The sequence below is a fragment of the Mercenaria mercenaria genome, chromosome 14, assembly GCF_021730395.1.
Source record: "Mercenaria mercenaria strain notata chromosome 14, MADL_Memer_1, whole genome shotgun sequence".
In the NCBI taxonomy this organism is placed as follows: domain Eukaryota; kingdom Metazoa; phylum Mollusca; class Bivalvia; order Venerida; family Veneridae; genus Mercenaria; species Mercenaria mercenaria.
Window position 1 is genome coordinate 26,226,519 of NC_069374.1, and position 144,179 is coordinate 26,370,697.

General features: G+C 33.1%; 1 protein-coding gene across 3 annotated transcripts; it reads right to left on the minus strand.

Moving 5' to 3' along the window:
• Positions 1–17,636: 17,636 nt before the first annotated feature.
• Positions 17,637–65,513, minus strand: LOC123527080 (cationic amino acid transporter 2-like). 3 transcript variants are annotated; one of them, XM_053523099.1, is made up of 8 exons: positions 65,326–65,513; positions 32,070–32,187; positions 25,202–25,321; positions 24,358–24,553; positions 23,325–23,439; positions 22,715–22,852; positions 20,620–21,844; positions 17,637–18,127 (listed from the first exon to the last, which is right to left on the minus strand). In XM_053523099.1, exons 1-8 carry the CDS (start codon positions 65,371–65,373, stop codon positions 18,021–18,023), a joined length of 2,067 nt encoding a protein of 688 aa, XP_053379074.1. In that variant the 5' UTR covers positions 65,374–65,513; the 3' UTR covers positions 17,637–18,020. The 3 variants fall into 3 exon arrangements, with proteins under 3 accessions (XP_053379074.1, XP_053379075.1, XP_053379076.1); XM_053523100.1 differs by lacking the exon at positions 65,326–65,513 and adding an exon at positions 38,495–38,638; XM_053523101.1 differs by lacking the exon at positions 65,326–65,513 and adding an exon at positions 35,416–35,629.
• Between the last annotated feature and the right edge of the window lie 78,666 nt (positions 65,514–144,179).

The following is a 144,179-nucleotide window of genomic DNA, read 5'->3' on the forward strand; positions in this document are numbered from 1 at the left end:
TACATTCCGGAAGATATAAAGTGTAATTCTTTATCTATGGACCAGACTAATGAATTCATTAAGAGTTTGGTTTTAAGCTAGATCGATATGTTGTACTCATCATGTTCTGATCAGATTTTGTGACTTTTCCTTACTGGGTATCAACATTCCATTTACATTTTTTACTTAACGGGCTGTTAAAGGCGATGTCAAAATTATTCCAAAGCGATAAATCATGCCATTAATACTCCGTGTATTATTTAACCTTACGGTGATAAGGGCAGAATAAACTAATGTTTGGAAGTACACAAGTGTAAAGCGATGTAATTCTGTATATTTTTGCCCCTGGCAAAAGTTCTTAGACCGATGATATAATAAATTATGTTCTTACTGTGTGAGTTATACAATAGAAGTTATTTGGTACATTTTTGGCAGTATTAATAACTAGTTTTTGCTGTACATATCTTGTTCTATTTTGAACTGTTTTGTACAGATACGAGTTTTAATTAATACTGTTAGTTGCCTCTAGATATTTGGCGGACACGAAAAACAATTTTAGTTCTCGATTTTTTATTCTGAATTTTGAGATTTTACTACCTGATAAATCATGCGAATTTTTGTTACGAATGAGAAATGAATTTTTAGGCGATAAATATAATAGCTGGTTTCATATTATAAGTATATTTTATACCATTATTGAAAGACACTTTTACAAATTTTAGATTTTCGGTAGGATTGGGTTGTATATAACAATAAAAGGTATAAAACCTTTATTCGTTTCCGGTATTATAGGTATCAAAGCAGAGAGTTCAGAACTATTGTCTTAATTACCTGCAGGATAATTTCTATCAATATGATATTATAGTAATGAAGTCATTAAGTGTTAAAATCCTGCGAAATTAGACACATGTAACCTTTTGCCTGTCTAAATGGTAGAATTGGGGTTGCAAAGAGAACATATAAACATCTATGCGTAAGTGGGGCCGCCATAGGGCTTCTTTTATTACACCGAGCCCTTATGGTATTTTTCTTCTGGCCTGTTTTGCCGGATCCTAAAAAGTGTTTCTCTTGATGCTCTGTCTTCTTCAACGCCATTAAGTACACGAGGGTTTCTTTTTTTGGCCTTAAGTTAGATTTACACGAGCATGTTTGTTTTGACATATGCCATGATATTTTTGTCGCTTGAAGTTGATGTGCCTTTGAGATGATTTCTTACATTTTCAGTCGACTTGGTAAGTGATATTTGTTCTTGTATGGTCCCCAAGGATTCGCTCACAGACACCCAAATTGACTTTCCGTAGTAAGGCATGTAATTGAATTTTATTCTGCAACTGAGACGAAGAGGCACCGACACTAACTTGCAATTTAACTTTTTGTTTTGGCCTACTTTGCGATGTGTGGCTCTATGGCTGTGTTTGGGATACTCTGTGCTTCCGGGAAATCCATACCTTTTATCTTTGATATCGCGGATCTCTATATTTAAACGGTACAAATAAATCAAGGATTCAGTTCGTTTTCGGTTCACTGTTATATTTAGTCAGGTGTAAAAATGTTAATACAAGGTAGGATTGTTACTGGTGTAATCGATTGATCTCTAGTACGTTTCCTACATATTCCGACAGTTCTATTGCCCACCCGTTTAGCTCAGTAGGGAGAGCGCAGATCTACAGAGCGCAGGGTCGTGAGTTCTCCGTGACGATTTGATAAATGACATTGTGTCTGACATCATTCGTCCTCCACTTCTGATTCATGTGAGGAAGTTGGCTATTACTTGCGGAGAACAGGTTTGTACTGGTACAGACTCCAGAAACACTGGCTAAGTTAACTGCCCGTCGTTACATAACTGATATACTGTTGAAAAACGGCGTTAAACCCAAAACAACCAAACAAACCGACAGTTCTTATAAACATAACATATATTACTTAAAATTTATCTGACAATTGTACCTTTCTCTCTTTATTTCTGACTACATCAAGGAAAAATAAATCAACGTCAGCTTATATTGGTATACAGTAATTTGCATGCAGCCAGTTACAAGCAAGCAAGCTAGAGAAAATTAATTGTTTATTGTTACAGGTAACAGACCTGTAAATGTAAAACCTTTGGAGTCAATACGACATTCGGTTATGCAAAGTATTTCATTTTGCAGAACATTTATTTATTTATTTTGTTAAGTTTAACGTCGCAATGACACAATTATAGGCCCTATGGTGACTTTCCAGCTTTGATGGTGGAGAAGACCTCGAGTACCCCTCCGTGCATTATTTCATCACGAGCGGGCACCTGGGTAGAACGACCGACCTTCCGTAAGCCAGCTGGATGGCTTCCTCACAAGAAGAATTCAACGTCCCAAGTGAGGCTCGAACCCACATCGATGAGGGGCAAATGATTTGAAGTCAGCGACCTTACCTATTCGGCCACGGAGGCCACTCATTTTGCAGAACAAACTTAGTTTTACTCAAATGTATCCAAGAAATAAGTCCATCTCGAATTCGGTTGTTTCTGTCCCTTTTTTGGTTGAATAACTTCAACGTTTCTTCTGTGTTTCTTTTCTCTGGTTTACCATAAAAACAGGCAACATCAGGCAAGTGATCATTCTTCGACCAGGGAGAAATTCAAACGTACGTAACAGCCTCGCAAAATCCTTAGATAAAATGTTTGCCGAACTTACCAATTCATTGGTCTTTTACATATTATAATACATGATCGATATCCGAAAATCAGCTTTACTTCTTTTAAGCTACAATGTTCAATGTTAGTCCGCTAAGTATGTCTGTGAATGATGTCTAAATAAACATGCTATTTATATATTTTAATCTAAATAATTTATCACACTTAAAAAGTTAAATAACAGTTACTATATATAATGAATTATTTACCTTTATCCTACTTAACCAATTTGAGATTACGCATTTCAAAATATCAAGTCAGTTTCAAATGTTCCGTTGAATAAATAGCTTTTGGTATAAGATCTACTTCATTATGAACAGAAAATGAAGTAAAGCTCCCCATTATTAAAGCGTTTTTGGAAACAGTTGTAGTCTTTAACAATTATTTGACTCTGAAAAAATTTGTTGAAAAGTGACAATGATATAAAGAAGTAAAACAATTCTGTGACTGTATTGAATATACACGGACAGTGTAAGTAAAAATAAACTATATGGCGTTGTAGCAGTTTTATTACACTAATTATTACAGATCCCAATATACAACTTAATATACGAAATATGTGGCCGTAATTTCGTTATACTACAAATGGTTCGATTCTGCATGATCTGAAATGAGAAAATTGGACTAAATTGTTATATCATGTGTGTCGGTGATCTTATATTAGCGCCAAAATAGGACGATAGTACTGTGTCTTCTGATATAGTACGCCGCATTTACAAAACAGTTACGAGGAAATCCCATTTCTCAACAGTTCCATATAAATAACATGGCTCCTTCAATGAATCAAACGCTATTGAGGAAGAACAGTCTGCGGTTTTTGATTTAAGATTTCGCAAATGAATACTTCAGAATGTCCTTGGAATAATATATACACGACTGTCTGCCATAAAGAGTCAAATTTCAAAACAGACTGATTATTTATTAATCGTTTCGAAATTTCATATAAATAACAGTACTCATTCAATAAATCAAACGCTATTTAGGAAGAACAGTCTGCGTTTTTTTATTTAAAGATTTCTCAAATGAATACTCCAGAACGTCCTTGGAATAACATACACTCGCATGTCTGCCATAAAGAGTCAAGTTTCAAAACGGTCTTATTATTTATTACTTGACGGTTAGAAGTTTCTCTGATAAAATCAGCCGTATTACCAGTCGAGATACTGTCAGTCTACATCGTTTATAGACGCATTGATTCGGAATCCTTCAAATTATCCTCCTTTCAGCCAATGTACACAGGAAGGCAAATCTCTTTCGTGTTACTAGAACATAAGCCTAATTTTGTATTCTTTCAAATGCATAATCAATCAGATTTGAAATATAAGGTTCACGCTTACATCAAAAGCGAATCGCCATTTGTTCTCATTTTTCCGCTAAAAAGAGTAACGAAGTCATAAATATTTCAATATTCGTGTGTATAGTGGACGCAACTTGACCCCGATGGTTGACCTTTGTATTATAATACATAATGAGGCACAACCTATTATTGAAAAGGAGTGTACGTAAAACACAGCTGCATGAGAAAGTGGAAATATAAATGTGTGCAATTATAAATTAGGGTATTGGAAAGTTTTAACTGATCAAATGCAAGTATACATACTTTGATACTGCACTGGATACAAATATATTCCATATAAATATACATGGCTACCCTCATCACCCTTTATTTCTACAATGAAGTATTCGATATGAATAATCAGCCAAAGGTCAACCATCGCGGTCAAGTTGCGACTACTATAATATCGAAAGTCTAGTCTATATATACAAGCACGTGACTTTTTCAATTGGATAGTTGATCGTGTGTTTATATAGGACAATTATGTTAATATAGATACGTGGTGTAGGGTCCATTGTATGTATTTATAATTCCAAATAATAGACTACTATGCTATTTAAATGTGAAAAATGTGAAAATTTCTTTGTGACCTACAGTATTTTTTTGAGGGAGGTGGGGGTGCATTTACCTTTGGTTGCGGAATAAATCCATTAGGGGTTGCATTTGATCCGTATGAACAACTTTAATGTGGATGCAAATTGGCACACTTGTTGCAGTAAATTAAAGGAATACGATTTTTATACTTGTGGGGGAAGTCTGTGGATTCAACACTGATATAGCGCTGTCCTTCAGAATCATAGAGATACATTAGATGGATCAACCTTAGCCTAATATTAGTATTCTCAAGATAAAACAACCTTCACAACGGCTTAAGCAGAACTGTATTATAAATGAATCTTGAATGGACCAGAAATAGCAACAACACAGATACCAAGTATACTAATATTAGGCTAAGGTTGATCCATCTGATGTATATATACAATAAGGAAGCAGAGATGTTCAACTGATAATTATAAAAGAATAATTATAATAGTCGAATCCATCTGGTGGAGAAAACTTGTCCGATGCACAAGTATAAAAATCGTTATTCTACAAAGGATCGATTGACGATCCCTATTTAATACCTCTGATTCTAACAGAACGATAATGATATCTAAATCTGTTGATTTCGGACAAAGACTGTTTGGACTCAGACTGAGGACTGTTATGCTGTGTGGTATCCTTTGTAGAATAATAAGGCATGAATTCAAAATACCGTGAACGTTTCTTTTGTTATTCATTTTACGCGGAAGCAGTGACAGGGCATTTCCACTTATATGCGAAATCAATCCTTTCTCTCTTGAAGAGCATACATACTATAAAAATACTATTTACCAATGGCTGTTATCATTTTGCGCACGAAAGATAACTGCATCCTAGAGATGTACCATAGTGTCCGTTGTTCCATGATAAGAGTATCTATTTAGAGCAGCATTAATTTGTATCGATGACACAAATACATTTTTCGGGTTTAGTAAGGGGCGATTGTGATCTTGTGTTACAATATTGTTCTACTTGTTTACTGATATTTAAATATATTTTAAGTTTATGCAGCATATGGTGAAAGTGACATGGGGGTTGCGTGTGTTTATTAGAAAAGTAGTAACCTTGAAGTTGGCAATTACAGACCAGTCAATATTTTATGCATTGTTTCTATAATTTTAGGAAAATCTATACAAACACAGCTTGAAAAGTTTTTAGTTGAGAACAAACTACTGTACGATCTCCAGTCTGGATTTAGAAGTTCGTACTCTACTGATACTTGTCTTATTTATTTTTTTAGATCTAATCAGAAGCAAAAATGCAAAAGGTTTGTACACTGGTAAGGTTGCGTTAAATCTACAAAAAACATTTGATAAGTTGATCATGATATACTTTGTAACAAACTTGAACTGATGGATGTGAAAAGTAAAGATTTATTTATGTCATATCTAATGGATAGGAAGCAAACACTTAGCATTATTAATGTGTTTTCAGATTTGAAACCTGTCACCCTCTTGTGAAGTAGCTCAAGGTAGTATCCTGGAGCTTATATAATTCCTATGCTATGTAAATGATATGATTATAAGTATTGATACTGATTGTAAATTAACTTTATACGCTGATGATATTGCCATTTTATTTGCACATAGAGATCCAGGGGTCATATCTTCAAAACGTGGTGCTGTTCTTGAACAATGCTCATCATGACGTCTTGACAATAAATTGTCTTTACATCTAGGCAAAACTGAATGTTTAAAGTTTGGTACGAGACGCAAACTAAAGCGGGCTGAAGATTTTAAAATGGTCTGCAATGGAGATAACATTTATCTTCAAATGCAATAAAATACCTAGGTCTCATGATTTATAATTGTTTGTCCTGTGAAACCATTGTGAATGCTATTGTAACTAAGGTCAACTCAAGACCTAAATTTTTATATAGACAAGCTAAGTTTTTAGATTGTAAAACTAGGTAATAATTGTCCTCTGCACTGATACAGTGTCACTTAGATTACACGTGTTCCTCATAGTACCCTAGCTTGAATAAGTGTTTGAAAGATAATATGCCAAAATAAATGTTTTAGATTTATTTAAGAACATGGGACGTAGAGAAACTTCCGGATTTGGATCTTTTGAATGTAAAAAATAGAAACAGGCAGCTGAGGCTAAATCATGCTGCTTTAAAAATGTTTTAACAACAAATATCCACCATACCTGAAGAGAAATTTTGAGCTGGTTAAAGATGCCTATTCATACAACACAAGGGGAAACTGTACACTTTTAAAGTACCAAAAAGCTTTGGTAAAGAAAATTCAACACTTTTCCACACTGCCATCGAAGACTGTAATACCTTACCAGATAATATTAAGAAAACAGACAAGTAACTTCTCTTTAAAACAAATGTTAAGAACCATCTGCTTTACTCTGCAAAAAAGAACAAATACTTAGGCACTGTTGAGTAGATACACATATCTGTTTCATATGAAGAAATCTAAAATATTTTTAACAATATTGTGTATGTCTTTAATATACTAAGGAAACAAGTTTAACTTCGATTTCCAATGTTGTTTATTGTTAATTGCTTATATTAAACAGTAAAGACTGCCTTAGCGACCCCTTGCTTGTAAGTTTAACTTCGATTTCCAATGTTGTTTATTGTTAATTGCTTATATTAAACAGTAAAGACTGCCTTAGCGACCCCTTGCTTTCAACGACTTTCTGTCTACAACGACCTTTTAATTTCCTCCCGATGCATTTCACATTAAACACTTCATTTCAAATCCGAAGACTGTGTTGAAGCTAAATGTTCTAAAGAACGTGTTACTGTAACGAATGCTTTTTGTGCTAGCATGAAAGGAGAAACATTTACGCCAGTTGTAACTGGAAAATCAAGGTTACCACGATGCCTCGGCAAAATTGACACGAGAACATTGCCTGTGCATTACGTTTTTAATAAAAATGCCTGGATGACTAGTGTGATTTATGAAGATTATTTAAAGACTCTGAACGGAAAGATGAGATCTAAAAACCGGAATATTTTATTATTTTAAAGTTTAGCGACATAAAGGTGCAATATCTCCCGCCAAACACAACTTTCTATACACAACCGATGGACCAGGGAATCATACTCAAACTCAATTTCCAGATACGTCAGGTACAGTTGGTGTTAGATTTTATTTGTTGGCTAATATAAAAGTTTGAAAGAATAGAATGCTTTGAAAACACTTAAAAACCTTTTTGGCATAAATCATACCAATGGTTATCTTGACATTTAAATTTATTTATTAGAATATTTCACATTTTTTACTACAGGGTTTTAAAGCCGTCAGACGGTCTGCTGCATATTTGTTCAAAGGGTGAGGGGTTTAATTGGGAATTGGCAATTTATTCAAATGCATGAACATTTGTTTCGTTTTGTTTTTCAGCTCCTGCATATCTAACAAAAGAAATGGACAGAAAGCAACCATCGTTGTCCGGCACATATCTACTGAAGCAGAGTTCCATTCTTGTTGCGATTTATTGGGTGAAAACTTCCTGGGCTGAAGTAGACGAGATAATAATTCAGAAATGCTTTACTAAATCTGGCTTTGGTATGTGACCCAAGAACCAGAATTACAACTAATGTACACGGTGATGATGGCGATGATGATTAATATGATGATTATGATCCATATGATAACATTTTATTAGCTGCCTTAAAACTTGCCAATGACTTATTCGGATGTCATTTCCATGAGCTAGCTGAAATTGATCAAAAACATTCAAACGTGTGAAACTGTTGACTTTGATTCCTAAGTTACATCTGTACTCGTTTGTTGTTCTTCCATCATTTTTGTACGTATATGTGCACTGTGAGTGTGGTTTTTATCTGTTGAACCATTGTACTGATTTTAAATGATGGAAAGCACAAACTTAAACTGGAGATATTTAACATTCGCAAATCTGATATTCAATTCAGCAAGGTATTCGTATGCAATGAAATGGTAGCTAAGTCCTGTAAAAAAAGAATGCAAAATACCATGATAATATAACTGCCACTATCAATCTAAGGCAATCAACATTTACAGTCACTGTATCTTAATACCGTCACTCGGATGTATCAAGTTTCAGCCATTTTTCTATGGCAGAAGGTATCTATTTTGTATGTACTAGCTATATCAGGTTTTTTACCGTATATGAACGAGTTAACCCGCCCGTTTTAGCTCAATAGGGAGAGCGCCGATCTACAGATCGCGGGGTCGTGAGTTTGATCCTCGGGCGGGCCGTATGTTCTCTGTGTCGATTTGATAAAAGATATTGTGTTTGAAATTATTCATCCTCCACCTCTGATTCATGTTTAGAAGTTGGCAGTTACTTGCCGAGAACAGGTTTGTACTGGTACAGAATCCAGGAACACTGGTTAGGTTAACGACCACCGTTACATAAACGAAATACTGTTGAAAAATTGCGTTAAACCCAAAACAAACAAATACGAAGTGGATATACTGCGTAATGATTCTGCAAATAAACTAATAGATTTTAATTACACTACGATTCTACTTCATTAATGATTTTTTTAAAGAAAGGCCGCCGTTAATCAATTTCAACACGACGATGCAAAACAAAATCACGCTCAAATGACGTGATCAGGCAAGATGTACACAGGAAATTTGAACGTAGTAAAGCTATGCACGTATATATGGTATTTTGTTGCTAAATACAGCGCTATCTGTTTAAAAGAACAACTTGCTGAAAACAGCTTCTACCCAGTGAGTTGAGACTCTTTTCATCTTATATAAACTTCAGATATGAACAACATGAAGACGTTTATGCCTTGGAATAATATTTGAACCGAACTGGTCTTGTCTGTTTAAAAGGTAATAGTAATTATTGGAACACGTATGTTATGTAAGAATAATCAAACAAAAATGATCCAATTTACATCATGTGTATTGATATATGCATCCTGTACAGTTATGTTAAAGTTACTGTTCCTTGTAATTGTGTTAATAAACTCCAAGTTACAATTACTGATATACATGTAATAAAAATGCCTAACTTAAAAGAAGACTCTTAATAAGATCATTAGTCTAGCTAATTAACGTCTCTCTGAATCTATCAATTATTCAAAAACGCTCGACATGTACTTCAACTAAGCTATTTTATTATTCCTTGGTGTTTGATTCGATGTTCAGTCATAGGAGTTCGACTTAAACAGAAACTAGTTTAAAGGCTGCTCAGAGAACCGGTTTCTAATGTTACAGTAATGAAAACGGAGATGAGAGTACTCCGAACGTTATTTATTATTTTAACCTTTAGCCTGCTAAATTTATAAAACAGACAGGTCAATCATTCAATTTTGGCAGTACCATTTATTATTCAAAGGGGTGTTTACTGAAATTTTACTGACTGAATAGCGACCAGTGCAGACCATGATCAGCCTGCAAAGGCAAAATCACTTGCCGCCTGCAGGTTAAAGGGTAAAGAAACTGTTTTACAACTGACACGCAGTCCTACCTGATGTTATTGCAATACGCAAATGAAACTCAGTTGGCCCGTTGCCGGTTGTCTCAATTCAATTTCAAAACCGGAAGACAGATAATAGTTGAATATATGATTAATGCAACGTCGAAAATAATGAAAAATTCTTAGGAAAATTAACATTAGGTATTTTAGTACAGTAGAGCTCATTACAGTAGGTTTTCTGTACATTGTCGGGAACAATTTCAAAAGGATTTTTCCCGAATACCTTTTAACCAGGTTGATTTGTTTTATCAAATGAGGATCATGCATGCATCTGATAGGCTTGTTTCCCGAGTTTAACATCAGAACAACTGATGCACACTTCTCACTAAAATATAGAGTAATTCTAACTACAGATGGTCGGTCAAGAAGTGCATAAAGGACTTTTAGTCGTGTTTTGTTTAATTGCTCATCTTACAATACTGGAGGTAGTACGCTCATTTATGCAGTTAATACGGTAAGATTTAGCATTTGGCATGATTTTCTGAGTAATAACCAATTTGATATGCAATTTTAGGGTTGTTTCACCTATTCGTGATAATGAAATTTATAAAAATCCCCTTTGAAAGTATAGTATTTATTCAAACAATATAAATCAAACTCGAGTCTGTCCATGTGTGGTAATGAAACAAGCAACACCACTCACTCCTAATCAGCTTAAACGGAACTCTAGCGTAGTAAAATGTAATTAACGCTATGAATCCAAAGGATCAGAATCTAAGAAAGTACCACAACACTACTCTTTAAGACTGTTTTTATAACAAATAAATTATATGAAAATATCATTTGGAAGTAAAGCAATCAACCATGTAAAGTTATAGCTGACTCGGTTAAAATAGCTTATGAGAGGTAAAGGAACACGCAACACCCCTTACGCCCCAAGCAAAGGCTCCAGCGGAAATCTTTTATACGGGTACCAGGGCGATCTCCATGATCCTGAAGGACAACGCTATATCAGTGTTGAATCCATAAACTTCCCCCACACAACACCTAAAACAATGATGTTGTGATCATTGAGGATCGTTGTGTGGCATAGAACTTGAAATGTGCAACATCTCTCACACAACCTTGCAGTTCAAGAAAATAAATACAAAGTAACAAGGATAGCAAAATATTTACTTGGAAACGTAAGTAAGATGTTAGAACGTCACTGTTAGACTAGTTTTAACAATATTTCACTTATTTTCAGCAAAAGCCCACTATTGTAATATTGCCAGCTTTGAATACGTGTAAGCTTATTTACATGATGCAGAGAAAGCTCCGATTTCAGAAGCTTCCCTCCCAAACCAAAAATGATTTAGACAATTAACAGTAGGAGTACTGATATATGCAATGTATACAAAGTCATGTTTCACATACTTTTAATGGTAGCTAATGTAAATAAACTCCAAATTACAATTACACATAATAATAGAAATTTACTAACTTAAAAACATTTTCTGTCATCTATTCGTATAACACAAATTACATGTACTCGTTTCGGTAAGTTGGAATGTGGAAAATGTTGAAACAATGTTAAGTTTTATCAAAAAGGTAGTTAAAGGTGTAGCCCATTTTGTTTACAGTTAAAAATTTCCTCTACAAGTATGGATGGAGAAGTTGTAAATCAAATATGAAGTTCATTCCTCAATTGATGTAGTTTGACACATTTCCAACGGAAGAATTAGCGATAAAGATTTGTGTTAAAGTTGACTTCTCCCGGTCAAAACTTGTGAATGTTTTGTATGCTCGTTTGTTACGTTCTCTATCTTACAAGATACATTTATGTTCAAAATCTCATCTCAGACTATCGTCCCTAGAGATATCTGTTTAATGTCGGATACTTAGGATGAACTATGGTTAAAAGCAATTGCTCTTGGGTTCCCTGTTTTGTATCAAATCTCATCATTAAGCATCACATGTCTCTATTTATCAATCTTTAATATTTCATTGCATTCTTACGATCTTTGTCGGTGATGTTGTATAATAGATGACATATACAGTATATCTCAATCTATATAATACGCAGAAAGATGCTAGGTAAATGCTTATAATCATTATAAATTTCTAAATGTAATAAAAAAGAAAACACTGTCGTATAAAATGTTGCTCTAGCTGTTCAGAGAACAGTCCATATTGACGATAAAACACTATCAGATTTGCAGTCTCAAATACTTTTAAGAATAATTCTGAAGTAGGCTGTTGAAATGTAGTTGTGTACCTGCATGATTTAACATCATTCAAAAAGCCAGCAAAGCATATTTCATCTTGAAACTTAGCGAAATATTCTTAAAGAAATCCAATGCTAATCTTTCACCAAGACATTTAATCATTTAGCAATTACCTTCAAATGTAAAAAAAATATCAACAAAATTTTATGTTGTTGTTTTTAACTTTACTAAATATAATAATCAATTGTGTATGTAGAGCTATGTATAATAGATCTAATAATAATTAATTACATGCAATAACAGTCGAATTTTAACAAAAGTCCGGATTTTAGTACATATTTATATGTGTATAATTATATAGTATGAACTATATTAATCCCAATGCATATTATTGTTAACGCACATAAATTTGTAATTTTTATGTTTCATAAATTAGATGTAGTAATTATGCTTTCAGACAAGAAGGCTTTTGTTTCAATTTAATTCAATTTGTCTAAATCAGTTAGACACTGTTGTGTGTTTATGTACAGAAATGTTTTCATACTTACCTTAGTGAAGATAAAAAGATCAACACCAGCACGACTAAAACGGAAATTACATTAACGTCAAAAAGACGCAAGGTTAAATCATTGTAGATTAATGCATTTGATATTTACATGTACACAAAATTGTACATAGCAAGCGGACGTGCACACGCTCAATACACACAATCACGCACACACGAGGAAAAAACGAGCAAATAAAGGAACACAGCTGGGGCCGGTTGGGAAACTTAAAGCGACTGATAGTGCACGTAGCCTCACTCTTACCCGCCGCCATATTCCACATACAGGACGCTGTAAATAAAAGTTATTCCCGCCAAGTGAATCAACGTCTTAATTAAGAATGTTACAAATTAGTTTTCACATGCTTAAAGGCTGTTTAGATAATTGGTTTATAATGCTTCACTTGTGTGCTTTAACTGATTACAAATGAGTTTGTATCACACAATAATAAACAACGTATTTGATTAGAGAACTGCTAACGTTATGTGTTAATTAAGACCATGTTTTTGAAACTTACAAGCAGTTCCCATCTAATGTTTCTTCAGAATGCAATTAACTCTAATTTAACCGATGCTGATTATCTTTATTCGATTTCAAAGAATACTGGAAGGTGTCATTAAAGCAATGCGGAGACTAAACTGTGCAATCGAAAGAAAATCTGCAAAGACTTTCAAGTACATCACTTAGAATACAGTGTCTATTATTGATGTAGTTCAAGAATACATGACGCTGTTATAAAAAGGATTGGCTCAGAATACGTTTAAGGTCTTTTTTGTTACTTGTGAATGGGTACCAGGAATAGGTATGTTTATTTATCATTATGGTAAAACATTGACTTATAGGAGACGATTTGTGTTCACAAAAACGCAAAATTTTGTCGAGAAAAGTAGTTGAACAACTTAAACCTTTGTAAACCTTCATTGTAATTTTATGTCAAGTCTGTGAGATTGTCTTTGTTGCCTTATTCTTTTGCTTTGTCCATGCCGTTTACACAGATACACAGCTGCAGGATTTTGTTCCTGGAAGCTGCTTTCTAGGAGCATAGATATTCCTACTTAGTTTAGCATCGGAAACACATCTATCGCCTCCCGGCATCGGCTCTAACTAACCTGTCAAGGAAGTACATATATTCCATCTCAATTTGTTTAATTACCAACCTAGATAATTAACCTTAACAGTCTGGGAGGTTTCATGCATTTTTCATGTAATTACACTCCTACTTTAACACACAGCACTCGACATGAAATTGTAAATAATTATCAACTTGATATGTAATTCTAATGTGTTTGCTTTAGCTTGCTGAAGTTTTGTCAAAAGAAAAAAATGTGACAGGTTCAAACAGTCATTTGATTTATGCGTTTCCTAACTTTTTTCTTTCAACGTTCACGCAAGTAAATACACACTATGTTCTTTTGTTTGTTTTGGGTTTAACGCCGTTTTTTCAACAGTATTTCGGTTATATAACGGCGGGCAGTTAACCTTACCAGTGTTCCTGGATTCTGTACCAGTACAAACCTGTTCTCCGCAAGAAACTGCCAACTTACCTACATGAATCAGAGGTAGAGAACGAATGATTTCAGACACAATGTCTTCTATTAAATCGTCACGGAGAACATACGCCTTGCCCGGCGATCGAACTCACGACCCCATGATCCGTAGATCTGCGCTCTCCCTACTGAGCTAAGCGGGCGGGCTAATAAAAGATCAGTATCATTTTTTATTAGTTTTTTATTATCTTGAAGTAATTTGCCTATATTAAAATTAGATTAACAATAAAATACAGATTTTGTTGAAGTACAGTAAACCATTTATATATAAATAACTGACAAAAACTCCGATAAAATAAAACAGTCTTAATTATAACGTTATTTGTAGAAACAATTTGAAATAGACAATTAAATGTTAACATACAGTCCTTTTGACAACTTTAACAATATGTAGATTGTGATTAAAATTCAAGTTTAGTACAATTTGAATTGCAAAATATATATTTGCTCGTTGTAATTAAATGATGCAAGTTTACAATCATGTAAAAGGAAGTCTGATCATTTGCATATATATGTTTAGGAGGGGGTATACAGGAGTCACAACGTCGGTGCGTCCGTGCGTGCATCGTGATAACTCTTGAAAAGATTGATAAATTGAGTCCAGATTTGGTATAAAGATATAAAATCGTAAGATCCAGTTTAAAGATAATTTTCATTCCATTCCACTGATATTTGCCAGAGTTATTGCCCCTTTTTGACTTAATATTCACCAAAATGTCGATGTCCGTTCGAAAACTCTTGAAAGATGCCGTGATCGAATTCAGATGTACAGGTACACAATTATAAAATATAGGTCAGGTTTCGATTTTAGCTACAATCCACTATTGGTTGATAGAACTGCGTCCCCTTTCCTACTTAAAAAGTCCATTCTTTAGAATTTGAAAAGCAATTTATGCTAGACAGGAATCTGTTTATCAATTGTAGATTAAGTTAGATTATGGTTACAATCCCCAGTTTATGACGGAGTTATGCTTCCTTCCGACTTAAAATTCAGCAAAATGTTGATGTGTTTTTGATAACTTTTGTAGGATGAATCGATTGAGGTCATATTCTACACAGGTGTATATGATTGTAAAATGCAGGCTATGCTCGATTTCGGTTACCAGCCATCAATTGTTGACAGTCATGGCCCAGTTCTGATATAAAACTTGTTGTCAGTTCAGATGCTCTTGAACGGGTGAATGGTTAGACTTTATAATATGTAAAGAATCATGATGTTTATTCTATACTTATTCAAATTATGTAAAAAATACAGCTTGTATTTCACAAGTAAATATAAACAGACAGGAAAAATCCGTATTGTATCTTTTGTGTTATATGTTGCCGGACTACTTTCATTTAATATGCAGGACCTGACACAGTTCTATTAATAGCTCACATACAAACTTCACTCAGTTCTATTTTAACATCGACGATATTTTTCAGCGCTTAAGTGTCTGGTGAAATCTGATCTGGAGCCGAATGCAGCATCCCAGATCGAGCTGCTATTATAATAACCCCATATAGTATCATACAATACAGGCTAATTTCACTTTAAGCTATAAACTTACAAGAAAAAAATGACATTTTCCCGACTTTAAATTGTCCGGTAACTTTTTAATTAATAAATCGAATTCAGTTTAGTATGTACACACACACACACACATATATATGATAATCAAATCCATGTCTGGTTCGATTTTGGTTACAAATTGCTTATTTGAGGGGTATATGGCCAATTTTTGACATACTATTTGGTCGTCTGTTCAAATAACACTTGAATGGATGAGTGGACTGGATTATAAGTACACATGGATTTCATAACATACAGGCCTAGTTCAATTTTAGTTACAATCTATTAGATTTGGTGGAAGGGGTATTTTCTGGCTTAAAATTCGCAAAATGTCGATATCCGTTATATAACTTTGAAAGAATGAATGGATTAGTTCATATTTGATACAAACGTATATTATTATAAAATACTGGGGAAGTTCGATTTCGTTTGTATTTTCCCTGTTTTAGAACACTAGCAGATAATAATGTAAAAGTGATACTGTTTTCTATTAAATGTATTATAATTGAGTTTAGGGCTCGCATCGACGCGTTGAATTTGTATAAGTCATTCTAGCCATACATGTCCAAGATGTGTTGCAGTAAATATATTGACTTAAAATACTTATCAATTAAGATTTCTGAATTATTTTTCATAGACAAACGCAAACAAAATATCGCTTTCTTTCGTGTTATAATTTAACCAGTAATAGTAAAAACGTCTCTGTAAATTTCCCCGTAACTTAAAGGTCTACCTGTTTAACATTTGTCTTTTACGCTTTTCTACGTTGTTCTTTAAATAGAAGTGTCCTATGTATTGTGAGCGTTATGTTCTAAACTTAGAATCTCAGCAGTATTAATCAATATCGAAGTACTAGATATTTCTTTGATCTACAAGCATGATGGCCTTGTAAGACATTGCTTGCCCATGCCGAGACTTGATTTAAAATTCTAACTATCCAATTCAAACAAACATGTTTTCCTAGTGTAAACCAATGCGAGGTATTATCATTCCCTTATTGTTTAAGAAGTATATTCATCACACGTGGAAGTATCAACTATACAGATAATGAACCGTATTTCATTTGTTTAAAATCTTGCAATTAGTATTAGCATGATATATCCGACTTCCTTAGAATTCTTTATATGAGCCGTGCCATGAGAAAACCAACAGTCTGGTCAGGATCCATGCTGTTCGCTAACAGTTTCTCAAATTCCAATAGACTTTGAAAGCGAATAGCATGGATCCTGGCCAGACTGCGCGGATGTTGGTTTTCCCATGACACGGCTCATATAGTCTATTCATAAACCTAAGTACAGATACATCAATCTTTCTTTGTTTATGTTGAACTAGAAACTGCTGTGTAGATTGTTTATGCTTAACACGCACTACATTGTAGAACAATAGCTCGCCGATTATTTTATATAGAATTAATTTTCATATTGCGTTGCGTTTTATATAATTATCTTCATGAAAATGTGCCTACTTGCTGATTTTTCGAATACTTTAAGTCTTATATCTTTTCTAGGGTGAAAGCATCCGATGGTATCACTGTTGTGCTGATCTGAAGATGTCGAGTCGATATATCTGCTTAGTTCAATCCTTTCTTGATTTCTACTTTTACCCTCTTCTAGCTTTATTTTTACCGGCTTTGCTCCGCTTGCGCGTTTTAGACTATTGTAAGATACTCTATCATGTCTAAAGGTAAGTGTTCCCTCAGTGTCAGCGTTATGATGTGCCGTACACAATGTTTCGGTACTCCAATTATACATTTATACAGACTCACGTTGGCACTGTACATTTTTATGCAGTCAGAAATTTTCAATGTTTATTCTAGATTACTAAGAAATAGGACAAATATAGTTTTATTTCTATTTTATGCATCAGTATAAGTTATGTTATATTCAGATAAGCAATAATCTGTTTAGCAATTACTAGATGGTAAAATACAAAAACTCGTGATGTCCCAGTTGGTAATATACATTGGTATACGTACAATAACCTGTAAATATGTAATGACTACACTACCTACAGCCATGTCGTGCGTTACATAAATATTCAATTAATAATGTATTAAGTAAAAAGATATTCAATTAATAACTCAAATTAATAACTCATAAACAAACCAAAGTTATGACATCGTACTTCCTGTTTGATTTTACTTTGACAAACAGCACATTTCTAGACAGGGATATTATTGGACATATTAAATGTTAATTGATATCACCATTGCACATTTATCATGGAACATTTGAGTCCTCTGTAATTTCATACAAGACAACTTCTTGCTCGTCTGTCTGGTACTCCAAACTATGTCTGTAACCATAAACAAAATACAACAGCAGGCCTGAAACAAACGAATAACAACAATATAGCTACTATTCAGAAATACATATAAATATATATAATTATAAGTAATACAAATGGGAATGTAGTAAATTTAGTTTGATGTTCACGTCGTCTATTGATACTCTTGTAATTGTTTTAAAATGTATACGATTATTATAATGGGTTTCATGACAATCAGGAATTGGGACAGGCAGTTTAGGATTAAGCTTTATTATGTATTTACTGATCAATTTTAAACTGAGGCCAGATTATTTCATTATACCCCAGTCACACATACGACGTGGATAGCTACGTCTAGCCGCGGATAGAAACGTAGTAATCCGTATCGATCCGTACCTGAGCCGTACCTTAAAGTAGTAATCCGTATCAATCCGTACCAATCCGTACGGCTCATGTACGGATCGATATGGATTACTACGTTTCTATCCGTGGATAGACGTAGCTATCCGCGCCGTATGTGTGACTGGGGTATTAGAAAGGTCGATGTCTTACATACATAAAAAGAGTGATATTCACTCATTTCGTTTTTCACCGTCTTTTAACATTTATTATACATAAATAAATTTATATAATTTTGAAAGCATATATGAAACAACTTAATATAAAAAGACCTACTATAAAGTATTTTGAAATTGTTAGTCCTGTTAGGACGCCTTATAGTGTAAACTACTAGGATCGGATCAAATTTATACTGATATTCTATATGTAAACCTATGGAAGTTTGGAAGCTATAGTACATTACGAAGACGTAAAAGTATTAGGATAATCTTTGCTGGAATCTAGAGCAGATTAAAAAGACATATTTTATTCGAAGCGCATCCATTTTATCAGGTATATTTTATGTATGGAAAATACTATTATAGGTCCTGCTAAGCGACATATTTATTTTGAAGATTCTGATATCCTTGAATGAAAGCACGAATGTAATTTCTACAAAAAAAAAAAAAAAAAAAAAAAACAGATACCGGGTGGATTTTTGTCATGCATGCAAATTAGTACCCTTAAAAGTTATGCTCTTGTTGCTCCGACTTGGATGAAATACTGAGTCCATGGATATACTGATATCTCAGACTGACACTATTTGTATGATCGAGGTATTTGATCTGGGGCCGTATTCATAAAGCATCTTAAGTATACGTTTTGACTTAAGTTGAAGATTTTACTTAAGTTTGTGGTGATTTCAGCTTAAGTCTAAGTTAAAATCTTAAGTCCTATTCATAAAACAGCTTAAACTTAAGATACGAAAGAAATGACTTAAGTCAGAAAACAAAATAACATCGTGAATACGATTAAAGTGTTGTTTTTCAGATAAAAGCACTTTAAACATAAGTGTGCATGTTGTATCTATCTGAAATTAATATTTTTTTTATGTTTTCGTCCACAATAAAAGCCAAGAATTACTTATTAAGTTGTTTTATGAATAACAAATATACTTAAGTAAAATAAATTTCTTACTTAAGTAAATAATCAATTTCTTATACTTAAGATGCTTTATGAATACGGTCCCTGGCTTCTACATGTTACCTTGACCTTGGACCTTGTGACATTGGTTGTGCAAACTGCAAATCATCTGTCTGTGGTTAACAACTGATTACGAAATGTAGTGAACAGAAATTAGAGCTATTTGATTTTTGTCCTCTAAGTTTGACCTCGAGCTTGACCCTTGTGACCTGTGGTATGCACTCTGCATGCCGTATGGATGAGGTTAAAAAGTGATGCTAGTTTTCTGACAATCCTTCCGAATATGGAGCGGACACAAATTTGAGCTATTTGATCTTTGATCTCAAAATGTGACATTGCTATTTAACCTTGAGACATGGGTTGCGCTCGGCAAGTCGTCTTGATAAGATAAATATTTGATGAAAGTTTGATGGAGCACTTCCAACCGGTTTAAAAGATATAGAGCGAACATGAGATAAAGCTATCTGACCCTTGACCTCCAAATGTAATCTTGACATTTGACCAGTGACCTGGGTGCTCTGCACGTTGTCTTGACGAGGTAAACAAATGATGCTATTTTCAAGAAAACCATCCCTGAAGTTTTAGAAGAATATGGACGGACGGATGGATCAATAGATAAGACACGCGTCATATACCTTGGGACTAAGAGTATAACTACAGCGACAATTTGACTTAGCAAATGCGTCTTTCATTTGTTAATGAATATTTGATTGACAGCAAAGCATTGCATTAGACAGTAGTCAAAGAATACGATCATTTTGAGTTTTTTAATGAAATCATGATTGCAGCCGAAGCTGAAGTTTTTATAAATGTCCCTTTCTGATTATATTCAAATTTAAGTAATAAATGATATTTTGTTTCATAAAACTGAACTGTTTTATTGATCCGTACTCGCCAGGCCGAAGGTCAAGACGACAGTCATTGGCCAAAAAACAAAGGACATTATATTTTAGATCAGTTCACAAAAATGATATGTATTATACGAGATGTCACATATTTGGTTTTTGGTTAATCGTCCAAGCTACCTACCCAAAGCCATCCAGAGAAGAAATCGTACCCAGCACATCACTGGCAGAGAAGCCAACAGAAATACATTGATTAATATAGCCAGCAGTGGAATAAATGGAACGTAAGGTGTCCGGAAATATAGTTTGGTCCGATTTTCCGGTTGCTTTACAATTAACACAGTCGCTGAGATCAGTAAAATACTAAATACAAATACAATCAGAAGCATCCACCAGCTGTCCAAATGAAGTATATACTCGGCATACAGAGTAATTACGCTGAGTACACATGAACAAAGTATATAAATCAACAACCCTAATGCAGCAGTTCTCCATGTTGATTCATTTGGATCAAGAACAATATCCGATGGTAGCTGGAGTAATCCGCTAACACTTCCGTTCGGTGTACTGCTTATGACACTGTCAAGTCTGGTGTAAGTGCTATCACGTGGTCTTTGGTAATAGTTTGATTGATCTGTCATTCTGTCAAGTTTGAAATTTTCATCAAACGATACACTTTTTCGCATGAATGCTGATGCGCCAGGCGTAAATCCATTTGTGTGTAATTTTTCACAATCTCTTATAGTTTTCTCTGTTGATAATTTTGATTTATTTGCATCCAGTTGAAAATTTGAGTAGTTGAAATCCGTACACTGCATGAAATTAAGATCATCTGGGTCCTCGTATTCTACATAAAGACCAACAGTCCCAGGCTGGTATCGAACACATATCACAGAAATTGCTAAAGCTGAATACGACAACAATGTCCCTATTGATACAACTTGCAAAAGTATTTCAAACTCCAAAATTAACGCAATAATTGAAGACAAGAAGCCCATAACTAACACGCTGTATATTGGAATGTTCCATTTACTACTTACCCTGGACAAGAATCCGAATACCAGTCTATCCTTTGATATTGAATACACTTGCCGCGTCAGATAAAATATATTCCCTATTAAAGACGCTGATAAACCAACCAGTCCACCAACCGTAATGACAGCACTAGCTCCGTGAATATGTAAATTACTTAACACGTGCGGGAGAGCAATGAGTGTGTCGTCTGGAAAATGATGTAAGGATAATGTAGCAGCGGTTGAAATACAGAAATAAATCACTGAGCACGTGAAAATAGAGTACGTAATAGCTGAAGATATAACACGGGTTGGTTCTTTTGTTTCTTCACTTGCTGATGTAATTGCTTCAATGTTTGTGAAGGTAAATATCAACGTTGAGGCACCACTTAAGACCTGAAATATTACAAGATGTGGCATCTCCGACGTTGTGCAAGCACCAATACTTAGATATCTAACCTATAATATTGACACAATAAACATTTTTCCTTCAATTTAGGTGATAACAGTCGAAAGCACGTCCGAGTGCTGTGAATTTTACTTGGGCAAGTTGCGTTTTTTTAAACATAGCTTCACCTGTTAAATATTCATCCTTGTCTTTTTATTAATCGAGAAAAGTTTATTGATCTCTGAGAAAATGCAAGATTTTCAAGAAGAAAGTATTTTAGGTTAGACCTTATACTGGGAAAATATTTTATTTCTTTTGAAATGTGTACATGTCTTTTTCAATTTAAGTTATTGCTTCAAACAGTTTTGATGTATTTTGCTGCAAAACCAACGTTCACTTTTTCCTTTTAATCTTTTAAAAGTGTGGTAAACAAATAAATGTTTACAATACTATTGAAACGCTCCTGTGTATCTAATATGACAACGTCTCGTTTCTTTGACGTCGAACAATATTAGTGGTATGTTTGTTACATATATGAAATATTTCTATGTACAAAATATCGTATGTTTGTTACATACAATATTAGTGGTATGTTTGTTACATATGTGAAATATTTCTATGTACAAAATAACCAATCATGGTGTAATTGTTATATTTTTTGAATTTATATATTTGAGAAATTGAATAATGACATGTGTTTTCTGTATGACCTGCCTCAAGAGTAGATGCACTTGAAAGGCTTTGAATAAAAGCGTGTAGTTTTGAGAACAAAATCATGACACACTGTTGACGTGTCAAACATGTTTTAAAATTTACACTTACACTGACATGTACTTTATATAGATATAGGTTAAATATCTGCTTAGGGTGCAACTTACTCCTGTGAATCCATGAGCAAAGAATCCTGGTGGTTCTGTCCAGTTATCATGTTTGACATGAAAGTATCCTATGCAGACAAAACACATGACAATCAGAATATTGAAGAATGTGAGCACCATCATTAACACGGTTGATACCTAAAACAAATACATAAATCAATAAAATAGATGAACAATATTGTGATATTATATCTCTACACTGTCTTATCACGGAGCTGATTATGAAATATTAATCTGTCAACTCACAATATTTTTAAGTAAAAAAACTTACATTTCAGCTATATCGTAATATCTGCTGGTTAACGTACTAAAATAAAAATAAAGCAAAATATCCTATTGAGCAAGACCTCATAAACATAATGTAATGCCACGGGATTTTAACTGCTATGCTGTTCATAATGAAATATGAGTCTACCAGCGGCTTCTATGCAAACGTACATATTTCATTGAAAAATACTTTACTTTGAGTGTAAATAGTATCATTTATTCAAATCTTGTGATGCTAAAAATGGTAGGAAGTGACCAGACAAATTTCCAATACTTTTCAACACAAACTTAATATGTCAATCGCAACAAAACTGTTACAATAATTTAACGTTTTTCACTGTACCTTTGCTTTCATTGCGACTAATATTGTAATTAGAATTGTGATGAGGAAAGCAACGACATCTGGACAATCACCCCAAACTTCGCCACCATGCCATGAGGTGCTCTCTCTTATAACACTGTAGTGATAATAAACAATATACAATGTATAACTTTCTCAGTGCCTATATTGTATGAATTTATATCGTGTTGTCATAACACGTAGACAACATACCTAACGTTGGCTGTTATAAAGAGATGTCTTAATGTATAAATACAGTTCTTATTGATGTCTAACAATCCAGTCAGACGTATACGAAATGTATATTCTGTTTATTTAAGTACATATTTATGCAAACAAATGAGTTTTCAATCTATTAATCTATCTTTAAGTGCTGTTTATATTTCGCATATTATTCATATAAGCGTGATGGGTATAGATTAAGCTTCCAAATGCCAAGTTTAATATATTTCCAGGTAATATATCAGAAATACAAGAAATGCTGTGTTAAGCATATTTCATGTATTATAAGAATTTCATAATATTATATTCCCAGGATTGTGGTGAATTAACTGGATTTGGAAACTTAACAATATATTTTCCCTTTCTACGCATTTGATGTTTTCATAGATATTTTACATTCAATTAAAATATCATAAGGACGATACTGTTTGGTCTGTCCGAAGAATATGACCAGCTACATTCCGGCAGCTTATTTTTCTGTCAGTACATTTTGTACCAACAATAAGTGAACAGTTAGCTGCTATTAGGTATACAACAATTATTTCGAACCGTCTCGACGGTGGTAATATTGTTTAAACGAGGCTTTCATATCCCACTGAGACGTGTCTTACCTTGCTATCTGTGTGAAACATTGCAATGCATTAGCAAGCTGAGAACCAGCTAGTAGAGTGGAACTCTTTCTAAATGAAAGTTAATTCTTTTTCAGCGTAACTGATTGATGATATACCAGTATATGTACTTAGTTATGATGAGCATTAGCATTACAAACAGGTCGCTAAAGAGCTAATTTGTAGACGTACACGTTTACAGTTACCTGTTGATTGTCCCGTTCAACATATAGTCCAAGTACTGACTCCAAGCTTTAGCAGCAATAGCTGTCGTTATAACATGTTCCAGTATCATATTCCAACCAATCACAAACCCAAATAGTTCTCCAAGTGTAACGTATGTATAGAAGTAGGCGGAGCCAGCGCGTGGTAGTCGTGCACTAAATTCTGCATAGCACAGACCTATTAAATAAGAAATAAGATAGTTATAATCACTTTTTTATGTTTTGATAGTCAATAAGGCTCTTAAGGTATTGCGGTCCTACAACATGGCTGAACCTATTGGATGTTTGCCTAAACTAACACTGCATTATCATTTTCAGGAACTCTGAACTTCGACACTAAGTTCAGCCATTCGACCTTTGACATGTCAATTCAAAGTATGACCTTGACCGTGGGCCTTACGATCTGGATTATGCGCTTTGCAGATAAAGAATTGATGCCAGTTTTATGAACATTTTCGTAGCGGTTGAGAATGTATGGAACGGACACAATGGACGGGCGGACGGACGAACGTCCGGACCGAATAATAGACAGACCAACGGACGGACGGACATGCGTGACTCCAATAAAGGCCCAATTAACTTTTAATCTGGGGTACAATAATCTCTTACATTAAAGTAACGGTATAGGTACGAGCTAATACATTTCAATAATACATGTTTAATTGATGGATATTCATATTTCAGATGTAGCTTCTTCAAATATAAAATCATATACCTTTTAAATGTCTGGAAGTAGAACTAACTTAAACCTGGGATAGTAAACCAGCAATACCGTCTTACTTATATCAATATTGTTTCTTTCTTTTTGACATAACGAATCAAATACCTGCAAACAAAGTTGCTAATCCGGCAATTATCACTGAAATGACGTAAGAGGGTCCTGCTTCTTTGCTTATAGCATATGAAGTGATTATATAAACGCCGACGCCTAACGATGATCCAAGCCCTGAAATATTGAAATAAATCAAGAAAATAATTGTCATATATACACGAAAATATAATATTAAATTTGCATCTGGTCAAGGACTGAATTGTACATGAATTTCACACTGACCATCTAATCAATATGAATATTTCTATCGCAGCGTTATGTAGGCTCCAAAGGGGCTTCCGTGGCCGACTGGGTAAGGTTGCTGACTTCCAATCGCTTGCCCCTTACCGATATGGGTTCGACCATCACTCGGGGCTTTGAATTCTTCATGTGAGGAAGCTATCCGTGTGGTTCTGTCCGGGTGCCCACCCTTAATGAAGTAATACACAGAGGGGCACCTGTGGTCTTTCTCCACCATCGAAGCTGGAAAGTCACCACATGACCTATAATTGTGTCGGTGCGACGTTACACCCAACAACAACAACAACAACATTGTAGGTTCCAAACTTATATCTTAAATACTCTTTGTTTATTATATAATATGTAGGTTTAAATATTATAAAGAAAGAGAGTTACAAAGGGTGTTCAGTCGCTGACTTTATATCTAAAGTGATATAAACTGATAAATTTATATAACAGACAGACTTTTATTAAGACTTATACATAAGTACATCGTCTAAACACATCTTTAAACATTTTTAACATGTCACGTGTATATACATGGTAATAGTGTAACATACAAATGAAACATTTAGTAATATGATAGAGGAAATATGGATTGAACATGTACATACTTATGATAATAATATGAAGCTAGAAGTATATGATATGGTAACAGAGGATGAACATATTAAGCAGAATTATTTAAAATAGCATTACGAATACATAATGCTTCCTTGGCATAATTACACAGCTTTATCAATTCAAACTTATTATCAGAGTTTAAAAGTTGATGGTATTTGAACACAGATGGGTGAATATAATAATAACGCTTAATGTATTTTTGTCTAATAAGAGTATAACATGGGCATATACAAACAAAATGATACTCGTCTTCAATATCAAGTTGGTTACAAAATATACAGTAACGTTCATTACGTGGGGTATTGTTTCTTGCATATCTGCCCGTTTGGATCCTTAAAGGATGGGCAGACATACGCAGCTTACAAAAATATATACGATTCTTCTTTGGTAACATGTTCAAATAGTTTTCGTACTGAAATTCGTTTTTAAATATTTTATACATATCAAGAACAGTACTATTGCTTAAGGATGCAAACCATTCCTGTTTAAATGTATCTATAACTCTACATTTAAATACTTGCACAAATACATTAATGTTTACATTTTGTGCATCGTTAAAGATATCTGCAAATCCATAATCAGTTAAAAGTTTTCTAACATTAGTAACCCAATTACAATATCCTTTATTACTATCTTCAAGTGCTTGCATATACGCAACTTTTAACAATATATTATTTGTTCTTGATAATTTTAACCAGTACTTTATTATCCGTACATATCTATTAATATATAAAGGATATCTACCGAGTTCCCCATATACAAAAGCTGAGCACGTGTTAATTTTAACTTGTAATAACCGTTTGCAAAATTTCAGATGTATTCGTTCTATTTCTTTTGATTTTGTATAGCCCCATACTTCACATGAGTAACATAATATAGAACCTACAAAGGCATCAAATAATTGGCACATAATGTGTGGTTTTAGATCGTAATCTTTACACTTATTTAACAATGTATTTAAAGCTTTAAGTGCTCTACCGACTAAATATTCTTGGTTTAGTGCATAATTACCAGTGTAATTAAACACTGTGCCTAAATAATTAAAATCATCTACAACCTCGATATGCTGTCCATCATAGGTCCACTTTTCATTAGGCAACAAACGCCCTCGCTTACGAAAAACCATGATTTTAGTTTTTTCTGTGTTAACTTTAAGTCCCCAAGTATTGCAGTAAGAATAAAGCAGGTCCAAATGATTTTGTACTTCTGCAGGTGACTTTCCTATGATGGCCATATCATCGGCAAATAACATCATTATAAAAATTATATCATCTATATTTAAACCGGAATTTAAGCTATCTTGTAAATACAGTTCTAGGTCTTCGACAAATAGAGAAAACAATATCGGGGACATTACCTCCCCTTGACGTAGGCCAATAGCATATCGGAAATAATCAGAGTATGATGAACATTGTTTCACACATGATTTGACATTTTGGTACATATCTTTAATAATACTTAATATTTTACCTTGAATACCAGATTTATACAACTTTAAATATAGCGCATTTCTATAAATAGTATCAAAACATTTCATCATATCGACGTACACAACATACAATCTTTTATTTTCGTTTATATGTTTTTGAACCAATGACATCAATAAAAATATAGCGTCAACTGTTGAACGACCCTTTCTAAATCCGAATTGGGCGTCCGAAATAATATTATTACTCTCACATATAAGCTCGATGCGTCTATTTAATATAGTCGTGAACAATTTTGAAAAACAGCTAACTAAAGTAATCCCCCTATAATTGTTAACATCATTCGCACAGCCTTTTTTATGCAGAGGTACAATAATGCCTTCTGTCCATTTATCAGGGTAATATCCAGAGTTCAAAATACAATTAAATACATCACAAATATGTGAAGTTAAAATTCTGCACATTCAATAAAATATTCATTCAACATACAATCATTTCCAATTGTTTTGCCACGCTTTAATGACTTAATAGCATGTCTCACCTCATCGATACTAATCGGATTATCTAATTCAGGATATACAGTATTAGGCTGACTAAAGTCGTTATTATCACAAAATGATTCAGCCTCATCATTGGTACAGTCAACAATATTGTTACTAATATTTTCAAAAAACAGTTTAAACTCATCTAGTGAAATATCATTTTTTACAGTTTTTGTTTTTGATTTAAAATATTTCCAGAAATCTTTTGATTTCTGCTTTCTAAGATTTTCAATTTCCTGCATTTTAATTCTATAACGTTGATTTTTCTTTTTGCGTACTAAATCCTTATACACTTTTTTCTTATGGCATAACTCAGTACGACTATTGTCATTTTTGCAAACATTATATAAATTCAAGGCATCTAAATAATGAGTTCGAGCATTAGCACAATCTGCATCAAACCACTCAGCATTTTTTATACAAGAATCATTGTCAAATATGGGTACATCTTTAAAAGTACAATGTTTAGAGAATAAAGGGTCCGCTACATTGCGTACAATATTTGTAAAAGAATTTACAACCTCGTTAACGGATTCTTTATTAGTACAATCAATATCATTTACAATAGTATTAAAATGTGGTAACATAGATATAATTCCAGCCCTAAATTGGGCTTTAAAATTATTATCCCATTTATATTTGACTTCAGAATAACTATACGGGTCAGGTGTTTTATTATTACAATATAATGAAAAATGTAACGGAGCGTGATCACTCCACTCATTAAATGACCCGATTGTAAAATATTTTAACAATGAAAAACTGCGCTCATGCGCTAATAGGTAGTCAATAACCGATGATCCGTTATGGGAAAAATAAGTGTATTTATCAGTATTACCTACTCGACCATTCACAATACGTAAACATGTAGATTTACAAATATCTAGTAATTTAATACCATGATTATTTAATCTAGTGTCTACTGAGGCCCTGACAGAGGAAATATCTGGCTCATAATCTGCATCATCAGTTAAAGAATTAAAATTATCATGCGTTATAAAATCGCGCTTACTGCCAACACGACTATTTAAATCACCAAAAACAAGTACTTTCCCAAGTTCTTCAAAAGTAGATGTATCAGTTTCCAACAAATCAAATAGATCAACATTGAAAGTATTGTATGCGGGGGAATCCTCACCCCAAATATAAGCACCACACAGGTATATATCATTTTCAATATGAAAGAAATTTTTGTCTAACTTAAGCCAAATAATGGTGTCAAAATCATTTTTAACAATTGTTATACCATCTTTTAAATGTTCTTTATAACAAATTAAAACACTATAACGTATCTTGGTACATTGTGTTCTACTGTGGAAAATTTCGGTTGTAACACCTACTTTATTAAATACTAAATACTCCAGTATTGCGCTCAAACCTCGATTATGAATTAATAATTTTAACAAGTCGGATTAATTTATTGTGATAAACGTAAGTAACTGTAAACAAATGTGTTTTATTAGTCTCTTTATTCAGTTGTGAAGCCTAAACTATAATCGCTTGTCAGATTGGAGATTTTAGTGTTACACTTCTATGCATTATTTGAAAGTATGATATATGTCTAATAATTAACACCAAAAAAGCGATGGCATATTATCGCATCAAGCCAAAAAAAAGAAGTAATAAGTCCTGTATCTGACACATTTCTAATTGAATTAATAAATTATAACTCTTCTTTACTGAATTTGGACTGTCAAGATCAAGTCACTTGTGAATACACTATGTGTATAAGCAGCGTTTTCTTTCTCACAGAAGGAATCTGTGATCATAAGTCTCGTCTCAGACTATCCCCTTTAGAGATATCTGTTTAGTATCTGATATTTAGAATGAACAAATAGTTAAACGCACGTGCTCTTGGGAGTCCTGTTTTGTTTCGAACCTGACTACGTTATTGGGTGTTTTCTATATCAATCTTTGTTGTTTCCGATCATATTGATATAGTATTCTACTACGTTAAATGTGCGATTATCTTGCAAAGAACGAGTTCATTTATGTAAATTATCAGCATTTTCCAAATGAACAGAAAGCTAATTAATAATCAAATGATGTATAAGGATAAAAACACCTGTAAATTCAGAAGTAGGTTGTTGAGGTGCAATTTTTAACGTATTGGTACATAATTTATCTTGAAAGTGAACTAAAGTCTCATTACAGATATATTTACTTGTTCTTAAAAAAACAATTATATACGTAGTTTTCTCAATCACTTGTTTCTGGTGATAACGGATGGTTAGTGGTTCTAGCCAGTGCCCACTCGTGCCTTGAAAAATGCATGGACGGTCACCTGGGTGCTTCCTCCACCATAAGTGCTGAAGATTCGCCATTTGAGCAATAATCTTGCCGTCGTGACGGCACACTCAACAAAAATATCTGAAGAGTTACCCTACCATATGACCAGTATACACCACTGTATACACAACTGTTGCGTAAGAGTGTACCTTTTAAGTAAGAGTGTGCCAAAACACGCTAAATCTATGTATCCAGGTAAACAGACCGTTTGGAGTAAATAATTTAGTAAAATAAGTTATATTTCATTATCATGTATGGCAATTCTTTATTTTTTTAAGGGAATATAAACTTTGTACTCTTGATTAAACAATCAAGATTCTTAATGTACCTAAATGATGTTTTGGATTTTCGTCTTCCCTGAATGATTAAGAAGTCTAGCCAACTGTAATTTGATTAAAGATCAATCACAATAACAGGGCATGCAATTCAACGTAATTAATGTTGACCTAATGTACATAATCATCGCATGTAGACAATCCATTATTCCTGAAGCGAATCGATTGCAGACTCCAAATGCAAAGAACAATATAAGACCAATTACATTACCAGTGCATTGCTAGAACACTAAATAAACACGGTTACCATCTTATTTCCTACACGAAAATTTGAACTTTTTAGCTTGAGAAATATGTCAAAAATATATCAGATTCAGTTCTTATTTAATAAGAAGAAGGCTCAATATTAATTCATTCATTCCATGGTATGATAAATACATTGTGTTGTTATTGTAATTTCAATTCTAACACGATCTGCAGCAATTGCTATATAAACATATGGCGAAATCGCCTATGCATGAATCTACGATAAAATATGGTTGGCTGTTTCTATGTTACATCTCACCCCCTATGATTGTGGCATAAGAGATTCTACTTCAGTTCCATTACATACGAATTATTTCAGGGCCAAACGGTTGAAAACAGCATTTCAAATACATAAATATGATAACATGTCAGACTGACTGATGTGTAGGACCGTAAAACACGTTTCGATCTCTACGAGCGAATTCATTTAGCTTAATTAAAATTCAGTTGTGACGTCATAAATGTATGACATAAAGTATGACGTCATAATGATGTGACGTCATATAATGTTAAGCTCGTAACTTGTAACACAGGGTCAACTCGCCAAATTTGATGATTTTCTCTTCATAATTAGTTTGCGAGCTGTTAGATTACCAATTCATAAATACTTCTCAAAATTCAGATAAAAAGAAACAAATATCTATACGTTCCATTGGCTATGCAACTCTTTCTAACCCTAGGGGGTAAATTGTACCAGCATATGACCCGAATGACGTATTACGCTGAAAATGTAGTACTGTAAAATGCGAATTATTTGCGTTGTTAGAATCGAAATAATAAATATGTTCCATTAATTTTGTCAGTTAATAAAACATAGGAAGTCGTTTGGATGCGAATAATTATATCACTCGTTATTTAATTATTACGCATCCAAACTCCTGCCCATATTTTATTAACTGATAAAATATAGGAACAGATTTATTTATTTCTTAAATAGAAATGAAATAAAAAAAAAAATAAATAAAAAACAAAAAAAACAAAAAAAAAAAAAAAAAACGGCGCTGTAACTTTAAGACTATTTTAAATTTGTTCTTCTAATTTTGGTCGACAATTGACACCTAACTGAGCAAATGTTAAAAGCATCCGATAAAAAGTAGGACGCCACCACCTTGTTCTATATTAGTAATAGGAAAAAGTCGCATTCATACTACACACATCAAACTAATTAATGCCAACTCACCTAGACCAATTAGATCTAATAGCCCGAGACATCGTTTGAGCTTGGTATCGTGCAGTTTAGAAGTAATCACAGTCTTCTTTCTCCACATGTTGCTGCAAATAGCACTAATCGTCATGTTCTGGAATGGCAGTAATAACGCACATTACGTATTGTAGGAGAGTATTTAACATCAAGTAGTTGTTTTCAAGAATATGAATAGGAAAGATAATTTTCATCTTTCCTGGACCTTTTCCTTGGTACCACGGTGACAAAATATATCATATTTAAGTCAGTATTTAAGTCAGTATGTACATCAACTTAAAGAAAATTGCAATTTCTTCTTTAGTTATTTTTTAGTTCTCAAAAATCTAACGAAACAATTTTTTTCAAAGGTTTTATTTACTAAAACTCTTGCTAAAGCTGATACAACATTCCTAGACTATGAAGTTTTCTAGGATTCTGAAACTTTTAGTTTCTGTTAATATTCTGATATATACTGATCCTGTAGCAAATGGATTGACAGATATTATTTTAATTGTTTGCATTGATCAATGCATGAAAATCAAATCATTTCTTTTTGTTTATTTACTAGGTATCTTTATACTTATTCCAGTGAAATATCACCTTCAATAAGAGGCAATTTATCGTCAGTAGACAAAGACCTTGCCCGGAATGGTCTCAAACTGTGTGTGTTACTACATACATTATTGTATATAATTCTCTCAGTGTGTGGTTCGCAAAAGTATTAACTGTGTGTGTCAAAAAGCAATATATAGCACCCATAAAATACGATCTGATATATTACAGTTCACGAGAGGCAATAAATAAATAGTGATATTTCTCCTGATTGGTCATTTGCATTGTAGAAAAAAATCTATTACTATTACGTACAGGTATGTCTGTTCTTCTTTGATATAAACAATATAATTATTTTGATGACACTAATAAATGCAATTAATTAAGAAATGATATATAGCATCGTTATGTTTTAATAATTTTAAACACTACGATTTATACACCTGCGGAATAATTTCAATGTGAGATAAAATGCTACACACTTTAATTTGACATAACGTTTTTTAATATGCAGTTATGTTGCAAAAATAAATACACCAATTTCTGCTGTTTAATCGTAGAAATCACAATTGCCGTGTTATAGTAGATCTGATCTGAAATCAATGAAACATTAAATGTTCATACCAAAGATATACAATTTCCGTGATTGCGCGTAGGCTGCCTGTACATTTGTGATGCACGACTGCATTGGAAATCTATAAGATGGCGTTATTTTAAATATTAAAACAATATATTAATTGCGGGAAATGTAGGGTAGGAAATAATAGATGTCTACTTTTGTTTGGATGTGATATGAATTCATATAAATGTTTCATAAATCAGACCCTAAACAATATTTGAATAAAAGAACAATGGAAATGTTTTATAGGAAATTGTTTTTCAGCACAGTACATTGTAATAAGTATTCCATCATGTAACAAAATTACGTAGTCTATGGTATTTTGCTATCGACATGTTCAGATGTCAATGTTATATACAAATATTTTCAAATACAACCAATAACATGTAAAACAGAGTTTGAACGAAGCTAACGTTGTTTGCATTCCTTAGTTTTCATTTGCTACAAAGACGTATAAGATCAATCAATTTGTATCTATTTTCTTCATAAATTAGATTTTGTCATTTTGTTAATAGAAAATAAACCGCACATTATACTTTTACCTTTATTAGATGTATTATTTTACTGTTTGCTGTCCTGTGAAAATTCAAAGCACATGGGGCTGTTTAATAAGCTTTATAATGGTAATTTATGTTTTATTTTTAGATTGCGAAGCATTTCAAACGAAAACATTATTTTCGAGATACTGTCAAATTTTAGTGAAAATAAGTACAAAATAATGAATTAGAGAATAATCAAAACTAGACAAAAACAAACTTGTAAAACAAAGGCAAAATTAATTTAATTGTGGTTTTGATTAATAATTTACGTTTAAGTAGATGGAGCTTTAATGACACTCGGAAGTTTCCGTGTAACTACATATTCGTGTTGTCATTATGATTACGGATCCAAGTGTGCAAAGGATTTGCAATTTAAAGAATTGAAAGTCATAGTATTGATGAGAAACATTAGAAAAAATCAAAGTAACGTGTTTTGTGTGTCGCAATAGTATGGTACAGGAAGTAGGGTAACCAAAAGGTATTAAAGTAATTTGAATAACATTTGTTTATGTTGTGCAAAATTTAATACCAAAAATAAGTTAGGTCATAAATTCTAGAAACTAATTGTTGTCCGTTTAGTATACATGGGACGAAAATGGCGTTTACTATATAGCGGAAAGATTGACAAAATGGTACTTACATTCTTCCGTAAGAGCGTTAAAATGTAATAGTGTCACACCCCATGTATTTATTTATTAAGACCCTAATATTTTTAGTGCTTTTGGCGCTCTTGTATATTAATTGTGAACCTAATTATTACGAAATACACTTATTCAAATTTTGGGTTACTCTAAAAACAAAAATAAATAAATAGGTAAATGAAATAAGTAAATAAATAAATAAATAAATTTAAAGTAAATAAATAAAAGGTAAATGCAGTTATAGTACTTGTCATTTGTTTGCCAGTCCAAAAAGGAGTACATAAAGAAGAGATTCAATGCAATTACTATTTAGCCACGTCGTCCTAAATTAGATTAAACAATGCGTTAGCATCGTTGTATCTACATTGGTCGCAAAAAAAGATGACAGTTATTAAAGAACAATGAACACTGAAAATGCTAGATTATAAATTTCTTTTTGCAAATGGAGACAACTAAAACAAGCAAATTGACTCTAAAAATTATTGCTTGGCCAAGTCAAAAATTCCGTTTGTAATATATATTACGATAGTAACGCTGAAAACATTGTTTCATAACTCATTTTTTTGCAACTTGAATGTCATTGATAAGATCGCGTGGACTGCTTTTGCTACCTGAAAAAAAGACAAGGAAAATTCTGGAAAAATCACGCTAACTGTTTTGGAAATAGATGTTCTTTGTTTTTAATTTGATGATATAGAATTTTTATAGAACAAATTTTAAACGACTTTATGTATTCATACTTTTAGTTTAAACTTAAATTACGTACGTATATGTTCATCTTGTCATTATTTTACATGAATTTGAATAAGCAAAATTTTCATATCTAAACTGTACAGAAAGCTTATTGGAATGTTTTCTTGTGAATGTATTTTGGCAGAAATCATGTTTCATTTACACTTTTAACACAATTTATACATTTATATCTAAATTAGTGTTGAGAAGAATATAGGGTACTATTTGACGCAATATTTTCACGTCATCTAAAAAATTACCTTTTTTTGATGCCAAAATAATCCAAAACAATTCACAAATTATTCAAACCTCTGACGTGATCATCACAGGAAATGTTTTCCGACAAAATTAGAGCCATTTGAAAGACAGTAACAATTTAAACCCAAATCGAATCTATTAACTTTTTGCATTCGGAAATACTCGCTTCGTTTCATCCTAACCACTTGTTTTAATAAACTTTCCACGTAAAATGAGTTGAAGTGCACTCGAAATGGTCCTTCAAGACTGGAGATAAGTTATTGGATAAAATTCCAATAAGCCGTTTCTCAGAAGAGAGCTGAGAAGGAAAACGTAAGTCTGGTTTTAATGATGAAAGTGTTTTGTACGAAAGCTATGACTTAAATGTATATAATTTTGCCAATAACAGTTAAGCTTTCCTGATTAGAGCTACAGAAAAAGCTCTTTGTAAAAATTGTATAAGCGTACCTGTATCCCTTTGCGACAATATTAAAGGCAAAATTTAAAAGATTCTCTGCCAAACCACACTAACACAAAACTCTACCATATTAGTTAAAATATATTTTTGAAAAGTTTCTTCTGTAAACAAAAGCATTCACTGTTCATTAAAGATGTTCTGATTTATAAATGAATTCGCACTTTTTTGCAAATATTTATATTTCTTCGCAATAGTTATTAAAAGTATTAATTTAGTTGCAGTCTTCAGTAAAAGTAGTTTTAATACATTTACAAAATATATAATAAGACTGTCGTGATAAATAAAAAAATCGTTTCATTATTTGCCCGGTTATTAGTAAAATAAAAATATGTGTAAATCACAATGAGTAACTTTGTCAAGTTAGTTATTACCCGACATTATGATTATGACTTTAGTGGATTAGTATGTTTGTTTTTGGTTTAACGCCGTTTTTTTTTTCAACAGTATTTCAGGCATGTAACGGCGGGCAGTTAACCTAACCAGTGTTCCTGGATTCTGTACCTGTACAAACCTGCTCTCTGCAAATAACTGCCAACTTCCCCACATGAATGGAGGACGAATGATTTCAGAGACAGTGTCTTTTATCAAATCGTCATGGAGAACATATGGCCCGCCCGGGGATCAAACTCATGACTTCGCGATCCGTAGATCTGTGCTCTTCCTTATTGAGCTAAGCGGGCGGGTTGACTTTAGCGGAAGAGAAAGAAAAGTTGCTTTATAACTTTTGTAGAATCTACATTACTTTAACATTAAGTAATCTAAAGTCAATGTTGATCTGCTATTTTATTAATACATTCGTAAAAATATGTATATAATTATATAAAGGGATATTATCACTATGTGTTGGCTCCTTGTAAATATCTCTTTGGTGAAAAAAACAAAAACAACAATGTATTCATACTTTTATTTTAGTGATAATCCCTTTTATTTAAAGAAGTAATTTATCACCTTAATAACGGTATCTTGGAACAGTGATTTTTTATTGTTTATATGTTTGGGTAGATATTCTCTCACAGCGGATCGTTAGATTTATATACTTATTTAAGAAGGTGAACAACCTTGTATTAAATTCTTCAGTTGATATACTGGACTAATATTCTAAAAAGATATTATTTTCTATCTGTGTACGTAATGTCGCATTGATGGGATGCTAATGCGTTTTATGACAAAGATAATTTAGAATCAAAATTTTGGAGTACAATGTCTCTTACGAACAGTAATATCAGTTATTAATGTGTAAACGGTTGATATCAGAAGTGTGTTTAGCTTTCACCTTTCCGTATAATGTAACAATATTATGAAAAATTCATTTTCTGATACAGCACGACAGATTTGCTATCTTTCTATCGTATCCTGGCATTGTCCAAATTTTCGGTTTCTTTAAATTCGGCATGTTCCATAATTAATCTAAACACGTGTTATTTTTATTGTGTTGCAAAATGTACACTTTTTACAAAACTCGTTTTCTTACATTATGTAGGGCATCTCCAGAAGATACTACCACGCACTTTTTTCAAAATACTTAAAATTATGATTCTGTTAAGTGACTTTCATTCGTATATGGAATATTCAACTCCGCGCAGAGCCTGGTTATGCCCAAACAATTACCATCGCCCGATTTTCCTATTGGCACCTAAAGACAGCGAAATATTCTTATAGTCTAAATTGGTTGCATTAAATCATCTGGATCAATTAATTTAAATGAAGCTTATACAAGTAAAATATTTTTTACAGTTCCTTGGCGCCAGTTAAAACAGGGAGAAACAAAGAGATATATCGTGTTCTTACCCTTCACCCACGATTCAACAGATCTGTGAAACATTTTCCATTATACAAATTGAAATGCAGCCCAAGAGCGTCATGATTTATTCTAAAATAATGCAGCCTATCGAAATAATATCATCCTCTGTCTGGGTGAATTGTTTGTTGTAGCGCCTAAAGTTGGAAATGTCTGTATTATGACAGTATCAGTTATAACACGAACAATCAATTATCGTTCACAATTCAACCATCCGTACGAAAATTCCATGGATGTAGGGAAATAAACTGGAAATGTATCAAATGCACGCATCTGAGCGTAACTACTTTTTGTGTTATAGCTATTATACACTTATTTTCAACAGTAAAATTTACAGATCGCGGATAAATGGTTTTGACATGGCTTAAAAACAAATTTCCAAGCTTTTCCTACTCAGCGTTTTACTCTTAACTTAACCTGAATTTAAGATCAGTTAATAGAACAACCTGCGTTTATATAAGATGCAAAAATAAATTGTGTTGATTTATATATATGTTTAAGAAAATATGCTACTCACATATCAAGTAATGTAACATGTGTCAAGAAAAAAATGGTATTAAACGAGTATAATAATAATATCCAGTTGCTGTTTGGTTATTTTCTGTAGTTCATAAATGTTTTTTTTACGGCGAATTAAATAATACACAACCTCTATTACAAGTAATTCAAACATTCTACTTTAAAGTTAACTAAGTTATCATATTTCGGTTCAAACAACGAAAGATTTTCTCGGATTGCGTATGCGCATGTTTTGCACTTAGTTCAGTTTCGTCTGAAGGAAGATTTCTATAAAATAAAGTCATGAATAATATTTCATTTGAAATACCTTTTTCTATGTCTAAATAATCCAGAGCGATAAAGAAGACAATTATGCTGTAAAATTTCCCATTACAAACAAACATTTTCCGATGAGCGCAATAACAACTTTATACTTTATCAAATCCATTTGCAACAGTTCCTGATATAACGGTTGTTGCCCTGTATTTGAAATGGTATTTCAATACTTGAGAGATATGGTATTGGACAAAATTCCAATAAGTGGTTTCTTGGCGGAAGCTACCGAGTGGATAAAAGGACTGCTGTATTATTTATTTTTGTCTGTAATTAAATATCTTATTGTTGATTCCATTTCTAATAACACGGGTAACTATTCATTTAAAACAACATAGGATTAGTTTATCTAAGAATAGAATCAATAAAAAATGACGTTTTATTTTTGCTATTTAAAAAAATTTATTTTTAGTGAAATACTTAGATAAATCAGCGAAATAAGATAAATACTTCCATTGTTTCAAACCAGTGAAATTGTATATAATTTGATTAAAACCATCGGAAAATCATAAGATAAAAAGAGACTTCATTGGTTTTACATTAAGTTTGTTATATATTTCACTCATTAACACCATAGTTTTCAATCACACAATCTATTCCGAATGTTTGCCCTTAACCTTACAATTTGAGACAAGTTAACCAGTGACAAAGTGTTGAAACTGATAATTCGCTAAACATCTTAAAACAAATATATGAACATTACATTATTCATCAGGGATATGTATTGTATGGTAAATAATTTTATCTTAAACAAACAATATATGTAGGAATCCGTGCAATTGCAACATATGTTTTTTTTTAATATAAGGTGGACCGGTGGTCTAGTGGTCACACGCTTGACTGTCAATCCAGAGGTCCGGGGTTCGAATCCCAGTTCAGGCACTGGAAATTTCTGAGATGCTCTCGAGTGTTTCCCACCTAACCAAAAGGCCTGTACTGGTTCTTCCCAGGAAAGACTGCTTCAAGTGTATCGGTGCTATACATCGGGCACGTTAAAGAACCAGACTGTCTATTTGCAAAGATCTAGGCTAAGTTAACCGGACAGGCCTGTATCTAAAAGGATTTCCCACTATCTGTTCTGGGGGTTTTATCTCGCTCTGTCCGTCTGGTCAGATCGCTCTGTGTCTGTACTAGCAGAGGATGAATTTCGCGTCCTGTGTGGCTGCGTTTGCTATATGTAAAGCGCCTTTGAACGTGTTTATCATGAAAAGGGCGCTATATAAATCTATTATTATAATAGTAATATAATAAATAATAATAATATTGATAATGTGGAGTGTTAAATAGAAAATCGTAGATACGGACAAGTAACCTAATCTCGTGGAATCTACAAAAGGACGTTCGGTAACGTTATCCAGATAGTTCTATACAATGCTCATATCAAGTTTTTCAACTTCGGGTGTACTGCGAATTTGAAACATCTAAGTCTAGTCAAACAATATGGTTAAATCATGCCTCTTCCATTCGGAAAATGAGGTGATTTATTTGTAATGCGCAAAGAAAATATGTAAAACATCACACAATATTTTAAGAATTATTGTACTCAAAACAGATAACTAACCTTTTGGAATATTTTATCAAACTGGTAACTCTTACAAGAAGGCAATTCTCAGTAAATAATGTTTTATCCTGTACCTAGAATTTGTGTAGTTCAAATAGTCCATTATACAGTTTTGAAAAGGAAAACAGACCCAATAGCCACCAAACAACATATATAAAGATGCTTTTCAAATTTTTGTTTTAGCTGTATGATTTACTACGTTGCTATTTAGTTATGATTTTAAATTTGAAAAAAAACATCAACTTTCAACTTTTATTTAAATTCTCCGGTTCATACACAATGAACAGTAAAGCATCACAGTAAAGAAAACATTTCAAGTGATTTGAGTGGCGGTAACACGTGTGTCTTCAGTGCAGCAAGGAAGTAGTATAATTGTATTAAAAAAAAACAAATTACTCATAAAAGGTTTTAAGGATAATTACTACTCCAGCTATATCCGTTGAAATTTCTTCCTGGAAATATTTGGTATTAAAATATAGCTTAATATGTTGTTGAAATGTGAGCATATTGCTATTTTCATTGCTTCATGAGTGTCGAAATAGATCAATGGATCATACAACTTCTTAATGCATGTGGTTCAACTACATTTTGGTCGAAATAAACTCAAGGAATTCACACGTCATTCAGGCCTTCAACGTCTTAACCACAGAAAATCTTTATGTGATCAAAATGTTTTGAAAGACAATAACAACTTCAAATTTGGGAGTGCTCGCTTCGTTTCTTCTTCAATAGTCGGTTTTACAGATAACAGTGTTATGTTTAAAGGCTAAGAAGAAAATATTGTTTAACATTTTCCTCTTTGACCGCGTGTATATTAGTATGAGGTTTTATTTAATTGTTCAAAATATATAAGAGAATGTAACACGTTATCCAAAGATGCCCCGTCAGTGTTTCGCTGGCAAAGTTTTTATGTACAATACCTACTAATGTTAACTTTGAAATATTTCGTCAAACAAATGAAACTAAATGCGTTTTATTTGTCATTATCTAATTGAACATAATAATAAACGGAGATGCTGTGAAGCAAGAAGTAGAAAACTGTGCGCCGCGGAAGCATCACAATCTCGTTAATATAAACGACTGCATAAGGAATCCGAATGTCCAACGAATATCTCTTCTTGTAATGTAGTAATTTAACATTGATGTAACAATTGATATATTTTTATCATTTGTTTTATTGAGTGAGTATTCCCACACGGCGTATCGTTAGCGTAATATACTTATCTTAGATTAAGGAGATGATTTGAGCCGTGCCATGAGAAAACCAACATAGTGGCTTTGCGACCAGCATAGATCCAGACCAGCCTGCGCATCCGCGCAGTCTGGTCAGAATCCATGGTGTTCGCTAACAGTTTCTCTAATTGCAATAGACTTTGAATGCGAACAGCATGGATCCTGACCAGACTGCGCGGATGCGCAGGCTGGTCTGGATCCATGCTGGTCGCAAAGCCACTATGTTGGTTTTCTCATGGCACAGCTCATTTGATATATACTGGACTTATATCAGAGAAAAATATTTCTCTTTGACATCTGCCTACATTATGTCGTACTGAATGCTCCAGCATATTATGGTGTAGATAACATATAAAATTCTTTTCGGATAAAATGAGGAGCAGGGGTACAACATCGCCTTTATTGTTATGAACATTATTGTTAAATTATATATGTGTACATTTTGATTCTGGAAATATCTTATGACTTCATCATCTCATTGTTTTACAACCACATGAAATCCCATTGTACTGTATAGCATTGTATCATAGTCAAACATGCATGTCATTTACATGGACGATAATGTTAAACTCTTTTGGAACTTTTGAAAATTACTAAACATCGTATATACTGATAAATCTTGCACACTGAACACGAAAGTTTCCGGTGTTATACTGGCGCTTTAAGCACTCGGTGTAGAATGATTTTCGTGTTGTTTCTACGCACACTATTTGCTTTGTTTTTTTGTTTGTTGTTGAATATGGTATGCAAGAAAACGAAAATGTAACTTTATGAAAACATGTCATCACCCTTAATTCGGATTTGCCTATTGCTACCTACAGCCTGTGATTCATATGAGACTTGTAAGAATAGCTATATTTCCATTAAATTGACAACATCGATTGTACTATTTGTACCAGAATAAATGAATAAATATATTCAGTCTCCTTCCTTAGCAGCCATTCAAGCAAAAATAAGTCGTATTCTTCCACCACCCACCATCCATCACATCTATAAAAGTTCCATTATATAGACTGAAATGCCACCCAAGAGCGTCATCATTTGTTCTAAAATAATGTAACAGATCGAAATAATGTCATCATTTTCTGTCTAGATATGTTGCTTGCTGTAGCACCCAAAGCTTGTAATGTCTATATAATGACGTCATAATTCATAACCCGGTCATTCACATTTAATTGTGGTAGGGTCATGCCAATACATAGACTGATATCATAAACTTAGAGACTTACCCTAAACCCTCTTTACACAAGGGAAACAATGTGTTTATAGAGTAAAATTGCAGAGTAATCTAAACAAACTTTACCTTGTGAAATTCGGTGGGTTTTAACATTTTTAAAAAAGAATGTCTGTTTGTTGACAAATTTCACCATAAAAAAGTCACACTTTCCCCCAGGGCATTAAATGATTTGATCTTTACATATTTTTCTTTTCAAAGTGCTTTACAGTAATTGCTACTAATTATGAATGATTTTTTTGTTCCTAGAGGTAAAAAGTGCATGCTTTGCATGAGATACTATGTACATAGCCACATAAGCCTACAATAAAGTTTTAGCGGAGTTGTCTCCATTTTTTTCCAGATATTTCATCTACTGCAGGATCTTTTTTTTTCAGCTCAAATAACTCTTTTTCAGAAAATGATATCTAAAATATTTTTTCAGACTGCGTACTTTGATGCAGTTAGCTACATATATATCTAAAATAGATAGTGCCTACTGGAAGTTTGTATTTTCAGTTACAATGCCTACATATACCATATGCTATCATTAGTTAGTTTAATTTAATGTATATTCGTTTGCCTTGTCAGAAGATTTAATAGTACATAGTGGTGATGACTTAAATTTTAAGTAAATATTTGCTTAAGGAGGTAGGTTACCTTGTTACAAGGGTAAATTCAAGTTAGTTTAACCGCAGCATTTGTTTGTATTTCGTGTAATATGAAGTTTTACCTGCTACAATCTCAATTTCGTTTGTCTCTGTATCTTCAAATTCAATTTTTATCTCGGTTTGAAGAACATGACCCTCTAAAGGTATTTCATATTAAAAGAAGACGGAAAATACGGATATTTAACACTTTTCAGTGTATTTTAGTTTCATTGATATCCGTAGAAGTCTGCATAATTGATAATTTTACAAGTATGCACGTTAGCTTTCTAATATAAGCTTTAAATGCATATGTCGCGGGGCTCGTGTTTCCATGGTAACGCATTTTCTCTCATTTTTAAACAACTATGTATAAAAATAGGGGTTTTCGACGGCTTAAGTGGCATTCTGTTAATGACTAACATGGAATATTTGGGAAATATTATAAGCAAAATACCATGCACTTTACATGGTACCCTATTTTTCTTAAAGTTTACAGTAACCATGGCAACAGAGATGTTTAAAATAGCTTATATCTTGCTTTTTGTCGTAATTTCTTATAAAAAATATTGAATAAGATTATCTTTCTAGTTAATGTAGCTTTAAAACATATTATTTCTAACGTAAGTTATATTTTCTTGTTATTTGCATTGATTCAAACAAATTTCACAGCTTAGAATACATACGGCAGTACCCCTCGCCTGGCATTTTTCATGGAAAAATCGTTCAGCATGCTGATATTATTCTAATGGATATTGTTGAAATGAAAATAAAAAGCCGAAGTTGTGTTTCTTAAAAAGACCAGTGTCAACGCTTTTGAATTTTACATTTAGATACATAGGTCACGGGCTTCGTTTCCATGGTAACATCAATCAAATTTAAGGAACCACATTTTTCTACTGAAATTTGAACAGTTTTAGATCTTATTTTTAGTATATAAGTAACAAATTATCAACGGAACCTGAAAAATAGGTATTACAAATCAAACTGCTAGATTTTTTATTTGAAAATGGCCGTTACAAGTAACCTTTCATCCAACTATATTCCAAATAACATTGGTTACAATCATCCATTTTCTTACAATCCGCATAACGTTTCAGTATAACTACATAAAAGAAGCAAAATAGTGATGATTATTCAGAGCAAAAGATTCATAACAAATATTTCAGCAAATATTTGTTATTTGAAGATAGTTAAAATAAGGAAAATGCACAGAATTACGTACTTTCAAGATAAAAGCTATTAATTTTGCGCGGTAACTGACACGTAACGTCATGACGTCAATGACGTCATTTTAAGGCAACATTGTTTTGAAGCGTCTCTGCGGCAATTGAGTCATTATTTCTGCATTATTAAACCATAAAGTATCAGATCGGAGGCAGGTTCATGATTTGTTTTCAGGAGAATGAATATAGAAACACATTTAATTTGTCGTAAACGTCGTCGTAAATCGTCACGGTAGCTTCCGGTTGGACATGCGCACATACAAATATGAAGGTAACCTACCTCCTTAAAGTATAATTTAGGTATGGTATAAATCATAGTATGGTCTACTTATTGGCGGTTATTAGGAAGACATGATCTGTATACTCGAAAGTATGTCAGATATGAATTCGAAAGCCTTGCTATATGTTTGGTCGTTTTTTTTTATTTGTGTGCAATGAAGTGTATACAAAAGTTATTTCGTCATAATCGAAACCAGACTTGACCTATTCTGTACATGAATGACCAGTTTACATCACGTATCTATGAATTATCTACAAACATCTCTGGTTACTCAATTAAGAACAATATGTTAGTGCATATTCAGTCATTCGCAACTTATTCGTAACTTGTCTTAAATATGTCATACTGTACGTGCTAACCCATATTGAAAAAAAAATGAAACATTGGTTAGATATCAACATGAAACAGTATTAAATACATTAGAAATTAATCCAAATTTAAATAAAGTTACACAACTCAATTACTTGTAATAAAAGATTTCGAAATGCAACATAGTCTTGGGAAATATCCCATTTCAATTACAATTTGCTATGTCAAAATAATCCAACGCAATACAACACCACATAAACCATTAAGATATTCATAACAAGCAAAATAATATACACCGCTACAGCTTAATGATCTTCTTGTTACTGAATTCTCATTACATCTCGCACTTATACACTTTCTCAGTTTAACGATTGGTCCTTCCAGACTCGAACTATTATTGCATAAAATTCCTAGATATCAGAATGAGAGCTGTATTTGTGAAAGACAGAGTATTAATATCAGTTTTGCAATTCAATATTTAATTGTAGATTTTCTTTTTCAAAACACAAACATAGATTAATTTTGAAATAACAAAGTGTTATATTTGTCTGTGAACAAAAACATTAACAATGATGTAAATTAAATTCGATTAGTTTGTACTTAACAAAATCTAAGAATAAATGCACTGTTCCATGCATCGCTGCTTTACAAATAGAGTAGAGGTAGAAACAATGCAATGAAACATTTTAACACTCAATCATCATATGTAAATTGTCTAGGCAGGATACATAATGAAACTATACATTATTTTCGCAATGAACATAATGAAACTCTACATTATATTTGCAGGAAACATAATAAAACTAGTATTTATTGTCTTTACCGGGAACATAACGAAACTATACATTATCTGTGTAGAGAACATAATGAAACTATACAATATTGTGCAGGGAATATAATAGAATATACACTATTTTTGCAGGGAACAATAATAAAACTATACATTATTTTTGCAGAGAACATAGTGAAACTATACAATATTGTACAGGGAAGCTGACAAAAGTTTGAATTATTTTTGCAATGAACATAACGAAACCTTATATTATCTTTGCAGGAAGTATAAAAACACTATACAGTATCTTTGCAGGGAACATAATGAAAATATACATTCTAAACCATAAAGCTGCAACATCTGTGTATATTCCACATTGGTATAATTATGTGGATTGTGAAATTGAATATCGCAAACAGTTATTAAATCGCCCTACATGTACACTGAATGTCAACTCCCCACCCTCAAGTTTTTAATGATTTTTTTTTCCTTGTAGGTAATTAAGTAAATAGCTAAAAATAATGGAGAGTGTAATACACAACAATGTGGTATCTTATTCTTTTATTTAATGAGCAAATAGTTTCCTATTTCGACAGCTCGTAAATTATTCAGAGCGAGATAAAGATTTGAAGACAATACAGTCTAAACAAAAAGAAACGCAGACCGTAACAAAATGAAGCTGAGGTCCCTGTAGTATATTCTGATTTGAACAGAACTGAATATCATTGTATCTTGTCTGTACTCATGTGTTCGAAAAGACATATATTTAAATGAAGCCAGTTTATAGTTTAATGCTATATCAATATTGTGCAAAGTGAGGAGAAATCAACTTCAACGCTCATTTGTAATGTGACGATTCATTAAATAAACAACTGAATAATTGATACAAACTTAGAAGTAATAAAGTAAGCCATGAGAAATAAAATAAAATGTTTTACACTAAAGCAGAGCGACATGCATGAGCGCGCCAGTCCGCTCGCCCGAACAACGACATGCATGTTTTTGAAAACCTCGTTTAAAACCAAAAATTTAGGCTAACATATTGACACATAGACAGTTTACGCTTTCAGCTCGCTGCATAAACCAGAAATTCTGCCAATGCTTCTCTTCCTATTTCATAATTTATGTTAGAATTTCTTTTTCCGAGAACACGGACAACTAAACACAAGTTTGCAATAGTTGAATCGAAATTATCTCAGGTGAAGTCTATGAAGCAGCAGCTGAAACGGTTATTATAAAGTATTATAGCTGTAAACGGTAAATTTGAATATTTTAATATGCCTTATAATCTGAACAAAAAAGTCATGTTTATAAAACGCGCCTGAAAATGGTAATGAGAAAGGGTTATAGCTGTAAACGGTCAATTTGAATATCTTTAATATGCCGTATAGTCTGAACATATTGTTTATAAAACATGCCGTAGAATCTGAACGTGCCATTAATGAACAAAAGTATTTACATTCTTTCTACAAATGAAACAATACTAATTGATTTTACTAAGGAAACTACATCAACTTATTTCATCTAACCTATGGATTCTGCAATATTTATGTTCTGCAATACTTATGGGATGGAAGATTACAATCCTTTCGGAAGAGAAGTGAAATATTATAAATATTATTTTGATGTATTGTAGATATTGCAACCTATACCATCTATAATAGAAGACAATTTAAAATGTCTACCTATGTATTGTAAGATGTCTGTTCTAATTTCGGATGAGTAACGATAATACTGGCACAGTAAGTATCTGTTTCAAATAACAATATATGTCTCCCTAGATATACGAGTCTAATATCTGCTCACATACTGATTTACTTTGGCCGCACGTTAAGTTATGTTTTAGTGCAGAAGGTTGTAGACCTATATTTCACTTAGAGGAAACTTGAAAAATATATTCTCTAATTAAAACTAGATATTTTTTCTAACATATTTTCCGGTGTTGGTGAACTATTAAAAGTCTTTCTAAGGTATTTCAGTATCAAAGATACCGGATGTCACTGTACAGGTTAAAACATTTCTCTCATAATAGTGATTAACACTTTTTGGTAAAGTAGTAATCTATCATAGACCAAAACCTGTGATAACTTCTTTCAGTGCCTTTTTATTGTATATATGATTGAGTGATTTTTCTCTCGAAGCATGTCGTTAGCTGTATATTGATATTGTTACCAGCACCAATTTACGATGTAAATCTCTCTGATATAGTGGACTAATATCCAAGGAAGGTTTGTTTTATTATCTATCGATATAATAGTTGCTATAACAGATTGATCGAGCATCGTATGATATAAAAATGTTAAGCTGAAAAACTGCTTTTTCGTTTAGAAAATGCGGAATACAATATAATCGTTACTGCTATAAACATTCTGGTTGATTTAATTATCCCAACTACCTATTCTGCACAGTGCAAACCTCAGAGGAAATACTCGACAATTGACATATCATGGCAAAACTTATGTTATCGCTTTTCCATTACTTACTAAAATAATATACTTTTACAGATTATGCAGATCATTTTCGGAAAGACAATGCTTAATGACTATTCTGTCACGGCTGACACGTAACATTTGCTTTACAAGATAATCAAGTTACAAAAGCAAACTATGAGCCTTTGTCTTAAATCGTCCTACATTCAGTGCTAAAAAGCAGGAAAACAAATTTACCAGTATAAGTTTCATCATTACTGTTAAATGACACCGGTATGACTATAATTTCTTAACTGTTCGGTTGAAAGACAAACAGTATTTATGGTTTTAAATCATTATTTGTTTTTGTTTTGTCAGTGGAAATGAAAGCTGAGACTGTCACAGAATGTTCCCTATAATTCCGGAATACGAAGTGCATGTCTTCAGATTTCATGTAAAACATTAAAATGCATCTATTTCCTTGGAGACTGACACCGCAAGTCTGACAATATTTTCAATAACAAGAATACAAATGTAACCATAAATAATAAGATGGCGCCGCAATTGATCATTTCGTTACGTTTACATTGGCAATGCATTAATGCAATATTTAATATTAACCATTTATAATTTACAGAATCAGTATAGATCGGAGATGATATATATATTTTGATGCTATATGCTTTACTGTTTAATACCATAAAGAATTTAAATCTTCCACTGAAACAAAAAAATGTTCGTTTGTTAATGTTTTCAATTTAAACTCTTCAGCGAAGAATTTCTTAAAATATAGAAAATAATATAATAAGTACGAATGCTTCAGAAAGTCTCTCCATACTAGACCTCAGTGTTGTTGCATTTGCTGGTCTTTGGGAGCATGGAGAACATTCAAATTTACCTCTAGTGTAATTGAATTCCGTTTACGGCGATGCTAAGGGACGTGATGGGTGTTGCATATTTCATTACCATTCATAAACAGACTCAAAATCAAACCAAGTCTGCTATTATATTGGTTGGTTGAGTTCTATGCATCAAAAGGTTCTTCTTACAGATTTTATTAACTATTACAACAACCATCCTTAAGTGGCATGTAACAGCTCTAAATAGGTCTACCCGCACTTAGACTCAGTGTTGTTATATTTTCTCGACCTTCTGGATCACAACAAACATTGAGTTTTACTATACTACAATTCCTCTTTAGTTTGTGTTAGGGGGTAGGGTGGGTGAGGGGTGTTCTCATTTTATTGACATTTATGAGCAAACTCAATCAAACTGAGTCTGATTTTATTAACTTGGTGGCGTTGCATGCTTCTAAAGGACCTCCTTCTCATAAAATTTCAGTAGAATCAAATGCTGTTCCGTTATTGTTGTGCTGAACTTTTAGTAATGTATGAATTTGTCCGTCAGGCAAATGAAACAAGATACGTATTATCAAAATAACAATATTCCCAAAACTTTTATTGGACAACAATTGAAGACTCTAAAACGCGTCCGCATAAAAGTAAATTTTATCAGACTGTTATCCGATTTTATTCCAGTGATTATCGCTTTTTGTAATGTAGTCATTTACCATTGATAGAACAAAACCTATAATATCTTCTTTTATTGTGCTTTTATTATCTAAATGATTGAGCTTTTATTATCTAAATTGAGCGTATATTCTCTTCTTAGCTTTCTACACAGTCAACATCGATAATTCTAAGTCACAATGAGAAATTGCTACAAACATAGAAAAAAGGAAAAGGAAAAACGGCTGCGGACTACGAGCTTGTTTGAGCCAGGGTACTCAAGCTAGCTAGGTTTCACTGTACATATCACATTATTGGTGTTGTTATCTATATTACGATGTCAGTCTGTTTTGATGTATTAGACTAATATCCTAGGACCATATTGCCTAACAGAGAGAATTTATACCTTACACCATACTATCTATGAGAAACGTTTAGCAGCACAGACGAGCGTGCATAGTCCACAGCAACTCCAATAAGCAAACTTATTAAAGAATCATTCAAGGTATATTTAGGCTTTTGCACTCTGCACAAGTTGAGATAACGAGAGTACATGAGTGTAGAAATCCTTTCTACTTAGAAAATCATAGTTAATGGCATGCGACACAATATTATAATGTCAGTAGCATAATTATAGCAGTAAGTAATCATAAAGTTTCAATACTGTATACACATAAGCTTAATTAACCAATCATACAAAACGTATCACCTACCATGCATATGGAATGCGAACTCCGCATCCTTTTTCTTACGATTTATATTTTTCCTTTAAATAAATGTTATGTGGGTAATAAAGTAAGTAGCTACAAAATCATTGAAGAGTATAATAAAATACAAAGTGGTCTCTATGTTTTATTCGTTCTGTAATGTATTGAGCAAAGGCCAATTTCAATAGTTAGTTCATTATACATTAAACAATATCGGTTTTAAATCAATAAGAAACAAGAATCATAACAATGTTACAATGTGGTCCCATTATTGTGGTCCCAGTAGTGTATACGCGTTCTGAGTTTCTGTATATGACAGTGTATCATTCTATATTCATGGTTCCCCAAAGACACACATTTGATCAAAGCCATTTTCTAGTTAATGTAATGTCAATACTCTGCGAAGTGAAGAAACTGCATTTCGACGAATGTATGTGATGAAAAAATTTGTTAAATCAGCACGGAAATGCATACAAAATGTAAAAAAAAATTAAATGCAATTATTAGCAACAAAATAAGGTGTTCTGTGCTGCGATACAGTATAACTTCCGTGCAAAACACATTCCGCTTGAGTTGGTGACATTTAGCAGTTCAAAACTGTGTGATGAACTTTGAGCTATGTTATTTATTGATTGTTGAATGTTTTGTTTACATCTCATAGCAGAAACATATATAAGGAAAATGTGTTTACGATGTACAAGCAGTGATGAACATCATGAAACAATGAAAAGTGCTACATGTCACCATGTTGTAAAACCAAAAAATGTTGATAGAATTTTATAAAAATTTCGTAGCAACAAGATAACAACAGTAAGTAAGATGTATAGAATGCTCCGTCTAGGTACCTTCACTCTAGTTTCGTTGACAAAATTATATAAAAACTTAAACGCGTATAATTATCCTGCTTCAGAATATTTTACTAAATATGAATATTTTATTCGCTGTAACTTTCTTTATGTAATTCGTTTTCAGACACTTCTCTTTGCGCAGTACAATTGTTACTGTGATACATATCTGTAGCTGAATATAGGACAGTATTACGTATTATGTAATATGTCATAAATATACTTCTTTTCATTTACTGTCATTATATTTACATCCGCTGTATTCTTTTCCATTGAAAATTATTACGTTAATTTTGTATGAACAGCATATTCTAACTGATATTTTCATCATACAATGCTATTTTCTGCGGTGTTCATTCGACATGGACGATAGGATAGGATCGGTAAATTAAACATGATTCATGTATTTACCGATTCTTTCCTGTCGTTCATTTCGCATGAACTCCGAAAAAATGTATTACAACCATGCACTTTATTTCCTTCTATTTTCATATTTTATAATACGAATTTTGCAATAATGCTCGTGTACTGTATTATCATAATACCAAAGACAGAATGTATTGCAATCTAATTTGTCGGCAATGCAACAAATTTATTCGTTTCTTATCAGTACACCAATTGAAATTGCCGGAATTGTTATGGCTTGGACGAATGTATTTGCTAAAAAGTTTAAAAGTCAGATTACTTTTGTTCCATTTGGCTCAACACAAACAAAAAGTATTTCCTAGACAAAACTGAGAATACGTGTTGTCATCAATTTCCTAATTGACTTTACCTTCCTTTGTGTATCCCCGTAAGATGACAACATAAATATATTGCATACAATTTATAGTATGGAAGATAGCAAAACGTTCAAATGTCAATTGAAATATATAAAACATCCTACTGTTTTCAGCTTCCTGTTATAATTACAGTGAACCAAAACTTATCTAGAAGACTAACCTATAATACGTCTTTACATTGTCTTTGTATTATTGCAAATAAGTGGTTTTTGTATCGTTAGATATATATTCTCATTTCGGATGATTAATGATGATATTTGCTATGTAATTATCTGTATCAAATAACAATATATATCATCCTGGATATACGAGTCTAATATCTGCTAAGGTAATGTTTTCTGTTTATATATGGCCGCATTGGAGAAGGTAGTAGACTTAAATTTTCCTTAGGGGAAATGTGCAGAACACAGTTATATTTTTGTTACAGTAGCTTAAAATGATTTTCTTTTATTCTGACAAACACATATTTCGGTTTTAATTTGACAAACCATTCTGCATATGTCTAAATTACATCTATACCAAGACTCGGAATGACCCTTACCTGCATAAAAACATTCTTTCTCTTATTGTGTTCACAAGTTTGGCGTCTCAAAATGAATTATTGAAATTATTAAAAGTCTGGAAAGGGACATTTGTTTTGTATTCGTACGTTGGTCGTGCATTGTTTGGTTGGCTCAAATACACATGCAATGTGGGTATATCTTGCTTCCTTTGTGTACAGCTATTAATAAAAATATCCAAAATAGTTTTAAAATAACAATTGAGCCGTGCCATGGGAAAACCAACATAGTGGGTGTGCGACCAGCATGGATCCAGACCAGCCTGCGCATCCGCGCAGTCTGGTCTGGATCCATGCTGGTCGCTTTTAAAGCCTATTGGAACTGGAGAAACTGTTAGCGAACAACATGGATCCTGACCAGACTGCGCGGATGCGCAGGCTGGTCTGGATCCATGCTGGTCGCACACCCACTATGTTGGTTTTCCCATGGCACGGCTCAATTCATTGATGAAACATGTGGGCATGTTTGTCTTCTTAGAATGTCTATCCTATCTGTTAACATGTTCGAAAAGCCTAACATCGGTAGTTTACACAACATAAAAGACTGATAAACTTCTCTTTGAAATGATAGGACAATCTTCCACATTATTTGATAAATAAACTCTACATTTTTAAAGTTTTCACCAATTGCTTTTAATTCGTAACATCATAGTTTTATTCTGGTATGGATGAATTATTATTTACAACGGTATAAATCAATAGAACTACAGCAAATATTGTTTACAGGATTATAATTCACTATTTTGAATTAATAAGCACTATTTTTCGTTAACAAATAGTTGATCAATATAAAGATAAAATATAAATATAAAATGAACTCTAATAAAACGCTAAAAGCAAACTCTGTATCCGTTTATATTCCATTTGCTTCGTCATCATACGTCTTACTTTCACTAACTAGTGAATTTTGGATGAGATGGCATACCTACAATATCGTCCGGAAGTATAACTGTAAGGCAATAATCTAAGCCCCAGAAATATTAGCTACACAATGTGTATGCCTTTCATTCTAACCAAATGTGTCTAATATGGATTCCTTTACGCTAGAACAGTGACCTTTCCCTTGCATGCTCTTTGTTTGTCTGATTGATTTACATTTTCAGTCTTTTTATGTACAAATTCTATATTTTCTTGGATTAAGTTCCGGCTTAAGGCGGCTGCCTTCTTTGAATGTGCCTATTTCCTTGTTCTGATGACGAATAGTAAATAAGTGTGCAAAAACCGTCACGAGTCCGAATACAACTGAACATTTTAATACAACGTCATAAAATGAAGTTCATTATCCAAACGGACCAAAAACAACAACAACACTTGGCGGCGATTCACGGCCACCACAAATCATTTAAAGGATGTTTAACGAAAATTAGCTTGATCTTTAGAAAGAAGCGACCTTGAATATCAGTCCTATGTATCTTGTATGCTCCCAGTACATTGTACCACCAGCATTTAATTTATGGTATCCAGTTTTATCCAGGAAAAGTCAGACGACATTTAATCCATTGCTTTATTTTCAAACCTTATCATTACATTACAGTACATTATCTTTGCAGGAAGAATAATGAAACTAAACATTTTCTTTGGAGGAAACATAATGAATTTATACAATATCTTTCTAAACGGTAGAGCTGCAACATTTGTGTGTGTTCTAAATTGGTATATATGGATTGTGAAATAGAATATCGCAAACAGTTATCAAATCACTCTGCCTACACACTGAATGCCAACTCCACACCCTCAATTTTTTTTATTATTTTTTTTTCTTTGATCTAATATTACTGTAGGTAATTAAGTAAATGTCTAGAAAATAATTGGAGTGTAATACACAACAAATTGGCATCTTGTTCTTTTATTTAATGAGTAAAATGGTTTCCTATTTACACAGCTCCTTAATTATTTAGAGCGAGATATAGATTTGAAGACAATACCGTCTAACAAGCCGATGTGATTCCTGGCCAGTAGTATATTCTGATTTGACAAAATCTGAATATATCATTATATCTTGTCTGTACTCCTGTGCTCCAAAAGACGTATATTTGAACGAAGCCAATATATAGCATATATAGCATAATGCTATATCAATATTCTGCAAAGTGAAGAGAAATCAACTTCAACGCTCATTTGTAATGTTACGATTCATAAAATAAACAACTGAATAATTGATACAAACCTTGAAGTAATAAAGCAAGTCATGAGAGATAAAATGAAAGGTTTTACACTAAAGCAGAACGACATGCATGAGCGCGCCAGTCCGCTCGCCCGAACATCAACATTCATGTGTTTGAAAACCTCGTTTGAAACCAAATATTTAAAAGGCTAACATATTGGCACGCAGGCTGTTTATACGCTTGCAGCTCGCATCTCATCGTCTCTTAGTCTCGTGCTTTTTTCCTATTTCATAATTCAAGTTAGAATTCTTTTTCCGAGAAAACGGAAAACTAAACAAACGTTTGCAATAGCTGAATCGAAGTTATTTCAGCTTTAACACATGCAGATATCTATGAAGCAGCTGAAACGATTATGATAAAGGTTTATAGCTGTAAACGGTCAGTTTGAATATTTTTAATATGCCGCATAATCTGAACATGTTGTTTTTAAAACATGACGTAGAATCGCAGCTTTAACGCATACAGATATCTATGAAGCAGCTTAAAGGGTTATGATACAGGTTTATAGATGTAAACGGTTAAGTTAAATATTTTATTATGCCGTATAACATGTGTTGTTTTTAAAACATGACGTAGAATCTTAACGTGCCGTTTATGAACGAAAGCTCTTTTTTCTGAATGAAACAATACTAATTGATATTACTACGAGCTTCTGCAAGGAAACTACATCAACTTATTCTATGTAACCTCTGGATTCTGCAATATTTACTGGATGAAGAAAAGTTAAATATATTAAATACAATTATGATTTATTGTACTTATTCCAGTCCATACCATCTATAGTAGACAATCTAAAATGTATATCTATGTATCGTTAGATAATTTCGGTTGGGTAACGATAATACTGGTACTGACAGTAATAACCTGTTTCAAATAACGATATATGTCTCCCTAGATATACGAGTCTAATATCTACTCACATATTGTTTTGCTTTGGTCGCACGTTAGGTTATGTTCTAGAGCAGAAGGTTATAGACTTGTATTTCATTTAGAGGAAACTTGCAAAATATATTTCTGTCGTTATAAGGCTTAGATATCTATTCTGCATAACGTATTTTCCGGTTTTTGGAACTTTTAAAATTCTGTATAATATACTCCTGTATCAAAGATACTGAATGTCTTTGTACAGATTGAAAACACACTGTGAAGGCATTTCTCTCATTATAGTGATTAACACTTTTTGCAAAGTAGTAATTTATCATAGACCAAAGCCTGTGATAACTTCTTTCAGTGCCTTTTTATTGTATATATGATTGAGTGAATTTTCTCTCTCAGCATGTCGTTAGCTGTATATTGGTGTTGTTATCAGCACCAAATTGCGATGTAAACCTCTTTGATATAGTGGACTAATATCCAAGGAAGATTTATTTTTTTTATCTATCGATATAATAGTTGCTATAAAAGATTGATCTAGCATCGTATGATATAAAAATGTGACAACTGCTTTTTCGTTTATAACATGCAAAATAAAATATAATCGTTACTGCTATAAACATTCTAGTTGATTTTATTAACCCCAAAACTCGTTCGGCACAGTGCACAACTCAGAAGAAATACTCAACATTTGACATATATCATGTCAAAACCGTAACTTATCGGTATCCCATCACTTCCTAAATAATCTACGTTTACAGATTATGCATATCATGTTCGGAAAGACAAGGCTTCATAACTATTTTGCCACGGCTGACACGTAACATTTCCTTTACAAGATAATCAAGTTACAAAAGCAAACCATGAGTCTTTGTCCTAAATCGTCTCACATTCAATGCTAAAAAGGAGCAGAACAAATTTACCAATATAAGTTTCATCATTACTGTTAAATGACCCCGGTATGACTTAAATTTCTTAACCGTTTCACTCTTTACAAACGTGTGAAAGACAAACAATATTTATGGTTTTAAATAATAATTTGTTTTTGTTTTTTCAGTGGAAATGAAAACTGAGACTGTCACAGAAAGTTCCCTATAATTCCGGAATACGAAGTGCATGTCTTCAAATTTCACGTAAAACATTAAATATGCATCTATTTCCTTGGAGACTGACACTGCAAGTTTGAAAAGTGTTTTTAATACAATATTTCCAATAACAATAATACAAAGAAACCATAAATAATAAGATGGCGCCACAATTTATCATTTCATTACGTTTACATTGACAATGCATTAATGCTTGGCATTATTTAGTATTAACCATACATAATTTACAGAATCATTTTTGACGTATCGGACATGAGATATATTTATTTTGATGTTATATGCTTTAATACCATAAAGAAGGTTAATCTTCCACTGAAAAAAAACTTTTCGTTTGTTAATGTTTTCAATTTAAACTCTTCAGCGAAGAATTTCTTAAAATATAGAAAAGAATATAGTAAGTACGAATGCTTCAGAAAGTCTCTCCATACTAGACCTTAGTGATGTTGCATTTGCTGGTCTTTGTGTGCATGGGGAACATTCAATTTTACCTCTAGTGTAATTGAGTTCCGTTAACGGCGATGCTAAGGGACGTGATGGGTGTTGCATATTTCATTATCATTCATAAACAGACTCAAAATCAAACCAAGTCTGCTATTATATTGCTTCGTTGCGTTCTATGCATCAAAAGGCTCTTCTTTCAGATTTTATTAACTATCACAACAGCAGTCTTTAAGTGAGTAGACCCAATTAACATTCATGAGTAGACCCAATCAAACCGAATCTGTTTTCAGTTTGCTTTGTGGCGTTGCATGCTCTTAAAGGATCTCGTTCTTACACAATTTCAGTAGAATCTAATTATGTTTCGTTATTGTTGTGCAGAACTGCTACTAACGTATGAAATTTGCCCGTCAAGCAAATGAAACAGAATACGTATTTTGGTCATTATCAAAATAACAATATTCCCAAAACTTTTATTAGATAACAATTGAAGACTCTAAGACTTGTCCGCATAAAAGTGAATTGTATCAGATTGTTTTCCTATTTTATTCCAGTGATTATCGCATTTTTAATGCAGTCATTTACCACTGATAGAACAAAACCTATAATATCTTCCTTTATTGTGCATTTATTACCTAAATGATTGAGTGTATATTCTCTCAGAGCGTGTCATTAGCTTCATACACAGTCAACATTGAAAACTCTAGGTCACAATGAGAAATTGCTACAAACATAGAACGATAAGAAAAACGGCTGCAAACTACGAGTTGTGTGTGCCGGGATACTCAAGCTAGCTACGTCTTACTGTACATATTGCAGTATTGGTTTTGATATCTATATAACGATATCAATCTCTTGGTCGCGTTAGATTAATACCCTAGGACCAGATTTCTTGAGAGAATTTATACGTACATACACAATACTAATTACGACAAGCGCTTAGCAATACAGACTAGCGTGCATAGTCCACAACAAATCCACTAAGCAATATTATCAAAAGATCATTCAAGGTATATTTACGCTTTTGCACTCTGCACTACGGTTGACATAATGAGAGTACATGAGTTTAAAAATACTTTCTACTAAGATGATACCTTAGAAAATTGCAGATAATTGTACGCGACACAATCGCACAGTTATAACAGAAAGTAGTCACAATGCTTCCATAATCTACATACATTAGCTTACTTAATTAATCACACAAAACGTATCACCTACCGTGCATACGGAACGCCAACTCCGCACCCTGTCTAGCGGCCATGTTTTTGCGATTTATATTTTTCCTTGAAATAACAGTCATGTAGGTAATAAAGTAAATAGCTACAAAATAATTGAAGAGTATAATAAAATACAAAGTGGCCTCTATGTTTTATTATTCGTTCTGTAATGTAATGAGCAAAGGCCATTTCAATAGTTAGTTAATTATTCATTAAACAATATAGATTTTAAATCAATAATAAACAATAATCATAACAATGTTACAGTGTGGTCCCATTATTGTTGTCCCTGAAGTGTATACGCGTTCTGAGGTTCTGAATTCTGAATATGACAATGTATCATTCTATATTCATGGTTCCCCAAAGACACACATTTGATCAAAGCCATTTTCTAGTTAATGTAATGTCAATATTCTGCGAAGTGAAGAAACTGCATTTCGACAAATATATGTGATGAAATAATATGTTAAATCAGCACTGAAATGCATACAAAATGTAAAAAATAATAATTCAAATGCAAGTAATGAGCATCAAAATAAGGTGTTCTGTGCTGCGGTACAATGTAACTTCCCGTGCAATACAATTTCGCTTGTATTTTGGTGGCATTTAGCAGTTCAAAACTGTCTTGTCGATGAACTTTGAGCTATGTTATTTATTAATTGTTAAATGTTTTGCTTACATCTCAAAGCAGATATATACTAGTTGGGAACCAGTGTCCGGACAGGCCCAGTTTCCGGACACATGTAATAACCGCTTTTTTCAGCGTAATTCATACAGTTGTTTCATCTGGATCATTTGGATGTTTGTTCTTCATGTCTACACAAAACCTCTGTTTTACGATGCTGTATAATGTTAGGTTTTATGGTGATACCTCACCTGTGTTTACAAAACAACTTTCGGCCTTAACGGGGTATGAAGATAGCATCGCGTATGCGCAGTAGTTTACACTTGTCGAGGTATCAAGTTGATTGTCTGTTGATAACATGTGCTACATTTAATATCACGGTTATAAGTACATAAAATAAAGGGCTGTCGATTTTTGCACTAATTTTATTCTATATCTATTTGAATTATCACGAATTTGTGTTAGACGAAATTCGAGTATTTTATGGTTAGCCTCTCATTGCTTTTGTAGCTGCTATTGAAAGTCGGGTTATCTTCCATGTGCATATTTGGAGAGATTAATGATAAAGGAATGTGCAAAAATAGTTTGATTACTTATTTTGATATCTAAATAACAGCAAAACATCGTCAAAATATTTGCCCGACTACTGGTTTACCTCACTTGGAAAATGAATTCTTTTTGTGACCCCCATTTGAGGTCCCTTGGAACCCATTATTTACGTCACAACGCGATGCTGATTACAACATCGGACGCAAAAGGAGCTGAAGTTTGTGCAGAGTGGGCTTCATTTATGTCAAATATTTTGGAGGAAATAATGGAGACGAAATATGAAAATTTGTCCGGCTACGGGTTCCTAACCAGTAAGGAAAATGTTTTTACGATGAATAAGCTGTTTTGGACATTACGAAACATTGAAAAGCACTACATGTCATCATGGTGTATAATCACAAAATAATGACTGAAAATCATAACAAGTTCATAGCAACAAGATAACAACAGTAAGTAAGATGTATATAATACTCCGTCTAGGTACTTTCACTCCAGTTTCGTTGACTATATTATATAAAAATTTAAACGTTTATTTTTTCCTACTTCTGAATATTTTACATAATAGGAATACTGTATTCGCTATTATTTCACCTTGTGAAGCACAGTTGTCACTGTGATAGATATCTGTAGTAGAATATAAGGCACCAGGTTTTTCTATGAAAGTTGGGAGATACACACAAAATATAATAAGTGTACTATTTCAAGTGTATTTGTTTCCTCCACAGTTGAGAAACATGACTGTTTGAAATATAATCCTTTTTAGCAAAGTTTGAGTGGTAACATTAATTTAGATATATTACGTGAAAACTAGTCTTTGATCAAACTAGTGCCTGCAATGACATCAATGAGGAAGAGTCTGATTCATATATTAACCAGACGGTTAAGACCTTTTTCAATTGTTTGAAATGCATTGTAGAAATCGGTTTTTGGATTAAACAGCAAAAGGCAAATTGTTGAATTTAAAGTTATTTGCCCTTAGTATAAGAATGTATGTAGAATGTATGTAGAATAGCTTTATCTCTGTGTCTGTATTACGATAGTATCTTTGTCTTTGTAAAGAAAAAAGTATTTCCCTTTCCTTCAAGGGAATATATGTAATGTTATATGGCTTTTAACACATTATATTTCATCACTAAGTGATATTAAATGCACAAGGTAACGTATTTTAATATGTCATAAATATACTTCTTTCCATTTATTGTCATTATATTTCCACTCTATTCTTTTCCACTGGAAATTATTACATTAATTTTGTATGAACAGCATTTTCTAACTGACATTTTTATCGTACAATGCTGTTGTTTTTTCGGTGTTCATTCGACATGAACAACAGGATAGGATCGGCAAATTAAACATGATTCATGGATTTACCGATCCTATTCTGTCAGTTATTTCGCATGAACTCCGTAAATAGTGTATTAAACCTTGTACTTTATTTTCTTCTATTTTCATATTTAATAATACGAATTTTGCAATAATGCTCGTGTACTGTATTATCATAATACCAAAGACAGAATATATTTGCAATCTAATTTGTCGACAATGCAACCATTTCTTTTTGTTTCTCATCGGTACTGCAATGAAAATTGTCGGATTGTTTTAGGCTGGCATGTACTTATGCATGCTCTTAAAGGATCTCGTTCTTACACAATTTCAGTAGAATCTAATGATGTTTCGTTATTGTTGTGCAGAACTGCTACTAACGTATGAAATTTGCCCGTCAGGCAAATGAAACAGAATACGTATTTTGGTCATTATCAAAATAACAATATTCCCAAAACTTCTATTAGATAACAATTGAAGACTCTAAGACTTGTCCGCATAAAAGTGAATTGTATCAGATTGTTTTCCTATTTTATTCCAGTGATTATCGCTTTTTTAATGCAGTCATTTACCACTGATAGAACAAAACCTATAATATCTTCCTTTATTGTGCATTTATTGCCTAAATGATTGAGTGTATATTCTCTCAGAGCGTGTCATTAGCTTTATACACAGTCAACATTGATAACTCTAGGTCACAATGAGAAATTGCTACAAACAAAGAACAATAAGAAACTTATTTGCTATAAATTTTAAAACTCAGATTATTACTTTATGTTCCGTTGGCTCAACACAAACAAAAAAGTATTTTCGAGAAAAACTGAGAATTGATCAAATACGCATTGTCATCAATCTACTGACTGGTATTACCTTCTTTTGTCTATCCCCGAAAGATGACAACATAAAATATATTACGTACAATTTACAGGATGGACTGTAGCAGTGCATTCATATGTGAATTGAAATACAGTTGAACGTACCTGTACTGTTTTTACACCTGGTTTCGCCGATATCACAGCTTGTCAAAAAATATCCATGTAATTTGTAAGATATGAAAATCAACCTATTGTTGTCTGGCGATGTATTAATCATATTCAACTTAGGTAGTGTGTTTGTTTTGTTTGTTCTTTAATCTTTAATCCAGTTTAAATGTCAGGAAGTTTAAACTTAATTCCCAATAATTAGTCTTATGAAACACCGTGCAAACAGGGAAGTTGTAACTAATTTGGATGAAATATTTTCTGTTTGACGAAGTAAAAATCTACCATTTAGGACTAAGTAATAATATGCGTATGTAACTGGCAAATATACTTTATCAAAGCACAGTCAAAATGACAACTACTCAACTAAGGCCATTACCGCTGCATTCAGACTTGTTTAGGGAAGGAATAAAAATGCTAATGTTTAAATATATATTTTGTAAAAATTAAAAAGTTGTATGTTTGTATTTAATTAACATGTTTTATTTGTCAATGAAATTAAAATCGTATATGTTTTATGTTATTTCTTTCCCCTTTCAAGCCCTCTAAAAAAAGGCATTGCATATAATGACAATATTAACGTCCGAGACAAGTACAAAGTAGTCCCAGATAGTCGATATCGTTACGTCGAACTTCGGATACGTCGATGCAATTTTTACAATCCCTTGAATATCGAGGTAATGGTATTCGACTGTATATAAACATCCTACTGTTTCCAGCTTCCTGTTATTATTGCAGTAAACAAAGATAATAGGTAAGGAAAGATTTCTCGGAAGCACAGAGCATCACAAATACAGCCTCAGAGCCACGCATTTGCATAGTAGGCCCACAAAAAAAGAAGCTGTAACGAAAAAATATGCTACACGGGTTGCTTCGAAAATCCAACAAAAATTAATCTCGAAGACTAGCCTATATGGTCTATACGTCTTTACATTGTCTTTGTATGGTCTGTATTATTGCAAATAAGTGTTTTTTGTATCGTTAGATATATATTCTAATTTCGGATGATTAGTGATGATGTTGGGTATGTAATTATCTGTATCAAATAGCAATATATATCTTCATGGATATACGAGTCTAATAGCTGCTTAGATAATGCTTCCTGTTTATATATGGTCGCATTGGGAGTGTTCTAGTGCAGAATGTTGTAGACTTTAATTTCCCTTAGGAGAGATAGGCAGAAGACCGCTTAAAATGTTTTTTTTTTTTTCCTGCAAAACATGTATTTCAGTTTTAATCTGTATAAATTGCATCTATACAAAGATTCGGAATGTCCCTGAATAAACGCATGCTTTCTCTGATTGTGTTCACAGGTTTAGCGTCTCAAAATGTATTCTTGAAATGATTACAGCTATTAATATAAAGTACTAAAATAGTTTTTTAAATAACAATTCATCGTTCAGGACTTATAATGAAACATATCGGCATGAATGTCTTCTTTGAATGTCTATACTATCTGTTAACATATTACGCATAGCCCCAAAGAGCCTACTATCGATAGTTTACACGACATAATTTGGAAAGATACGTAGGATGATAAACCACATTTTGCTATAATTGAACAATCTTCCATCCTATTTGATAAAATAAACTCAGTATTGTTATATTTTCTGATTCATTGGGATCATGGAGTCCATTCAATTGCTACGTAATTGAGTTCCGCTTAAGCCGGTGCTAGGGGGTGTGAGGGATGTTGCACATTCCATTACCTTCCATCAACAGAATCAATCAAACCCAAACCGAGTTTGCTATTATTCTTCTTGCTTCCAAAGGATCTTTTTTTACAGATTTTATTAAATACGTGCCACCATGGTTTTATTCTGGTCCAGGTGACTAATTATTTATAATGGTATAAATCAGTAGAACGACAGCAAATATTTTTTGTAGGATGATAATTAACTGTTTTGAATTATCAAGCACTAGTTAACAGTAACAAATAGTTGATCAATATAAAGGTAAAAAGATAAATGCAAAATGAAATATATTAAAACGCTAAAAGCAACCTCTGTACCTGTTTACATTGCATATGCTTCGTCATCATACTTCTTTAGTAGTTATAATTACACCAACTAGTGTTTTTGGGATGAGATGGCATATCTTCAATATCGTCCGGAAAGGTAACTGTAAGGCAATAGTCCAAGCCCCAGAAACAACTAGCTACAATATGTTATGCCATTTTTATCTAAACAAAATAGGTCTAGTATGGATGTTTTTTTCCCTAGAATAATGACCTTTTCTTTGCATGCTCTTTGTTTGTCTGAGCCATTTACATTTTCAGTCTTTTTATGTACACATTCCATAACAAAAATATTTAATTTGCTTAAGTTCCAGCTTAAAGCGGCCGCGTTTACTGAGCTTGATCGTTTACCTTGCTTTGATGACGAATAATAAGTAAGTGTGCAAAAACCTTCACGAATCCGAGTACTGAGTACCGGTTTAAATGGAACTTTTAATAAAACGCCAATATTAATAAATGACGTTCATTATCCAAACGGACCAGAAAAAATAACAGCACTTGGCGGCGCTTCACGGACACCAACGATCATTTAAGGGATGCTGTTACGAGAGTTTGCTTTATTTATAGAAAGAAATGACATTCAATATAATTTCTATGTATATTGTATGCTCCCAGTACCACCAGCATTTAATTTTTATGGTATCCAGTTTTATCCAGGAAAAGTCGGACGACATTTAATCCCTTGCTTTATCTTCAATCCTGACAATTCTACACTTTGTAGAAAAATACTTTTCTTTGTTTTTGAGCTGGGACATAACGATTTACCTAAATCAGCAGTACTCTTTCTAAATTTTTAATTCAACAAGGCCTTGTGGTTAATCTTCATTTGTTTACGTTCTTCGTATTTATTTGTTATATTCTCCAGGCTGTCTACAAAGCAAGCTTCGGAATGACGGCATTAACCAAAAGAGTTATAAAAATGCATACGGCCGCACTTAACTATTGACAGTGGTTGATATCTACTGACGCTGAAGCGTGTTTTTTTTTCTAAATAAGATATTTAAATGCAGTTTTTGTTTTTATAAACAAAATGGCGTCTTGTTGATTACCAATATTCGATATCACTGTGCACAATGCGTCCATTGTTATTTCGCGGTAAATGTCACACGGTATTCTAAATAAAGCCGACTTTTGCCATGAATTATTGGTCTTATTTTTATCTGTAATTATGTAGTAAACAGAGAATTTATTGATCTTCACAAGAAAGCATAATATTATTGAAATTTAAAAAATCGTGAAATTATTGAATTGCCTCCCTTATCGGTGACGATGTATTTCAATATAACAATGAATTCTTTGTCATATTGTAAAGCGCATAACATTTATCCTATACCTTTAATAATTATGCTACCTAGATGATTCCATTTTAAACCATAAAATGATAAAATAATAAAAAGCTAGTCTGTAATAAGTAAAGAAGACAAACAGTATTATAAAAAGGAATGAAAATACTTCTTATAAATATGGTATTGAATAATATTACCTTTCTGTTATGTCCAAAACAATTCAAAGTAAAAAGAAACGAAGGCATTCAAGCCACTGATTTCTTCACTACGAAAAATATTTCAGCGCTAAACATTGAATCACAGTAACAACGTCAAACTTTATCGAATCCATTTACAAAAGCTGCTTGTCCCGAACTGCTCATTTTGCTCCATCTTTACAGCTTATATTGATAAACCTTTCCAATAAAACGGTTTGCGCCCTGCAATAGAAACGGCCCTTCAGGACTAGATATAAGAAACCAATACGCCGATTCTTAGCTTAGACAAGAGGAGAGCGAGGAAAACAACATAAACATGCTGTTAGAAAGAGAGGCGTCTATCATTCGTTTTTCTAACATTAGATATTAGTATGTTACTTGATATATATTTTGCAAGAAAGTGCTCGTTACTGATACCAAACGAAAATTTACGTTGTTTGGGAATCAATACATTGTACATTATTTGACAAATAGTTGCTACAGTTACTGTTAGGATGAATTGGTGATTATCAAATTTGTTATGAAATCATAGAAATAGTGTTTTCATTGTATATCCTTGATTATTCATGATCTTTACTAATGCTATTATTATGTTTGTTGACTGTATACACTAAAGGAATGTGATAAATGGCTTTAGATATTTTAATTTGTCAAAATGCCTGTATCTAAAAATGATTTCTCTCTAACTGTTCTGAGGGCTTTATCTTACTCTGTCCCTCTGGTCAGATCGCTCTTTGTCTGTACTAGTAGAGAATGAATTTCGCGCCCTGTGTGGCTGCGTTTGCTATATGTAAAGCGTCTTTGAACGTGTTTATTATGAAAAGGGCGCTGTATAAATATGGTATAATAACTACTAGTATATTATTTTATCATTTTTGCACAGTCCCGTTACCTGTATTTATGCATTTCGTCAAGTGTGATTCTTATTGAAAGAATAATTACAAAAGCTATTATAACTTATCCAAATATCATCAAGATGACAAATATTTGAATAACGAAATTAATTATATCTAAGTATTTGCAACAAATATTTAATTATTAGCTTTTTCTGACATTAATTAGACTGAGAGAAAACATTAATTTAATACTGGGGTTTTCATCGATTTGGAGAAACTAGTTTTGAACAAGAATTTATACGTTGAATGTAAATCGATAGTTATGAATTATATTAAACTAATATGCTTACCTGAACCATTAGCTCTTACATTTGACGTTAACAAATGTTGCCGGTCCTCTACTAGGAGGAGGTCATGGGTTCGGTACCAACTGAGGTATCGATTGCATACATCCTGTAATGATAATTAAGTGTCTGTGTTCCTAAGGAATCGGACTCTCGAGAGTCGTTGCTGTTTATCACAATGAAGTTTAAGTAAGCAGATTTATGCAAAGGAATTATAATATTAAATGATATAATAAGCTTGTAAAAATCTGCGGGACAGAGGAATTGCATACTTATTCTAACAATATTCGCTTCTGAGTAAATGAGAAATCATTTAAACTAGAGATTATACATTATCATACATTAAATTTTAATGACGACATAGATAAACACAATACTTTTAACAATTAATGAACATTAGTAATTATATTATACTGAAGGTATCATATTACGTGCAAAGTTCAAGAAATTGGGGAACATGTTAACTACTGTCTACAAGGAATGCCCTGGGGCGTTTTGAAAATAATAGGAAATGCAAACGGCCATCTTGTAAATAAATAATTGAGCTCACAGGGTGGCCCTGAAAGTGACTTGGACAGTGAAGGTTCGTCTTATAAATAACTTAAATAACAAAGCCTGCACAGAGGTGGAGGGGTGGGGGTGCTCTGAGGATCTGAAACTAATAGATAATGCCCAGGTCCTGGAAAAGAAAGATACTGCGCATCGTCTGCCTGCAAATAATAGCATGAATTAAACTCCAGCCCTGTAATGGAAAAAAGATAAGATTGTTTCATTTAATCGAAATCATTGATCCCATACAGTATCACGAGGATTATCTTTAATTCGTTTATAGATTGTCTTCGTATTGTCTACGTTATCTTATATCCTCTCAAAACGTATAGCGTAATATACTTATTTTGAATGATTACCAAGACTGTCGGTGACGTGATTATTTGTCACAAATCACAATATAATCTCATTGGATATCCTTGCTTAATATCCTGATAAAGCAATGCATTTTGACGTGATATTGCCAGATGACGGGGATTTTCTTATTAGACATTCCACTTTCCGTAACATTATATCTTTACTATAATTATATAACATACACTTTAATTATATGCACACACGTCAGATTGAAATTACTTAATGCCATATGCAGACAGTTTTATTTTGTCTTTCTTTGATTCAAGTACTGTATACAGCTATATTTCAGCCTGAAGTTATTTATCTTTTAACGGCAGTTATCGGAATAGCAAGCATGCTTTTGTGTCATGTCCTGCAAAATGTACGGGTCAATGGGTAACATCCGGAAAATTTCTCGGATCAAAAATGACGCAATGAGGTATATAAAGAATCGTATCCGGCAAAGCGTTGCGACATCTGGAGTATTCCGTTTCGGAAAACAATGAATACAAGAACATGGCTAAGGACGAAATGTTTACAAACTTCATCGAGAATGGCATGTGGCTTTTAGAGTGCAAAGCGATGTAGCCAGATGTTTAAAGTCCGCCTTCATTTAATTTTGATCAGGAATAAATCGCGATTTAGTAGTTAACATCGGTAATGCAATAGAGATGCGTGTGCAGTTTGTTGTTGAGGCCATATGCATGTATTTGATGACTAAACCGTGATGTTAATGTTATTTAAGAAATATGAAGTTCCCAAGCATGGTTTATCGTAGAATAACCAGGGTTTTGAGTTCTTATGCATAAGAATATATCACGAAGGCCGTAGGCCTGAGTGATATATTGTTTCGTATAAGATCGAAAAACTCGGGTTATTCTACGATCAGTCACACTAGGGAACTTGTTATTTCGATTCTAACACGACATACTAGTATCAACAGTGTTAGAAAAAATGGTAACTACTATTTACGACATGAATTACACTTCGTGCTAGGCACCTGGATCATTCTATATATAGAGGATGACGTCACTACTTTGCACGCGCATGGATTATCGCAAAACAACCGTTGATTGATTTTCTCCTATGTGTATATAGGTTTTTTGCTGGTCGAGTTAGAATATATAGTAACAAAAAGATCTCCGTGGTCGCATAGATAAAGTCGCTGACTTGCCCCTCACCAATGTGGGTTCAACCCTTCTTGTGGGTGTTCATTCTTCATGTGAGGAAGAAATCCAACTAGCTTAATGAAGGTCGGTGGCTCTACCCAGGTACCCGCCCGTGGTGAAATAATTACCATCAAAGCTGGAAAGTCGCCATATGCCCTATATTTGTGTCGGTGCGACGTTAACCCCAACAAAAAAAAAACAAATATTTATTTGTTTTTCTTCAAAACTCTTGAAACTGAACCAACATTAGATAATTCTGAAGTTCTATTTTTTTTTTAAACGACAGATTCATTGACTTGCTGCGACTGTTGTAATGACAGATGTTCTAATGTCTAGTCAGAACGCACGTTTTAATTGGTGGGTTAAATGACGATTTGATGTGTGTAAACTGTTGTAGACAATAGGACATTTTCACATCTGGACTGTTCTGCGTTTACGTGATAGTTCATTAAAATCGCGAACACAGAAAAATATACTTAGGTGTATCGAGATATAATACTTACTAATACGGTGAGCTATTTCTTCGTAAATAGGTATACTTATTAGCTTTTTATCCACAGTTTTATGACAGCCTAACACAGTCCATCCGCAAACATTTGATCTTACATTTTCTGCAATAAAGTAAGTTCGAGTAGCTGAGCAGACCACAAAGTTGTCAAAGCCTTAACGAAGGGAGAATTGATTTTATATGTGGCCGAAAACTATCAAATTATTTTTAAAAATTCAAATTTTCGAACGCTGCCTTGAAACAGTTTACACTAACTTTCATGGTTTGTCCGCAATCATTATCTGAAATGATATATTACCTAAAATCAATGAGACATTAAATGTTGCCAAAGCAAATACAATGTGTTTGATTGCTAATATATTTATAAAATTAAAAACTCAAATGTCGCGATTGCATTGGAAATGATAAGGCAAACGCTAGACAATTTATTATCTAATCATAATTTTCATATATTTTGTAGGCACTTTGTAGATAAAAATAAGCAAAGATGATTACAGGTATCCTATAAAAAAAATCCTATAAAAAAAATTGTTACTATGTAATAGTGCGTGCATTTACAGAATTAATTCAACAATTAAGCATATAAATAATGAAACTGGTTTATTGAGCACGAACCATTGCTCTTTATGCCCAGAACTCTTGCATGTTAATGTTTGACATTTACATTAATATCTTGTTTTTCATTAAGAATTAATAATTGGTTTGCATGCGTTTGGCGTATTCAAACAACTACTTATACTGGTTAACATGTGTTTAGCATGTCCAAACAACTGTTAAAATTGTATGTGCCTAATATCTTATGTCTTATTTCATTTATTTATTTTATTAAACTGTCCTAAATCTTATGTGAGAATCATAACTGACGTTTCTGCTTTGTTACCAATCACTCATTGTTGTACTTTTGCCTAATAAAAGATAAGTTACATCACTTTGTTGGTTATGTATTAAAATAACTCAATTTAACATGTGAATACATCTCTAACTTAATTAATATACAGACTATTTTACCATACACTATACATACTCATTCCAAGTAGCACAATTATCTCTGTGAATAGACATTATCAAGTTTTTTGGCCATATCCTCCTCTCGAAAACGTTAAATGTTAACTAATTAACCTATCGATTGTTTCGTATGACATTATATAATGCCCAACTAGCCAGTCAGTCAAACGTTTAACTGTTGCACGTCTAGGCCGATTGCACGTTCACAAAATCAACACACTGGAACTTAAATTATTTTTTACGTCAGTACCAATACAATTGATGTTATGAAAGATACTTAACGGTTGCATGTTTTAAAGTAATAGCTTGTCTGTCAAGGTTTTGAACGAGTTTTGACAACTTGATTAACTTAAAAAAACACACATTTTGACCAATTGTCGTTGTATTTCAATTTTGTTATCTTAAAATCAATGAGAACACGAACAAATCACGCAGTCCCATTTAAGTACGCAATGTGTTGTGTTCTTATCATTTCAAATTCCTCCATCAGACGCTCATATGAATTGATTGCCGTTATATAAATTGAAATTCTACCCAAGAGCGTCATTGTTTGTTCAAGGATGAAATACGCGATCTGTCACAAGTAATTCTATGACACCCATTGTCAGCTGTAGCGTCTAACGTTTGATATGTCTGGGTTATGATGTAATTCATTATAGTTTGAACAACAATTCCTTTTCGTGGATGGAAATGCCAGGACGGATGCGATCAAAATAAAACAAGGGAAATATTGTTTGTTGCGTAGAATTTACGATTCCTGCTAACTGAATAAAGGTTAAATTAAAGGAACACCATGTTTAGATAAATCTATATACCTGATGCAAATTTTAAAAAAGTTACGTTCACGTGTAATAGCTAAGATATAATATCATGTTGAATAAATGTATTTATTATTAATATCTATCTCTGCTGTTCTTTCCATGTTACATTTCATGTATTGTCATTTTCAGTGGCGCATCTGGGTCAGAATTTGGTTAGATTTTGTTTTGGTCCAACTTTCTTGAAAACTCTATAAATATTACTTCTGAAACTGTGTTCAATTGTTTATCATCAATTTGATAACATTCCCGCAGACTTTTGCTAATGTGTACTTAGAAAATGTGTTTGTCTTTGCATCTTTTTGTAATACAATGTAGTCCACTCTTCGTGCCTTATAAGATAGTACATCTGTACATCCTTGTGACTTTAATCTTGTTTTACATTCCAGTTTAAGTTTGCAAATAACATTTTAAACATGAAGTAGGACATGTTTTTTAATGGTTTCTTAAATGGTCAGTTTCCGTAACAATACTCTTAATATGCAAACGTACTAATATTCAAAGCTTGTATGAGGTGCACAAAATGGTGTTTTGTGACACGTGTGTATGACTGCGTATGTTCAGATAAAATGATGTCACTTCTCATAAATAAATTTAACCGCCAACATTATCTTATAGGTACCGAGAATCAATGAGACATTAAAAATTGATTAAATCAATAAAATTTGTTTGATTGCATTAAATGCCTACACATAAAATATTCGTAAGTCACAAATGATCGGAAGTATGAAACGGGCGTTATAAAGTATTAGAAAAAATTACAATCAATCTATATATTTTCAATCTGTTTGTAAGAATTGTTCAGGTTAAATAACCAGAAAAGATATCCATTGGGAAAGCAGCATCCCTAGCGCACAGCCCTTTTTAAAGTAACCGTTTAGAGGTATTTGTGTTAATATGTACATAAAAAGTAACCAGTATATACACAAGAAAAGATATCCATTGTGCAAGCCGCTTCCTTAACGTATAACCCCCTTTATATATAACCCTATAGAGGTGTTTGTGTTGATATGTACATAAAAAGTAACCAATATATACACAAGAAAAGATATCCATTGGGAAATCCGCTTCCCTAGCGCATAGCCCCCTTTATATGTAACCCTATAGAGGTGTTTGTGTTGATATGTACATAAAAAGTAACTAATATATACGAGAAAAGATATCCATTGGGAAATCCGCTTCCCTAGCGCACAACTTCTTTTATATGTAACCCTATAGAGCTGTTTGTGTTGATATGTGTAAAAAGTAACTAATATATACGAGAAAAGATATCTGTTACGAAAGCTAGGTCCCTAGAACTTAGCTGCCTCAGTATGTAATAACTTATATTTACAAAAACGTATAGACGAAGTAAAACAAAAAGATAAGAGCAAATTGAAAAAAAAATAAATTTCATCTTGGAAATGAAATGGAAATGAAACGCAAAGGGGCAATCATTTGTTCTAAATTACAAGAGGCAATATATCATTTGTATTACATTGTCTGGGTAAAGTGTTAGCTATGAACATAAAGTATAGGATATATGTATTGTAAGTTATGACATGAAAAATTGCCTCTTTAACCTATCGTATTGTGTATCGAAGTGTCACGACATCTGTAGAAATAATTTTACTAGAAACAAGACGGGTATTGAGAAAGTATTTAAAGCATCATGGAAGTTGAAACAGGAACATTGACATGTTCTAGATGATAGATTGTGATATTTGCTCGACTGGCCACGACATTGAGGCTGATTTCTTACTCCAGTACCACAAAGTGCCCTCCTGTTCACAAAGACTTATTTTTATGTGATGTCTATACAGCAAAGGATAGTACGTAAGAGGTTACAATCAGAGATACAATATTGCAAACATTATCCAACAATACAACACTATCTGGTTCCAGTGACATTGATGTTCTGGATACCTTACCTTGAAAAAACGATTTACCAATTATAATTAAAAAGGTCAATTCCAATTTGAAAATAAGTAAGTAAAGGATAATAGAAGTAAATAAGGAATAAAGAACAACGACGAAGCTGGTGCCGTTTCCGGGGCTTATTTATTAGCTCTTAAGGCTTTTAAGTCTTCAAATAGTCGAGCTGAATTAAATCATGTTAGCTAAAACAACAATATACAAGTTGGAGTAACAACAGAATGTGGAAACATGTTTAAAGGTATGGCTTTACATCATGTTACCTACGAAAGCATAACAGAGCATGTAACCTACGAAAGCATAACAGAGCATGTTACCTACGAAAGCATAACAGAGCATGTTACCTACGAAAGCATAACAGAGCACGTAACCTACGAAAGCATAACTGACTGGTTATTTCAGATGGGCTTATCACTGTTATACAATAGCTAAACATTTTAGCTCAATCTTAAAACGCACATGCATTTAATTATCTTTTAACTCTTTGATGAATATATCTCCATAAAAAATTCTTAGGATCAAATTTAACTGGCAAATATTTATTTATGAGAATGCAGTCTCTACCTGTCATAAGTGTTTTTGACTTATGTTGATGACAAAACGTTCCCCATGTTACCTGAGAGAGCCATTGACCATTGTACAACTGTGCAATAGTCAGAAATAACACATACATTTGTATAAATATTGCAGTGTCTATTAAGAGTTTGTTATTATATTTAAAAAATATAGCTTTTCCTTTTAACATTTCTCGAAATGTAATTTTTTAAAAATAATGTTCTGTTGTATAGACTTCGATTAAAAAATAAATTGACGTACTGCAAAGCCGGCCTGCAAAATTAAATCTGAGCCAAAGGTACATTATTATAAGATTCTTTCACTGGTTGTAGGTGCAGATGGGAATTTCCGGCCTCGAGGATAACTGTTTAGGCGGTAACGAGGTTCCTACCGAGTTACCGCCTAAGCAGTTATCCGAGAGCCGGATATTCCTATCTGCACCTACATAACCAGTGACAGAATCTTTTTCTTGCATACCGATATCAAGAAATAATATAAAAAAAATCAATCGAATGGCTTTCTTTGTAGAACTATTTGTTATAGAGGGGTATCTAAACAAAACGCGGGAAACCAACGTCCGTAAACAGGAAAGACGTCATGACGTTTCAAAGACAAATAACAATGTTTAGATCCGGTTTTGTTTTATCAATTGCAGCGTAACGTTATGATTTTTTGATAAAACGACGTGTTTTGAATCGAGGAATATACCATCAGGAACAAAGAGGAACTGTCAAGGTATTGGATTTTTATTCCGTTTTTTTTGAAATGAAATATAAATTACTACATATAAGCGGCGTAGTTCGTAATACGTCATTTAAAGCACGAGAGTCATCTTACACCCCGGGTGTAAGATGGATTTTTCCAGCTCCGGTAAATATAACGTAAATCCCCGTCTGGTATGCAAGAAAAGTTCGTTTTTAACATATCTATAGGTGTTAGTAAAATATGTTTTTTTTTCAATGGATTGGTCACCTACATTTTCATCGTTCATCTTAATCAGCTCGTTTGTATTTCTGTTGGTGATATTAACTGTCCAAGGACCTATCCCAGTAATAAAATATCAAATATTATAAACAGCAAATGTGTAAATTCGGATATAATATTGCGCAAAATACACAAGTACCACTAAACGACACTGTGATCCCAGTAGTCCACTCCTGTTCTAAATATAATTTCGTCCCTCAGCTTTATCTCACTCATGCTTCCCTAATAATATTCACTTCAATTTTAAATGAAAGGATTCAACAATGGTGCATAGAAAGCGATAGACTCACAGATGCACAGTTCGGGTTTAGGGCAGATCATAGCACGACAGATGCCATTTTTGTCCTTCAGTCACTTGTAAATATGAAAATAAAGAAGAGAGAAAAGTTGTATGCAGCTTTTATAGACTACCAAAAGGCCTACGATAAAATCTACAGGAATGGTTTGTGGTACAAGCTTATTAAAGAAGGAATTAATGGGAAAATATTGAATGTTCTGAGAGCTATGTATACAGAAGTTAAATCATGCATTAAACATTTCAATACGTTATCAGACTTTTTCAGTTGTGAAATGGGCCTATTTCAAGGAGAGATAACTTCTCCCATATTATTTTCTCTTTTCATAAACGACCTTGATATTGCGTTACAGGCTAATGTATTTTCAGGTATAAATCTAGACCAGATATCCATATATCTCATACTGTTTGCTGACGATTGTATTTTGTTAAGTGATACGCCCGAGGGTCTCCAGTCCCATTTGGATTTATTGTCAGAATATTGTATAAAATGAAAATTGACTGTAAACATTGATAAGACAAAAATTGTTGTATTTAGAAAAGGCGGAAGATTAGCGCAAAATGAACACTGGACGTACTCGGATGTAGAAATTGATGTGGTTGAACAATTCAACTACTTAGGATTTGTTGTTAGCAGTGGCGGATCTTTCAGGCGTGGCATTGACACCTTAGCCGGAAAAGCTTTAAAAGCCATGAACTCCATCTACACATTGACCAAAGGCATGAATATACCAATTAATATTCACTTAAATTTATTTGATTCATACGTTTCTTCAATATTATGTTATTCATCAGAAATATGGGGCTTTGCAACTGCCGATAAAATTGAAAGAGTCCATAGAAAATTTATAAAACGGATATTAAATGTGAAAATGTCTACCAGTAATCTAGCGATCTATGGTGAGACAGGTAGAACACCCCTTTATATAAACTGGAAAATCAGAATAATAAAATACTGGTTTAAACTTGTTAATAATAAGTCCAATTGTATTTTACAAAATGTGTATAGTAATATGCTTGTGTGCTGTGAGAATGGGGATAATAACTGGCTTTATAAAGTCAAAAATATGTTAAACCTTTCAGGATTTGGCGAAATATGGTTATTTCCATCCTCGGTAGATGTTAAACATTTTATACCTGTGTTTAAAAGTAGGCTGATAGACACTTATATTTCTGAATGGCGGATTAGTGTTAACAATAGTCCTAGCTTGATGTTATTTAAAGAGCTGAAAGAAACTTACGAAATGTCTCAATATTTGTTAACAATTGAAAACAAGAAATATCGGCACATTTTATCAAAGCTGAGAACGTCATCTCATTGGCTTAATATTGAATATGGTCGACATAGAGGCATAGAAAGACAAAATAGAATATGTGAACTTTGTAATAAAAGAGTAGTCGAAGACGAGTATCACTTTGTGTTGGAATGTGACGCATTTAAAGAGTTACGCATTATTCATATACCAAGATATTATCGAGTTAAATGGCTAAATTAGTAGACATGTTAAAAACTAATAGTAAACCATTGCTACATAAGATCTCTGTATATTTAATCAAAGCTTTCAAGCAAAGACAAAATATATTGAATGCGGCATGATAGTGTAAAATGTGTATAAAATAATTAGCTTGTGTACTAACTTTATGCAAGTAATCCTTTTAAATTGGTACTTTTTAAACATTCTCATCAATTTAATTGTCATTATATGACTGTCATATTACTATTGTTGCCATTATTGTCATGATCATGCTATTGTTTATATGAATATTGGTTTATGTCGATGTGCTGTATATGCATAAGACTTAATAAAATTTCTGTTATATTCTGTTCCTAAAGACACGTTTGCAGCAATTTCACATTAATACCTTACCTTAATATAAACAAACAGCCATCGTTATGACAATGTCACGATTCACATAATTTACACTGAATTATTAATCTGAAACAGTACTTAAAGCAATCAAGCAAGTTTACATTAGCAACGAGATACAACACTTTATTGTTGTATTTATTATTGATAAATTGAATATTGTAAAAGAACATTTTCATTTGCAGACTTAAATACGGAATTGAAAATGAACACACTTCTCTTCCACTGTGACATTCATTATGTAAGCGAAATGCTCTTAAGTTCTTGGGCTAACACAACAAGTTTAGTTCAATGACAATTACGATTTTGAGTTGTACCGCCAACTATTGCATGACAAAGTGTTCATCGATTATCGATTGGAGAAAGATTTTCAGCTCAAGGTCACCTCTAACGTAAACTATCTTTGACCTGCCGACGTCAATGTTATCTACTGAAAACAGGCAATAATTGTATGAGGCTTGACGACTGTAGACCGAAGCGTTCATTTGTATCGTTCAGAATGAGATTAAAAGCTTCAAGTCAAAACGATCTTCATCTTGGATCTACTTATCCTTCAAGCAATAAAAATAACTTGCTGGCAACAGGCAATAATCCTATGAAAGTATGACAATTGTCGGCCAAAGCTCTCTTCACGTACAGTCAGAAACCAATTTTCCGCTCAAGGTCACCACGACGATGACTTTTGAGCTAAACAATTATGACTCATTTATTAGTCACAATATACCTGTCTACAAAGTTTAACGTTCCTGTTCCAAAGCGTTCTTCAGTTATCAATTTGATACGAAGGGAACTGACAAACAACAGGACGGCCCGATTATATTATGCTGCACCTTCGGAAGCCCATAACAAAAAGCGCACATCTAGCACTTTAAATGTTGATTCTAAGTTGTTTGCTTCCAATTAAAGACATGTTTACATCAACGGACAAAACTCCGATCTTATATAATTGATTTCTGATCTATGGTTACTTTTATTTGCATGCTTGTGATAATCTTCTTTTCAAACTGATTTGACGAAAATCCCTATTCATATATCGGCTGGTGTTCAGACATTAGAAGTGCAACCTTTTAATGTGGGTAAACCTATCTTGTATTAAGTTTTGTGATTATTATTGTCTGTGATATTAACTTTTTAGCCCTCTTGTATCAGAACATAATAGTCCCTGCACAAAACCAGCCTATAAATTCAGATAAAATCTGAATCACTCAGGTGACATTTTTTTGCAATTATGAATTTATATCAAATGCATATGCATATGCATGTATAACAAAAAAGGGGAAATGCGTGTTGGTCAAAAGGACACTAAATACAAAAAACACGATGTGTGCAGAATCTATATGTAGATCTTTATTTTGCGCTGCTGTACAAAAACCACATTGATACATGTATGAAATGAAAATGTGATCATATAAGAATCTTTCACTGGTTGCGGGTCACGATGGGAATATCCGGCACGAGGGTAACTCTTTAGGCAGTAACGAGGCTCCTCGTACCGGATATTCCAATCTTTACCCGCTGCCAGTGACTGATTCTTTTTCTTGCATGCCTTATCCTTTAATTTGTAGAAGATATAAAGAAAAACGAAGGGTTTTCTTTAAAGCGCTATTTTGTTATAATAGCGTATGAATTTACGCATTCATTCATAAATTATAGCACGTTTTTCTAGCACCGGAAAAGCACGGGAAAACCCTGACCGGTATGCAAGAAATGATAGATAATTAGCTTACATTTCAAGAGCTTTACAGCCATATATTCGTCATCTATCATTAGAATATAATGTATATTTTCGCTCTTTTTGTTTGGCGTAATTGTTATTAAAGAGTAAGAAAAATTTGCAGTTAATCCAGGGCTCGAACCCGCGACCTCTCGCTTACAGAGCAAGTGCGCTACCGACTGAGCTAAACGGCTATCTGACATTTTCTACATAAAAATTGTTAATATCAAATACCAAGGCATTTTAAAGCTTGCAGAATGTTGTAAGTTAACTTTTGATTTGCTAGCGGAAGGGTTGTCAGAACGAGGCCATCAGTAGGTCGTTGTCAGATCCTATGCGTAGCGTAATAGGAGATGTACTTTAGTCAGATTGTGATAGTATACGCTTCATTTCAGTTTTTTCAGCATATATATGTATCATCATTAAGAACTATGCATGTATATCTGTTTTTCTTTGGCGTAATTGTATTATTTAAGCCTAATAAAGTAATGCAACAATTTCTATTTTCGAATCTCAGGGTCTGCTAATGTAATCTACGTATTCAATATCATGTACTGAACAGATACATTGATTCTCCCGTCTCCAGTTGATACTGCAAACGTTTCCTTACGTGTTTAAATATAAAAGCGCATTCCAAATTACACGTAACGGAAAGTACGAAATAATACATGATGAAAACGATATCATTTTAAAGCCTTTGTTTATATTGTAGCTGCCACATATTGTTTTCTATCATGAACATAACACATGTGTTTTTCTTTGTTAAATCCAGTTTACTGTATTTCTTTAACAAATATTTGCCTTGATAAGTAAATATTATAGTAGAAAATATAACTGAATTCATTGTTTATGATTACCTCCCTTTAAGACTGTTACTGTATAAATTCATGTGCAATATTAAATATGTGCGTTTCTAATTATGTTACTGTTCATAACATTTAAATGGACAGGTTAATTTCTGTACACACCAATGGGTGTTTCTGTTACACTTTCATAATCAGTACGTTAATTTCTGTACAGTCCAAAGGACCTCGGACATTTTCCTATTAAGATTGCCTATCAAATTAAGTAAAAACTGACCTAGGGCTAGACTTCTGAAATAGCATAATAAAGACAGTTAAAGACCATTTCTTGATATATTTGAAGTTTGTTAACAAAAAAGATGATTTTGTAGACATTTCTCATTTTCATTTCTATTGAAATATGAACATGATCATTTCTATGTTTTAAACATTTCCCCCCCCAGTGACGCAACAAAATATTTCACATGCCTGTGGAAATTATTATCATGTACGTATGTTGCAAAAATGGTACTTGGTCACAGGGGGGAAATGTTTAAAATTGAAAAAAATAAATACATTCAGAAAATGAATTTTAAATAAGATATTTTGACACTTATTGCATGCGTTTCCTAAATCTTACATATCTACAGCCTTATTCCTTTTTGTAAATATTTCAAGAATAGAAAATACACTAATAAATAAAAAGGGGACATAGAACTTCAAGCTTGAAAGCAGACTGATCCTGCTATGTTTATCTTATGAATGTTTCAGTCAGGTCTGCGGCCTCTTGACAGTCGAAGTCCATCGATAGTGTCATGAGGATTGAGGCAACTGCGTCTGTCGCAAGTCGCGACATGAACCAAGCAAGTTTCTTAGACATATATAACTAGATGTATGTGTCTTCAACCTAAACATGACAAAGACATATAGACGACCTTCTATGGAAACAGTACCACTGTGGTGCAAATGCCTTTTTACCCTTTGTAGGATACGATTATGGCACACCTAGAATGCATTTTAAGAGCTTTTGCTTTAATTCGAACAAAAGAAGCACTGTATCCAGCATCCTCAACTCTAACAGAACTACACTAGACATCGACTCCTGAACTGACCCGGGTGACTTCAGAACTAACACTGACACTACCAGAACTAACACTGACGTCTTCAGAACTAAAACTGACACCGTAGAACTAACACTGACGCCTTCAGAACTAACACTGACGCCCAAAGAACTAACACTGACACCTCCAGAACTAACACTGATACCCCTAGAATTAACACCAATTCACCCACACGTCTGAACTGAAACTTATTCCGAAGCCGACAGAAATATTAGTAACGACCCCAAAGGAATATCGACATTAATGTTGATACTAGCTAATGAAGTTTTGTTCCATTGATATAATGGATCAGGCAGTATTTTATTACTACATTTTATTATTATGTTGTTTTATATTTTTTTGCATTAGAGTAACAGAAAGCACATTTAAATGTTTGCTAGGCATTAAAATATAGGCTAAATGTGCATGACTCTGTGGTGTAACCGCCATTTTTAAGCACAACAGGACTGTGCCTACAGATAATTTCGGAATCTGAAAAAACAAACAAACTAAAAATACAATACTAAGAGACATTGAGAAGGGCAAACGACCAAAGAGTTTCAAAGCAACCCACTTGCATCAGTGTCCAAATGTGTCATAAAATGCTAAAACGCAGGCACACCTGAACCCACAGTGGCCTAGACAGTCTCCTACATCCCTCCGCTATAACTGAAAAAGGCCAGCTACATTGTACGCCAATGTATGTAAAACACTTCATGTATGCAATACATAACCCTGCCTATAATGCCCGGTCAGCACTGTACATGTGTACTGCATGTGTCAATATACAGTATAGCAATAGATGTATAGAAAACAAACAATAGGCTATGATCAATGCATCCGTTATCATGAGCACTTGGGTGGAAAGAGCTAAAGTACAGCTGTGTTGCCAAAAGTTTTTGTTCCACTTTTATTTTTTGCTTTTCACTTATATTTAAAAATTTTAATAAAACTGATAATTTGCATAGTAAAAATTTATTTTTTTGTTCTAAAACACTTTATAATAGACATACCTTAAATGCATATGCTTATTTCACCAAAGATACACATTTTACATTTTTCAAAAAATATAACCCTCAGTCACAAACTGCTCAAATTCCAAGACAACGAATATGAAATAAAATTATTTTTTGTGACAGTTGGATAGGTATATAACTAATTTATGCGTAATTGAAGATATTATATAAAATTATCAGCTACTGAAGTCATGAAATGACATTGAAATTTGGGCAAAATCCATAGCATAATATCCGATGTTCTTTAAATGTACTTCCGTTACATCTTACTCATCTGTACGTACATTTCTGTAAATATCATTACGTAACATACCAACGACATCTAATCAGTGCGTGAATTTCTATATATACCAATGTCTATTTCCGTTAGATTTTCATCATCAGTACGATATTGACTGTACATACCGATGTCTATTTCCGTTACATTTTCCTAATCAGTAGGACCAATGGCTTAAGTTGGACGCTGACATCAATCACCGTGTGATATACTGTTTCCTGATTGCGTGTGACACGAATGAACTACTGTGAACTCGGATCAAAAGAAAGCAACGCTTCATTATACCAAGACAGACGTAACTGAGATATTTCCGGATTTGTAAGGATAATTGCCACTCTGTATTGTGCCCTCCAATATTCATGTCGTTTTCATTCGTTTCATACATCATGAAAAAACTTTAGTACAGGTATTTTTGACATAGGATTTACTCTGATAAAGGAATACATTATAAAGAGTTGTGTTCCATTTATATTCATATATGATTTACATGACCCTTATGATCTTTCTACTTTCAGTTGTTTTATGAAAACAAAAATTCCTTTCTGGCAATTGATTGTAAACGCCAAAGAAATCTAACCTGATAGGCGACCTGTAGAGTTTCCTTTTGCACTATTTTTCTCATTTAGTAATGAATATAATTGTTTTATGGGTGCATCAAAAGGCTTTCTTATGACTGGGTATGTATTGTATTACATATATATGCTCCAGTAAGTAGTAATCAAGGTTCTCCTGTACGAAATTTTACAGCTGTAAAAGACCTGTATTTTTGTTCAAAATAACAGTTATGCTTATTCCAAATTTACACCTGTAGATTTTTTATAACAACATTGATTTTACAGCTGTAGATTTCAATTTACAGCTGTCAAACGACTGTAAAACAGTTCGAAATATGCAAATGAGCTACACCTGTAAAAAACGTTACAGCTGTAAAAATGAAAAAAGTTACAGCTGTAAAAATGCCCAGAAGTTACAGCTGTAGAAATATATAGGTGTTGAAATAGAGGGCATTATTTTAAGGGACGAAAGTAGAGGTGCAAAAAGTTTTAGGATGAATTGCAATGCTCTAGATAAGGTAGCAATTACTATGAAAATGGCAAAAATAAATGATCTAGTACGTAAAGTATATATGGTATGATTACAGTATAGCAACAGCAAAATTCAAGAGTAGGATACAAAGTAGAACATATGCAGATCTGTTTATAAAACTTTCTTTGTCAATCTGACATGAAAACATATGACAATCTTGTAAATATTTCTTTTAAACTTATCGGCTTCCAGTATAGAGTAAATAGTTAAAGTATCTACTTTAACATGTCCTTTTACAACAATAATAGATAATTAAACATCTGTACTTACTCTATACCCCTTTAAATTCCAAAATTTTACAAGATGTGATGTCTGTGTGAATTTCAGTTATATCCCGCCAAAATGCATTAAAGATGGCTGACAATACTCATGTTTCCCTCCAAAAATGTTACCGCTGTAATTTTGAGACATGACCATTTTACAGCTGTAACTTGCAACAGTAAAATTTTACAGCTGTAAATTGAGACCTTCATATTTTACACCTGAAATTTTCAACTGTATTTCTGATCATTTTTCCACTTACAGGTCTTTTACAGTTGTAATTTCAAAATACAGGTCTTTTACAGACGTTTTACAGCTGTAAAACAGGTCCTTTTTTCGTACAGGCATTGTTTATGTTACACCTGTAATATGCACGTGACACAGTAACCGCTGATGAATCTCATTGTTCTGGCATGTGAAAGAATTACTGGTAATGCATATCATTGTTATATCATGTGATAAAGTAACTGGTGATAATATGCTGAAATAACTAAAACATATCTTTTGTATATTCATAACCGTCTCCATTGGTTAACTCAAAAAGGTTTTAAAATGTACATTTGAATACCATATTTTTTGCTTTGAACTGTTACAGTTATTTTGCGTCGAGGAATGCATGACAGAAGAATGCAAACAAGAAGGAAAATGTTAGGTCTCCATCGATTGGTCAACGCTGTTTCGGTCCAATGAATGTTTCGCTTGCAACTAGGCATTTTTGAGAACATCAGTATTCTGCGCCCATGCAGCAAATTTGCGGCCAATCTGCGGTCACTGAGACGCATCTATAATAAAGAGTTGATTGAGATTTAGGATAAGATCCATACAACCTCTTGACACGAAAACACTGGATTGTCTTATATAATTTAAATGACATTACTACGTGAAACTATTTCCTGTTTAATTAGTAGTAGGTTACCGAAATATCTTTGGTTTCTACTGTAAAATTTTCATTCACTGTCACAGTTGAAAGAAAACACAACAAGTGGGTTTAGGCTTGTTACATTGTTTTCCGCATAATGATTGAATGGATATGCTGTAATTATGTTTCTCTTCAATAAATTGCGTTGTTCTTTAATGATAATATTTTTGCTTTGATATAATTTCCCAGTGAATTGATTGTGCAGTTATATTATATCTTGTAATAAAATTTATAAGTGTCTATTGTTAGTTCAAAGGTTTTTCATGAACAGCAATATCGCAAAAATAGGTGAATAATTAGCATGTATTTATTATTTCAATTTGTGTTACTAACAATTTATGCCAATACAAGAATCAAGAACTTTTGTATTAATTGTACTTAAAACACCTGCCAAATAGGTATCGAGGATTAATGTGCATATGTTTTTGCAGATCCCATTAGTTTGTATAAACAAAAGAAAGTCTTTATACAGCATGAGAAAAAAAAAGGTTACAAAATATATTATCAGGATATCGAATACATATGCCGTATTTTCAAGCACAGTACCCTAACTTGCTTGTACCAAATGCCTTATTTGTACTATATTTTCTATAGCAGCCAAACCATTCCTTTTTAAGATTTTTATTATCGGCATATCTTAATTTAAAGTTAATTTACAGAGTATAATAAAGTTGTGTATACTTTTGATATATCTATTAGATCTGAACCCTAGGTCAAAGTGCGTTGTATGTTTTGGTGTATATTTTACGTCCTTGTACGTTCACACAACGTTTTTATTGCATATTCCAAAGACAAATTATGCGTTATCTTGATTACGTACTGTTTTGCAATATCGAAATTATATGCTAAAGTAGACTTCTTTGGGGACAGGTGTTTATATTTGATAAAATTGCAACGTTTGAGAAGACCACAACGTCTGCCTTTAATAAAAAGGGGACATGGGGACGTGAGATGTGTTGCACATTTTATAACAACAAAAGAACAGACTAAGTCAGCTATTATTTGCTTGGTTGCTTTCTATGCCTACAAACAAGGTATTTTCTTTAAATCGAATAGTATAATATTTGACACATACTGATATTACATATCTGCTATAAAAAGCACTTCTTATCAAATGCCAATCATATAATTATAAGAGAAGCAGAAGTGTACAATTTGTTTTCTTATAGAAAGGAGTTCAAAGTTATGGCAGCATAACCTTCCAACACGTAGATAATAACATCATGTACTTTTATTAGTGCATACACATTATTCTATAAATTATTCAAGTAATAGTGTTTACATATGTAAGCACGAAAATAAACTGTGTCTATATATGCTTCTCAGTTTCCGTAAATGAAACTTACGTCACTCAAATACCTATAGATAGCAGGTTCATTAATTATTTCTTCTGTAATATATATTGCGTTCCTTCTGTTATTAATGGAGTTTTACCTGTCTAACATACGTATATTGCAAACTATTTTAATGCAAATAATGCCAGAACAAAAATTAAAAACCCAGCCTTTCTGTAAGAAGCAATAATCCTTTTCCGGGAGAACAAACATGTCACCATAATCCGAATCAAGGTAAATAAAGACATATCCTGTGTATAAAACGCATAATCTACATTCACATTTATCATCTGAAATGCGCAAAACAATTCCCGACATGCACAATGCAACCCCGAAATGAAATTTTCACGATTAACTAATCATAAAACTAATGCAATCGTTATACTTTTGTTTATCCAAGATAATCAATATATCACATTACTAGGAAATTTTAATAAAGACATTTAATTTATCAAATACTACCTCGGACCAATGAGAATGATTTATTACTAAAACATTTCCACATTCAAAAGCTTAAAATTGCATCCAATCAATGAAGAGTTATATTTTCATAAAGCTTGCCTTTTCGTACGCACTCATATCGATGAAGATTTTGTATACATTATATAATTACTAAGTTATTTAAACCTATTACCATGCATGGAAAAATATTGAAATATCTGTTGGCAACTATAAAATTCGGTCTAGTAATAGAATACTAGACTTGGTTTGATTAAAACTATTCATGAGGGATTATGAAATATGCAACACCCCTCAAAACCCCTAGCAGCGTTACCAGAACATTGAATGACCTCTATGGTCGTCATAATTAGCCAAACTATAAAACAGAATAGTCTCACGTAGTACAAAAATAACTCTTCATTGATTGGATGCAATTTTAAGCTTTTGAACGTGGAAATTTGAGAAATAAATCGTTGTCAGAGACAGTATTTAATATCCGTCATTTTTCAAAACCAAACTTAGCTCAATTCGATCTGATACGAATCAAACCTATACGCTAAAGCCTCTCTCAAGAATTTGCCAACAATTGAATCTCTGATTATTAGTTTCTAGGCCTTAGTAAATACTGATCACGGAGATTAATGATTAGATTGAAATGTAATCATGTCCAATCCTAGAAGAAATGTTTGCTATTTGATCTTAATATCCGGCATTTCTATTTAGTTTTGCTTCAGGCTGCTTGTTCTTTATTCGATTAAAAGCAAAACGTTTAGTTCTTCCCATAAATATTTTGAGTCAGAAATAACAATGGCCCATAGACATGATTGTATTTGTGACAGAACTATACTCGTAATTATGGTCTAAAGTTCTGTGACGTTTTTACTGTAACTTGACAGTATAATTTTAACTGTAAAAGTCATTCTTAACACATTTTTAATGCATCTCAAAGATTCCCTTTCACAAATGGTTTCAGCTTCACTTTCGTGTACTATGATGTTAGAAAATATATTGTTTCAACTGTAAGGATAGAATTTTATTTCAATCTATGGAAAGCCTCATGGTTCAATTTTAAAGGTAATAAAAATATCCGTCAACAAGAGAGATTGTACATTTGTTCGTAACAGCAGTAAATCGCGTATTGACTATTTTCTTACTTCGAGTCGATCAATAACAAACTATCGAATACCAAAATTGAGCACTTCATGTTTTCAGATCACCACATAATTTCCTTAAAAATAAACTTAGAAGAAGTAGAAAGAGGGCAGGGTATTATGAAACTAAAACAAGTATTCTCGATAATCCTAATCATGTTTCTCCAACCGAAGAATTTTAGGCGGTTTGGAATAAAGACAAGTCCATATGTAAATCGAAGAGAAAATTGTGGGATTTAACTAACTTAAAGTATAAAATAATAACAATAATGATTAATCTTTGCTCCAGGCTAAAACCGAAATGAACTTTTTCAACTCTTGAAAACAGGCTTCAATTTTTAATAAGCACGAAAGACAACAGTAATACACATCCAGAAAAAGAAATTTTTAAAAGTAAAAAAAAAATTAAACAACCGCTGCAAAAATAACATCAAAGAAACAGTTTATCGAGGAAAATGAAACATCCTCTTCTTACTTTTCTAATAAAAAAGTAACGGGAAACAAAAGCTTTCTCGAAAGTAAATTCAGAATCAAGGAAACTTCAAGTTGGTATTGAAAAAAAAATTCAAACAAAGTTTTACAGAAACTTATTTTAGGCTGAAAATATTGATTCTGAATCAGGGAAAGAAGAAAAAAAAAGAAAAAGAAAAACAAGCTGAAGAAAGGAGAAAAAAGAAAAAGAAAAAAGAAAAGATAAAATTGAGTAAAAAGAATGAATCTCCTGAAGAAAAAGAATATCTCCATCAGCGTTTGTTGTTTTTCTTTTGATGTGAACATACTGAATACTTACATTAAGCATAGACACAGTAAATTTTACAGACAACGAAGGCCAAACAGTATAAATAAATCAACAGGGACACCAGTTATGTTACATTGTATGTGGCAAAGAGACCACAAACGATCTCCAAACTGATATGTGCAAACAGAAGTCCGGATTTATACCACTGTGCCAACGTAATATATTATGTAAATAATTCAATCCTGCCGACACATAATGATAAAGAAAGGCACAATTAAAAAAAACGGAAATGACCTTGCAGGAGACAGGGAGAGTACAGACACCATAAAGAGCAAAATACATGATACATGACAAAGACACATTTCAAAACACCCCAGTGCCAGTGGAATTTTTGCTAATCACGGTGTTCACCGCCATAACAGTGTGGCGTTAAACTGTAAAGGCTTTTACATCGAATATGCGGTGTTTGCGGCTATAGATTGGACATGAAAAAGAAGTTATTCTGTAAGACTTGTCCTTATTTTCCATTTGCTCTTGCTATATATCATAGTGACTAACAATGATGATATCATTTTTCTTTTTATGCTTCCACCACCCTTGGGGCGGCATAAGTAATTGCAGCGTCCGTCCGTCCGTTAGTTCGTTCATCCATTCTCGTCCGAACTGTAATTTTGTCATATATCAAGGGAATGTAATATTACTAGGCACAAATGTTTCCTATAATGGGTCGACGTGTTATGCATAACAACACCAAAACGTGTTTTGTCCTATCTTGTCCATTACTACGCTATCGTTGAAGCGATTTTAATATTAATGGCACAAATGTATGCTATAATGAAACGATGTGTTATGAACAACATGCAAACCCTTAGCTCATAGGTCAAGTTCACAGCTGAAGGGCAAACGTCAAGGTTTTTTCTTCACTGGCCAATAACCCTATCATCTTTGAAGGGACTCTAATATTACTTGGCACAAATGTAACCCAAAATGATATGAAGTGTCTTTGGAAACATCCAGACCAATAGCCTTAAGGTACAGTTCACATTCAGAGGTCAAAGGACAATAGGTTTTCTTCTGTCTGGCCCATAACTCTGTCACCAATCAAAGAGTTTAATATTATTGTCAATTTTTTTTCAATAATGAGAAGATGTGTCATGCGAAACATCCGTATCTGTAGCTCAAAAGCCAGGTAATACTTGGAGGTCAAAGTACAATAGATCTTTTCTCTGTAGTCCGTAACTGCCGTCCATCAAGGAAGCTTAATACTTTTTGGCACTAATAACTGCCAGAATGAGACAATCTGTCATGTACAACATCCAGACCCCTAGCTCAAAGATCAAGGTCACATTCTGAGTCAAAGGTCGATAAGTTTATTTCCATGTCCGGTCCTAACAGATAAATCATTATATTTGACGAAACATTTACCCGGATAGTCACTTTTCATTAATAGTTTCATGTTCAGATTAAAATTTCCTTCCCATTAATAACGATATGGTATATAATAACATGATAAGACAGATTACTTTAATTTTGATATTTTCAGTATCCCACAACTTGACTGAGATGTATCCTGTGTCGCATACTAGTTTTTTTTCTGGATTTTGGGAGTCATTAGGTACTACTATACCACAGAGTTTTGCTAAAGCTTGTTCTCTGGAGCATAAAGGATGCTGCAAATTTCATTACCCGAATCTGCTCGCCTTGCGTTATTTGGTTTCTTTCTATGCTTCTAACGGATCTTCTCATACATGCATTTTTCAAATGGACGCCTTTATCTAATTTCGACGTATTTTATGCAGTTGCTAAATTAAATCAAGGCGATTCTCAAATTTCTGTAAGGGTATAGAGATATATTGTTAAATGATGTTATGTTCATATTGTCGTATTTCAATCTAAATAATCTGTTATATATATCGCGTTATTTTCCCCGATAAATTAAAATTTGGGGCAGACAAAGGCCAAACAGTCTGTAACATGTTATGATAATTCTAGACAGCATTCCGACCTTAACAAGTAGTGTTTCCTTCACTTCATAATTTGTCAATCACAAAGTGAGAAATAATTATATTAATAAAACAAATTAACGCGATAAATTAAATTGCATACCACAGTGGGCATATTGTTAAGTAAATTAAAAGTAATATGAAATTAAATTACTTAAAAAAACTTCTGTCATTTATGATAATTAAGAGAACTGTTTAAGGAATATATGATAAGAGACCTTTATTTGATTCCCGGTACACGACGTCTTGAGATATTACATTATTTCGAAGATGCCTTTCAAAAAATAAACTGATTAAAACATTTAAACCGCGACGTTATGTGACCTATTTTGAACATTTGAAATGCAATTTATTTCCATAAAATGAATTGCACTAACAATATGTAAATATCAGTTTGATGCACTATTGTATTTATACATAAAATTTACCACAAACAACGATCGTTTAAGTGTGTGTCAGGGGTTATTGTATTTAGGAATGGGTGAATATAGCATCAAGCCTTTAAACACACGAATTGTGGTAGTTTCATGTTAAGACCTGACTGTAAAGAAGTTAGGATAAGCACGTAATCTGTATGACGTGTTTCTATATAATATTAGACAATAAGAATCATAGTTAGAATCAATTACATCAATTACCTCTAGAAAAAAAATATATGTGCGTCTGAGAAATATTCAGCTCTTCTATGCATTTCTGAGAGGATTTAGTTGATACACACAGGAAACTGAATCATGTTACGTCTGCGTGCTGTGGGTTCCGTTTTGTGGAGGCTGCGTTTTTGGAACATGGCATTCCCTGTTTGATATTTTCTTTGTTTTTTTTTTTACCTAGAAATGAAAAGAAAGAGAGTTCTCCGCTAATATTACTTTGTTTCCATTACAAAATTAAAGCACTGCCGGTGTTTAACATCTTGGCAATTTAGATTAAGTACAAATCAAATCCTAACTGACATATGCATATACATTTCTATTCCTTGAATATTCAAAATTATTAAGGATAATGATAAAATATATAGATATCGTAACACGCATATCATGTTTATGAATGCAGTTTTTGTCCGCACTCATGTATTGTATGATTCTCTGATATCCTATTACCATGCTTGAAAACATATTAGAATATCTGTTTAAAACACAAAATGCAGCCAAGTTATAAAGTAGCAGTTTTGGTTTGATTCTGTTCAAGAGGGAGTATGAAATGTACAAAACCCCTCACGTCCCCCTTTCAGCGGTACATGAACATTGAATAGACTCTATGGGCGTCATATTGCATCAGAAGTAACAAAAGCATATGACAAAATAATCATGTGATCAACAAAGAACTCTTCCTTACACGACAGAGAAAACATTGATGCAATCCAAACTAAACAAAATGGAAATTTTAGATAATCAATCATTATCATTGGACCGAAATAGTATTCAATATCCGTCACTTTTCAAATACAATTTTTAGCTCAGTAGAATTTGATAGGCATCAAATTTGTACGCTAAAGCCTCTTTGAAAAATTGGCCGCCAACTGAGTCCCTGATTATTAGTTTCTGGGCTTAAAGTAAATACTGATCCACGGAGATTAATAATTAGAAATGTAATCACATTCAATACGAGAAGGAATGATTACGATTCGAAATTTTGTCATGTATTTTGCTATTCGATCTTAATATCCGGTATTTCTATTTAGTTTTGCTTAAGGCTGCTTTCTCTTTTACGATTAAAGGCAAGACGTTTATTGCAATTGCTTCACATAAATATCTTGTGCGTCAGAAATAACAATGAATGTATTTGTGACAGAATTATACTCGTTATTATGGTCTAAAGCTTGATATTGTTTTGCTGTTACCTAACATTATCATTATAACTGTAAACGTCAGTCTAAATTTATTTTATGCTGTATTTTCGGAGTGTCATTCATGGTTTCAGTTTGTCTTTCATGAAACACTCACATATTAACACTATATTGTTTCAACTGTATAGGAAGGTATTTTATTTCAATCTATAGAGACTCATAGTAATGGTTCAATTTTAAATAGCAATCAGAATATATCCCCTGAAAAGAAAATCTATATTAGCTTATTTATGTATTTGAACTTAATAAATAAGTACTAAAATACTGACATTGTGAATTTTATAGACAACGAAGAAGGCAAAACGAACAAATCAAGTAATTTACCGGGATACAAGGAATGTTCAGTGGCAAAGACACCACAGGGGATCTCTAATCTGGTATTAACGAATAGAACTTCAGATCAAACCACTGCATGGGCCAATTCAATGTGTAAATAATGTAGACAGCGAACACAAATAATGGTAAGGAAAGGTACCATTTGTAAAGAAAAGGGAAATGACCCTGCAGAAAACAGGGCAAGCACAGACACCATTAAGGGCCAACGTTACATGACAAAAGACACAGATCAAAACACATCAGATCTGATTTCATTGAGGTTTCATTAACAAACTGTAAAATTCTCGGGAATAGCTATTTCCATCCATTTGTCATTAAAATTATTAACGTTTATTAACGCAAGAGGCTATGACCCTGCATATTTAGTTTTTAGGCATTTTACAGTTGGTCATCACTGCGCTTTCGTTTTTGATGATGCTGTGATGACGGGACAGGTTGGGGACTACATGGTAGCTAGCTCTTAAAACCCTCTCGCTAGACGGTCTTGTTTGATATTTGTCACTTGTGATCTTGATAGTGTTGCCCTTGGTGCTATGGCTTCTGCATCATCGAGTACGCATCATCGGGTACATATGTTAACGGTTTGATCAGGGCTGTTATATTTCGATCTTCTCAGATCGTTTAGCATGACTTTTATGTCGTGTTATTGGTACTGTTTAGTTTCTCAACATGACCATTTAGGCCTGGGTGGTCTTAATACTCCCGCTTTCATAGCCTTGGGTATTGTATAATCATCCCTTGGATATGGTGCCTGCTTTTTAATTTTGTCTTTTGACAGTTCCTGTGATACGCAGGCTCCATAACCTCAGATCCCCTTCCTAAATTCCAGTTTGTTTAGTTCTGCCCATTGTTTTCTCGTTTGGGGCAAACCCTTTACTTTATCTGGGGACCAAACGCCGCTCTTCATGGAATTACACGCCTCAACACGTGTGTCATTGAAGGTTCCATGTTCATCGCCATTTGAATACATCTGCGGATGTCTCTAAATTGTTTTTGTTTTACTTTTAGCATGTTTAAATGTTAAATTCTGCCCAACCCGGGGCTAGAGGCTCAATCAAATTGAGCCTGCAACATTTTCGTTTATGTCGTGTTGAACGACCTGTGAAGTTTCCACTTTTCTCTATTTTATATATCTTTGAGCATATTTTGTGTTTTACAATGGGTTCAATTGGTAACTGTTATGTATTTTAGGGATTCACCTGGTTATGAATTATTCTTATCTACACTAGCTTGTTAAGAACATGGTAAGACTTAAAGCGTGGGTTTAGTGACAGTAAACAAGCTCAAATTCTCTAAAGGAGTTTTTGCCACTGACCGTTCCAATGCGGTATACTACTGTACTCCGATGTTTGAGCGACTGCGCTCTTTGAATGCGGCTTTTACTGTTGGACATTTGTTCTTGTTTTTTTGGGTTTTTTTTGACTCTTATTTAATAGTTATATAAGAGATGAAGAGTCCATCAATTAGTTTTATTGTTATATAATAATGCCTGTCGAGCTATTTAAAAATGCTTTTAAATTATTGGATAAAACGAGTTAAGTCTTTCAGATTGGAGTGTGATGCAATCATAATTACAACATAATCTTCAAAAATGCATAATATGAGTATACATTAAATTTACAATTTTATAACTTGTTCATGTACTTACGTTGTGTAAGGACAAGAATAAATTTTGTCTGTTAATGCTACGCAGTTGCAGCTAAAGTATCTACTTCACTAAGTGCTCGTAATTTACAAGTTCATTAATGATAATGTACGTAGTACAAAGCGCTTTCCTTTTGAAGTGTTTTGATCAAATATAAAAATTAGTATGAAGATAAGAAAAAACAATTTACTACATATTAGTTTAAAGTCAGTAAATCTGAGCTTGGTCATGTGATGCATTTGTTTAAAACTTTTATGACTGATTATTTATACTGAGCACTTAACATGTACTAGATTTTCACTTTCGTGGTTTTACAATTTTGCGTAAGTATAAAATTAAAAAAATACTATTTAATTTCGACTTCTTTTACGCGGTTTGATAAATTAAATTTACGCGAGTCTCAAATTTCTGCAAGGGTATCGGGAAGTATTGTTCAAAAGGCTGCTTATATTCGATTGTCGTTTTTCAACCAGAATAAGCATCCAGTAATATCCTCCGATGTAATTGCATATTTGCCACAGCCAAACAATCTGTCACAAGGTCAACATTTTGACCTTAAGAAGTAGTGGTTCCTTCGCCACATAGTTCATAACGTTATTTCAATCAGACATACTATCATTTGATATCAAATAAAAATGTACATGTTCACAATAATCGTATAAAACAGGATATAAGAAAACAGACAGAGGCTGAGAAAAGATGACCATAGAACAGTAATTGTAAATAGAAATAAAAGTGTCAAAAAGGTTTTGTATTCCATCTTCTTGCAATTAAAGGGAACTGTTGTACAAATCCTTCACCGTCAGGAATGCCAGTCACTGGAAAGTTTATTTGAGACAAAGTACTGAAAGCTTTTAATCAAAAATACAAAGAAAATGCATCCAATGACTAGACTTCACGGTCTCCAATTGCTCCATGACAAGGCTGCGGCTCACAAAAGTACCATCGTTCAAGTGTCTGAGAGATGAAACAGTGGTTCAAATAAATCATCCCGCCTATTCACCAGATCTAAGTCCTTGTGACATTTTACTCTTTCCAAAGCTAAAAAAAAAAAAAGAATCTGGCTGGGCGCAAACATTTATCGAATAAAGCACTAGAAATGCATGAAAGTCAAGGGCAAATACATGGAAGTCTGTACTCATAATGTGTTACATATTACAGCATATTGTCATTATTTTAAGAATGACCCTCGTACTTGTATTTTTCTATTTAGAACGTCTAAAATTATTGTACTTTGTTTTTGTTAAATTGAATGGTATAATTTAAAAAAAAGTACCTGCTGTATATATCATCTAAATAGATCATTATCTGTTTATCTAACAACACGTAGAAAACATGTTCGATTTACGTATTTATCTCAGATCAGAAAAACGCAACTCCGAAGTTTATTTAAGCAAAATGCACTGATTGATATCTATATTTGGCAAATGCCAACGTACGATCGAAAGGCCATTAGCAAAGATGTAATCAGAAATGACAATATATATTCCTACGCTACAGACAATGAAAAATGTAATCCACTGTCTGATTTGATCGAATTTTACACACCAATAACCTCAGATATGATTTCCATAAAGAAAATGCAAATTTGACTGCGAATGCCGCCGCAAATTCTAAGAAAATCAAAAAATCTCTTGGAAAAAATTCCAAGATCCGATAAAAACTAGGGAGTAATACGACGTAATCAAGTAATGTTTCCCTGGCTGCTTAATGTGGTAGAATAATGTAATTTCGCTAATGTTATCATACTAATAAGATTTCTTAAAATGAATTAGAAATGTATAATCTTTTTATTTCGATGGTATTCATTATAAATCATGACGCTACAAATAAATATTGATGTAAACCGACTAAGCCTGATCATATACTGTATTTTCTAGGATTGTAAAAATACCAAGCTAAGATAATTACAGTGTATGAATTGCAAAATATCATTGACAATTCATATTTCAGGTCATGTGACTTCAATTAATTTCTCCAAACAAACCTAACATGTCTCATTTGAGAATGTTCCAGTATGTTGAATGTGTAATAATCATTGCTTATAAAATGCTACGATTTGTATCAATGGAACGTGAGAAGCAGCAATAGGCCAACTGCCAGTTACAAGAAATTAGTATTCAGTAGAAGCTCCGGAGGTCGCATGGCACGACACAAATTAAACTGTTGCCAGAGCATGTTCATAGACGGTAGCGGAAATATCCTTAAACCAAACCAGAAAACAAGGAATGAACATTATTGTTGCAAGTTTTGTTCATTCGTAATCTAGAGTATTAAATATATTATATTACATATAAACATTATATTGCGGTGGATTTAGATACATTATTAAGTAAGCTTGATTTTATAACTATGTTGGCAAATCAGATTGCAAGATAACGTATCACAGGTGTTTTTATCTATAAGAATGATTTATGCAAGAGTCTTGCTGAAAAATCTATTACTGACAAGAGCTGAAATACCAGTTAAGGGGCTCGGAATAACGAGAAAAAGGCATACTTATTTATGAACATGTTAAAAATTTGATGGTAAATGGTTTATTAATGCCGACATAATGAATAAATTACAGCAGAAACGCTACAAAATATTGCTGCATCAAATTGTCGTCATAGACATGATGATGGTACGTATCAGTGAAAGCGCAAAATAAATAGCTTTTAATTTGTTATAATAAGTTTAAGCAGTTTTTATTTGGACTTACTTTAAGAAGTCTCTGTTTTCCGTGTCTTCCGTTTTGATTAAGGACCAATATTGTGTGACTATTATGTATTTGAAAATGACATGCGTAATGTATATAAATGTGTGGAAGACTGATTTTATTGGACAATAGGTGGCTGCAAAGTTAAACATTACGTCCATTTAGAAATTAGGCAGTATGATTTATAATACCGACGCCATTGATAATTTGGTAATTATGTAATGTAAATGATAAATACGGCCAGATTGTTAACATTGCAGTACAAAACTTTAATAACTGTTTCCATGGAAACGAACTTCACAACCTCTATATCTAACTATAAAATTTAAAGGTTTTGATACATGCCTTTTTAAGAAACATAGTTTCAGCTTTTTAACTGTATTTTAATTAAGTTTCCGACAATAATAATTACAAGCCCACACGATTTTTTCATAAACAAGTGGGCTGTGAAGGACCTGTACCGACCACAGATGACCCAGTAACGAACTTGTCGGAGATTTTATTGAGGATAACATTCTGACCAAGTTTTATTATGATTGAGTCAAAATTGTTACATCTAGCGTGCTAACAGACAAATTATTGACGACGGACGACGACGGACGCCAGAAACAGGGTGATCACACTAGCTCACCTTAAGCATCTTGTGCTCAGGGGAGTTAAAAAGTCAGACGAGAAGTACTGCTGTAATTATAAGTAATTAAGCTTTCATATTTTGTTAAAATAAATTAATGTGAAACAAGTATTCTTTTAAGCTACAGGAAAGTCAAAAGATTTTATGTAATACTTTGTAAAGAAATTAACAATAAACAACAGGTATAAGATATTATAAACATCCCTGTTGCCATGGTTACTTATAAGTTTAAGATACGATAGGATACAATGTTAAGTGTTTGATATATTGCCATAATATTAACCCTAATATTGCATTTAGGTCAAATTGAAAATGATATAGAATTCGCAGAAAAAAAACCCTTATCATATATAGCTGCTAAGCATGTGTGAAAATGCGTTAAGTTGGAATCACAAGCCCTGCGACATTTAAATTGTAAGCTTCTTGTAGAAAGCGTATGCATATACTAGATACTACTCATACTTCTACGAATAAGAGTAAGCTGAAACGTGTTATATATCTATACTTCCTTCATCTTTCAATATGAAATACCTCGAGAGAGTCATACACTTCAAACATGACTACAAAACTTTTCTTGAAGGGACAGAGACAAACAAACATGGGATTCCAGCAGATAAGACAATGAATTACACGAAGTAAACTGAATTTCTTCAGTTCAATAAATTTGGATCTATCCTTTATCCATAAATTGGCATATTACACTTCAGTGTATTCGCTAGAATCTTTAAGTGTAACATCTTTTTATTATATTTAGTAAGTTTATAAACTGATATTATTTTGGAAAAGTCTGACATAAAACTTTACCATAATGCTAATGACTGCGCAAAATGAGATGTGTTTCTTAAAGGAGTAAATTAGGGCGACCACTTTATCTTTCGTCAAAGGATTGATTTGAATACTAACCGAATCAAGAACTTTGAATCGAATTTTGAAACCAGTCGACCTCCTTAACACATGCGCATGAAGAATTCAGCGCACCGAGTGGAGCTCGAACCCACATCGATGAGTAGCAAGTGATTTGAAGTCAGCGACCTTAACCACTCGGCAACGAAAGCCCCAAAAATGTGTACTCTAACCGATTTTATAATTTATATATAAACTCCAAATGATATTAACACTGCGAAAAATATGTGCATATACGGGAGTATACGGTCCGGTATATGTCTAATATACGAATATCATATAAAAGGTATCTTTCCTGAAAGTATGATCAAAACCTACGCCTTATAATTTAACATATTTACCTACGTAAGATTATAATCTTAAAAAAAATGTATGCAGATTATGTGATAATATATCATATTATTTCAAAATTTAATTTATATATTTGAAGAGACTTTTACACCAAATAATAAAAAAGCTAGAAAAGGTATAAATATTGTAAATAAATGTAAGTAAATAGTACATTTCGATGCAGATATATATATATATATATATATATATATATATATATATATATATATATATATATATATATATATATATATATATATATATATATATATATATTGATACAAAATGGTAACGCTGATACTCACAGTTACATATTAAAATCGTCCCTGAAACAGGAAATTAAATATAAATAATACAGTTCACTTTGATCACTCCTGATAAATTCAATGGGAAATATAGTTCTGCTTAAACCGGAGCTGGAAGATGTGAGATGTTGTTTACATTTCATTACCTTTAATCAACATTCTTATTTAGGCAAGCCGTGTCTGCAATTTTCTCTTGATTGCTTACAGAGGATCTTCTTATAGATTTCAATACAGCAAAGAATTATGCTCGCCAGCTTTATACTTATTAATATGTATTCGGTCGGAAGGTAAAAACCTCCAAACTAAACTTTTAAGTTTACACATAAAATGCATGTAATGTTTGACTCAGTCAGCGTTATTAAATTACTCGCCAAATTAGGCAAGGAAGAAAGCATTACTTTTTTTACGTCTTACTGCTCTCTAGCTTTATCGGTGTTTTTCCAGATATCTTTTGACTTGTTGAAAATTGGTTGCGGCAAGCCCAACTAAACCTGAAATAATTATGAATGACTGTTAGTATGATATCTTAATGTTCTGTGTGTGGAAACTAACCTGTAAACCTTAGACAAAACACCAATACAGTATACATTAAGTCAAATAGTTTTGGCTATCGACCGGCAATCCTTTCTTTAAGTGTTCAATTACATAACATCACAAATAAGTTTTCGTAATTTGAAATTTAACCCAATAATATTTAGTGTTAGACTGTTGACCTGTAAATAGCAAAATTTATGGAGAGGTGCTTTATGCAAGAAGCAATGTAATTATATATATTTTCATCTGACTCCTTATATAAGTCGCCGTTCCATAGTTTGTGCTATCGACCGGTTTATAGTTGTACAGGGGTTGCTACAAGCCAAAATTTAAAATTTATTTCTGGTGTCATTTGGGTCTCGTTGTAACGTTTTGGACTGTTGATCGGTAATTAATTCAAAAAGTGTATACTATAGTAACAATATTATGCCAGATCACCTGAAAAGGCATAACAATGGTTGTAAGCAAACTGGTTGAGCTGTTACATCGAGGGTACATGTAGATAACATTGACTAACCTTGTTATTTCTGATGGGTTTAGTTTACATCATTCAAGTATGCAATATCTTTGCAATATGAAACATACAATTATGTCTGTCTGGAGCAATGTCTGTTGCCGCAGTACCTTCCTAATTAGGAAGATAAATAGCATCGATAGACGTCTAACAACCTCTGTCAACCTGTTTTTTGTAATAGTCTGCCACTGAACTGAAATGTTTGAACTCTAATTGTGCACTGTTTATTTTTTTTTAGTCAGACAAACATACCTTAACCATCTTGGTTTTAAATTAAGAAAATCAAAACAATGTACTAGATCTGCCAATGATATTTTTTCCCTTAAAAAATAACAGAAAATTTAACAACGATAAGGCGTATTACCGATTCGAAGTTTAAACTTTAATACAGGCACATTTTTGCTAAATATCCATTCGATAAGAACTTGTTTGAAATATTGCAGATAGATAATTTTTGTAAATGTGCGTATTCAGTGTTTTGATATCTAACTGAAAATTGGCCAACTCATAAGTATTATCTGAGATAATTAAAACTTTCAAATCTAAAACTTAGTTTTATTTATTTTTCTACTGGTTACTCTCCCAAAGAGACGAATAGGTCGCCCTCCGCAGCCCCGGTTCTCTCTGTTATTTTTTAGTGTTTTGCAAATTACCTAATGACTTTTAAAAGTTCTGGGTTATTCCGCATAAAATTATGTCCATTTACGGGGATTAATTTGGCTGATATTCACGTTGATGGAATTCTGTTAAAACATCTAATTGCTATCGCATCAAGTACTTCAAATGTAGAAGGGCCCAAAACCACTTACCTGATCTCTACCGTTTCACTCAGTATCAAGCAAAGCCATTAAAATACACTCCCGAGAAGATGACCTTACATGGAGGCTACAGGCCAGGTTCATTAAAATGGTAGTCCGGTGGTCTTGCGGTAACATGTTCATTAATTCAGAGGTCTGGCGTTCGAATCCCGGTCTAGGAACTGGAAATTTCTTAGTTATAACAGAGGACAAAGTTATGAATGCTAGCCGGGCATGTCTGTATCTACCAAATATCTCTTTCTGTTCTGACGACTTTGTCACAGTCTGTCAATATTGCCATATCGCGCTGTATCTGCTTCGTCTGGTTGTCGAAGTTTCGGCATCCTTATTAGATATAAGGGATTAGACTATCCTACGTCTAGACAGGTTATTGTGAACAAAATTGATATAGGAGATTAGACTATCTGATGTCTAGACAAGTTAGTGTGAACAAGGTGGATATAAGGGATTAGACTATCCTTTGTCTAGACAAGTTATTGTGAACAAGGTAGATATAAGGCATTAGACTATCATTTGTCTAGGCAAGTTATTGTGAACGAGGTGGATATAAGAGATTAGACTATCCTATGTCTAAACAAGTTATTGTGAACAAGGTGGATTTAAGTCATTAGACTATACTTTGTCTAGACAAGTTATTCTGAACAAGCTTGATGTAAGGCATTAAACTATTCTTTGTCTAGACAAGTTATTGTGAACAAGGTGGAAATAATTCGCACAGGATGTATAAACTGGCTCTGTAATTTAAGAAACTACGTTTTCCACATACGCACTGAGTATAACGTTACTATTTCTACAGACATTTTTATGTAAAGAAGAAAGATAGGCAAAACGTTAAATATGCACTCATTGAAATGATGTTAATATATGCTAATATCAACAAATGTACTTGTAAAACATAATAGAAAATTGATTACCATCACATGCATTTAGAAAGCCTTTAGTAAAGTACAGTCCCTCGCTCGCGGATTTTTCAAAGTCCGCGCTTCCCCCTGATTGGACCCTATCGCGGACAATTTCCTGAGCCGCGGGGATGCGCGTTTTTTCATGCATCTCCGCAATACATTTAACAGCGTCCGCCGCGACCAAATGCAATAAAATCGATTGCGGTGTCCCGCGATGATGGTCGCGGTGCATCGCGATGAAGTGCCGGCGGTTCGCGGTGAATTGCGATGAATCGCCGCGATTTACAGGTAAGTGCAGTGTCTTGTTGTTATGTATACAGTTAATTTAAAATTTCAACACTATGATGGGATAATAAATGAAGAAATTGAAAATAAATAGTATTTTGTATTTTGCAAGCATTTATTTCTTCCAACTATACTATTTCAAGTAAAATTTCCATTAAATTCTATAATTTCATAAATGCACAAAAGACTGTCATTGCTTTTAAACTTCCGGCGTTATGTAATTTCATTGAACTCGTATATTATAATCAGCTAATTCATTTTAACCAGATGATTTTGGTTTTGAATAATATTGCAACAATATTTAATAAAACACTATTTATGTTGAAGTAATTAATGTTGATGGCTGAGTTGCGAAAATACATCACACATCGAAAATTCGATTTCATTCATCAACGTATTGTGGTCGATAATTGCCCCAAGTTCAATGATGCCTATTTGTTTTAATTCCGAGATATGAATTTAATTATAGTTGATTACTTATTTGAGTGTTTCATGCCATGATCTAAAAATTAAAAATGTTACTAGTCAAGCATTAAGTACACGTGAAAATTAAAGACTTGAAAACAGTCATTGTTCAACATAGTTGTGATATTGTGTTTAACTTAAAAGTTATAGAATTACGCTGGAATTAAAAAGTAACCTATAATGCCACTTCGTCCAACGGACGAATCAAATTTCGCATTTTCTTGTAAAATACTTGTGTGACGACGTCTAGACTGCGCGGTCACAAAGCCAGTATGTTGATTTTCTCATGGCGCGGCTAAATTATTTAGTGATTTTTTTTTCAGATATTATCAGATTACTAGTTTAAAAATCATATATTTATAGCTCTCTGTAATATATTAGTGATCAAGTCTGCTACATGTAAATAAGGCATTGAAGGTGTTACACAGTGAAATTTAAAAATATCGAAAATGATTTTATAATGTATATAAAGTATCTGCATTTAAAACGGAATTGATTTTCCACCCGGTAATTTTCATGAAACTTTTGCAATAATAATGATTGATTTAATAAAAAATAAAAATATATATCATGATAACAGATAAATTTTCTATGGATGCAAAACAAATAGCATAAAAAAAAATATTTTTTTTAAATCAGTGCTTTAAACTCCAACAGAAATACGTATGTTTTCATTATATTAACTAACTTTTTATGAAATTAGAAAAAAGCGATCCATACAACACTGATAAGCTATAGATGCGCTTTGAATATAATTATAATGCCATTTTACTTTTTCGCATCATTGTTCTGTTGTATTTATTTTGGAAACAGTTTGGTGAAATTTGTTACGTTAGGCAAGAAAAAGACTGCCACTGCTCATGAACTAAAGTCTATGCGCTACTACTTTATTTATTGTACGATTTAATTGACCTGTCAAAACATGTTCCCGGCTTTCATGTTAATCTTATATAGGCTCGAACAGAATATAATGAAAGCCGGGTCCATGTTTTGACAGGTCAAATAAATAGTACAATACTAACTTTAAAACATTTAAAATATGTTAAAACTTTAAAAATACCTTTATAACAACAATGTATTTACGTCCGATACCTTCCATTCATAGGGTTTTTTTTAGATTACACGCCACGCCTATGTCATATCGATAAATATGTTACTCCATGTACTTTTCTATTCGCATAATGGTTTACAATTTCGCTGAACTGTATGTTTTTAAATTGACGGCATTTTTTTATTATTAAAGATTTTTTAATTCTGTATTTTGCCTTTTCTAGCCGAAAGTTCAACTTTAATACCCGCATTGATTTCAATTTATTTACTTTTAAGACATAATAGCTATTAACGACCGCGCTGTATGAAATTTTTCCGGTAATTTTACTGAAAATCGGCCGTTTTTATGTAGTTTTGTTTAATTTAATGTTTATATCTTAATGAAAATGCCCTGACATTATAGCTGTATCTATCTTTTATCGATGTGGAAAGTTTGAAACAAATCTATTGGATAGTAAAAGCTCTACACGCATTTCCTGTGTACGAGACACCTCAATTTCGCGGTATAATTCTTAGCTAAAATTTACCTGTTTACCTGTTGCCTGCTTTCGGTTGCCTGTCTTCGCCTGCTTGTTCACTTTACGTCCTAACTACTGGATCTTCCTATGGTGGCTTCTTTCTTATACCTATTACCCTGCTCTTGTTTATGCCACCATAGGTCCCCAACATCTATCTACAAATGCTGGCCTAACTTTACTTTAAATAAAATTTACTGCCTGTGATTCCTACTGAATTTCTTAAAGTTATTTCGTATTAAAGTTTTATTACCTTTGTTTCTATTCTATCTAAAACATGTAAAAATGGTGTAAAATTCGGTTAAAACTGTTAAAACTAGCTAAAATTGGATAAAAGCAGAGTCGGCTTTTGCCGAAAACGAAAACACAAAGACTCTTATTTCTGATTTTTATTGTGTCTAAAGATTTAATAAAATTTTATTATAAAATTATATTTAAAACTAATTTGGTAAAAACAGGTGACCATCCTTGCCGAAATGTAAAGTGGTTTACTAAGAAAGTACTTAAACAACGATTTCTTTATATTTTTATATAATATTCTATAAAAATGCTTGATATAATGTCTGTAACTGAAAGAAGACAGATAATACATAAAACATTGTGCAACTGTTTCTTTACAAAAATAGAAAAGTGTCAAGTACGTGTATCATACAGTATTTGACTATGCGTAAAATATTTAGAACAATAAACAGTATGAAAAGTGACACTTCCTGCAAGTGTGAAACGGGTCAGTTTCTCCAACCTCGGTACTCCACAATGACATGAGACAGTTTTTGTGAACTGCTATACATAACTTATATTTCTGTTTTATTTTGCGAATGAATATAAACATTTATCCTCTACAGGAAATCATTAAATTTTAACTTAAAACTACAAAATTGCGACGCCAAGCCCTACGTTTAGATTTTGAAATTTATCCAAATGGTAAGATAGGAATAAATTTTTATTTGTTAAATACTATAGATAAATTATTAAACTAATGGAATGATTACGTATCAACATTAATTTTATTTATTTGTTCTTAAACCCTATTATTTGTCCATTTAACAGAATAAAACTAATGCAATTATACATGTACAGTGACAGTTTGTATGTATTAAGCTACAAAATTTACCTGGATTTCGCGGTGATTGCCGGTGGTTCACCGCGATCCATCGCAATTCACCGCGACCCGCTGAGATTATTCCTCGTGACACGCCGCGGGCATTTAGTGACACTTTTATTGCGGTGTATTATAGAATCATCGCGATTTTTAGCTCTTGTTAACAGCCGTTCAATGTGAAAAAATCATCGCAATTTTCCACTCAAGGCAAATTTTTGTGCCGGTGGTAACGCGGAAAAAGCAAAATCCGCGAGCCAGGGACTGTACGCCACAAGTATGGTTCGTAACCACAACGTTGTTGTAGTCTGTGATGTGGGACACATTAATCTGAGACAACCTCTAAACCGACTACGCCAAATGTCTGATCACGATAAAGGTAAGTTCAATATCATATTTTACATTATATAGTTGTAACACATCTTTTGCGCTTAAAACAGGTTATTTATTGACCTAGCCGCATGCTAATAAGTGGAGAAACTAACTTTAAATAAGCATTAGAAAGGTTGGTTAATTTCATCTTATCGACCAGTATTTATATCGCATGTATAAATTTCATTAATCAAATCAACTGCAGATACATCAAAATGCGTAACATAATAAGCCAAGTGCGCATGTCGCAATCAAGTAATCAAGTAATCATAAAGCAAATGCACTTGTTTCCGACTGCCTCATTACTTATTTGCTGATCCAAGTTAATCAGTAGATTGCAGAATATAATAGCTGAAATACAAGGGGCATTCTGAAAGTCATGCAACTTGTGACGCGTTAGAAAAACTGAACATATTAGTAAATAGTTGACTATTTAAAGTCTTTAAAGTAATAACCTTTGACTGCTACAACCTTTTCAGCCGTCTTATCATTAAAGAAAATGCCTCACGATACTCAAATTTATTTGCGAGTATGGCAAGGCTTTCAGCGCCATGTGATGCCGTAAAAAGTCTCCCCGTACTTGGATTCAGTGTTGATATAATTTTAGGTTCGTTGGGATAATGGTGTCCACTTATTATTTGTGTGACAGAAACTCGCTTAAGCAGGTGTTTTGGGGTGTAAAGGATGTTGCACTTTTCATAACCTCAAATGAACAAAGTAAAGCAGTGAAAAGGCAAGTGAACAAGCGTAAAACTTGTATACCTTAAGTTTGTTTTGTTTTCTGTTGGGTTTACCGACAGATCATATGGCGACTTTCAGCTTTGATTCTGGAGGAAAAGCCATGGTTCCCCTACGTGCATTATTTCATCACAAGTTGGGACTTGTATAGAACCAACGACCTTCCGTAAGATAGCTGGTTGGCTTGCTAACATAACGGGTTCAGCGCCCCGAGTGAGACTCGAACCCACATCGATGAGGGACAAGGGATCTGAAGTCAGTAATCTTTCTCACTCGGCCCCGTAGGCCCCAAACATATATATTCCAAACGATATTAATTTAAATATATATATATATATATATATACTCCAAACAGTTTTAATTCATTCATTTGCGTAAGGTAATTATCTTTAATCTTAGAAATTGTATGCAGATTATATGATAATACTTTATATTTTTCCAAAATCTAAATTATATATTTGAACAGACTACTACATAAATAATAAAAAAAGCTAGAAAAGACATAGATATCTTAAATAAATGTAAATAAATAGTACATTTCGATGCAGATATATATCTTGAATAAAAAATAATAGCGCTGATACTCACTGTAACATATTCAAATTGTCCCCGAAACAGGAATATAACAGAAGGCAAAGTAGTTCACATTGATCCGTCAATTTAAATGCTATGGGAAATATAGTACCACTTAAACTGAAGCTGGTTGATGTGAGGTGTTGTTTATATTTCGTAACCTTTCATCAACATGCTCAGTCAAGGCAAGCCGTGTCTGCCATTTTCTCTTGATTGCATTCTATGCTTACAAAGAATCTTCTTTATTTGGTTACTACGAAGAACTATGCTCGCTAGCTTTATTCTTGTTAATTTGTATTCGGTCATGACTGAAGGCAAAAACCATCAACCAAACCTTTATGTTTACACATCTTTGATTTAATATAAAATGCATATAATGCACATAATGTTTGATTACTTCAGCGTTATTAAATTATTTGCCAATGTAGGCAGCGAGGGAAGCATTAATTTATTACGTCTTACTGTTCTCTAGCTTTATCGAATTTTCCCAGATATCTTTTGACTTGTTGAAAACTGGCCGTGGCAAGCCCGACCAAATCTGAAATAATTATGAACAACTGTTTGCATAATATTTTAAAGTTCTTTGTGTGGAACCTAACCTGTAAACCTTAAACAAAAACACCGATAAAGTCTACAATAGACATAAAATCAAATAGTTTTGACTTATTGACCGACAATCCTTTCTATAAGTGTAATAATGGATATTCTTATCTGACCGGTTAATAGTTATACTGATGTTTGCTTCAAGACAAAAATTTTAAATTTCTTTCTGATGTTATTCGGGTCTCGTACTACCATTTTGGACTATTGATCGGCAATCCATTCACAAGTGTATACTATGATAACAATAGAATGCCAGCATACCAGTGGTTGTAAACCATAACAGGTTGTGCAGAAACGATACACCGGGGATACATACAGGAATCATTGATTCACCTTGTTATTTCTGATCGTGTCTGTTTACATCATTGAGTATGCCATATTTGTGCAATATTAATCTAACATAGAATTACGTCTGTCTAGAGCAATGTCTGTTGCCGTAATACTTTCCTTATAAGAAGGATCAATAGCACCAATAGACGACTAATAATCACTGTCAACCTGGTTTTTGCGATAGTCTGTCACTGAATTAGACTAATTCTAATTGTACACTGTTCAATTTTTCCTAGAGGAAAATATCTTAACCGTTCAGAAAATCAACACAATGTATCAAGATGTACCAATGATATTTTTTCCTATAAAAGATACGTAACAGAAAATAGAACACGCCGATAAGGTGTATTTCCGATTCGAAGTTTAAAATTTAATACAAACATATTTTTACTAGACATCTGTTTGATTACAATTTGTTTGAAATATTGCACATAAATAATTTTTGTAAATGTGCGAATTCAGTGTTCTGATATCTAACTGAAAATTGGTCAGCTGAGATAATTAAAACTTTCAAATCTAGAACTTTGTTTTATCATTTTGACTACTGGTTATTCACCAAAGGGACACTCACTTTGGATGCCCTCTGTCACGTCTGTTAGTTCTTCATTGCCTCTCAAATAATGAAATGACTTTTAAAAGTACAAGATATGTTTGCATTAAATTTGCCTCATTCTTGAAACACTGGCTACATATAGGTTACCTTACCATCGTTTAACTGACAAAGCAAAATAAACAAACAAAATATTTCAATACCGAGAGTAGCAACGTTTCATTTTCGTTCAATCGAAATGTTTCAACATATTGCATAACTACATACAGTTTCAAAATAAACAGTCTACAAAATAAAGCGTCTATGCAATTTTGCTAGATATTGCTTCTTCAAATATGGAACTGTATAATGCATGATTTCAGATGACGAGAATGTTGAATATAAAAAAAATGCTGAGTGTGAAATATGATATTCAAAACAAAATATTATCGACATAATTATTTATAAATGTCGTTTTGATTTGAATTCAATTAAAGTGAAAGGGATTAGAATATCGTCCAGACAAAGTATAGTGATCAACTATCCTATGTCTAGACAATTTATAAAGAACAAATTTGATATAGGGGATTAAACTATCCTATGTCTAGCAAGGTTATTGTAAACACGCTGGATATAAGAGATTAAACTATCATATTTCTAGACAAGGTGGATTTAAGGGATTAGGCTATACTCTGTATAGGCAAGTAATTGTGGAAAAAGTGGATATAACAGACTATCCTATGCCAAGACAAGATGATGTGAACAAGGTCGATATAAGGGATTAGACTATACTATGTCTAAACAAGTTATTTTGAACAATGTGAATATAAGGGATTAGACTATAATTGTTGTGAAAAAAGTGGAAATAATTCGCACAGGATATATAAACTGGCTCGGTTTGTATTGTATGAAGACATTAGTTAATTTTTCCAAATGTTTTTGTGTGTTGTATACGCAAGAAGTTCAATGTTATTATTTCTACAGACAGCGTTTTATGTAAAGAAGAAACTTAGGCAGAACTTAATACAAACTCACTGTGATAATATTAATATAACATGTAGATATTAACAAAAGTACATGTATTTGTAAAACATATTAGAAAATTGATTACCACTTCTCAACCGACTGCGCCATTGGTCTCACGATAAATATATGTATATCATATACATGTACATAATATAACACAACGTATTCGCTTAAAACAAGTTATGTATTGACCTAGCTGTAGGCTATTAAGTGGAGACACAGAATGTAGAGTGAAAACGTTTATATACAATGTACATATAAGAATGGTTAGTTAATTTCATAAAATCGACAAGACTTCATATCGCCTGTATAGATGTCATTAATCAAATCAACTGCAGAACACACATCAAAATGCGCAACATAATTACCGACATCTGCATGTTGCAATCAAGTAATCATTAAACAAATCCGGTTTTTCTATTATTTATTAGCTTATCCAATATAACCAATAGATTGCAAAATATAATAGCTGAAATATGAAGGGCATTCTGAAAGTCTTGCAACTTGTGGCGCGTTAGGTAAACAGAACATATGAGGAAATATTTGACTTTCACACCCTTTTCAGCCGTCTTATCCGTTAAGAAAGTGTCTCACATTTATTTGTGGATATGGCAAACATTTAAGTGCCGTTAGCAGGTCTTATGAGTCTCACCGTACTTGGAATCAGTATTGTTATATTTTCTGTTCCGTTGGAATCGTGGAGACCACTTATTAATTGTGTAATAGAATACCTGTTAAGCCAGTGCTAGTCGACGTGAGGGGTGTTGCACTTTCCATTACCTCTCATAAACAGAATTAATCCCACCGCGCCTGCTATTATTGTGCTTTGTTCAAAGGGATTTTCTTTCAGATATTATTCAGTCCCTTGAATGTTAGGTATTCTTGCTTGAATGTAAGAACGGGCTATTGTTGTACTACCGCCACGCAGCCAGGTTTTAGGATGGGCCTCCGTGTAATGGGTCCTTAAATACGTTTAAAGTATGCAATATTTCAAAACAAATTTTGATGCATGCATGAGTTTGTGCTTTATCAAAATATACCGAAACATTACAGTGACACAGCAATATTGTACATAAACAAAACGATTATAAAACAAACAAAAGAACAGATTTGGTAACGGCCTTGAAATGGTCTTTGGCAAAATCCTTTCTAGGAAGTCTGATCTAAACAAAAAATAGGAAACTGCATTACAAAAATCGAGAAACACTATTTCCTTTGAGATTGTCAGTCGATGATGGTCCATGAGTCACCTTAACTTTACCGTAAACGGTATCAGAATTACTCAAACCAGACAACAAAAGAACTTTCTTACGGAAAGTATTTGTCTTAGAATACCATTGCCTGAAACTACAAACAAGGACAAAACAAGACCAACATGAAAATCCTTGACCAAGGATTGCAGCCACACAAATTTTGTCTTGCTACACATGCCATTACTAATTGAATGTTTTCTCTTAGCACTTTTAGATAAAGAATCCTTATCAATGTTATTAGATTTCAACAACACCCTATAATCATTTTTATTTCAAAATCAGTTTGAGCTAGATGGGAAGCTTTATAACGTAATATGATTAATATATAATTAATCATTCTCAAGACTTTTTTCAACAATGCTATTAAGATTATGCTATAACAGGCCTAAGTGAAATACTGATCCTTGGAGATTGATCAGTAAAATGTTATCGAAGATAAGGCTTGAAATATAGTCATGTGTCATATTTTGTACACTGCGCTATTCTGTTTTAGTATCCGTTCATTTTATTTAGCTTTGCTTTGGGCTGCATTGATTGTTATAGATGACTTAAGGCAAAGCATTTTTTTCTCGTTTATATCCATTTAACAGTTTGTCGTTTATCATCGCTATAAAACAGCTTATTTTGCCGGCAGCAGAGTAGCAGTGATAACATGTAAAGAATATTTGCCTGTTTAGAATTAGATATCGTGGGGAAAACCCGGGAAATGGATTCATTACAATCTGAAACGGTGATATTTATAACTTTGTAATAACAACAGTATCTATACGAACCTAAAAAGGGAAACACTATCTAGCGGAAGAAAGAAACATAAACTTATACTAAAATGAAGCAAGACATTTTCCCTAGTAACTCAAGTTCACAAAACAAATACCAATTAAGAAATAAAACGAATATATCGGACAATGGACGGGTAGACGGACGTTCCTACCAATGGGTATTAATGTGGCTACTCTTTTGTTCTCCCTATTGTTCTTTTAGTCACGTAAAAGTAAAATAGGCGCATAAAAGCTCACGGAATGAATGACATCAAGAAAACGTACAGTTACCTATAGTCACATAAGTATGCAAATGTAGGCTCGGGTAGACGGACGACGAACGGTGAGAGATCAAAAATAGCCCACCGTAGGAATTTTGTGTTCAGGAGAGCTAAAATGGGGATATAGCAGGGAAAAATGTAGGTGGTGGGTAAGGAGAATGTTTGAAGTGAAGAGAACCAATGATGGAATATGCAGTAGGGATATCCACGTTCCAAAACCGCGACCGCCACAAACCATAACAGTGTAAGCATGTACCCGTACAAGACCATCACATAAACACGCCCGCTGGCACACACACACTCAAAAACACTCAAAAGCAAGCACGCACACGCGCACTCGCACACAAAAACACATACTTAATAGACAAAGGAAACCAAATAGAAAACAAAGATTCACAGCGTAGCTCCGCCCAGGGACGGCCAATGGTAAAATTACTGGTTGCGATCTGCGACCGGCATTTGGTGTGTGTGCCTAATCACACTCATAGTTAAAGGAGAGGGGGCTTAGAAATAGGAACCGGGTGCGGGGTGTAATTAAAGTAACTTCAGCAACATACAAGACAATATACATGACATATACATAAAGTATTAAATGCATGTAGAAGACACGATATTATATAAATACTAATATCAAATGTTGGAAAATTATATTTAAAGAAAACGTTTTAAACAAGCTCAAAGCTTTCTTCTCAATTCTGTCTGTAATTTGTATGTAGTGCGACTATGTATTTGCAAATGAAAAATGAATAAAATTCAAATAATAAGAAAAGAATCTGAATATATTTTTCAATGTGTAACTGATAGAAGAAACATGTCAGTTGTAAAACAAAAAATTCCTACTTTTATATTTAGACGATATACGAGATCTGCAATTAGGGAAATTTCGTTTTTGTCACATGCCGGAGCCGAGAAACATACGTTATCTAATTTATATATTTAAAAATTTAAACATTTACATGTACAGCTTTTAAAACACAGATTTATGGTGGCTGATTTCTGCCATCTCGTTCTGGCGTGTTGGCGCGTTTGCAGGGCGCCAGAACGCCAGGATGACAATTATACGCGCCAAGACGACAAACAAGGCATTTGTTGTTCTGGCGGGGGCGCCAACACGCTAAATTGGGAAGTTGTCGTCCTGGAGTTCTGGCGTCTTAGCGCGTTTGCAGGGCGCCAAGATGCCAACACGCCAGGACGACAATTATCGTCTTGGCGTGTTGGCGTGTTGGCGCCCCCGCCAACGCGCCAACACGCCAAGACGACAAGTGAACGTGCCAAAACGACAAAAATGGATTTTGTCGTCTTGGCGCATATAATTGTCGTCCTGGCGTGTTGGCGCCCCCGCCTTGTTTGTCGTCTTGGCGCGTATAATTGGCGTCCTGGCGGTTTGGCGCCCTGCAAACGCGCCAACACGCCAGAACGAGATGGCAGAAATCAGCCACCATACAGATTTGAATACTAACGAGAGTTAAGAGAGAAAACTGCCATTTACGTATAGCAAGCTTCACTTTATATGACGTGCTGCATTGCAATATTGTACTAATATGTTTAATTATTCAGAATGCCTTATTTTAGGACGCAACGTTTGACCTTGAGAAAATTTATATTTTACATCAGAACTGTTGATTCTGAACGAGACAGTAGTGCATCAGGTCTTTCTACTTATAGTACGAAGTTTGTAATGACCACACAGAACATAGTTAATGATAGCACATAACTTTGTTAATAAGTATACGTTACACTATAAATTATTCAGATAACTGTGTTGTGTAAGAATGAAAATAAATTGTACGTAATAATGTCAATTCAAACCTGCTCTTTGGAGGGAATTATTTCTATTTCTATTATGTACTTGGTTCTTTTACTGAACTGTCTTATTAAATACTATTTTTGTAGCACTGGATGTATTAAAAAAGGTCAAAAACCGAATGAAGTATTAAAGGCACATACTGGAACAACTAAATAATCGATTTTAAAACGCATATAAACAATCAATGTCTCCCAATGGTTTAGAATCGTATGGTCAAAGCCAGGAAATAAACCAAAAAACAATACTGCTCCTTGTGGAAGGTAAGAAAAAGTCATCAAAATATAACTTTGAAAATACAAACCTACTATTAAGTGAAACAAAGACACACACATACACACACACACACACACACACACACACACAAATTAAGTGGGACATCTCGTTAGAACGATTGATTTATAATTAGATAAAAGCGGCAATCTAATTTAAAACACGGTTTACCAAATTGGATACACGTACTACTTTACTACTAAATTACTGAAACTATCTACTGGAAAATTTGAAGTTTTCCTTTTAAATTACCTGCTTTTTGTATATAAGTATTACTAAGTTTGAAATTTTAGCTGAGTTTTGTGAAAGCTACCCGTTGAAATGAACTAGAACTAATGAACCAAGACAAGAAATGTCTACGGAAATTTTAATCAGTGCAAGCTGTACTACGCAATTATAAATGAACAATAGCTGGACATCCTAACAAATGAATTAATTGAAATGATATCTAATATCCGTCTTTTCATTAAAGAAACAAATGCACATCAGAATGATTTGTTTTAGCTTCTCTAGTGTTTTGTCAACAATGTTTTCCCTGATTATAAGACTGTTGAGCATAAGTTAATACTGTTCCCCGGAAATTAATCAGTAAAGAAAGTAATTACAGACAATCCCAGAAGGAATTATTGTAATTTGTCGATTTAATTGTGCAGTTTGCTATTTGATCTAAAGGATTCGTTGTTGTATTTGGTTCTGCTGCAGTATGTTTGTTTATTAATAATATGGATTTAAGGCGAAGCATTTAGCAGACATGTTTCCATATAACACTGCGTTATGTCCTCCAGGTAATACAGTTTAATGGTAAATTATTAGTTATCCTTTATACGTTGACTTTTCTTTCATCACAAAGTGAGTTTAAAAAACTGCCCAGTATTTGAAATATCAAGACAAGTTCAAAAAGACCAAAGTAATTTATTTTGAAATTTTGAGGGTGGTTTTGTTTCGAAAAATGAAAAATAAGAAAATAGTTCACGATGTATCTCTATATGACATAGAACTGTGTAATATTTTAGTTGAACGCACTTCCCTAATGTATCTTTCTGAAATATTTGAGCCATGCCATGAGAAAACCAACATAGTGGGTTTGCGACCAGCATGGATCCAGACCAGCCTGCGCATCCGCGCAGTCTGGTCAGGCTCCATGCTGTTCGCTTTCAAAGCCTATTACAATTAGAGAAACCGTTAGCGAACAGCATGGATCCTGACCAGACTGCGCGGATGCGCAGGCTGGTCTGGATCCTTGCTGGTCGCATACCCACTATGTTGGTTTTCTCATGGCACGGCTCAAATTACTCTTGAAGCTTCAAAATAAATTAAATAATTTAAAAGTAACGACTACTTAACTATTCATTCTATTTTAATGTTCAAATATCTAATAACAACATCGCCCATTTGGGAACACCACAGATAACAACTCTTTGACTGGAATATATTTTTTTATCCCTATTTTATACATTGTAATGAATGGCAAATACCAGTACGTACATTTTTAGTTAGAGTAAGAAACATATTTATTATTAACATATTAGTTTTCTTTACACAACGATATTACATTATTCGTCGAATAAAGCAACGAGGGAACTGTTACTTGATTAAGTCCTTAGTTTCATTGGTTATTTTACGAGATATTTTGGACTTCATACGAAATCGCGTCGTCATTTCCTGATAAATTTACATTTATATTGCAAACATATATTTAAAGCAGATTCAAATATGTGTATTTCGTATTAAATAAAACGACAGAGCATGTCATCTATCGTATAGGAGAGTAAGGTTTCTCTAAAATCTAATATAAAGTAGTTGAGTAAAAGTTCACACTCCAAGCTGTATCTGGCTACACAAGCTACCGAAGACTATCAGTATCTAAGACGGAATGTAACATTCAATATACATCTTCATTACAAATAATATTAACTCAAAAAACGTATACCCACGCTTCTCTATGGATGAATCAAACACCTTTGTCAATTTTTTTCCCAGATTATTAGATTTCATGTCTTATGTACACTCTGATTCTCGGAGTAAAATATAATCCCGAACAATTCAAGAACGTAGTATTATAATTTGCGACTCTTGTCATGTACTTTGCTATTCGATCTTTATATCCGGTGTTTCTATTTAGGTTTCATTCGGGCTATTTTTCATTATTACAAACTGAAAGGCAATACAATTAATAAGTTTTCGCATCAATATCCATTTGTCAAGTTTCAGCAGCCGTATAATCTGATATGAGCACATTAGAACAGTTCTGAAACAATACTGAAATTAGCAATGGTCTAATATTTGAAAATACTTTGTTCGAATGGTATTGTATTTGGAACTAGGAAGACACACATCGCCCATGACAGAATGTAAAGCATATAATATAAATATTTATAATCCGAATTATGCTGATGTGACAGCTGATATATATCAGGGACAGCTTCAATGAAATAAGACTAACAATGCACAATATGGATAAATTCGTTCTCATGTGTAGAACTATGTCTTTCCATTAATAAAAGCAGACTCGGTTTGTCAGAGTCTATTCATGAGATCATGAGAGGTAATGAAATGTGCAATAACCACCCTCACGCCCCTGGCACCGACTAAAGCGAAATTCTATTATAGTAAAACTGATTGCACGCCATGATCCCAAAGGACCAGAAATTATAACAACGCTGAATTCGTTTTAAATGGATATGCTCCATATACTATAGAGTTTACATAAGCTGTAAATAAGATTTGGTAGAGCCTGCAGTCATATCAAAGACTGGTAATATTAGTATTATAAAAACGCTTCTTCAGCAGGACTGATGTTAACACAAAAGTCGGAGAGTTGTTGCTACAATGTATTATAATCTATCAATGCAATTCTGATATAGTTATTAAATTAATAAGTAATCTCACGTCACATCTGCGACAATGTACTTCTGAATCACAACCTGATATTTTCGAACATATCCGTTTCGACCATTTACATTAAACTTATAAACTGTTTTATTGGAAAAGACTGTAACTGTATGGTTCTGAGAAACATTGAATGTTGCGTTGGCCGCCATATTACTATTGGTTACTTCGCTGTCATCTTTGAATGTGTTATGTCGGGACGATTGGTGTCGATTAGCCCTTAAAATCCGACTCTTCCGACATTGTCAATTGTTTCGTCGTTTCTTTAATGGTGTTTCTGTTGTTATTCTGACTTCTACAAAAACGTCCAGTGCACATGTTCATGGTATCATGGATATGGACTTATATATACTTACATGAGCATGTTGGTGTTTTACAATATGTTCCTGTACTTACTGTTATTTGTTAGAAATTCACGTAGTGGAGAGTAATTGTCTTGTAATACAAGAACATTGTAGCAGTTCAGGTTAGATTTGGCGAAAGTAATCTAGTCATAATTACCTACCAAATTGTAGTCTTCGTCACTGCCCTTTCTAAGACATTGTCTTACTGTGACACTTTTTGAAGTTGTGTCTGTTTGTGATGTATTTGTGGCTGCATTCTTTGTAGTTTTGTCTGTTGAACTTCTGTCCTTGCTTCTTCTTTGACTGTGCCTAGAGAAATTATATTAATAAATTTTCAACTGTGAAATAATCGGCATCACAATGATGCAATTTTTTTGTAATTATATTGTGAATAAATGGAAAAAATGTTGGTATAAACATCAAAATCATCCAGTAGTATGTCAGTTTGCAATTTAAAGTACAACAGGCAGAATAGAAACAATTATAACCAAACTAACGATATAGCGCCAGGCAATATTGCTGAGCATGCACAGTCCACAGCAACTCCGTTAACCCATTTACCTATCACGTTAACCTAAATACTGCTCTATATACAGGCTAACAAATCTATAGTGACGTATAAGCCTTAAGTAATTTGAGGGAAAGAAATTGTATTTTCGAACTGGGGAAATGAACTTATCATGAAGATATACCTCAGTAATAAACTAGTGTGAGCAAACTGAAAGTGTCAGATTCAGGACAGTTGACTTTATCATACCTCCGATCAATAAAAATGAAAGTTCGCAATATATATTATCACAAATAAGGATAATTTAAACGAAATCATCACTGTAACACGCTAAAAGTCAAATTACGCTAGGACGCATATATAGTAATACAGACGAGAGTGCATAGTCCTCAACAAATCCGCAAGCCAAACAAGGTTAGCTTCAATGCTTCTTCATATACTTTTTGCATAACTTTACAGGTTTAATTCACTGTTTTGACAGATGTTAAGAGACATACAAGTGCTCTCAGTAATGTTTATTTCCAGTCTTTTGTGGTCATGGTTTATAATCAGTGTTTCTGCATTACAAATTTCCGCTTAAGCTGGTATTAGGAACAGTGAGTCATGTTGTACATGTTATATTTCGCAAAGATTCTATTACTGGAATATCTATTTGTATTTGTTCTCATTTTCCGTACATGATAATGATTCCTAACCAAGTTTATTTATCTATGCTTTAATATAAGAAACTTATTAGGTTTATCTGCGTCAGTATTATTAAACTGTTCCCCAGATCAGGCATCGAGGGAACTATCACTATATTACGTCTTATTGCTGTCCGATGTTATTGAATATTCTGAGAGATCTTTTATCTTTCTAAGAAATGGCGTTGTATTTTCCTGCATTTGCATTTTCAATATATGAACATTACGGAGCTTATATCATTATCATCATATGTAGTAATTTAGCGTATTTTTCTGTTGGAGGCAGCCAGGAGCAACTAGGAACAATAGCCAGAAACAGACTTAAAAACAACAAAGTTTATTCAATGAAATTTACAAAATGTAATATCAGAGTAGGAGAAATACCTGACAAAAGTGTTAAAATATATAATATCCAATCTTCATTGATCCTGGTTATGTTTTTGTAGCTCTACTTCACAATATTTTTTTTTTCAAAAATAGTTACACCAATGGATAAAGAATGTTTCAATGTGTATTTATGCAAAGTTTTATAACTTTTTATTCGGTAGTTTATTTAAGATTTTGAAAAAGGTCTCTCTAATGTGAAGCATGCATAATTTATATAAAAACCTGACCCAGCGCCATCTTCTGGCTTTTATATGGCAGTTGGGGGTTTAAATCGGAGATGTAAGGTGTTGTTCACATTTCATTACCTTTCATCAACATGCTCAGTCAAGGCAAGCAGCATCTGCCTTTTTTTCTTGATTACATTCTATGCTTACAAAGCACATTCTTACAGATTTGATTACAGCAAAGGATTATGCTCGCCAGCTATATTCTTGTTAATTTGTATTCGGTCATGTCTGAAGGCAAAAATCATTAAACCAAAATTTTAAGTTTACACATCTTTGATTTGATATAAAATGCATATAATGTTTGATTAAGTCAGCGATATTAAATTACTCGCCAAATTAGGCAGCGAGGGAAGCATTACTTTATTACATCTTACTGCTCTCTAGCTTTATAGAATTTTCCCAGATATCTTTTGACGTGTTGAAAATTGGCTACGGCAAGCGCGACCTAATCTAAAATAATCATGGATGACAATTTGCATGATATCTTACGGTTTTTTGTGTGGAAACCAACCTGTGAACCTTTAACAAAAACGCCAATAGAGTCTACATCATACATTGAGTCAAATAGTTTTGACTATCGACCAGCAAGCTTTTATAAAGTGTTTAATAACATGTTATTAGAAATACATTTTCGTAGTTTTGTTCTTGAAATTTTGAATCTAACCCAATACCATTTAGTGTTGGACCATTGACCTGTAAATATGTAAGGATCGATGTAATAATATATACTTTTATCTGACTCCTTATATAAATCGTCGGTCCGTAGTTTGTGATGTTGACCGGTTTAAAAATTATTGTATTGATCGGCTATCCATTCAACAAGTGTATACTATGATAACAAAATCATGCCAGATCACCTAACAGCATAGAAGTGGTTGTAAACCGTAACTGGTTGAGCAGTTACATCGGGGATAAATATAGATATCATTGACTCACCTAATTTTTTTTTTGATCGTTTTAGTTTACATCATGCTGCTTAAATATGCAACAGTTGTGCTATATAAAACATAGAATGTTGCCGCAGTACTTTCCTAATGAGGCTAATGAGGAGGATCAATAGCACCAATAGACGACTAACAATCACTGTCAACCTGGGTTTCTTGATAGACTGTCACTGAACTGATCTAAACTGTTTAACTCTAAGTATACTCCGTTCAATTCTTGTCAGACAAAAACATCTCAACCGTTTTAATAAACATACTGCCCCAAGATCTCATACCAATGAAATTTTTCCTTAAATTAAAAGATATACGAGGGGTGTTCGAAAGAAAACATGATACAAATTGTATGTGTATCATGTAAAGGCGAATATTTCGAAAATATATAAATTTTAGAGCTATCGGACAGGCTTTTCAGATGCCATATTCCCGTCATGAGTAGTTTGCCCTACCCAGCGTTACCCCACATTACCATAGTGACGGTAGATTTTGCAAGAGTGCAATTTATATCATTTTTCCATTTGGATTATGTACAAAATATATCAAAGTACCACTTTTAGAATTTTCATTCTAATAACTACATAAATAAATAAGTTATGAAACTTTTCCGGATACTTTTCGAACACCCCTCATATAACAGATTTTTAAACACGACGATAAACGTATTACCGATTCGAATTTTTAAAATTAACACAAACACATTTTAGATTTGCTAAATATCTGTTCAATTATAATTTGTTTGAAATATAGCTTATAAATGATTCTTACCACTATTCAGGTATTACAAGCATAATTCAAACACCATTGATAAACGGTGTTCTTATAATGAAAATAAGACTTAAGACTGCTTCAAATTTATCATTTTATAATTAGTGACATCGTACAAGGCGCATGCCTTTTACAATGATTTGGCCTCTTTCTTTGGATACTGGCTACATGTGCTACCGTTTATCTGACAAAGCAAAACATACAAACAAAATATTCAAATGCAGAGAGTAGCGACGTTTCAGCTTTGGTTAATCTAAATGATTCAAAATATTGCAGAACTATCTACAGTGCAACATATAAAGTGTTGTTGCAATTTGCTTGATATTGCTACTTCAAATATGGAACTGTATAATGTTTGATTTCAGTTGATGATAATGCTATTTTGCTTTCAACTCAATTAAAGTGAAAGGAATTAGACTATCCTATGTCTAGACAGATTATTGTGAATAAGGTGGATATAAGACATTGGACTATCCTGTCTTGACTGGTTGTTGTGAATAAGGTGGATGCAAGAGATTATTAGACTATCCTATAACTAGACATGATATTATGAACAAGCTGGCTAATTTTATACGAGATTAGAATTTACTATGTCTAGATAAGTTATTGTGAAAAAGTTGGATATAAGTGATTATCTAATCCTATGTTTAGACAAGTTATTATAAAAAGGGCACAGGATATCTAAACTGGCTCAGTTTGTATTTTAAGAAGTTTATTTTCCAAAATACTTTTGTTCATGTATACGCAATAAGTACAACGTTATCTTTTCTACAGATTAAGTTTTATGCAAATAAGAAAGGGATGCAGAACTTTAATATATACTCATTGTGAAAATATCAATATAATATGCTAATATCAACAGTAAAATAGAAAATTGATTACTATCACATGCATTTAGAAAACTTTTGGTAAAAGTACACCACATGTGTTATTCGAAACCACAGCGTTGATGACACACTTTACTCTGAGACAACCTCTCATCCACTTCGCCAATGCTCTGATCACGATAAAGGTAAGTAAAAAATCAAACTGTACAAAAATGTATATAATATAGATGTAACACAACTTTTCCGCTTAAAACAAGTTATCAGTTTCTATTAAGATTAAACACAGATATAGATTGAAAACTTCATATAAACATTAGAAAGGTTAGTATTTATATCGCATGTATAGATGTCATTAAACAAATCAACTGCAGAACCCATATAAAACTGCTCAACATAATTACCGACATGCGCATGTTGCAATCAAGTAATCATAAAACATATGCAGTTTTTCCGACCGCCGCATTATTTATTTGCTTATCCAAGATAATATACAGACTGCATGCTATAATTGCTAAAATACGGAGCATTCTGAAAGTCTTGTCACGTGGCGTACGTAAGGAAAACTGGAGATAGTAGTGAATATCTAACTATATCAGACCTTCAAAGTATCCACCATGCGGGTATGACAAGGTATTAAGTGCCGTGAGGAGACTGCAAAATCTGCCCGTACTTGGATGCAGTGTTGTTATATTTTCTGGCCCTTTGGGATCAAGGAATGTGCTATAGAATCCAACTTAAGCCGGTGCAATTACTTCTTATGAACAGACTCGTTCCAACCGAGTCTGCTATTATTTTGCTTGGTTGCATTCTATGCTTCCAACGGATTTTCTTACAGATTTTGTTAAGTCCTTTGGATGTCAGGTACTATTGCACAACTGTTAAAGCCGTGGCATTGTTGTGCTGCTACCACCCAGATATATTTCTGGACGGGTTATCACTGTTTGGAAGACAGTTTTGGTTCAAAAAAATCTGTGACAGTACTGTGCTCAGAGAGACTGGAATTTGGGATGTCATACCTTACACCAAAACATAAAGCGTATACGCGTTTCTCAGATCTTGACAGCAAAATAGTTTGAACTATTTTCATCCACTCAGACTTCATTATTTTCTTTTCCAAGAGGCCCGTAGCATGAAATACTAAAATTTCGAAAATCCGCCAATCATTACAATAATCGTTTATGCGTAGGAGCTTGGGCAATTGTAAGTGTTTGCCGTTTGTCTGTCTCACGCTGGCTTAAGAAAATGGAGTATCTTACAAAAACAGAGACATCTAACATAGTTGAAAAAAAAAAGCATTGCTAAAATGCTAAAGCACTGCCCCTTCCAACTCCCCCAAAAAGCAACAACTAGTCAGCTTTGATTCACTTCGGGGAATAATTAAATTATGGGAGAATTTTAATATCAGATCTCTGCGCTTCAAGCACAGTGAAATTTCGATAGGAATACCAAGTTTTTTAACACAACTTTTAAACAAGAAAGTCCGGTGGCGAGAAATATGTTTAAGTATGCAACCCTTGAAAACAATACCTAAAGTGGCATATGAATGGATGTGTACATTATCAATATAAATATATCACTGACAAAGCAGTACAGAAAGACAACAATAACAAAAGACAAATAAAGGAACAGATTTTTAAACGGACTTGGAATGGTCTGGGGAAGAAACATTTCTAGGGACTCTGAACTGGAAAAACAACTAAAGGAAAATACATTACAAAAATCAAGAAACGATAATATTCCCCTTTGTCACTGTTAGACTGAAGGTCCATGAATAAAACGTTCCGTAAAATGGTTTAAGAATTACTCACAGTTCAGACAGCAATATATATATATATATATATATATATATATATATATATATATATATATATATATATATATAATTGTTACGAAGTATTTGTCTTAGAAAACACTAGACTGATTGGATGCATTTACAAACAAAGACGGAAGTCTAACAGGTAAACCTTCGTTCAAGGATCACATCCGCACAAACCTTATCTAACTAAACGTGTCATCATTTATTTATTCCTGTCTCGTGCAACTTTAGAATAATCTATCCTTATCAATATTATTGGATCCCTACAATATTCTATAATCATGTTTATTTCAAAACAGTTTCAGCTAAATGGGAAGCAGCGATTCATCATTCACAAACACTTTTATCAACAATGCCATGAAGATTATAATATGACAGGCCTAAGTGACATACTGATCCGTGAAGATTAATCAGTAAAATGATATCGAAGACAAGGCTTGAAATATAGTCATTTGTCGATATTTCGTAATACACTTCGCTATTCTGTTTTAGTACCCAATCATTTTATTTAGCTTTGCTTTGGGCTGCATTGATGTAATAGACTTAAGGCAAAACATTTGGTTTTTTTTTCCTCATTTATATCCATTTATCAGCTTGCTGTTTATCATCGCAATGAAACAGCTTATTTTGCCGATAGCAGAGTAGCAGTTATAACATTTAAACAATATTTGCCTGTTTAGAATTCAAGTAATATCAACATATATACTTTCAAAAAACCTGGAGAACTTAAATGCGAACTGGAATCGATATTAACTGACGCTGTGAGATTTATAACCGGCGCTACAAGACTTTGTAACATCGACAACATCTATACGGACCTAAAAGGGGAAACACTATATAGCGGAAGAAAGAAACATAAACGATACTATCCAGTTAAATGAAACGTTACATTTTCCCTGGTTACTTACCAGATCTAGGGAAGTGGTATACAGAAAATCTATAAATTAACAGATTTTCCGATTTATAAATTTACAGATTGTGTTGATGAAAACTAATGAAATTACAATAATTCTCAAATCTGCAGCTTGAAATTAATTGGTTTATTTACAGCATGCACAAATTAAGGTCATTTGTGAGTTACAGCCATTTTAGTTGACTTTGAGTTTTTTGGTATTTTCAGAAAAATCAAAGTCAACAGAAAGGACTAAAAGTTACAATTTATGCACACCGAAATTAAATCAATTAATTTCAAGCAGCGATTTTGAGACTAAATATAATTTTAGCACTTGATCTGTAAATTTATAGAACGAAAAATATGTAAATTTATAGATTATCTGTTATTTTAATTTACAAGATAATCTGTAAATATACCACTTTCCTAGACCTGCTTACGTAACCTCATCCCATCTTCCGCAAAGACATTATCAATTAAAAAATAAAACGAATATATCGGACGGACGATGGTCGGACGGACGGTGTGTGATCACAAAAATGGCGATGTGTGGGTAGGGAGAATGGGATGTTGAAAGAGTAGAAAAGCAAAGATTAAAATTTATTAAGGAAAGCCACGTTCCAAACACGCGTTTACCACAAATCGCAACAGTGTAAGCATGAACACATATCACACTATCACACACACTCGCGCGCTCACATATATACACACACTGACGCACGCAAGCAGGCACGCACACATGCACACACGCTCACACACACACACGCACGCACGCACGCGCGCACACACACACACACAAGATATAGAAATGGAAAATAAAGAAACATAATGGAGCACCACTCAGGGACAGCCGGTGGTAAAATCCCCAACCGGTATATGGTGTGTACCTAACCATACTTATAGTTTGATGTTTACATGTAACAGTTTTTAGAAAGAATATTTGAATACTAACGGGAATTGAGAGAGAAAACTGCTGTTGATGTATTATAACAAGCTTGTATATATGACGTGCTGTATTGCAATGTTGTAATTACCGGTATATACTTAATCATTCAGAATGCCTTATTTTAGGAAGCAACGTTTGGGCTTGAGAAAAGTTCATATTTTACATCTGTATAAAACTTTACACAATTTTGATACATACCGTTTATTCTGAACGAGACAGTAATGCATAAGGTCTTCCTACTTATAGAAATAAGTTCAATTTACTGGCCACACAGAGCATAATTAATGATATCAGATAACTTTAATGTTAATAAGTAAACATTACTCGTTATGCAAGAAAGAGAATAAATTGTACGTAATTACATAAATCTAAACATGCTCTTTGCAGTGAAATTAACTACTTTGCTTTTTATGTACGAATAACACTGGATGTATTGAAGAACGATCTAGGGACATGTTGCCACACCAACATACAAAAAAAATGTATGTATATAACAAATAAAAATATTGCGGGAACTAAATCATCTATTTTTAAGACCACTGTAAACAATCCACGTCTCCCAATGGTTTAGGAATGGTACAGGTGCTTGTGAGAAAATATAAATAAAACAAGGAAACATCATATACCTCCTTCTGGAAGACAAGAAAAAGTCGTTAAAATATAACCTTATTGTCGCAAGACAAAAAATGTGTTGAAAATACAAACCTACTATTAAGTGAAACAAATAGGTAGCAAAGACAAATCAAAACAAAAAAGAAATACCATGGGACATCGCGTTTATAAATGTCAGACTATGTATATTAAATATAAGATTGGTAAAGGTTTGTTTTGTCAGACCGGCTACTTTTATATTGCAAATCAATATCTGGGATGATGATTACTGATATTACAGTAATGTTATTATTGCGGCATACAAATTACCTACAGGCTAAATATTGTATGTTTTCATCATAGTATAAAAATGGTTTACCAAATTGGATACGCGTTCGAAATACTTACTGCTAAATTACTGAGGAATTTGAAGTTATCCATTCAATGCCCCTCTTTTTGTATATACAATGAAAGTAAGTTTGAACTTTTAGTTGAATATCTGCCTTGAAATGAATCAAAACTAATGAAACAAGACAAGAATTTCCTACGAAAATTGGATTTAATGCAATCTGAGTCTGACTACACATTTATAAATCAAGTCATGGAAACTTCAGTAAATCCTTATCAATGCACTTGAATTGAAATGGTATTTGATATCCGTCTTTGGTTCGAAATTAATTTCATTCAAAGAAACAAATGCACATCAGATCGATACGTTTTAGCTTCTCTGGTGATTATTTAAACACTTTTGTCAACAATCTTTCGCAGATTATAAGATTATTGAGAATAAGTAAATACCGTTCCCTGGAGATTAATCAGTATAGAATGTAATTACAGGAATAAACCTGTCTCATACGAAATCGCGTCGTCATTTCCTGCTCAATTTACATTTATATTACACTAATATATTTAAAGCAGGTTTCAATATGCGTATTTCGTATGAAATAAAACGACAGAGCATGTCATCTATCGTATAAGAGAGTTAGATTTCTCTAAAATCTAATATAAAATATTCGAGTAAAAGTTTATAATGATAAGATTTAGTGTTAGCTTTTTTTTCTCTGTGTAAAATTACATTACTAGCAAGGTCGAAGGAAAGTGTACATGGAACTAATACAGTTAATATTTCAATAACATATTATGGTCATTTAGGCACCAGTCGAACATTTTTAAATGTCTGATATTTGGAATTAGGGATCCTTTCTTACTTAACAGTTAAGCCAGAAAGCCTTGATGTACCGTTTCAGCTTCATTATGTAGGGTTTGCCACTTAGGGTAAAAATGAATTAGAAGTAGTAAAGGAAAATACTTTGAGTCTAAGTTAGAATGTTTCTTGTGTGTGCAAACAATAAAACAAAAACCATTGCGTTGATGGAAACGCATCTCATATATTTTCAAACTGATTAAAAAAGTATGAAGAAAGCTCTTATTTTATAATAAACAAAAGTGAGTTTTTAATTTGGTATTATATGGATTTGACTACAAATTTAAGAATGTTTTTGTTGGGTTTAACGTCGCACCGACACAATTATAGGTCGTATGGTGACTTTCCAGCTTTACATAGTGGAGAAAGAACACAGGTACACTTCCGGGCATTGTTCCATCACGGGCACAAAGTTTAATCAAAGGTATATAAAATAAACCCCACAAGATATTTTCCCCATCATTTTGGATTCATGATAAAGTTAGGAGGTATTTAAATTTCATTTATTCAAAGGATATAGTTTAAAATATTGAACCTCTAAATCGCTGTTCTATATTTTTTTCGGCATGTTTGATACAACTGTTACATATCAGTTTCCAAACCCTCGCTATTTCTAACAAAAAAAAACAACATACGATTAGTCAAACAGAAGTGTACCTTATTGCAAATTCTTTGTTGAAAGGTATGCCACTGATATGCATACATTCATGTTTTTGATAAATCGGTCATTTGTTGTCCTTACAATAAAAAGCAAAAAATGACCGTTTAAGAACTTGTTTAAACCTTTTTAAATTGACAAAATTTCAAATATGAAACATCAACCTTATTGTCTTTTGTATGTCTCGAACCATATCTTTTATGAGTATATATATATATATATTATTTTATAAAAATATTTAAAAGATAGTATAATTTAAGAGGAAAACAAATTGTGTTTATTGAAACAAATGTGTTTTTGTCACCACACAACTTTAGCAGTATCTAATGTAGCTTACGTCATTCGGTATCAGCCGATACATTAATTATTTGTATCCAGTGTGTATTTCCAAGTACTCACTAATTTGGGTTACCGTGAAATCATTTATATTCGTGGGGGACTAATTTTCATGGATTTCGTGGTTGAGTCAATTTAATTCCAACGAAGAAGTACAATTCCGATTCATTTTGTGTTCGAAAATTAAAATCCACGAATTCATATTCCCACGAAATTGCCGTTTTGACCAAAACCACGAAACTTAATGCCCATGAAATTTAATGATTTTACAGCTTTTGTAATGAATATTCCGTCCATGAAAAACGAGATTTTGGTTCCTCAACTCAGTATTTCAGACTTGAAAGAAGCATTGTACTATTGCAAAAATGTCGCTTTTAAAAACTTACATATATTGAGAGTTTAATTATAACGAGAGAATAAATATCAAAGTCGTGTAAGTCGTCAACGGACACGGAAATAAATCAAACTATCAACTATCAAGTAATCCTATAACGGAATATGAATCAATCAGGCCAGAAAAAATAGGAAGAGAGAGAGAGGGGTATCAGTATCTAAGACAGGCAGAATATAGCATTCAGTAGACGCCTTCTTTAAAAATAATATCAACTCAAAGAACGGATTCACACTAACGCTTCTCTATGGATGAATCAAACGCCTTTGCCAATATTTTTCCCAGACTATTATATTTCATGCCTTAAGTAAACTGACTGATCCCCGGAGATTACACAGTAAAATGTAATCCTGAACAATCCAAGAACGTAGTATTATAATTTGCGATTCTTGTCATGTACTTTGCTATTCGATCTTTATATCCGGTGTTTCTATTTAGGTTTCATTCGAGCTATTTTTCATAATTACAAACCGAAAGGCAATACAATTAAGGTTTCAGGCAGTCGTATAATCTGATATGAGAACATTAGAACAGTTCGCGGCTGTAATTTTAATTCTACTGAAAAAAGACAAGTAGCATTCAAACACTATAAGTATAGCCTTAATACTGAATTTAGCAATTGTCTAATCTTTCAAATACTTAATTCAACTGTAAGAATAGTATTTTATATGGAACTAGGAAGAGACACAACTCGTCCATGACAGAATGTATATATATATATATATATATATATATATATATATATATATATATATATATATATATTCATAATCCAAATTGTTCTGCTTTGACTGCTAATAAATATCAGAGAGAGAGCTTCATTGAAATGAGACTAACAATGCACATTACGGATAAAATGGTTTCATGTTTTGAATTATGTCTTTCCATTAGTTATAGCAGACTCGGTTTGTCAGAGTCTATTCATGAGAGGTAATGAAATGTGCAATAACCCTCACGCCCCTGGCACCGGCTAAAGCGAAATTCTACTATAGTAAAACAAAAAACACGCCATGATCTCAAAAGACCAGAAAATATAACAGCACTGAATTCGTTTTAAATGGACATGCTCAACATATTTTAGAGTTTACATAAGCTGTAAATAAGATTTGGTAGAGCCTGCAGTCATATCAAAGACTTTCGTAATAACGCTTCTTCAGCAGGACGGCTGTTAACAAAAAATTCGAAGCTATATCCTATCACTGCAATTCTGATATAGTTATTAAATTAAGACGAAATCTGAAGACTCATCGGCGACAATGTACTTCACAACCTGATATTTTCGAACATATCCATTTCCGACTATTTATATTAAACTTACTAACTTGGAAAAGGCTGTAACCGTATGGTTCTGAGAAACATCGAATGATGCGTTGACCGCCCTATTACAGTTGGTCACTTCGCTGTGTTCTTTGATTGTGTTATGTCGGAACGATTGGTGTCGATTAGCTCTTAAATCCCACTCTTCCGACATTGTCAACTGTCCTGCTTCGTCGTGTATTTTATGGTATTTCTGTTGTTGCTCTGACTTCTACAAAAATGTCCAGTGCACATGTTATATATATACATGAGCATGTTGGTGGTTTACAATATGTTCCTGTACGTACTGTTATTTGTTAGAAATTTATCTGGTGGAGGGAAATTGCCTTGTAATACAAGAACATGGTAACAGTTCAGGTTAGATTTGACGCCAGTAATAAAGTTCCAAATACCAAATGGTGGTCTTTGCCACTGCCCTTTCCAAGGCATTGTCCTACTTTGACCCTTTTCGAAGTTGTGTCTGCTCGTGAGGTATTTTGGCTGCGTTCTTTCTAGTCCTTGTTTCTTCTGCGAAATTGTCGGAATAACAGGCAGAATAGGAACAGTTATAAGAAAGTACCATCAAACTTACGACATAGCGCCAAGCAATACTGCTGAGCGTGCACAGTCCACAGCAACTCCGCTAACCCATTTACCAATCACGTTAACCTAAATACTGTTCTTTATACGGGCCAACAAATCGATAAGTTACGTATAAGCCTTAAGTAATTTGAGGGAAAGAAATCGTATATTCGAACTGTAGAAATGAACCTATCATGAAGATATACTTCAGTAATAAACTAGTGTGACCAAACGGAAAGTGTCAGATTCAGGACAGTTGACTTTATCATACCTTTGATCAATAAGAATGGAAGTTCGCAATATATATTATCACAAATAAAGATAATTTAAACGAAACCATCACCCTTAAACGCTACAAGTCAAATGACGCTAAGACGCATATATAGTAATACAGACGGGAGTGCATAGTCCTCAACAAATCCGCAAGCCAAATAAAGATAGCTTCAATGCTTCTTCGTATACACTTTGCATAATTTTACAGGTTTAATTCACTGTTTTGACAGATGTTAAGAGACATACAAGTGTTCTCAGTAATGATTTAGCTGTTGATTTAGCTTGAGGTCATAGTGTATAATCTGTGTTTCTGCATTTGCAAATTTTTGCTTAAGCCGGTGATAGGAACAGTGAGGCGTGTTATACATGTTATTACCTCTCACAAACGAATTCAATTAAATCGGGTGAGATATAGTTTTACTTTGTCGCGTTTTCTTTCGCAAAGATTCTTTTACTGAAATATCTATTTGTATTTGTTCACAGGTTTTCTCTACATGATAGTGATTCCAAACCAGGTTTAATCATCTATGCTTTAATATATGAAACTTAAATGATTTCTATGCGTCAGTCTTATTTAATTGTTCCCTAGATAAGGCAGCGATGGAACTATCACTATATTACGTCTTATTGCTAACTAATGGTATTGAATATTCCGAGAGATATCTTAACTTTCTAAGAAATGGCGTTGCAATTCCCTGCATTTGCATTTTCAATACATGAACATTTGGGAGCTTATATCATTATCATCAACTGTATTAATTTAGCGTATTTTTCTGTTGGTGGCAGCCAGGAGCAACTAAGAACAAAAGCAAGCAACATACTTTTAATAATAACAAAATCTATTCAATGGAATTTACAGAAAAGACTAAATACCTGACATAAAGTGTTAAAATATATAATATCCAATCTTCATTGATCCTGGTTATGTAGCATTAGTTTATACTAATTTATTTTAGCTCCATTGTGATGAAAGCTTCAAGATTATTTTAACCACTCTCAAGTCCGCCTCCTGAAAAAAGCAAGTCTGGTGTCATATGAGAAGGCGTGGTAAGTTCCTACACGATTAATCCACAAACGATCGCTCTATGAGCCCTAATAAAACAATCACTGTCGAAATAATTAACAGACTTCTGAGGATACGAGTAAAACAGAAATAAGCTTGAAAATGTAACATATCCATACTTCCTTCTGTCAATATAAATTACTTTAAGAGGGTCATGCAATGCAAACATTTTACTGAAGGGACAGAGACAAACAAAGAAATAGGAGATTCTAGCAGGTAAAACATATAATTACAAGAAATATACTGATTTACTATCTCGCCTTTGTGTATCGCAAACTTCCGGATACCTCGATCATATTTTCACGTATATTTCAAACTATAAATATCATTTTAAGTAAAATTTCGGTAATCGTAAAGTAAAACGCTCGATCCTATGGAATTCGAGATACCGGGTTTCAACTGTATTAAATCGTCACAGAAACAGGAATATAACTAAAGGTAAAGTAGTACCCTTTAATCCGTCCTATAAGCAATGGGAAATATAGTTGTGCTTAAATCGGTGATGTAAGGTTCACATTTCATTACCTTTCATCAACATGCTCAAGGCAAGCAGTGTCTGTCTTTTTTTTTCTTGATTGCGTTCTATGTGTAAGGATCTTCTTATAGATTTGATTACAGCAAAGGATTATGCTAGTAGGCTATATTCTTGTTAATTTTATTCGGTCATGACTGAAGGCAAAAACCATCAAATCAAAATTTTAAGTTTACACATCTTGGATGAATTGATAAAATGCATATAATGTTTGATTAAGTGAGCATCATTAAATTACCAAATTAGACAGCGAGGGAAGCATTACTTTATTACATCTTACTGCTCTCTAGCTTCATCCAATTTTACTAGATATCTTTTCACTTGTTGAATATTGTCTGCGGCAAGTGCGACCAAATCTTAAATAATTATGAACAACTGTTTGTATATTATCAAGTACTTTTGACTGTCGGCCGGCAATCCTTTATATAAGTGTTTATTATAATAATGATCAGTTTAAACATGCTATCAGAAATATGTTTTCGTAATTTTGTTCTTAAAATTTGGAATTTAACCCAATAACATTTTATGTTGCACTATTAACCTGTAATAGGTAAGGAGCAATGTAATACATTTTGTAATATATTTTTTTATTTGACTCCTTATATAAACGTCGGTCCAGAGTTTGTGCTTTTGACCAGTTTATAGTTTTACAAAGGTTTGCTATCGAGCAAATCTTGAAATTTATTTCTGTTGTCATTCGGGCCTCGAACAAAATTCTGCACTATTGATCGGCAATCCATTCAACAAGTGTATACGAAGATAACAAGATCATGCCAGATCGCATAAAAGCATAGCAATGACTGTTTGAGCAGTTACATCGGGGGTAAATGTAGATATCATTGCCTCACCTTTTTTTGTCTTATCGTTTTAGTTTACATCATTCAGCTTAAATATGCAATATTTGTTCAATATAAAATATAAAATCACGTCTTGTCTGTCTAATGCAATATCTGTTGCCACAGTACTTTCGTAATGAGGCAAATGGGGAGGATCAATAGACGACTAACAATCTCTGTCAACCTGGTTTTCGTGATAGACTTTCACTCAACTGATCTGAACTGGTTGAACTCTAAGTGTACACCGTTCAAATTTTGTGAGACAAAAACATCTTAACCGTCTAAATCGACGTAATGCACTACGATCTCGTACCAATGATTTTTTTTTTGAAGTTTTTTTCCTTTTAAAAAGATATATAACAGAAGATTAAACACGAAGATAAGCGTATTACCGATTCAAATTTTTAAATTAAGCACACACACATTTTAGATTTGCTAAATAATTATAATTTGTTTGATATATTGCAGATAAATGATTCTGATCACTATTCGGGTAATACATACAAACATCATTGATAAACGGTGTTCCAATAATGAAAAAAAAAAAACAACTTCAAACTGCATTAAACTGCTTCAAACTGATCTTTTTATAATTAGTGACATCGTTCTAGACGCATGCCTTCTACAATGATTTGGCCTTTTTCTTCCGATACTAACTGACTGTGACACCGTTTATCTGACAAAGCAAAACATACGAACAAAATATCCGAGAGAAAAGTGCCGAGAGTAGCAACGTTACATTTTTGGTTAAACTAAGTGATTCCAAAAATGTCAGAACTATCTACGGTTTAACATATAAAGTGTTGCTGCAATTTGCTGGATATTGCTACTTCAAATATGGAATTGTATGACGAGTATAGTATTTTGCTTTGAATTCAATGAAAGTGAAAGGGATTAGACCATCCTATGTCTAGACAGACTATTGTGAATAATTGTGGATATAAGACATAAGACTATCCCATGTCTTGACTTGATATTCTGAATAAGGATATAAGAGATTAGACTATGCCTAGACAACTTATTGCGAACAAGGTGGATATAAGTGATTATAAAATCCTGTCTGGACAAAAAGAGCACAGGATATCTAAACTGGCCCAGTCTGTATTTTAAGAAGTTTCTTTTTCCAAATACCTTTGTGCATATATACGCAATAAGTACAACATTATTATTTCTACAAACTGAGTTTTATGCAAAAAAGAAAGGTAGGCAGAACTTTAATACACACTTATTCTGAACATATTAATAGAATATGCTAATATCAACAAAATTATATGTAAAATATAATAGAAAATTGATTACTATTAGATGCATTTAGAAAACCTTTGGTTAAAATACAACACATGTACTGTTCGAAACCACAAAACCACAACGTTGTTATAGTCTGTACTTGCACACTTTATTCTGAGACAACCTCTTACCGACTACGCCAATGCTCTGGTCAAGATAAAGGTAAGTTCAATATCAAGCTGTACAAAAATGTAACCAATTGCTGTTAAGTTTAGACACAGAATATATATTGAAAACTTTATAATTATAAACATTAGAAATGTTAGTATTTATATCGCATGTACAGATTCCATTAATCAAATCAACTGCAGAACCCACATCAAAATGCGCAGCATAATTACCAACATGCGCATGTCGCAATCAAATATTCATAAAACAAACGCAGTTTTTTCCGATCGTCTCATTATTTTTTTGCTTATCCAAGATTATCATTAGACTGCACGCTTTAATTGTTAAAATACGAGGGGCATTCTGAAAGTCTTGTAACTTGTCGCACGTAAGGAAAGTAAATATTTAACTATTTCAGACCTTCAAAGTATCCACCTTGCGGGTATGACAAGGTTTTAAATGTCATGAGGAGGCATCAAAAGTCTTCTCGTACTTGGATGCAACGTTGTTATATTTTCTGGCCATTTGGAATCATGGAGTATACTATAGAATCCCACTTAAGCCGGTGCTAGGGGCATGAGGGATGTTTGCACTTTCAATTACTTCTCATGAACATGATGAACACACTCAATCCAACCGAGTCTGCTATTACATTGCTTGGTTGCATTTCATGCTTCCAACGGATTTTCTTACATATTTTGTTATGTCTCTTGGATGTCAGGTACTAGTGCCGTGGCATTGTTGTGCTACTACCACCAAGACAGATTTCTGGACGGGTCACCACTGCTCGGTTGTGCTCAGAGAGGCTGGAACTTATTCTGTCATGCATTTCCTGGATCTTGACAACAGAATAATTGAACCATTTCCATCCGCTCAGACTTCATTATTTGTTCCACGAGGCTCGTAGAATGAAACACTTTTCTTTACCTGCAAATGTAAGTGTTTGCCGTTTGTCTTCTTCACGCTGGTTTAACAAATGGTGTACCTTATAGAACCAGAGATATCTTACAGGGTTGAAAAACATTGCTAAATTGCTAAAACGCTGTCTCTTTCGATACCTCCATGTAAGCAACAACTAAATAAGCTTTGACTTACATTGGGGAAAAATTAAAACATGTGGGAATTTTGATATCAGCTCTCTGCGCTACAAACACCATGACATTTGGTTAGAAACGCCCAGTGTTTTAACACAACTATTTAACAAGAAAACCCGGTGGCAAGAAATACGTTCAAGTATTCAACCTCGAAAACAGAACCTAAAGTGGCATATGCATGAATGTGTACATTATTAAAATATAAAAACTCACTGACAACGCGATACAGAAAGACAACTATTACAAAAAGACGAATCAAGGAACAGATTTTAAAACGGACGTGGAATCGCCTGGGGCAGAATTATTTTTTGCACTCTTAAATGACAAAAATCAAGAGGAAAATACATACATTACAAAAACAAGATAATAATATTTCTCTTTGTGACTGCTAGTAGTTGAAGGTCCATGAATAAAATGGTCCGTAAAATGGTATCAGAATCACTTATAGTTCAGACAGCAATATATATTTTTGTTACGGCAAGAATTTTATTGTCTTAAAAAACACTAAACCGATTGGATGCATTTAAAAACAAGGGCGGACGTCCAACAGGTAAACCCTCACTCAAGGAACACATCCGCACATACCTTATCAAACTAAACGCGTCATTATTTATCAAATGCTTTCTCGTACAAATTTTGAATATTGAATCTTTATCAATGTTATTTGATTCCTACAACATTCTATAATCATTTTTATTTCAAAACCAAAGTCAGATAATTTTGAGGCTTTATAACGATTAATCATTCAGAAGCACTTTTGTCAACAATGCTTTTAAATTTATGCTATTTCATGCCTAAGTGCAATGCTGATCCTTGGAGATTAATCAGTAAAATGTTATCGAAGACAAAGCCTGAAATATAGTCATTTGTCGATATTTTGTAATACACTGCGCTACTCTGTTTTAGGATCCGTTCATTTTTATTTAGCTTTGCTTCGAGCTGCATTGATTGTTATAGATGACTTAAGGCAAAGCATTTGTTGTTGTTTTTTCTCATTTATATCCATTTATCAGCTTACCGTTTATCATCGAAATGAAACAGCTTTTTTTGCCGGCAGCAGAGTAGAAATGATAACATTTAAACAATATTTGCCTGTTTAGAATTACAATAATATCAACATAAATATATCGTACGAAAACTCGGGGAACTTAAACGTGAACTAGAATCAATATAAACTGAATCATTGAGATTTATAACCGGCGTGACGAAACGTTTTAACATCAACAGTATCTATACGGACCTAAAAAAGAGAAACATATCTAATCTTTATATTTACACGTTTACAAATTACAGTTTTTAAAAAGTATACTAATTAGAGTTAAGAGAGAAAACTGTCATTGACTTCATATATTTGACATGCTGTATTGCAATATTGTAATTATATGCTTAATCATTCAGAGTGCCTTATTTTAAGAAGCAACGTTTAAACTTAAGGGAAAAATCATGTTTTACATCAGTAATTCCACATTTTTTATACATACCGTTTATTCTGAAAGGGACAGTAGTGGATAAGGTCTTCATACTTATAGAAAGAAGTTCAATGTAACGGCCACCCAGAGCATAGCTTACGACATCAGATAACTTTGTTAGCAAGTAAACATTACGTAATTACGTCAATCTAAAAGTCTCAGCCTGCTCTGTGCAGTGAAATAAATTGCTTTACTTTTTATGTACAGTGTTCCTGTCACTTATAACAAATATTGAAAAAACGGTCCAGAGGCATTTTACCACACCAAAATATGTATATAAAAAACTAAAGTATTAAATACAAATATTGGCGCAACTAAATTATCTACTTACAAGACCACTGTAGACAATCATCGTCTCCATTAGTTTAGAATGGTACATGTGCTGGTGAAAATAAAAATAAACCCAGGAAACAACATACACCTCCTTTTGGAAGAAAACGACATAAAATATAACCTTGTTGTCACAAGATATGAAAATACAGACCTACTATTAAGTGAAACAAAAAGACAAATCAAAACAAAAAGAAATACCGTGGGAAATCGCGCTTATAAATGTCAGATTATTTGATATAAAATTGGTAAAAGTTTGTTATGTCATATCGGTTGCTTTTGTATTGCAAATCCATATCTGAGATGCTGATGTCTGATGTTACAGTAATGTTATTATAACAGCATGCAAATTACCTACAGGCTAAATGTTGTATGTTCTCATCATAATATAAAATATTTACCAAATTGAATACGCGTACGGACTATTAACGGCTTAATTACTGAGTAATTTTGAAGTTATCTATTCAATTACATGAACTCTCTTTTGTATATATAATGAAAGTAAGTTTGAACTTTTAGTTGAATAGCTGCCTTAAAATGAATCAAAGATAATGAAACAAGACAATAATTCCCTATGAAAATTGGATTTAATGCAATCTGAGTCTGACTACTCATATATAAATGAAGTCATGGACACTTCAGTAAATCCTAATCAATGCACTTGAATGGAAATGGTATTTGATATCTGTCTTTGGTTCGAAATTAATAACATTCAAAGAAACAAATGCACATCAGATCGATACGTTTTCGCTTCTCTGGTGATTAATCAAACACTTTTGTCAACAATCTTTCACAGATTATAAGATAGTTGAGCATAAGTAAATATAGTTCCCTGGAGATTAATCAGTACAGAATGTAATTACAGACAATCCCAGAAGGAATTATAATTGTCATTTGTCGATTTAGCCGTGTATTTTGTTATTTGATCTAAACAATGCATTCTACTATAGGATGTTTGTATTTTTATAGATTTAAGGGGAAGCATTTAACAGAAATGTTTTCATATGACACAGCATTATGTCCTCCAGTAAACACAGTGCAGTGGTATATTATTTGTTTCCTTTATGTTTATATTTTTACTTTTATTTCATCTCAAAGTGAGGGAATTCCATTTTTAATGAAAACATAATAGTGAGCTATGTCCATAATACATTTTATTGAACATGTTGTACAGGCGGTAAATAGCAGACTTTTACTATAATTATAATAGTGAAAAAAAAAAAAAGATTTTATTTCCATCTGAGCTATCTCTCAAATAAAACCATTAAACTGAGAAATTAAACTATTTAATAAAGCTGCCCAGTATTTGAAATATTAAGACAGGTTAATGAGCACATTCAACCTCTTCTTTTAATTAAAAAAAAGACTATGATCAAAATACCTGATGTCGAAACTTTGAGGGTGTTTCTTTCAAAAATGACAGAAAAGGAAATAGTTCACTATAAGAATAAAGCGACGATATATTTGTATATGACAAAGATATTTGTAATTGTTTAGTTGAGCGCACTTTCCTAATGTGTATGCCCGAGATACTTGAAATACACTTGAACATGTTAAAATAATGAGTTTCAAAACAAGTTAAATGTTTAAAAATTGCATAACATTCAAATAACGACAAGTAAACTGTACAATCCATTTTCGTATCACAACAGTCGAACAGTACTGTCCTTTGAGGAAGACCACAGACAACAACTTTTAGACTGATGTATCTATTTTAATTCCCATTTTCTTCATCAACATGATCAATGGCAAATTTGAGTTTGTACATTTTATATTTGAAGTAAGAAACATATTCTATTAGATTTCTATACGCTATATTCCTAAAATCAGGCAACGGAGGAAATGTAACTTGAATAAGTCTTTTAGCTGTCTGGTTTCATTGAATATTCTATCAGATCTTTTTGACTTCATACAAAGTGGCGTCTCCATTTCCTGCCAAATTTACATTTTCATCACATGAATATATTTAATGACGTGTGTGCAGATTTTCATATGCGTATTTCGTACGAAATTAAAGGACCGATCATGTCTTCTATCGTATAAGAGAGACTATATATCTAATATTAGATATTCATTGCATGGTATCAGGATAAAAGTTTAAACTGATTATATTTAAGGTATGATCCACCTAATACTGAATATTTCAAATGCTTAAAACAGTGCCTGGAGTAAAAGGATTTAATGAGATAGAATTCTAACTCCAACATTGAAAAATTAAAGTCGAGTTCAGTGGGACTGTTTTATTGTTTACTCACTGTATTCAAAAATAACCTCGGGGCAGAAGTAAAACCTACCTACATGTAACCTGAAGGGTAAAGGCACAATAGAGATCTTTTAACACATGTAACTCAGTATTTTTAAAGATGTCTAAGACTGTCCCCTTCTGTTTCAAGGTAATTTCACTTTAAACAGCAAGAAATCACTTATCAAAGGACACATTTTCACTTTTGTACAATAAGTCAATAATAACTCTTGAAAAAATAAAATCTTACTAGCAATTTGTTCCCAGTGGGGCTTGAACCTATGCCCTCTGAAATATTTAAGTCAAGGTAGGTTTATTGTAGGAATTGAATACTCTTCAAAAGGAGGTACACTATTACACTATTTTGCTGTATCAAAGTAGGTCATTTCTTATTTAACAGTGTTTATGTACCGTCCACAGCTTCATTATAATTATATGGTTTGTCACTTGGGGAAAAAAATGAATCCGTTTTAAAAATGGAATGATACATGAACATACTTTGAGACCGGGTTAGAATATTTCTTGTGAGAAAACAATATTACTGACTTAGGATCAAAACGTGTGTGTCTGCGTGCGTGCGTGCGTGTGTGTAACTTAGTCTTTCATTCAAGTGACTTAGCCTGCAAGTAAATTGATTTTTTAAGAAAAATTTAATATATAAAAATGACTTATGACATGTCTGACGTCCCGGGAGTGTAATGAACATTTTCCTCATAACAAAGGATATTTCTTTAGAAGTAAGATCACTTATGATATTAATAAGAACGCATTACGTATAAAATACACTCTAAAGGAAGATGCTTTGTAAGACCATCGAATACTCTCAAGCAATGTAATATTATACTGGATTTAACGGAGTCTGTTCATTAGAGGTATTGGAATGTGCAACAACCCAAACTTCCCCTCCCCTTTTTAACCGAAGCTAAAGCGAAGCTCTATTTTACAGATAAATATATATACTCCATTAACCCCGAAGAGCCAGAAAATTTAACAGCATATGTTCTGCAGCCTAATGAAAAGTTGTTCAGTACTGTCACTACTGGATGCACATGCCATTAAAAGGCTCATGAAATTGGCCTTAATCTTTTCAAACATTTTTAACAAAGTTTTAACAGATCACCATTAAAATTCACCTCTTACTTTTTACTATTTAATGTAAAAAGCCATGAAATAAGTACATTAAAACCCTGGTAAAATATACCTTGTTGAAATGACTTTGAGGGCTATGAAAAGCTGCTAAAAATAAACCATTACAATAATTCAATTGTCTTTTTAAAACCCCATGAAAATGTCTTACTTGGCATTAAATTAATGAGTAAAAACTAAGAGGGCCATTAATTTTTTTAATACTCTATTAATGGCTGTTAATTAGTTATTAGTCTCATTAAATATGTCAGATTCAATTTTAATGAGTTTTTAATATTGTAATGGTATATCAAATTAAGGGCCATGAAAATTTACCACCAGAATTAGACATAATTAAGATAATCAACTTCATATTGAGATTTGCCTTATAGATTTAAACTACGTAAATACTACACATGTAATAGTATCTATACATTTGTACTGTTTTGTAAAAAGCTAGAAGAATATTTGATTCTTTTTGTTCTCATTATTTTGTTATGTAAACACATGTAACAGCCTTGTACAAACATTTGTCATATTTTATCCTCATTCTACCATATGTTCATATAAAATGAGAAAATAAATGGATATTGTATTGTATTGTGTTGTACTGAGAAGGGTTTACAGGTACCGGTTTAAAGGTTTTACTATTAAGATCAAGTGACCATGTGGGTAGTTTTAACTAACCAACATTTTTATATTGACAAACATTCTGACCGAGTTTTTACTGGTACAGACATTAGGCGTCATGTATATTCAAAAATCCACACAATGGGCGATCACAATTTAGCTCTCCTTTAGTACTTTGTGCTCAGGTGCATGCACTTAAACAGCTAAGAGCTAATGTTTAAGGGATTGCATCACAAGTAGCTCCCCACCGCCCCCAATCAAACGTACCACACTCTTTGATTCACTGAAACGAAGAAGCCATTGGTCTGCCCATGCCCCAAGTGAATTTAAATCAGACTGTAACTCTTCACAATCATGTGTACTGTTCACTTCTCTGTAAACCTTAGTTTCTACTCGAGGATTGGAAAATTTGAAAATATAAACTGGTCTGAACACAACTCATAATGTAAATTCCTTACCCCACCCACTTTCGTATACAAATACTGATCATTTGGACAGGAAAAATAGAAAAGGGGCACGCATCAATACGTATTTACCCTTACCAAAATAATGTAGATTGGTGTTATCAAATAAATTAGTATGTTTTCATCCGACTTCCATTGAAATAAATCCGATTTTTTTGTAGGAAAATTATTTTGCAAACATTTGAACAAAATGGCGGAACTGCATCAAGGGGAGATAACTTTAAGGCAACTAAATATAACATCATGATATATTATAGACAATGTGTGCGTGGTATGTATTTATTGTGATTAAATTTATTTTAGAACAATATGGGACTGGAATTAAAAGCATTCAATGGGGCGAGCGCAAGCCAAAAACAAACAAAAATATTTTTTGTGCTTCTGAAAATAGACGAATTACATTTTACAGAATGTAGGATTTAATGGGCATCACATTGCTGTTAAAGGCCATTAAGTTTACTCTTAAATGAAATCGTACAGAACCTAAATATTTAATGGGCATTAAATCAAAGTTAAGGGCCATGAATAATCCTGTTAATATCAAAATATACAGAATTTCATTATTTTTTCAAAGCCATTAACTTTTTTAGCTACCAAACCAAATTTTTAACGGCATGATTCACGGTCAAAAATGAGTGTTTTAATGGTATTTTAACATGTAACCCATTAATATTATGAAACCTGTTAAATAAAGTGATGCAAGAATTAATGGGGTTAATTAACGTTTTTTTTCCTATTTTAATGGATATTTTACAGAGTTTTAAACCATGTTTAATGGTATGTGCATCCAGTGGTGTGTGAAAGCAGAACTTCCCAAAATGCAGGTGACTGAAATCACATTTTCCAAAATGCTAAAGTAAAGTCTTTATCATAGTGATAATATGTATGTGTGAAAAACTATGGTAAAATGTGCACGATATTTATGATCTTTAAATATAGTAATGTAAATATTTAATGACGTTAAGCTCACGTTTTTTGACATGTAGGTGACACGTCTACAAAGTGTAAGAAAAGATAATATTATATATGATAAAACCCGCAAAATATTTTTTCCTATCAGTTGCGACTCATAAGTTAGAAGATGTATTAAACGAAACAGTTATAAAAACAGACGTTTGAACTTCCAAAAATGTTATTTTCTTTTTTTTTCGGCATTTCTTTTATGAATGTTACACATCAGTTTCCAAGACCTCCTTATTTCCTTACATACCAAACATAAGACTTCTGAAACATGTAATATCAATTAGAAGTATACCCTATTGCAAATTATAACACTAGATTTATACCCAATACGAACAGATGCTTGAAAGAATGGATTAAACTGTTATTTATTTTCTGAATAAATTGGTGCATTTTTGTTCAAACATTCAAAAATGTGTAGAAAAAACGTTTAGAACTTGTTTAAGCCTCGTTTAGCCAATAAACGTAACTTTACACGCAGAGAAGGTACTTAAAACTTATTGAAAATTGTAAAATTTCCAAAAAATACCGCTTGACTGAATAAAAACACTTTGCGGTATCCCATCCACAAGTTCTATAATAACAGTGCTATTAAAATATTTCAATTATTGATGCTTGGTAAGCTCATATAATTTTGGCATCATTTGAAAGTTTATTGTCTACAGTGTAAGATTTATCACTTAGCAGTCAAAAACATGACTGTCGGGATGGGATTCGTGCATATTATTTATAGTCATCTTATTAACTAGTTCTTATTCAGCAGACACATCTCTTTCCAAGATACCAAAAAGAACATGGGGTCGCCAGGCATCAAAATGTTACCTGTTTGTGGATCGGATACATTAAGATCTTTTACATACAAAAATGTTAAGAAACATCTAAAATAGATCTAGCATTCATATGAGATGAAAGTAAAAAATGAAACATCAACCTGATTTTCTTTGATATTACTTGATCCATATTTCTGGTCAGTGTATATTATTGTATAACAAATCTATCTTACTGTATTATTTGAGATGCAAAAAAATGTGTTTATCAAACGAATTGTGTTTATTATTTACACAACCTTGGCATATGGAGCTTACGTAATCAGATACTTCTATTCAGTGGACACATTTATTATTTGTACCTGATGCCATACATATCACAACATTTCTTAGTAAAATGATGTATTAGCTCAACTAACTAGTTACGGTTATTCGTAATAAATATTCAGACCATGAAAAAAAAGGTTACTGACGTCAGTATCTCAACCTCGAAAGAAGCATTGTATTATTATTGAGATATCACTTTTAAAAATAAATATATATAGAATTTATAAAGTAGAAATTAATATTATGGCAAATTCAAGTCGTGTCGGTGCCAACTGGTCACGGAAACAAATCAAATTATCCTAAAGCGGACTATAAATCAATCAGGCCAAAAAAGAAATAGTCATTTGTTACGAAAAGGGAGAAAGATACTCCGGCACAAGCTACCGACTTTGAAGGAAAGACTTAGCTTTTAATATCCGTCTTCATTAAAAATACTATCAACTTAAAGAACGGATACACACTTACGCTTCTCTAATGATTAATCAAGCACCTTTATCAGCATTTTTTCCCATATTATTAGATTCCATGCCTTAAGTAAACTGACTGATCCCCGGAGATTATTCAGAAAAATGTTATCGTGAAGAATCTAAGAAGGCGGTATTATCATTTTGTGATTCTTGCCATGTATTTTGCTATTCAATCTTTATATCCGGTGTATCCATTTAGATTTTCTTCCGGCTAGTTTTTTTTTATTATTACAGATTGAAGGCAATATAATTAAGTTTTCGCATCAATATCCATTTGTCATGTATCAGCAGCCGTATCATCTGATGTTAGAACAATAGAACAGCTGGTGGCTGTTAAGGTGATATTAATTATATATAGAACAAAAAACAATAGAAGTAGCAATCGAACACTATTTAGCCTTAACCCTGAAATTGACAATGGTGTAATCGTTGACAATATTTGGTTCAAATGTTAGAACTGTGTTTTATTTTGAACTAGGAAGTGATACAAATCGTATTAAGTTTTGACGTATTTAAAAGTTCAATCAAGCTTTTATTTTAGTGTAATAAACAGACAAAACAGCCTTCAAAAGGAGGTCATGCACAATTATAAAATTATGGTTAGTAAAACACTAATTTCAATAACATATATGATTTTTGTGAGTCTGATCCATACAGGAAGGTACATGCAATAATAGTAATACTTCAAATATTAAAACCTATGACAATAGATAAAATTAGATGAAGATAATAGGATTCAACAAGACTATAATATGTTTTATATTCTTAAAAAGCAAAATGTGGCAGCTATATTTGAAGCAAAGGCATAATGACCTTTTAAAGTATATATTACATATAGTAAATGTGTACAATCGGTATAGAGCTCCATATATTATAGAGTTTATCAAAGAATCTAACCTTCGTAATATTATAATTGAGCCGCACCATGAGAAAAACCAACATAGTGCGAATCCGCGCAGTCTGGTCAGGATCCGTGCTGTTCGCTTTTAAAGCCTATTGCAATTAGAGAAACCGTTAGCGAACAGTTTGGATCCTGACCAGAGTGGGCAGGTGCGAAGGCTGCTCTGGATCCATGCTGGTCGCAAATGCACTATCTTGGTTTTCTCATGGTGCGGTTCCATTATTTTTATCAGAACGCTTTTTCACCTGGACTGCCGTTACCATGGTTACCATAGAATTT

Bases quoted from the DNA above. Each gene is read 5' to 3' on its own strand.
- LOC123527080 (XM_053523099.1), bottom strand. From the start codon at position 65,373: ATGCCTTCGTTTCTTTTTACTTTGAATTGTTTTGGACATAACAGAAAG. The intron at 32,188-65,325 runs GTAATATTATTC...CTGCCATTCCAG, and splicing joins GTTTTGGACATAACAGAAAG to AACATGACGATTAGTGCTAT. The intron at 25,322-32,069 runs GTGAGTTGGCAT...TCAATATTTCAG, and splicing joins ATTAGATCTAATTGGTCTAG to GGCTTGGATCATCGTTAGGC.